The sequence below is a fragment of the Zonotrichia leucophrys genome, chromosome Z, assembly GCF_028769735.1.
Source record: "Zonotrichia leucophrys gambelii isolate GWCS_2022_RI chromosome Z, RI_Zleu_2.0, whole genome shotgun sequence".
NCBI classification, from domain to species: domain Eukaryota; kingdom Metazoa; phylum Chordata; class Aves; order Passeriformes; family Passerellidae; genus Zonotrichia; species Zonotrichia leucophrys.
The window spans coordinates 61081807-61225985 of NC_088200.1; the positions used below are offsets into that span (position 1 = coordinate 61081807).

A 144179-nucleotide genomic window follows, 5' to 3' on the forward strand; every position below is an offset into this window, starting at 1 on the left:
GTGGTGGCAGCCATTTTTCCTTAGGCCAGAGAAAACAGGTGGGCAGTGACCTCTGGAGGGTAAGGGTCCAACCCCCTGTGTGGACCAGGCCAACTCCTGTCAACATTGCTCATAGAATGGTCTGGTCTGTTCTGACCAGAACTTCATTCCAAAAGCTTTGAGGTGGCCTTGGGTTCACCAGTAAAACTGGAGATATGCTGGTACATGAATCTCAAAAAGAAAAGTATAGGTATCAGGAATACTTCATCTCTAGGGTCTAGTGCACATGTTAAAATTAATGGCAGCATGTCCTCTAGTTGAAAGATTGGGATTAATCAGGACTTTTTGTAGAAACATCTCTCTATAGCAAGGAAACAAAGACTTAAGATAGAGAAATTTACACATCTAAGCAAGGGGGAGTAAGTAAAGTTCATTTCTGGCTGAATTTCAAAGTAAAAGTGTGATTCTCAAAGGCAAATATCTGAAGCTTCATCCCTAATCTGTATCTAACAAAAAGCCAAAATATTTGAAAATGTACAACAGCCAGAGGCTAATGGATGCAACTTTGAGGTCAATGCCAGTCTCTTCCATTTATAAAATGGTCTCATTATAGAACCAGAGAGTGTCTTACAGCTTCAATTAAATATGATTAATGGACAGACTTGTTGTTTTCAGTTGAAGCAGGAATGTAAGAAATTAAAGGTCAGGGAAATTTGTACTGCAGCCTATACACAATAATTCAATATTTTTTGCTGAAGTGTTAAGCTGACTGATGAAACTGCAGTTTTGGCCTTCAACATTCATCCATGAAAATACAAAGCAGTTTGTCCTGTGTGTCTCAGGCTGCCTCTTCACTGGAGATTAGTCCTGTGTCACTTCATCACATTCTGTGCCTTGCCTCTGTAACAGCAGTATATGAAAATAGTTTCTGATAACGTGGCATCTGGAGGAAGGACCTTCTGGCATTTTGGGTTTTTTTAGTAGCCAAAAGCCCCTCCACAGACAAAACACAAATTGCACAAGGGACCTGGATAATAAGTAATGACTAATTAACTTTATACCAGCTGTATACCAGCTGTATTCTCTGTTGGCAGAGAACTGGATGCTGGCAGGACGAAGAACATTTTGGGTTCAGTCTGCTTTTAGCATCATAACTGCCAAAGTCTGAAGCTTTCCCTTGAGGTTGAAGACTTGAGAGGCAGCTGATGCAAACATGATTGACATGTTTTTGAATGATGATCACGCTAGAAGGAAATGTGTAGGACAGCAAAGTTCTCAGTGATCTAGGCAATCGGATATACCAGCTTTTAATTAAATAACAATGCAGGGTATTAGCTTTGACTGTCACAGTGTTAATTATAGGTTTGAAGTCCAGTGAAACCCATAAGCATGCAATTGCTGTCAAATTACATTTTTGTTAGTGTGCAGATGCAAAGGTGCAAAGTGATTCCCTCCCACACCACATCTAATGGACACCATCCAGATGATGGGTTGTCCAAGGAGGGTCCCTTTAGCATCCCAGTGTGTGGGGGCATGCAGGTCAGCATCACTGTCTGCCAATATTCATGCTGTTGCTGATAGGGGATTTATCTTCCTTTTTCTCTACCTGACTTCATACTTTACTCCTCATTTTTTATTATTTTAAGCTGACATTTTTGCCATCTTTGCATCTTACTCCACCAAGCTCCTCTCAGCACCCCACACCTGATTTTTTTTTTTTCCATTAGTCCTAGTTTTGCTGCATTCACACATAAACGTGTTGTTTCTGATACTGTTCACTTAGGCAGCTCTGGGCATACGTGGCTTTTTTGGCCATATTGGACATATGTAACTTTACCAACAGTGAAGCTCAGTGTGAGTAGCTTTGCACTCAAAGCTGTCCAGCCATTGTTCACTTCAGCCTGGTTGGACTTACTCCTAGACATAATTGCTTGACTTTATCCTCCATGCCCTTGGCTAGTTCAAACTGAGCATGAGCAAGTTCTCCCTATACACACCAACAGTTTACATACCACAGAAGCAGAGTAACTTGTTTTTTCACACATCTGCTGTGGTCTGTCACAGGTCTCCCATAGGACCCTGGCTGCTGTAGGGCCACATGTCCCACAGGACCTTTGGTATGCCAAGGCCAAGAGGATTGTGAGCTGCAGAATTGGCAGGAAGCCGAGCTTTCAGTGCCAGGACCTCCAGGATGGGGAAACACAGTCATTAACAAGGTTCCTTATAGGCATAAAAGCATGTGGTAGCAGTACAGCACTTCATAAAACAAGGTTTTTGTTATGGTTCAGGGAGTTGCATGATGCCATCATGTCTTGATTGCAGTGCACTCAAGATGGACATAGATGTTTGCAGTGGATGGTTGCAGTGGATGTTTGACTTCCTGTGACTCCATCAAATAAAATTACTCGTATATTGAAGTGAAGGGAGAAGACCATCCAATTGATGAGCATCGACTCCGATTTATTGATCAACCAGGCACCTTTTATAAGTGTTAATTCACTTCATGCATATTGCAAAATCTGAGCTCCAAATAGGCTGTAGAGAAAACTTCAGCTCCTCCTTTTGTTTACAATACCTGAAGTTTGTTTATTGAAACCAAGATCAGTGTTCTCACCATGATATGAAAAGTTCTCAAAACCTTTATATCTGTTCCCAGAACGGCCATCTGTTCCCAGAGCAGCCAAGGACGGAATATTGCCTGTTTTTGAGAAAACGGTCTGAGAATCTTGTTGTTTATATAAAAGGTGGCTGAGAACCTTAATTATTTACAGAATCAAGCCTGGGAACTGCTGCTTTACAGCAGCCTTTTATTTTTCCCTTAGCTGAATACCTTCATGGCCTCTTTCTTTAAGCCATGCTTGAACCAGTCTCTCCACACTCTTCAATGCCAGCTAATAGTTGCCATGGTAGCTCTATAATTTGTGAATTGTACTTTGGACCCTTTCACCCTCTCTCTAGTTCAACACAAAAAACAGCTATATTTTTAAACATGTTTTAGGATAGTTGCAGTGTTACTGAGCATTGGGCTGAACTGTCTTTATAGCTATCTGTATTTCAAGCAAGATTTCCACATAGATATAAAACTTACATAAATAAAGTGTAAACTGTGAAGATGGAACAAAAAAAAAAAAAAATGTTCCAGTCACCTTTCTGATAATGCATTTAAGAAAAAAAAATTAAAAACATTCTTAGCTAATAGACTTCATTAACTTTTGGCATGTCTCTTCAAACCAATCACTGAATTTTCATTCACATCTTTCCATATATCAATAGATTTCTTTGTCCATTTATGAGCAAACCTACCACTCTGTTACGTGTGAAAATAAATGTCTGTCTGTTTAACTATTCTTATGGATGTGGTGACAATGTGATGTCTTTAATTAGTTCCAGAGAAGTGTCAGCTTGTAAATGTACTTATTACCAATAAAAGGTAGCCAAATCTATAGCATCACACATTAGTGTATCTATTTTTTAATTATGGAGTTTTCCTAATAGAGTGTATGCATAAATTATAGTGTTTGAATGGAGAGTTATGTTGGTGGAGGCTGTATTTAATGTTACAGGTTTTTTTTAATGTGGCTTTTTTGTGGCTTTTACTGCTGGTAATTTTATCTGGGAGCGCAAATTCATGAACTGGATACAGAGCTGTCCCTTGGCTTTGTTAATTCCTGATGCTCAGTAATGTCAAACACTATAAAAAACATGACATTGGGATAATGCCAAAAGGTGTGTGTTTTGGATCGACACAACCCTTCAACAAAAGATAATGTTTGGAAACTGCAGCAATTTTGAGGCAGGACTCCCACTGAGAGCTAGCAGAGTGATGCTGAAGCCACAGACTTCGACCATGGAGGAACCTGAGAGTAACAGTTTTGAAACAGTTTCAGCCCCATTGCTGAAAGCTGCTGTTGCCCTCTGTGGGAGGAGGCCTGCTCAGATTTTCAGACACTATGAAAAACTATCAAATGAGCTTAAAAAAAGAAGAGGCGGGGGGCGGGGGGGGGGGGGGGGGGGGGGAAGAGCTGAAGACTGGTAGAGAGGAAGTGACATAAGTTACTTTGAAAGAAAATGAAGAGAGAATCCAAGAGGCAACAATTTAGTGTTCCGAGTCCCAGACCAAATGTTGCTCTAGCCAGTGAAAAGGAGCAGGACAAGAACTCTGGTCACCTCCCACCAGTCCCTGTTATTCAAATTCTGCCTTTTACCTTTACAGCTCAGTGAGAGAAACAGAGGTTTTTACTATAAATATAGAAATCTCCCCATGACCTTAAAGAAGTTTCAATAGGAACGAATTAAGAATTTTTCACTTGAGACCATTTGTCTGAACTCCAAAGAGCCCAATTGTGCAGAGATTGAAAACATTTTTGCTTTTAAACCCAAACAGGGCTACTACTTTCCTTCAAAACAAGCTAGTGTTATTCCACTGTGCAATGAAAGATCAATTCTTTGGGCTGTGAAAAGAAGTCTTTTAGATAACTTGGATAACAGGGGTCACAAAGCCATCCTCTGCCCTGCTCAGTGCACAGAGACCTCCTGTCTATCTGCAGGCAGCTGCTGGAAACAGCTTTGCTGCAGTCGGTGGAGCCTGTGACTGAACCAATCCAGGAGCAGCCAGTGGGATTTCAAATGCTCTCTGTTTGCAAAGAATTCACAGAATATTTTGAGGAAGAAACTGAGAAGAACAGCCCAATGACACAGCAAGAACAAACTTCATGCTTATGACTGTGCTGAAAGGGTAGCATTTACTTCAGTGAAAACAGAGGATTTGGTTGGAAGGAGGAAGACTTGGAGTGGTTAGGCTCTTGGGAAGTTCTTCCCAAGTGGGAGGTCAGAGAAACTGAGTCAAGACTTCTTGAAAGGAAAGGAAGAGGAGAAAAATGATGCTGGCAAGAGCAGAGCAGTGGTGTGCTGGGGAGCCCAGTGGTCAGGGGGTGCAAAGGGAGACTGTCAAAGCTGTGTGTGACAACCACAGCACTGAGATGAAAGCCAGCATTAGCACTCACAGGACACAGCCTCAGTATGGGAGGGGGGCACTCAAATGCATGCCTTTTGTTTTGCTACCTTGTGTTAGCACTTGGTGAAATGCTGTGAGAGTGTTTTCAAAGAGAAAAACAATTGGTGCTGAGGACTGAGATCCATGTGCGTTGATTTCAGTGTTTCAGCAGTACCGTGCTTCAGACAAGCTTTAGTTCTATCCCGTACCCTGACTGCCTACTGGCTGGAGTACCTCTTCCCATTCGGTTTAACGGGATGCAATCCAGTTAATGCAGACCATTAGGTGAGGCAAACCACACTGAAGAAAAATGATGATCAGATGAATGATTTTAGGAGAGCATTCCCTGTGTGAACTGAAATGCTACTACAGATGTACTCTCTGCCCTCAGTTGCTGATCACAAATAACAAGGAGGAGTGTTTAAATGAAACTAGAGGGAAGAAGGAAAACAGAAAGGAGAAAATGTGAAAAAAAATGAAAAAGGATCTCTTTTTTTATCCCAAATGCATTTGAATGTTCAGCACTAAAAAAAATCTGAATGATGGAAACCAAATAGATACCAGTATGACCATATTAATGTGCTTTTATTTTTTAACCTCATCTGGTCTGGATTACCATGGTTTTCTTTCTTGTAGAAGGCTGTTAAAATGCATTTATCCAATTCCTTCCTCCTTTCTCCTCCCTTTCAACTTATCACTAAATGTAGGCAGTGTTTTTATTTTTAGCAGAAAATTCAAGCAGCGTTTGTCAGAAAAACCAAGCAGGAACATGCCTCAGCAAATATTTCAGTACATGCTTTATTAAAAGGTGAATTTTAAAAAGTGTTATAATACATTGAAATGCCTTTCAGGACATGGAACCTCTTCAGAAGGAGTTGAAGTGGACTGAAATACATCTATTGATATCCACCATGGGAGGAGTTTGTGGAAAAACTTAGTATGTTTTAAGTTTTTTACCATTTGTTTGAAAGAGTATACAGATAAAAAATTGTTACTGCATTCATTGCTATAGGTTCCTGTATTTCCAGTGTAGGCCAATTTAATTCCCTTTTACTTTTCACGAGGTTCCTTTCCCAGGGCTTTTCGTGTTGCAGCATCTCCAGTTATTAGGAGTTGGGCTTCTCATTTTAAAAACTCCTACAGTACAGAGAAGCAAGGCATCTTGGAGCCATCTCACACTTGCTTGTGGGCAGAAATTGTGGAATGCTGACTATTCTGCATGTCAGATCTTGCCAACAGCTGGAGAAAAATAAAGCCATTATTTAAAACAGCATTGTTACTTTTTCCAAAAAGAGCAAGACCCATCTGGTTCTTATAGTGTTTCAGGCTGTGTTAAGCAATGCAGATTTTGCTGACTTAGGACAGATTTCGGAACCAGAATATTTTAGTGTTTCATGTTTGAAATTTCCTTGACTCTGGGCAGGGGAAAGCTGTAGGTGAGGGGGGAAAAAAGACAAGGGCAAGATCTATGTGTTTCCCTGATTTTTGAGCCAGGAGAGAGCTAAATGTCATCTATCACAAGCTGGAAGGAGCTAGTACAACCACAAGTTGTTTATATTGTGGCAGCATCTCGGGGTATTAGCTTCATCTGTGGAACATTCCTGGAAAAACCAGCTCCAGTGATTGTACAGTCATCTGGATAGAGTGACGTTTAGACAGCTTTTTGATGCTCTGGGTTGTTAATTTCACTTGTCTTGTTAAGAGACTGCTCTGATGAGTACAAATGACTTTACTGATAGGCAGCTGCAGAGATAAAAAGTGATGAAGTTTATACCTCATTAATCTACCTAAGTGATTGTGGTAAGCAACTTGAAGCCAGCTAGAAATAGTCCAGAGGAATTATTCAAGGTCTGATAGGTTTTAGCACTGGTTGGCTTTATTAGGCAACTTCTCTGAAGGAGACATTTTATTTACTGTTATTTTTGGGGGACTGTATGACAACTATTCTGGTTTAAAGGGTGGCAGAAAACATTCACTAAAGTAGAAAATTTTATGAAATTTTCTACTGTAAAGAAAGTAGCAAACGAAACAGCTAGGTTTTGCCCCAAGCAGAGACATGTCCCAAAGTAAATTTGCACCAAGTTATGGCTTGTCAGTAAGAAAGCTAGGCTTTGCTCTGTAATATACATCTGCAACATCTCACAGCCTTGGTGTTGCAGACACTCATGATCAGCTTCTGACAGGATTGCTCTTTTGGAAGCCCAAACCAGCAATGAACCACAACGCTGATGTTTCCACAACACTGATCTTCACTCAGTAAGGGAAGGCAAAAAAACTCAGCCCCCAGCCTAAGTCTCTCTCTTCTTTTCTTCTGCAGTTTAATCTCTCTGTTATGCACAGAGGTTTCCCTGCTGGCTGTGCAGCAAAATTGCTCACCTAGTCACTCTTGAATCTTCCTGATGGGAAATGACAAGTATATTTCTGATGGCAAGCTTGTCTGCTCCCTTTTCTGGATCTAATTGTTTTCAGGAAGAAGGGAAGGGGAAATAGAAGCAGAAGTGGAAGCAGAAAGCAAGGGAGAAAGTAAGGAAGGCTTTTACTAATTACCTTCCTGAAAATCTGCCATATGACTAGTTTTCAATAAGGTGCTTAGAAAGAGTGAGATGAAAACCCTAAATCATTGATAACCATTTTGTAAAACAACTACAAGCAAGTTAAAAAAAAACATGAGAAAAAAAGAAAACAAAAGAAAAACCCTAAATAATAACCCAAATGCAACAGATTTCTGATTTTTGAGTGATTCAGTTGCATAAATGCTGCCTTATTTGAGATTATTTTGTTTGCCCTTTATTGTCTATACAGGAAGTGCTGAAATGTGAAAGTCGTAATGGAATTAACTTCTCACATACTTTTTACTGTCTAATTTCAAATCTTGCAAGGACATTTTTTATACAGTCATTTGTTATATACAAAGTGTGTTACATCCCATATAATTGGCAGTCTCACTTGCTAAAGAGACAAACTGATGAACTAAAATTTCTATCTTTAATCTCAGGCATTCTGAATTCTTGCATGTTTTTGCATGCAGTTTATCATACCCTTGGACCCCATTCAGAAAGAATGATCACAGAACTAGTTGGAGTGGAGCAACCATGACGGAATAATTTCCCAGTTCAAGTAATTCATGAAAGTTATTTAGTGACTATAAAATCAAAAACACCCCAGAATTAAATAGACCTTAAAAAAATATACAAGGAAAAATTTCTTTCTGATGTAATTCAAGAGTAATTCCAATATTTTCAGACAAGGATTCACTCCTCCTTTGGTTTCTCCTTCCCTGTAGGAGTTTGAGATGGGGTTTTACAGTCTTGATCCTGATTTGTGAATGGACATTACTTTCAGGGTTGTTCAGTTATCTCTTTTGTCTCTTTTCTTTGGAGATACCTGTAAAGACTGTTTTGTCATGAGCTAGCCTGTGTTAAGATCTTCACTGGACTAGAAGAACCTGCTGAATGTATGGTTTGAGTGGATTTAGAGGACACATTTCTTTGAATGTAGCGGGTTCAGGTAGGCTCAGGCAACCATGCCTAAATCTGAAAATTATGATGCAACTTGGAGACCAAAACCACTGGTCCCATAGTGGAACCTAAAATTGTGAGATGGTAACAGGAACAGAAACATCTTGCATTAGTTTACTAAAACCTGATACAAGTGTGTGTGATTAAAAATGTATGGAGACTTTAAACACAAGGACAGTTCGGACTGATGTTTTTTCTCTTCAGTTTCAAATCTTTTTTTCCTAGAGTATAAAGTCTGATTCAGATACCACTGAGAGTTTCCAGTGACAGAAAGAACTTTTTCTGTCATCTGCCTATGTATAAAAGGAATTAAAGCATTATTGCAACCTCTATCTTACTGTATAGGTATTGCACCATCAGCAAGGACAGAATGTTGTGGACAGAGAATTTTTCAGTTGAGGTACAAAATGGCACTAGAAACTGAAATTTGAGTTTTATTCTTCACTTTCCTTTTATGTTCATTTTGATTTTAAGTTCTTCCCATTAGGCTGTTGTAAACGGTTTTTCAGTCATCTGGATATCAAACAGTGATTAGTTTACGTAGTCTGAGAATGTATTTACATAAATATTCATAAGATAGTCATCGTGAAAAAGGAATTGGTGCTCTAAGAGATGGAACTTTTACTAAAGCTAGCATATTAATTTAAAAAAGGAAGTAATGCTTAAAGATGAGATTTTAGACTACGAGTCTGCCTCTATTATCAAGGGAGTTGTTAGTGTTTTTTGAAGGAGACAGTCACATTGAAAAATGTCAGCCTTGTGGCTTAACTGTGTTTTGAAGTTGCATTTACCTTAGTCCTGTAGTCTTGTATGCGTTTAAAGGCAGTACTGAGCCTTTACCTTTCCTTCAATTGCTGTGGTTGGAATAACATTGCAAAACTTGCAGGACCCAGGTGATATTGCTGTATGTGAATGAAGAGTTACTGTGTTCATCTGTAAATCCACTCAGTGAAACAGAGTGCAGACAGAAAAAAATTGCTCTGCCCTGGTATACAGTGCACATAAGGCTGGTCGACACATCCCTGCTGAAAACTGAGGCTGCAACCTCCAGGGCCAAAGAGAGAACCAGGTGGCAAGTAAAGAAAGAACCTCAACATTTTCTTCTTCCATTGTAGAATGCATGGGTCTGAGCCCTTCTTGGGTACCTCAGACCACTCATCTTGTGGGCTATTCAAGCAAGTGCCTGCGATTCACTGAATCAATACTTTGTCCATGCTTTGGCGTATAACCCAGACTTCCTTGTATGCAAAAGAGCAGGGTTATCCTTAGATAAAAGAGTGAATTAAATAACACTTTTTTTTTCAAGAGAAACACATGACTGTGCTCCATGGTCTGTGTTGCTATTCTGAATCCAAATTTAATTTAGCATTCTGGATTTGTGGAATCTTCAAAAAATAACTTCTGAGAGTATATTTTATTTAGGTATGTTTACAAGATGTAAACACCAGAAATGTCTTTCCAAGGACTGTATAGTCTTCCTATTTAATAATACTGTTCAAAATTGCAGGATTTCATCATCTATATATTCTTCCAGCTGATGCTATTGCACTGAGCTCCTAAACTAATTATATGCTGCAAAAAGCTTCTGCAAGCCTTCCCTCTCCCAGTCATCAGACTGGAAAATAGGCTTTAATAACACATGTGGGAGTTCAATCTGGGGATGAACAGACCTGAATATTCAAGTGCTCTTGCAATCCATATCTCTTCTATATCAAGGCTTCTCAACGTTGAGTGCCTCTTCTGATCATAAAATAACCAGATCCAAAACAATTAGGGCCTTGAAAGCTTTGAATTTTCCTGGGGGACTTCCAAGCCGCCAGTGCAGCTGTCTGACCAGCAGTGTAATGCTCTCCTGTCACAAAGTCCCACTTAAGCAAGCTACCAGGTTCCAAATTAGTTTTGGTGTCTAAGTGATGTCATTAAATAGAAGGAGAGATTAAGGCCAGATAGGAAATAGGCCAGCCAGAATCTGAAACATCAATCCATAGCTTCTCCAATTGCAGATACATCTTTCTGGAAAGTGTTAAAATGCTATGTCAGCACTCATCAGGTAAGGCTAAGGGCAAATCAAAAATATTTATCTTTGTGGGGAGGGATATGTTTTAAAGTGCATGATCATACCCATACTGTTCTGATGTGTCATTCACAACAGATTTCATGCAAGAGACACCATTAACTTTTCTATACCTTCTATATATTGTCAAGAATTTAGTAAAAAGCATGGCAGACATTGGTTCATGGTGGGTCTCCCTTCTTGAAATATTAGAATAGTGAAATTCTGCAGTTTTCATATTTGTCTTCCTTTCCTAAGATATTTTCCCCATAATGGCAGGCCAAACTAATACAACATGGACTGAACGGATTTTTTCATGAAAAATAATTCAGAGTGTGTTCGAAAAGGGATATAGCTTCCCTAAAAAATAGTGTGATCACTGAGAACTAGGGTGAAGAGGACAGTTTGCATATGATCATTTGATGATCTTATGTAAGCATAGATGGAGCAGGGATCATGGTAGCTTTAAGCAGGATTTTAGATATTCCATGGAGGACTTCTAAGAGTGGAGGGAAAATAGATTAGGAGAAAATTTGCAGGCTAGTAGATCTAGTAGTAGCCCTGCTTAACAATGTATTTTAAGTAGCTCTTGTACACCAGGAAGGAACCAGGCTGAATTCTGAGGGATACTCCTCTTGCCTCTTCATACCATTGTAGCTATATATTTCTTTCACCTCTGTGTGTCCCACGTTAAACAGAATATTTCTCTTATTCATTTCCTACTGTAGCAAATGCAGGTGAGTAGGCTGGGCCTAGGTGAGAATATAAGCTTGTTTGATATTTGATGAAACCTGGAGATCTCTTTGCTTCCTCTCCTGAACAGGTTATTGTGCATTGGTGTCCTCTTATAAAACTCTGGCAGCAGGGGTTGAAGGAGAGGGTTCCACTGAACAGAGCTCATTAGTTCAGCTGATGTTCTCAGGCAAATCAAGCATCCAGGCTGTCCTGTCTGGTGCTCTAAAGGTTACAATGATTTTCACTTGTTGGAAATATATCCTTCAGCTATATGGAATCATTGGGAAAAGCTGGTTTTGGCTGATCCTTTTTTTAAATCTGCCTTGAGTGGCTGAAAACTAAATCCTTCATCAAATAGCTCTTAGTAGAGACAGAAACTGAACCAGTGCGTCCTTTTTGGACCTGAGAGAGTCCTAGGCCCATTCATGTTATATTAATATTGCAGCAATCCCAGGAGGAGACAAAATTCTGGCATTAGTTCCAGAAAAGCATTCTTTCTGCTGTTGATAGGACAGAGGAAGCAAAGGTTTAAAACAAACAAACAAACAAACAAACAAACAAACCCCCCACCAAATAAACCCCCACAAAACCAAACCAAACAAACAAACCCACAAGAACTATAAGGAGAGGACTTACATTTTGTCAAAATACACTAAGATTTTAGCACTTTCTGATCCACACATTTCTGAAAAAAACAAGCCTAAAGAGATGTTGTCAATATAAAAGCTAAAGTAAGTCCAGAGAGCATTTTGAATATAACCATTGTCCTGAGAGAAACTTTAAGCAGTGTTTGAGTCAGAGGAAACAGTGATTGAATTTTGCTGTTTACTTTTTGCAGGTAGGAATAGCAAATAATTCTCTAATCTCAGAGGGACAAAGGGCACTGAGTTCCACTCTTGGTGACCTTCATATAAAACATATAATCTTTTCATTCTAGAAGCAGAAGATTTTCCTAGTTCATGCTGCTGAAATTGGGTAAAACTTGTTTCCATGTACTTCACAATAAAATCTGGAAGATGATACTTACTACCAGCAGAGGAGTTCTATTTTGCTTTGGAGAGTTCTAGGAAAATTATCTTAATGCAAAAGTGAGGCTACTAATTTGGGCACATGCTGCCTTTCCCCTCTAGGTACTCCAAGGTGTTTTCTCTTTAATTTTAGCATCACTCACACTGCTTGGCAAACATCAAAGAGATTTCATTACTGTAGAAATGCACAAGTCTCTGCCTCTCTCCTTCAGTTTTCAACCACAGAAAACCGTGAGAATATCCCACAGATGAGCAGAAACAGGCAGGTAGCAAGGGAAACAAGATGATTCATGCCAGTCTTTTGACCTCAGCAAGGTTTCTCTTTCACTCATGAAACTACCAGCAAATTTAGTCTGCTGGTGTTCACCTGCTTTTCCAACAAAACATGATTCCTTCCATGAGACACTGCCAGAGCAATAACTGCCTCTGACCACCCAACCTACAGGTTAGCACCAGTGTCAGACCTTGGATAAATGTTTTTCTTTTCTCCTTACCAATTTTTTGGCCCAGACCCATAATGAGCTCTCGAGGCAGTTGTGACAGACCTGGAATAAAACCTGGCAACCAACAGCACACATGCAGCAAAACATGCTTAGGCTTCTGACACCGCCACAAGACCACCAAATGCTCTGGCTGATGCCTTTCAGTTGCTGGAAATAATTTTTTCTATGGGCAACTATAATTATCAGGACAATCAGCAAAGGGAATAGCTGCCTTTCTGAATCACTGAACCAAAAAATAGGCTTTTGACAGGATCATCATAATCTCTGGCCAACATCAACAAAAAAGGATTCCAAACCTAATAAAGCTGTTGTGGAGCCATCCAATGGCTTTATTCAGAATTCTTGAACTTTCCCTCCTCATAACCTGGCTCTTGGCAGTTCTGTGAATAACGAAGTCTGGTTGTAAGAAGTAGCCATGATACAGGAGGCATTTGTGGATGCTCCATAAATCACCCAAAAGAATGACAAAACCAGTCTTAGCGTGCTTTTTGTAACATGGTATTTGCATCTGTTGCTACTACACAGCGTTTACTGAAACATCTCCAAATTGCAAAAAAAAAAAAAATCCTAAATTGGAAATAAAAAAAAAAGCCAAACCACAAACAAACTAAAATGGACACACACAAAAGCCCCCACCACCAAAACCAAAGCAAAAAATCCCCAGCACAATACCCCTGAAAATTAATGGATATATGAAAAGGCTGATTCTGTGTTTACTTATGATAGCAAGGACCCTGTTTGAAATTTACCCTAACATGTTCTTTTGCCAGGTATATCAGTGGGAGATTTCCAGATTGTATTTCTTTAGAATAAGTCAATCAGGACTGGTGGCACAGTTCCTAAATATAACAGAGAGAAGATTTACTGCTATAATATTTGTGCTTTATGCCAAAAACTTCAGTATACAGTTTCCATAGTAAAAAAAGAACCACAACAAAACTAAATAATGCACAATAACATGTGAGTCATGGACTTTGAAGTAGAGAACTTAGACTTTCTATTAAGAATACTTACACCAAAAAGAAAAGGAAGGAAAGGAAGGAAAGGGAGGAAGGAAGGAAAGGAAGGAAGGAAGGGCAGGGAGGGAGGGAGGGAGGGAGGGAGGAAGTGGCGGAAGTGGTGGAAGGAAGGAAAAGAAAAAGAAAGAAAGAAAAGAAAGAAAAGAAAGAAAAGAAAGAAAAGAAAAGAAAGAAAAGAAAAGAAAAGAAAAGAAAAGAAAGAAAGAAAGAAAGAAAGAAAGAAAGAAAAAGAAAGAAAGAAAGAAAGAAAGAAAGAAAGAAAAAAAGAAAAAAAGAAAGAAAGAAAGAAAGAAAGAAAGAAAGAAAGAAAGAAAGAAAGAAAGAAAGAAAGAAAGAAAGAAAGAAAGAAAAGAAGAGAAGAAAAGAAAAGAAAAGAAAAGAAAAGAAAAGAAAAGAAAAGAAAAGAAAAGAAAAGAAAAGAAAAGAAAAGAAAAGAAAAGAAAAGAAAAGAAAAGAAAAGAAAAGAAAAGAAAAGAAAAGAAAAGAAAATAGAAGGAAAGATAAGAGGAGAAAAGGAGAAAATTCTGCATCTTCTTTTTATAGGAAAGAAACAGTCTCCTTCTATCTGTAATCACAAGAGCGCACATGTGTGATATGGAAGGTAAATTCTCTATTTGTCCCACATGAACAGGAGGTAGAGACCACACCTTCAGCAACTCTCAAGAGAACATTCTTTCACCACTGTACTTTGGACACTCCCTCAGCAACCCCATCATCATCCTGCCTTCAGCACACAGCAGCAGTGCAGCCACAGATGTTTGCAGCCCATCTTTCTGTCTATTATGGCCTTGGCTAGGCTGGTCAACACTTTGCATGTTTCCAGAACTATCTGAGAAGCAACTGTGCTAGATCTGTGGCATACACATAAATTTCATGTAGTGTGGTATGAATGATCTGGTGTAGTATGAAAGAACACTCTTGTATTAAATATGTCCCTGTGACAACAGGCCTTCACTGTGTAGAAAGGTGGAGTTAAGTCAGCAGTTAATGCTCAGTACTACATGGTCATGCTGTGAACAGCGAAGAGCTGTTAAAGCCATGAGTCAACCGTGATGGATACTGATGTGAAGTACCCTCTGGGTTACCAGCTGAAAGAGTGTAGGGAGAAAGTATATTTAGGTTTGCATACATTGTGACTTCAGCCTATTCAAGGTTTCATTGATTGCCTGCATGTGCTGAATTTTTTGTATTCTTTCAAAATTTTTGTTTGTAATTTTTCTAAAGATAACAGAGAAAAGCTAAATCATGCTGGTGATGAAAAAGGAAAACTCTCTTCAAGAGGGACATAAAATATCTCCTCTACAGATACAAAGGGTACCTAAAGGGCTGAGATAGTAAGTGCCTTCTAGCATTTCTGTGTGCTTTGATGTTGTGTATCTGACCCTGCTTGAGTCCAGGTGGGCATTGCAACACACAGGGGCCAGTCTAGTGCCAGCATCTGGTAGCTGATTCAGAGCTTTCACATAAAATGAAACCAGTATATTTTATGTAGAAGGGCGTAAAAATGCTGTACTTTGAAGTCTGTCATAGAAATTATCTTTAAATTTAAATTGGGATTAACAAAGCCACAGCAATTTCTTGTAGACTCAAATCAAAGCCATAAGCTGGCCACTTGAAAAAGGAAAGAGGATGAAGTAGGCTCTAATTTTATCCTGCTTTCCCAAGAAAACAGTGATTAAGATAGCATCATGGTTACATACATGCCTGTATTCTTATTGTCCCCTGCTAGCCCTTTTTGTAAAATCAAGGGATAAATTAAGGGACAAAAAATGTATGTATTATGCCAGGGCAGAAAAATAGATGTACACAAATTTTGTCATGTACCAAGGAGACGAAGTTAATTTAGTCCTATCAGGCACAAGACCCCAAAACAATACAAAAAACAGGCAGAGAAGAGCCACAGGAAAACAATCCTTGTAAGATCCACTTACAAAATTTTGTTTTTTTCAGAGCATCCAAGCATACCTAATACTAAACAGCAACATCAAAACATGTTATTCCTACTAGTTCAAATTATTTGTACCAATGTGAATTGTCCAGTCTGTGTAATTCTCCATCCTGTATTCCCAACAGTGGCAGAGATTAAGCAGTCCTCAATTATTTGATGCTAAATTAAATTGAATTTCAGTTTGCTTGTACTGACAACAATTAATCTGAAGACCTACTTTTTTTTTTTTTTTTTTAAGCTGAGTATTTTGTGTAGTAGGAAGAGGAAAGAGCCTTGACTTTAACAACTTTGCAGTATGAGATTAGAATAATAGGGCATACATGACTGAATCAACTCCTGGTTGAATTCAGCAGAAGTAAATTGACTGATTGGGTTCACAGCCCTGGTTTCTGGCTTCTCTCCCAGCAGCAAAGGAGCAACTTCCATCAAACATGCTGGTGAATGTAGCCATGGCAATGATCCAGACTGCAACATGACTACAGAGAAGGGAAAAGCAGGCATCTTTCTAACTTTCAGAAAGTCAGCTGTCCTTGATGTGCTTTTCAGCAATCTAGTAATTTCTGATGGTTAGAAAATAAAGGGGTTGTGGATTGAAGTTCTGGAAAAGAATTGTGTCTGTTGTTTGACCTTTCTGGGCTCTTCTTTTGTCACCAAAAATAGGTTCTGCCTAAGCAAAGCCGGCAGGTTCTTGATATGCTTTAATTATTATAAATCACAGAAAAGAAAATGCTGTCCTCAAAGGCACTGTCTGTCCCTGTTTGAGTGTATATAACCAAATGGATCTTGTCAACTACACCTACTGCATTTTTTGAAACATCTTTCCATGGAGCATTTAGAGGGATGCAAACTTTTAACTTTTGGGGTCAATGGGAAGGCAGTTACTTGTTTTCGTTGTCCAGTTGTTTTAACAGGGAGCTTGTCTAAAAATTATTTTACTGTGTCACTGTTTTTTAACCTGGTATTGTCCTTATATCATGTTTAAGCCTTTCCAAATACCTTAGGAAATTTGGAGTTTGACAGTTTCTCTTTTTTAACCTACTCCTTCTTAGGGCTGTGATCCTGCAAACTCTCTGTATGCATGTTTTATTGTCTTTAATTTTGAACATAGAAATATGAAACACAGTAATGTCAATCTCAAACTGTTTCTGCAGGGCAGAAAAAAGAACTGATTCTGCCTGAAAGCAGGGAATTGATGATGATATAAAAAAAACAGTTCTACCACTGACTTAAACCTGCTTAAACCTTTCTGCTACCAGAAAAAAGATTATTTCTACTGCTATTTGTTCAGATATATTTGTGAGGAACATTATGGTTGCCTCATAAAAAATAGAAAATTATTTCAAAAAGGGTCACTTTTCAGGCTTTTCTTACAGTATTTGTGAAGGTGCAAGGGTTACTTCTATTATCTTTATTTGCAAGTGTTAGGAAATAAAAGTTAATCAGTCACAATAGAGTATTTCCTTCCAAGCAAAACAGTCTTCTGCCCCAGTGTCCAGGTTTAGAGCAAATTGGGGAAGAATCCCCCCAAAGGAGCTCCGGTGGGAAAAGCAGATCCAATCGGCCCCTCCCCCCAACTGGTCCGGGAGGAAAGAAAAATACCTCCTTGGAGAAAGGTGGAAAAAACCCCCTGTTTATTAAACAATAAGACCAAAACAGTATCAAAACAATGAGACCCCTTGCCACTCTAAAAGAGATGACAAACTGAGAAAACCCCGGGTTCAAGCAGCAGCTCAGTCTCTGATCAGTCTCTCAGTGCTGGAATTGTCGCAGGCCAGGCCCGGCCCGGTGGGCCACAGCTGCAGCTGCCGGTGCTGGGCTGGGTGTTCAGTCCAGAGCAGTTCCAAGAGGTCCAAAGAAAAGGGAAAAAAACAGTCCAGGGAACTTTTTTGCCCCAGCTAGCTAACACTAACTAAAAAGCAAAAGAAGAGCTCTCTGTCCCGCTGTCTGTCCGCAGACAATACAGTCAGGAGCAGGAATGTGGAGGAGTGAGTGCAGTGTCTGAAAACAAACTGCGCGCTTCTTCTCTCTCCCCCTTCACTCTCTGTAACACTCTTAAAGGTACAAAACTTATTATTATTCAACATAAACAGAATGAGACGATTGGGGATAAAAGCATCATATAGTCAACCCAGGACACCCAGTCACAACATGCTGGCAGCTTCTCAGGTAACCATCCACTTTTTCTCCTCTGGTTTGGCAGCCAGTAGTTCCTAATCCAACCTCTCATCTAAGAGGCCACAGATTCAGTCCTTCCCTCAGGCCAGCTAAGGTTCTGCTTTGACTCTGCCACATGGAAGCTGCTACCTCACTTCATCTCCAGATTGAAGGGAGATAAAAGTTGGGCCTTCTGTGACAGTACAGATGGGATCCACAGCAGGGCAAGAGGCCACCTTCTTTACCTCTCACAGTGGGAAAGGAAGCACAGTAGTTTTCAACAAACCTGGTTGATTTGCTGCTATTTTCTGCAAACCAATTAAGTGGATGGTTCTTGTTCAATGTTTGCCCCACTGCTCTTGTTCACAAAACACCTTCAATTTCTCATGATTATTTGTCTTGCATCTTTGTCAGGCTGTAGCCTTGTGGGTCTTTGCTGCTGGAAAACAGGGAAATTTGGGGTTCGTTCACTCCGTGAAACCAGGATTTCCCAAACTCATTCTGCATTGCTGTTGGGTTTGGATTTTTTCCACCTAAGAACAGAGAGTTTGGCATATAACCACCCTACTTTTAGTTGAGTGTCAGTGAAATGGGTCTCAGCTGTTATTCTCTCTCTTTCCTCCCACCTCCTGCTTCTTTTTTGTCTGCAGAAAAGATGGGTCAGATGGGAAGGTGTAAGAAATCTGTGTAGGCATGAAAAAGAAAGAACTTTTTTTCCAGTTTGTGTATATATATATAGTCAGCTGGGAGAATGTATGTAATGGTTGGGGTTTTTCCCTACTGAGACAATCAGTACAATATAACTGCAAAGGTGGGCGTTTCTATACACATGACTGTGCATCAACATACTCCCAAAAATGCCATGGGTTAGATAAACCAAAAATCTCATTAGCTAATAAAACAGTAACATGGATACTGTTATTTATTCTATCAGTCAACCCTGAGATAAGGGTTTGTGTCTATGCTGATGACTACCACATCAGCTGGGATACTGTTAAGGAGGCAAACTCCTTCAGAGCACTGTGTCTGCAAGGAGCTCAGTGAAAGAGGGCTATGGGACCAAGGCTTTTACTGCTACTGCTACAGGTTCTGTGGTTGGTCAGAGTCTCATATTTGTTGCCTAAACTGAAGTTAGGTTTTCTCCTAAAATCTAATTTAGGTTTTAGGTCTCTTCCCAGAAGTGGTCTCTTCCCAGAATTGTCCTGCTCTCGTCTGCAGTTGGGCAGCCTCGTCTGGAGACCAGTGTGCAGTTTTGGGTGCCATAACAGAAGGTATAAAGCCATTAAAGAGGGTGTGAATGAGGATGACAAAGATGGTGAAGGGCCTTGAAGGGAAGCCAAATGAGGAACAGCTGAGGTCACTTGGCCTGCTCAGCCTAGAGAAAAGGAGACTGAAGGGAGACCTCATTGCAGTTGCAACTTGCTTGTAAGGGGAAGAGGAGGGGCAGGCACTGATCTTTTCTCTCCAGAATATGAATTTGTGACCAGTGTCACAAACTCACAAAGTCCGTGAATCAGGTGACCAGTGACAGGACACAAGGGAATGGCCTGAAGTTGTGTCAGGGAAGGTTTAGGCTGCCTATCAGAAGAAGGTTCTTTACTCACAGGGTGGTTGGGTACTGGAACAGGGTCCCCAGCACCAAGCCTGACAGAAGCATTTGGACAAAGCTCTCAGGTACAGCTGTGACTCTTGGGGATATCCTGTGCAGGGCTGGGAGCTGGATTTAATGATGCTGGTGGGTCCCTCCCAGCTCAGGATGGGCTGTGATTCCGAGGGACACGGGTTGACCCTCTGGCAGGGCCGTGTATGCTGGGGCCGGGCAGAGTGTGCTGGGGCAGGGGCAGGGGCAGTGCGTGCTGGGGCAGGGGCAGTGTGTGCTGGGGCCGTGTGTGCTGGGGCAGGGGGACTGTGTGCTAGAGCCGCGGGGCGCGCTGGGCCCGGGTCACGCCGCGCACGGGCAGGGGCGCAATGCCCGCCAGGAGGCGCCCTCCGCTGCGGTAGGGCTGCGCGGGGGCCCGGGGCCGTCGGGGGTGGCGCTCGGGGGGGCGGGACGGGCGCCGATCCGAGCGGAGCCGATCCGAGCGGAGCCGATCCGAGCGGAGCCGATCCGAGCGGAGCCGATCCGAGCGGAGCCGATCCGAGCGGAGCCGATCCGAGCGGAGCCGATCCGAGCGGAGCCGATCCGAGCGGAGCCGATCCGAGCCAACTCGACTCGACTATACGCGGGGGAGCCAAACCAGGCTGTTGCGTTCTTTTCCCGGCCCTCCGGCGAGGAAGGCACCTGAAGGAGCGGCGGCGCCCACAGGGGTGGGAGGTAAGGCTGGGCCGGCGCACGAGAGGGTGGAGGGTCGGTCCTGCCGCCCACAAACTTTCCGCCGTGAGCGGAACGCGTTCGTGGTGCGGGAGCGGCTCGCCCGCTCCCTGCTGCGCTCGGTCCAAGCGGAGGTGACAGCCTTGCTCAGCTCCTCCGAGCCCGCGGGGACTGCGTGCTTTGGGGCTCGGCCGGTGCAGGCCCCGCGGGGTGGGGCTCCTGGTGCCCCGCGGCCGCGCTGCCCTGGCGCCCCCGAGCCTTCTCCTGAGGCGGGGGCGGGCGGGGGCGGAACGTGCCCCTGGTGCCGGCCGGAACGACAGGTGGTGGGCGCTGCCTGGGAGGATGGGATGGTGCTGGTGAGCGCGCTCCGCTCCGAGCAGCAGCGGCTGGGCTGCAGCCCGCGCGAAGGTGCGCTTTCCCAAGTGCTCCTCTTTCCTTTTACTGTTCTTTTTTCTTTCTTTCTTTCTTTTTTTCCTTTTTTTTTTTTTTTTTTTCCCTGGGAGGGGAGGGGGTGTGCGTTATCTGTTTATTTGTTCGTTTCCCTTTTCCCCATCCCGTCTTTCAGAGGTAGGTCTCTGTGTTCTTCCTCCAGAGCTTCAGGAGCCGGCCCGCTGCTGCGCGGGACCCGCGGGCTCTCTGGACCTGCTGCCCTCGGCGGGTGCCCAAGCGCGGGCGGACGAGCGGGGCCGGGCCGGGCTGGGCTGGGTTGGGCGCAGAGCTCCCGCCGCCTCTCCGCACCGTGCTCTGGCGCAGGGAGGCGAGGTCCGGAGCCCTGCGTGCTGGTCCTGTTGTAACCGTGTTGAGCAGATGGGTGGGAGTCTCAGCCGGGAGCTTGTCGTCTTCCGTGGCAAATGCTGAGGCACAGCCTCTTAAAAAGGGCAATTTTGCTGCCCGTTCTTTAATGCTGTGTGCGAAGTTAGTGTCTCAAGAAACGTGCCGTGCAGCTGATCTGCCAGGTCTGTTGTGAAGACACAGGCTCGGGGTGCTGGATTTTGCTTTCGGTTTGCAGGGTTTCTCAAGGAAAAATGATTTGTGTTAAAGTATTTGTTCGCTAGTGGAACACAGTATTTGAAATCCCTGCAAGTCTTTGCAGTCACAGTGTGACAGTCTGACAGCTGCTGTCTCAGAGACGGACCCAGGGCTTGTTACAGAGAAATGCTTAATTGCCGGTGCAAGGACTCACACGCCCTAGAGGTACCCGCTGTTGGCTTAAAAGAGAACTGCAGTGCAAGGCCAGGCAAAGGCTCCTGGAGAGTCCTGCTTGAAGGTGATTGACCCTGCAGATCATCTGTCTTCTGGCAAGACTGCTGCCAGCCGGCATTTGAAGATGTAGAAGCCTTCTTGCTCCCATTTGATGGTCAAATCAGCCTGTTCTGGGATTGGTTGTGTGTATACAGCTTTCATAAATAAAATATTCTGATTGAATCGCTGTATGGTGTTCTGAAGGATAAAGGTGTTTGAGGACTCTTCCCAGCCCTGCCTAAATTTCAGCAACTTTTAATATAGGCATCAGGATTGCCTCTGTTCTCCGAGATTTTCAGTTGTATTTTACACACAGATATAAATTGTATTTAATAGGAGATGCTTCTGAGATATCTCACTTGTGAGATACAATGTTCTGGACATACCTAAATGGACAATTTGTGTGCTGGTTGCACTGCAGTAGGTAGAGGAGAGCCTGTTTCCTGCTTTTCCACAGCAAAGCATGTTGTTAAAGATTTGCACAAGTCTCTGAGTGAACCAGTAATTGTGACCTGTGAACAGGTTATGCTTCCCTGCTCCATGGCACACAGAAAGGAGCATTATGAGAACATAAAAACAACCCAAAAAAATCCAAATGAAAGAACAACAACAACAACGACAAACAAACAAAAAACAAAAAAAAGGCAAAACAAATCTTAAAAAACTCCCAAAAAACACCAGAAGGAGGAAACTGATGTTTTTTAAACAGACAATACACACATCTGAAAGTGGACTGTAGGGTAGAAAGAAAAGGAGCACAAGATAGAGTACAGTCAAGCAATACTGAAATCCAGAAAGTGCTAAGAGAAAAGGAGGTGGGTGCAGAATGGCAGGATGTTGCTTGGCATCAAGCTTCTTGCAGTGATGATTTTATGCAGTTTGCTGGTGTGTTGGTGTAGTAGCTGATGCTGCTTAGAACGCATTAGCGAGTGATGTGAGACTTGGGACTGGACCAGATCACTTCAGTTTCTTTGCTGGTGTTTCCTGAAAAATATTCTTTATTAACTGCCAGCAAAGTACCTGGAATCCTTAGGCCCCTGGGGAAGGTATTTGTGTTTTGGAACAGAAACTGAGAGAAACAGAGAGGTCATAGTGCCCTGGGAACAAGGACCACAGAGTAATTTGGAATAGCAATTGTTTAAAAATTTTATAGGACAAACATGGTGCTCATCTTTGTTTAATATTTAGTCTTTGTCACTAGTTAGGTAAACTGAGATTTCAGATGGAATTTTTTAGACAAAACACAATGCTGTTTTCAGTTTTCTGTTTTAGGGTATTATCTCAGAATTAGAGGCTTTGGCGCCTTTGACAGATAGATTAATGTCTTGTGAGCCTCTTCTGAGCCAGTGACTTGGGCAAGAACTGTCCAGATAAGATGGAGAGAGAAACCTAAAATGAGTCAGCTAGAACTGGAATTTTAAGCTGAGTATTGCAGAAGTAAATTTATTTCCAGAGAAACTATACTGTGCTATGCCACTAAGGTTGTGGTGATGGGTAATTAGCGTATTAGTATATTAAAGGAGAAATACTTACGGAGGAACTGCAGATACAGCTGAAGATCAATTATATGTGGTGTAACTGAGAGGTTCTTTTAAAGTCATTTACCAGACAAGAAAAGCAGAGGAGGTTTTGCTCACTGTTCTTGCTACTCAATCTTGCTGCAACACTCCCCTTTCTCTTTCATGCTAGTTCTCATATGCAGTGGGTCTTCTTCTCTGATTTTAAAGCTTTACCTTTGAACAAAACTATGGATTTTATTTGTTTGGGTATTTTGGATAATTTTTTGTTTGTCTGATGGGCTCAATAAAAGGTTCAGCAACTATTAAAGCAGGACAAGGATATGAGATTGGAAAGAGGGAAAGGGAGGAAGAAAGAATGTAAAACTGGGTCATCTGGTCTTGTGAACCATCACTGTTGTTTGATTTCCCCTGGAAGGACAACAGGGGACTTAGCCTAATCAAGTAGCTTAATGGGACCACACTTTTTAACAGCAGGGGGCTCTTTGGCCAAGAGTTTCTAAGAACTGTTTGGTCTAGGAAGTCTGTCATCAGTTTTAATCTAAGACATCTGCTGCTTCTGCTGTTGAAGGCATTTGCTTACCACACCAATATAATCAAATAAAAAATAAAAAGTTTTTTTTTATTTTGAAGATTCAACATACCCTTATGCTGACAAAAGGTATAGGTTTTTAATTTAGAAAGAATATAGTGAATTCTGTGGATAATAGCATGCACTACATCCAGATGGTTGGTAATAGATGACCACTTCTGTCTTAATAACAACTCTCTTTCCACTGCAGCGAGCATTAGTTTTGGATCTTGGATTTTTGTTTGGGTATAGAAAAAATGAAAAAAAAATTATGCCACTCTAAAGTTTCAAAGCAAATTCTAGCAGATAGAAGAATGCACCCTCTGGAGAGGGTGCTGAGCAGGTGTTTAAAGCAGCCTCATGAGCCCTCATACCAGGCATTGACTTGGGTGGCACTTCCAGTGTCCTGAAACTGGAAAGGTGTGAGGGGAGCTGATTTCTTGCCCTTTGGTTATTCATTCCTTTCTTCAGCTCTTCATCTCAGCAGGATTGCAGTTTATCTTTTCCAGCTCACAACTGTCTGTATTTCAAAGTAATCCAACCTTTCATTGATCAGTATAATACAGTACAAATGCTAGGAGCTTTAACTTTTTCTTCTTTTAACCAGGGAAAAAAATAAAGAAGATCTTGAAATTTAGTCTCTTCTTTTTTTTTCTTAAATGAAATTTTAAGTGGCTTTGAAATTTTTACTAGTTTTAATAATTAGTAATTATTTTCACTTTCCCATTTTAGTGTCTCCCTCCCTCCCCCCACCGGCATGGTATTAGAGTGCTTGATGAAGATAGACATTGAAGTGGTGTCTATTCACAGATATATTGAAGCCAATACACTAAAAAAACCTGAACAAACAGACATGGTTTTGTTTCTTTTGATCTCCAGTTACAGCAATGATAGAAAGTTACAAAAAGTTTAATTGTAAGAGATATGTGTAACAGCATTAGTCTAGAATTTTTCATGAGAACGTTCAGTACTTAATTTTTGAGTACTCATTTAAAGAAAAAAAAGGCAATACTTAGCTATTTGACTTTAAATAGTAGAAGACCATATTCAGTTTTTGCAGGAGTAGAAAGTTGCATATTGTTTCCTCAAGGAGGGTTAAGACTGAATTCCAGGTGAGAAATGTGAAAATAGTATTGATTACAGTTACTTCTTTTTTCTTCTATAAGATACAGTTAACTGTAACTTGTGAAAGTACAGATTTTTTACAGAGAGCTAGTACGAGCAGTTCTTAAATAGCTGTGTTCCCTATAAAAGCTTAGCTGATGTCAGTTAGGTAAGCTTACCTGGATACCCCAAATTATGATCTGATGAGGTCTCTCTTCCCCTCTTTCAAAAAAGCCCAGGCAGCCTGCATTTTGGAAGTGTGAGTCACAACTGACAATGAGGAATGCATGAGTTAATAGGCATATCTTTTTTCTGTTCATTGAGGTTCCTCCCCAGAAGAGCAGATGGAGGAAGGGAATGTTTCCATGCTGTCCAGGGATGAGCTCTTTTTAGGTCAAGGTGCTGTCATTACCTAACCAAAACATGCTGTGATTCCATGGAGAACTGATAGAATCCAGTTGGAATCCACTAGGCTGTGCAAGGTTGTTACTAGTCATAGCTGCTGAAGTCTGTGCTGACTCTTGGCTTTTTAGAGACTGGAATCTAAGTGCAGAGCAGAGCAAAGAAAGTAAAATATAAACATAGGTACATTCATACAACCTTATGTCATCTTGCCTGATACATTATGCATAGGGAAACCTCAAGGTCACAGCCTTCAGTTTGTCAACTTGCTTGAGTTTGGCATCCAAAATTGGTTTACATTAATTCCCCACAGTAATCACACATTAAAAGCAGCAAATGAAGGAAAAAAAAATCAGAGTTAAGTGTACTTGAACATATTTTGCAGACATCAAATATCACTTCAGTGTCAACATAGTTGCGAAGTGTTTAAATTAATAAAACAGAGACTGATTAATAAAGTTGGGAATGTTACATTATCTATGTGCCAAACTTGTCTTATGTTCCCCATACAACCAGTTAAGAACTGAGCTCTCCTGTTGGTGATTGAAAGCAGAATTGTATTCAGGAGTCTGAAGCCCATTCTTTCCTCCCTGTCTCTGTAAAGAAGGAGCATATGAGAGGGGAGTGAGTGGGCCTGATTTCCCTAGCCCAGTGTCTAATTTGGATGCCTAAAATTAGGCAGTTGTAAATACCCTGTTGTTGCATTCCTGGAATAAGGAATTATCCCAATTCATTGCCATAGCGGCATGCAGAATCAGTTTTCCCCCCCCCCCCCCCCCAAGTGAGAAGGGATTTTTAAATATCTGCTTCATTTGAATTAAGAAAAAGGAAGGCAACCCAAGTTACAATCCAGCCATTAAACTTCTTAGCAAAATCTCAATATTCTGCAGGTAATGGTAACAGTACATACATTTTTTTGTGAAAATAATCCCTTTTTCTTCCCCAGTTCCAGAAGTCATGGACATATTTTAACTCCTTCTTACATTCAAGTTTGACATATTCAATTTATGATGAAAATACATGAGAAATGAGATATACTTGAAGTTATATGAAATCTGAGGTGGAAAAAATCCATGTTAGAGGTCGTTCAGTTTTCAAATGAGTAGGGAGTGATATAGAGACCATAGGGTATTCAAGGTGTCTTAAGTAAAGGTTAAACTGATGAAGATGATAATTTGAAGTACTGCATGATTTTCTGCCTGAATGAAGGAAAGAAAGATGGAAGAGGGATGGAAGAAATTTGTTAGTATGTGTTCATACAGTAATTCTTTTCAGATTAATTTTTTCTGCTTATGAACTTGAAGAACATTGAATGCATACATATTTTACATAGTGTTGTGAATCAACATGTCCTGAAATTCTATGCTATAGTTATTCAATGTGCTGTATATATACAGAAAGCTATATATATAAATCTGTCTATATATATAAAAATATAAATATATAGTACATGTATATTTATTTCATATATGTATATTTCATATATATAAATATATCTCCATAGGCTGTGGAGACAATTATATTTGAAAAATAAAGATCAAAGCTGGTAATTGACTTTTCTTGTTTGGGAGGACCTGTCATTATTTTTTGAGTTTAAAGATGTCTTGGTCATCTTACATTCTCATTTCTTTTGTAAAATAAGATCTTCATAATGCATAAGACTACAGGAAGGTCCATCTTCCTTATGCATGTCTGCATCTTGTACTTTTTTCCTGAGTGAAAGTACTGCAAATAAAAAATCGATGCAGTAATGTATGTAAATTTTTCAGGTTGTAAATCAACTGTTATTTTATGTGGAAGGACTACAAAACCTTTTTAAAATAGTGCAAAGAAACAATACAGGAGCAATATCCACTTGTCTTTTTAAAGACCTACAGAAGCAATGATATCAAATGCCCTTTCATTTGAGTACTCTACATGTTTAACTTAGAGCACTGAATGTTTTTTGAAACCATGTCCCAACTGTCAATTTGAAAATTATTAAAATGTGGATATGAAAAACATATCAAGATGAGGGAAATTATTATATTATTAAAAAGAAACAAAACATAGAAGATTTTACCTCTTTATGTAGTTTTTTTTTTCAAAAGACTGTCAAAAATTCTGTGACATGTTCTCAGTTCCATTTGAACTGCTTCCCAGGAACAGTGGCTGTATTGCTTATCTTTTAAGAAATTGGTGATTCTTTGAAAGTACTTTTTTATGCTATATGTCGAGCTTTTTAGGATCCATGTTTGAAAACTGTTTCTTGCTTTTGATTGTTCTTCTGACAAACATGTCTCCAGTTCTTCAATTTGATGATGAATTCCATTTTGGAAGCTCTCAATCTTGCTTGTATTCCAAACATCAACAGGAAGATTTTTGCTAAATAGTTGGAAGATGTGTTGAAGAAATTCATAGATGATCCTTGTGATGTTCTTCTCTGTGACCTTGGTAATCTCTACAGGGAATCTGAAATCAGTTGTTTCGCTGAGACATTGCTGGGGAAAATAACCACCCATTTTCCACAGAAAGCTCATGATATGGTAGTTCACTTTGTGTCCTTGGAAAAGACAAACTGAACGTGAGATTTTGATGTACAGTGCCATTATCATGCAAATTTGCAGTAAACTTCTCTGAACCATAATGGTCATGCTGATGAAGCAGTCAGCACTATTTTCCTTTCCTTTTTGCAGATCTGTAAGCTTGCAGTTTCTTGGTTGTCTTATCTTGCTTTCATGCTTCTCTTTCACATCTCTCAATTTATTTCATCTGTACAACACGCTGGGTATTACTCACTGTGTGGGAGTTGCTCTTTCTAACAACTATGGTCCTGCCAAGGTTTACTGTTTATTTCAGTTTCACACAGTTGCAAAGGTTTTGCTCATTTCTGCTGTATTTAATTGAAAAATGAGTAAATCAGTCAATCCAGTGATTCACAGGATATTGGCAGATTAGCAGGTTAGAATGTGGTAACTACATTTCATCTTATATTCTTACTAGAATTGGTGATCCTGCTTGAAAAATTTTACTTTTGTGCTTAAGTTGGCAAAGACAGTAAAAGATAATCACATCCCTGGCCAACAGATATGCAACCAAAGCAAGATGTAATTTTATTGATTTAAGAACAAATATCTTTTTAGTAGGATAAATTGTTTTGTTTGGGCAATGGCTTAAATTTTATTAGCAAAATAACCTTTTTGTTGACACAATCATTGAATCACTAGGGGCACATGTTGCTATGACTAGGTTGGCAAAAAAAAGAAGTATATACAACTCTTGAGACAGATGCCGTTTTCTCCAAAATCTCTGATAGTTCACTGTTCAGAGAAGCTTTGTTCTACTCCATCACTTGATGAATCAGCCTCAGTTTTTAAATCCATTAAGGAAAGCATGCTTTTACCTAAAAAAGGGGAATGCCTTACATTTCAGAGTAGGAATATTCTTGTTCTGAAGCCTCCTCCCATTGTCTCAAAGTGGGTTCTTTCACCTGGTTTGTGAGAGAATCTGGCTCTGCTCATCCACTGAAATGCAGAAGAAAGCGTCTTTTAAATCCAAACCAGTCACATCAGTAATCGTCCACAGTTATTTGGTTTATTGCTCTTAAATCCTGTTCCTTCTGACTCTCTTGTTCCTCTGAGGTCTGGGTCACTATTAAGCCTTCTGTGCCTTACCTTGTGAGATGTATAGGGCCTTCTGACTCAAGCATTTAACTTGCATAATAAATCTCATCCTAGAAAAGACAGCAACATTCTGGCATATAGAAACTCATGAGTGAGTTTAATGTCTCCAATTGGCTACTCTGTGAGTTGCAGGAATGGCCATAAAGCTGCCCCAAAAATCAGAAGCTGTAGCTTCCCTTCGCCCTTACAGATAGTTTTTACTCAATATGTGTCTCTGCTATTTATAAAAATTTCTTTTTTTTTTTTTTTCTCTGGTCTTCCTGAAACTACAGGGTCTCCTGGAGGTTCCTTGATATGTTCCCCTGGTCCCCTCATTCATTGTAAAAAATTTCTCCAGCATCATAATGTTTCCATGTTTTCAGTGACCCTTACTGCCTACAAATATCACATTGATTTAGGCCAGAAGAGTGTGTGTGTGTATTTGTGCAGGGGAAGTGGGGCCTTTCAGGCCCCAAGCCCCTTGCTTGGGGCTATCATGTTTCTTTCACCTTTGTAATGCCAGTCTCTTTTCTTTCCACAGTAACATGGTAATCAGTCTAGCCTAAGTATGACCCCAGCTAGGGTAACCTAACTGTTAGGTTAACAGTTTTCAAAAGCTGAAACCAACAGATCACTTCCAATTTGACAATTATGAAATATAAGAAAGGACATGTATAAAACCTGGCAGACCCCCGCCGCTTTTTTTAAAGTTGTTGTATCCCTGCTTGCTTATTTCCCTGAGTCTGGCCAGCAAAAGGACTAAAATCCATACTTCTTATATGTTCTTTATATTGATCCATATTCTCTTCATCCATCCCCACTCCTATGTTATATGGTGGGAAAAGGAGGGAACTAACACGCATCTTCTGCCTCATCCCCCCCTGCAACACATGACCTTTGCCTTAGTACATGACATCAGCATATCTCCTCCCAACATACACTTTTTCTGAATACCTGGGTCTCTATACAGTGTCATAAAAGCATCAGCATAAACCCATTTACCAAGTCAGCAACAAAACATCAATTCTAAAATAAAACCACAAAAATCCATTTTTCCCATTCACCAATTTATAAGATGTCCACTACTGCTTACAGTATGTACGCATTTTGTCTTTAGTCATTGGATCTTCCCCAGCTTTTCAAAATAAAACCCCAAGAGCTACAGGGTAGAATTGTTGGACTAGTTTGCCAATACTCCATTGCCCAATTCCATTATCCTTAGGTTCCAGACTTCTAATACAAATAATTTTTTACTCTCTGGTCCAACTCCTTGTTGTCAGAGAAAGGAAAAGCCCTCTCTTCCATCACACAGTTTTGTCTGTAACAATTTTAATGCCTAGGCATTTATTTATTTATTTCCCAGTTCTGATGCCCTGTTGATATTTACACAGTGCCCTGACCTTGTGTCAGCAAAGATAGGAGGACACCTCCTCTCTTTCACACACTATTTATGTTGTGTACAGTGATAGTCACTGTTCCAAATCTTCCTTATCCAATTTACACAGAGCTTGAAGTTTTCAACTACCAATCCCGCTGGTCAGCCCAGGACTGCTCGCACTGATCAATTACAACAAAATGAAATTTGATACTCACCAGTCTAGAAATTCACATCACTTTTGCCCTTGTTCAAATATCTCTGGAGTGTTTTACCTTTGAGTTGCTCACCACCTCGATGCTGGTAGAGGATTTAACGGAGTCTCCAACCAAACTGGTGCAAATTCTATTTGATCTGATTCTCCTTTGCTGGTAGCAGCAAGGTGATCCAGGCAAGGGAAGGCTTTATAGTTCCCATTTGGATCACCTAGATTGTTGTCCCAAAATGGGTTCTTTCACCTGTTAATGCAAGAGGCTGATCCACACACAAAGCTGAGGTACTTGATTTATTTAGAGTTCTGCTAGAAAGGCGTGCTGGGTGACAAACCTGCAAACCCAGCACACAGACTATCAAAGCTTTTTACTGTTTCTACATTTTAGCAAACAAAGACATTAATGTTCATTTGTTACAAGTTACATAATTCTGCTATTAATTAGTGTTCTGTCTTCTCTTGGTTTAATTTTTCCCTTGCTTCTTTTGCTAATTAGTCTGCTCGCTCCGTCTTTCTCTTCCTTGAGTTAGTGTGTTTCTTGAGTCCATGGTTGTTATTTTCCCTTGCCAGAATTACCCTTTACCCCGTTGAAGTGTTGGCTTTTTTACTTCCTTATCTTGGGAGTTCTGCCAGATGACCTTGTGGCCTATAAATTCTGCATTCTTTGTGTCTACTCTCAGTGGCGCATCATTCTCCCCCAGCTCTGCTAACCTCCTGCTAGGTCTGTGATCATTGAAGCATGACAAGCCCTAAACCTTAACAAGACTATTCTGTGAGCAAGTAAATAATCTTTCTAATACCTGGATATCACTCTTGTGAAAACAAGCTCTCAGGAAGATTGAATTCACTTGTGTTGGTAGGAAAATGTCCCATCTTCAGGACTACTCCAGCTGGTGTAAGGCAGAAATTTTTCTCTCAGGGTCTGGCTGATGTACTTCTCTGACTATCAGGTCTTTGGGCCAGGCTGTAGTAGGACTGCAGGTAGGCACCACTGGATAAATTCTAAGTGTCTGAATCAATCTGAGCCTTTGATAATGACACTTCTAAGAAAGTGCCACTAAGCCCTGTGGCTTGAAATTGAAGTGCTTTGTTGGTTCCTGAATATGCATTAGCAAAGTGCCATGTTTCTATGTATCGCTGACTTCCTCTTGCGCAGTACCACCTTTAGAACTCATTCCTATAATCACAGTATAGGAGGTCACTGGTGGTTGAAAACAAAGACTGAATTAACCATTAAGGTAAGCAAAAATTACGAAGTATTCAGCAGGCAGATTTGCTTTTCTTCTTGTGGGAATCTTTATGGATTGCTAATTCTAATAATGAACAAAAGTGATTTACCTTTATGTTATTCAGTCTGCATAATTACAGGAATATTTGAAAAAGAATATGGGAAATGTATAAGTTCAGAAATATTTGATGTTGTCCTGATTTCATCTGGAATAGGATTTGCTTTTTTCCTAATTGCACAATGTGTTTTAGATTCAGCAGGAGGATAGTGTAGATGAAACATTAGTGATTTGGCTGTTGCCATTAGAACTGATGTTTCCTATGTTCTGCCAATGAACAAGTGCAGAAGAAGTTGGAAGGGAGCCCAGCGAAGACAGCTGACCTGAACTGATCAAAGGGATATTCCACACCAGAGAACATCATGCCCAGTGTATTAACTGGGGGGAGTTGTACAGGAGCTGCGGCTCTTTCACTGGCCAGTAGGTGATGAGCAATTGTATTGTGTATCTCTTATATTTTTTGGGTTTTATTCCTCTTTATCACTATTTTTGTGGTTGTTGTTGTTTATCATTGTGATGATGATGATGATATTACATTATGTGTCATTTCTTAAACTGTTCTTACTTAAACCAGTGTGTTTTACTTTTCTTTCAGATTTCCCTTCCCACTGGGGAAGGGGGAGGAGTGAGTGACTGTGTGGTTCTTGGTCACCAGCTGGGGTTAAACCATGACAGATGCAAGCAGTGAAGGAATTCCACAATGAAAGAAGGTATTTTTTAAAGGAAAAATAAATCCTGTTGATGCTTGGAAGCATCTATTATAGTATGACCGAGTGAAAAATTGCTATGGATAAGCAGTTTCTTTTAGCAAACCAGTGAATGACTTCAGTAGTTACACAGTAGTATCCTAGTTATATAAGAACTCTCCCACAATTATTCTTGTTTTGCTTCTGCTGATGCTAAGGCTGTAGTTATGTTGTGGTATTGTCACAAATTATCTATACACAGAGGTCTTCAGAGAAGTTAGTTTATGAATGAAATATGTGGTAGGGATGTCTTTGTGTTTGAAAGACTGAAAAGAGAATCAGAAGGACTATGGTAGATTTGGCACATTGATTTGCCACAGATGTGTTTTTAATTTTAATTTCGCGTACATGTGTATGGATCTATTGCATTAAATGGAGCAGTGATTTAAATCAAATAAGGACCAGTCCTTTCATCTACTAAAGTAACATGAGAAGCAGCTTAGTGCTGCGTAACAAAGTGGATCTGATTCACTGTTCAGTGGTTCTATTCTGTTTATACACTCTCATACCTCTTTTCCTTCCATTGTCATTTCCTAGGAAACCCATGAAATATTTGATTGTTGTGGGAAAAAAAAATAAAAATTCCAAGTGGAGATTAAGCAGTATGGATTGATTGTAAGTGATGAAGAAGAGAATATCCTGTGTAAGAACCTTCAGGTCAGGGTTAAGGATCAGTGACCTGTTTGCTTTGTGCAGCTTGTCTAAGGACAGGTCAGGACAATTGCTTCTCAGAGTAGATGGAGAGGATTTGATGGAGTCTCTAATCAAACTGTTGCAAATCCTATGTGTCTACCTAATATTATGTGTCTACCTAATATTATGCATAACCTCCCTAATTTGGGGATATCTGAGGATCCACATGGAGATTACCATCTTCTAAATCAGAACTCTTCTTTCCTGAAAACAGAGGAGGGAGATAAACACATTCTTTCTTGTAGTGCAAACCAGCCATCCTGTGACCAAGCACCTCACACTGTCTCTTTCCTTATCTCTTCCTGTAAATAAGAAAATACTTTTCCTGTGGGAATGAGAAAAGTGGCCTTGAATGACTGCGTCAGAAGCTATACATATGCTTTAGTTTTAGTGCTTCAGGATTTTGCATTTCATTGTGTTCTTGCCTCCTAAAAACTTCTCTGAAGTCTGGTGGATGAACCAAGATTTGCTGAAAAAAACATTTTTTTGGTCTTCTGAGATAGAATATGGTTGTTTGGTTTGGATTTTTTTGGTTGCTTCTTTTTGTGGTTTGTTTTTCTCAACAACAACAACAACAACAACAATAATAATAATTTTAAAAATCTGTCTGTCACAGATGTCTGTAACAAATGTGAGCATCAAAATGTCTTGTAGTTGTGCTTACATAGCCTGTTATGTTTCAGTGAAGGCTAAAGAACTTTTGGACTGAGGATCCCATTTTGCACAAAAGCAGATGACAATATGAACATTTCATGGCTCATATGGGAGGTGAAAACAAAATCCAGAGGATAAAGGTGAAGGTCTGGTACAAAGGACTAGGTGTCAGCTGAATGGAACTGAGATCCCATATCTGAATTCACCTAAATGAATTTGTCTAGGTTCAAAGTTTCTTAGTTTTCCTGTATTTTAACTACGTCTTTCTTTACAAAGTAGATATATCTAGTTAGTACATGTCTTGGGACCATTATACAGTTTTACCCAGGCTATTTGTCAAGATTGTCTAATGGAAGCATTATGAATAATGCAGAAAAAAGAAGAAAAATAAAGGGTGGAGACCTGAAAATCAGTTTTGACTTTGGGCAACCCGAAATTCTGAGATGCTACTTTAGCTGCTTTAGCTTCCATATTGTCTTTGCTTCCCTCAGCATTGCCCTCTTTTCTTCCTTAAGAAGTAGTAATGATAAACTGTTAGTTTATGTGATAAAAACTTGCCTGTGCTCCACAAGGTAGTGCAAAGAAACATTGGCAGGTGGGGAGGAGCCTTAGTAACCCTTTCCGCAGCTGCTCCCAGCCCCTGGATCACTGGATCCTATCTCCTCAAACCCAGAGGAGCACAAGGGACAGCGGCAGGCAAAGACCCAATGTAAGGATGCTGAGGAAAGGCCCCTTCCAGCATTGTGCTGGGGCAGCCTCATCCCCATGGCATGGGAGAGAAATGCATCAATATGGGCCCATCCTGGAGCACCTCACAGACTTCCTTGTTTTGCTGCCTGGAGGTAGAGGACACATTGCAGCATACACAGGAAGACAGGACTTATGGGATGCTTAGGGGAGAAATTAAAAGCAGGAAAGGGAATGGAACTAGGTTGTTTGGGAAGGAAAAAGCATGTGAAAATGGAGGGAGAAAAATGACTGGTCATGTTTAAACAGCAGCTGGTCAAAACTCTTCTCTGTTATGACCTGAACACCATTATGCCCTCCCAGCAAACTCCATTTCTAAATATTTTCCTGGGTGAGGGACTGTTTGACTTTTCAAAGGAATTTCCATCTGGCTGCATTGTCTGACTCTTTGGGTTAGATCTTCATGACTAATGTTCTCATCTGCTTGCAATCAATTGTAATAAACAGTTAGGCTAACTGTTATTGTTCATCTGTCTGTAAGAAGGTCATCTTGGCAGCTAGTGAAAGAGTGGTTATGAAAACACTACCCGAGAAATAGGAGATACAAGGTTCCTAATGCTTTTTCACCTGTATGAGTTAGTGCTAGTCTAGTTTAAGTTGAGGTGTTGTGTGATAAAAGAAGAAATCAAAATGCCAGATTAGATTTGCTTGGTATTCCTGCTGAACAGTGTTTTTGTTTCTGGGAAGCGTGCATCACCTCATTTTTCCCCTGGAAAACCCTTAGGCCTGAATCACAGAATCCAATAAACATAATAGGAAAAGCTCCACTGACTTGTTTACCCACAACTGCAGAGGAAATATTTCACACTGAATGTATTTTAAGAGATCACCATCAGCCAAATTACTCCTGGGAGCAAGCCTCTAACAGGACATGAATGATTCCAAGCTTAAGGTGAAGTTTACTGCACACAGCCAAATTGATGTGATGGTTAACTTCCACTCAAAGAGCTGGTCCTTTTTCTCTCCTGTTTGGCCTCAATACTGCTTCAGCTTGGAAAAATAGTGTGACTGGAAAGCTAATCACCTTTCCTTTCTCTGGGCAGGAATGATAGTGATGAGAACAATCCAGAGGAGCACAGCCAGTAGGGTGGAGTGGATTCTGTCCCTCTGCTCTGTTCTACCTTGGTGAGACCCCACCTGGAGCACTGCATCCAGCTCTAGGGGCCTCAGCACAAGAAAGATGTGGACCTGTTGGAGCAAGTCAGGAGAAGAGCCGCTGAGTTGATCAGAGGGCTGGAGCACCTCTCTTATGCAGAGAAAGTTGGGGCTGTTCAGTCTAGAGTGGAGAAGGCTCCGGGGAGACCTTGTAACACCTTCCAGTACCTAGAGGGGCCTTATAAGAAGGCTCGAGAGGTGCTTTGCACAAAAACGTGTGGTGATAGGAAAAGGGGGAATGGCCTTAAGTTAAACGATGGCTGGTTTGGGCTAGATATTAGGAAAAAACTCTTTACTGTGAAAGTAGCACAGGTTGCCCAGAGGGGTTGTATTAGTTTATGAAACTAACTAATGTGAGTTTATGGTCTTGAACACCTCTAACTAATCCCATTGTTAGAGGTGTTCAAGACCAGGTTGGATGGGGCTCTGATTATCTAGTGGAAAGTTTCCTGTCCACAGCAGGAGGCTTGGAATGGTCTGTAAGGTTCCTTCCAATTCAAGCTATTCTATGGTTCTATGTGCTTAGTGATGAGATTTTTCCTGTGTTGGTCAGTAGCTTGTTTTCTTCCTCATTCAGCAGTTAATTTTGTGTGCTCTGGAGGACTGAGTTTATTTTGAGGGGTTTTTTGAGGTTTGAATGGCTCTTTCAAACATCATTGAAGGAGGATGGTGGTTTGTAAGGTTATTGTTAAGCAAGACAGACACTTTGGACTTCCTTGTTCTTGGAAAGTTTTGTTTCCATGAAATCAGTTAAAAAATGTAATAGAGAGATAATTAAATGTTTTCCCCTAAAAAGTTCGTAAAAGTTAATAACTTTCATAGAGAACTAAGAAAGTCTAAGCAATTATTGCTAAGTGTCATGGCTGTGGCCTTTTTGTGAAAAACTGCAAAATAAGGTGGGAACCAAGAATGTTTACATCGCTTGGTTTGACAACAGGCATAATAAGCATGCCAAATTCAGCTTATTTATTGGTTTTTTAGTTGTTGTTTCATTTGTTTGGGGCTTTTGTGTTTGGTTATTTTTCCTTTCTTGTGTACCCATCTCATTGGGTCATTTGCATCTTTGTCCTGCCTCTCCCTCAAATATTACTGTTGCAGATAAGCTTTGTTTCCCCTCGGGACCTGGTCACATATGAGAATGGATATTACCAGCAAGTCTAAAAACCTGCCTTGCTAATGATCTTGGCTAAAGGATGCTAAATGGTTGCAGGAACACTTCGTTCTGTGGTTGATGTATTACTAAGTAACAAAGTTGTTCTGAAGGCTCTCATAAACCTTGCCAGGAATGCGTGACCAGAGAGGTTCCTGTAACAGGATGGATTCTATGTTAGGAATAGCTCATGTAGCCCCATGAAAATATGACTGCATCGGTTCTGTGTTCAGAGAAGTGCCTACAGTACTGTCCATTCTCACAGAATCACCAAGTAGGTAAGACTGAAAGGGGCCATAGTGGGTCCCACAAATGGTCCAACTTCCCCTTCACACTATATCAGAAACAGTTCACATTTCCTGCTTGAAGACCCTCAGTGAATCCAGTGATATTCAGTTGATTTGCTGTGTAGATTGTGACTCTAAAAACTAGAGTGAAAACTGCTGGTTCTCTCTTGTTTGCTACTTAGAATTTTGCAGAAGTCTGTCTGTGGAAGAACTTGCACAGAGCCTAAAACTTAGGTGGGTTCCTAAGCCCTGTCTCAGTCTTTGCTGAGTAAGCAGTTGGACTGTATGGGAGTATATCACTTGTGGAATTGGTGAATTGGCATGAGTCTTTTAATTCTGTGACATTACTAACTGGTCATTGGCACCCATTATTTTGAAATTGCTTAACCACACACGACAGGCAATTGAAGAGGCTTGCATATGACAGATCAATGTTTTGGGCAGGACAAAAGCTCTGAACACAGGAACTTTTGATGTGCTGAAGCCATGAACCAGTTCACTCTAATGCTTATTTCAAAGTCTATTGGAAGGACAGCTTTGAAACCCTTGATGAATAAAGAATGTACGTGTAAAAGATGTCAAGTTTGGGCTGTCCATCAGATATTTCATTTACACTGTGAATTTGTTAGATCCAAAGGACTCCATTATCCAGTGGAAATATGTTATGTTGAGCAGGTTCAAGCTGAGTTAAACAGAGGGGCCAAATCTGTTTAAAGAACATGTTTGGAGTGCAGCTTTATGAACAGATGGCCACTCCAAATGAGCCAACTGTGTTTTCCTTCCTTGATCTCTATTGGCCTGGTGTGTGGCCTTGGACAAATGGCTTGCTCTCATATTTCTTGCTTCCATCTGCTGTTCCCAAAGCACTCGAGGAGACAGTTTTTACATGATACAGTGGTTTTGATAAGAATTTTGTGGTTATATTTTACAGCAAAGAGAGCAATCATTTGAAAACCTGATCTTTCACTATTAAAATAAAGCAGCTTTCATAATCTGATTTATTTTGTTTATTGTACTGATAAAGCTACCAAACACAACTTAATTACATTAATGACCTTTATAGAATTATAAAGAAGGAAAACTTCTCTTAGATTTTATATCTCATTATGCTTGCAGGTGTAATTTCTTATCTTCTTCATTTTTATAGTGCTTTGCATTAGAAATGTACTGGTTTCTGCAGGTCATCAAATGTGGGAGATTGCAGGGGCAGTGTGCTTCCATTGGGATGCATGGAATGAGACAATCCAGAAGTGTAACATAGAGTATGTAAGACATTGCTGGTATTCCATTGTAATCCCTGAAAAAAAATTTGATTTCACATTACCTTTAAAAAATCTTGTCTTGCAATGAAAGTGCTTAGGTTGAAAAGCCTTCTGCTGAAGCATTTTGGAGGAAAAGGAGAGGATAAGCTGCTAGAAAACAGAATCACAGAGTATCCTGTGTGTGTATTAGAAGGGATACATGAGGATTGTCAAAGTTAGTCCTGGCTGTTATCTGTAGGGTACAACACTGGTTAATATGATTTAACTTCCTTAGTCTCTTCTTTAGTGTTTTTTATTTTCAAAGTCCTTTGCAAGCAAAGGGATTTTGCATTCCTTCCTGACTACATATTTAAGCAGCTTCTCCCTGTTTTATGAGGAGTCTGAAGGGTGCACAACTTTCTTCTGTGTGCTTCAGGCAATCTTGAGTTCTGGTGTGATCTGCTTTACAAAATACAATCACCCAAATGCAATCCCCAAGTCGCATTATTTTTTAGACAGAATTGCAAATTATTAATAGTCAATCTGTAGCAGTACAACTGGAGCACAAGCTGGGAGATGCCTGTGTAACCCAGCTCTCCCACTCAACCAAAAAGGTTTCCTGCAGAGCCTCGAGAGTCTTCAAAGTTCTCAAAGCTTTTCCATCAAGACAGACTGCAGAATCCACATGGCACGAGGCATCAGAGTCTGCTGTGATAACCTCAGTAACTAATAACCTCTTTTCCATGTACTATATTCTGCACCATACTGTAAACTAGCATGTTAACAAAACAGAACTTAGCAAATAAATAAAGGCCTGAGAGAGAGCTGTGGATCACCAATACAGCTTCTGTTTTCCAAAGTCTGTCCCACTCATGTTCTTATCTAGGAATCTAGTTAGGATTAAAAGATGGTGTCATGGGTTGTCCCTGGCCAATTGCCAGATACCCACCAAAGCCACCCACTCACTCCCTTCTGCAGCTGGACGGAAGAGAGAAAATTTAACAAAGAGTTCCTGAGTCGAGATAAGGACCAGGAGAGACATCACTCATCAAATAATGTCACATGCAAAACAGGCTCAACTTAGAGGTATGCATTGAATTTATTACTAAGAAAATCAGAGCAGGAAAATGAGGAGCAAAATGAGCCCTTAACAACACCTTCCCCCCACTCCTTCCTCTTTCCAGCTCTACCTCTCACCCTGGTGGTGCAAGAAGACAGGGAATAGGGGTTATGGTCAGTTCACCACCTGAGGCTGCTCCCACTGCTCAGGGAGAGGAGTAATTTTCCTGCTGCACCCTGGGGTCTCTCCCATGAGAGACAGCTCTCCATGAATGTCTCTGATGCAGCTCCATCTCATTAAAAACAGCTCCCTGTGACCTGCTGCATGTGAATCCCTCTCTTGGGCACCAGTCCCCCTCAAACTGCTGCAGTGTGGGTCACGATTCCATGGGGTGCAGTCCATCAAGGTCAGACTGCTGCAGCCTGGGGGCAGGGCCCCTCCCTCCATGGGTCTCTCACAGGACCACAGTCTACTCCAGTTATCCACCTGCTCTAGCATGGGGTTCCTCCACAGGAGGCAGGTGGATTTCTGCATCCCCCGTGGACCCCCGTGGGCGGCAGAGGCACAGCTGTCTCACTGTGGGCTGCACCACGGCCTGAAGGGGAATCTCAGTTCCAGTGCCTGGAGCAGCTCCTGCCCCCCCTTCTCCACTGACCCTGGTGTCTGCAGCATTGTTCCTCCCGCATGTTCTCACTTTGCTCTTCTCTGGTCACAATGACAACTGCACAACCTCTTTTTGTTTTTCTTTCTTCTTAAATATGTTAACATAGAGGCGTTACCACCATTTCTAATTGGTCCAGCCTTGGCCAGAGGCTCATCTGTCTTTGGAGCCAGCAGGAGTTGGCTCTGTAAGAAACGGAAGAAGTGTCCAACATCTTGTCACAAAAGCCACCCCAGAATCCCTCCCTCTCCTTCCCCACTGCCATTTCCAGAATTAGGCCATGGAACTCCAGTACAGATGGTCATAACTCAATGTCTTCTAAGACAGAATAAGGTAGGTATAAGAAGTTAATTTACACCACAGTAGAAAGGTTCACACCATAATAGGGAGTATATATGATTTATTAGATAAAGAATTTAACTTTGAGAGTCTGAATTCAACTGGTTAGAGTCTTTTAATTTAAAGGCTCATGGCAACATATTTAATACAGTGAAAATAAAATAAGGTGACTGATAGCCTGTAATGGCACAAGTGGAGGCCACAAAAGATCATTTCAGGCTTGGCTCTAACTGTAATTCCCTGTATCTTACCACTATCCAATGCTTTTTCCAAGAGGAAATACTCCAGATTTATGTACTTTGCTATGAAAATAACCCACATAGCTTACATGAAGGCTTTAGCTTTTGCCATGTTCTACTTGTGGCAGTGGCTGCTGCACTTGGTCCTGCTGGACTACTGTATTTATTTGTGCCAGAGCCAATGGCACAAATGTTGTACATTATTGAAGCATTGGTTAGCCTGAACATACTGCTGGGCTAGTGCACTCCAGAGGGCCAGAAGGCTTCCCTGGTTTTCATGCTTTGAGCAACAAAAACATTGAGAACTGGGCTGGGCTGGTAACCAGAAAGCCAATACATTTTTATGTCCTGGGGGCGCAGTGATGAAGCATGAGTGCTGGCTAGGTCACTTGGCTTGGGTGATCAGGCTGTGTTCACTGTGGAAGTGTCTATCTGTCCCTTCAAATCATACAGTCAAAATTCAATCCTATGCCTTTTCAGAATTTAGTCCTTTTTAGACCATGCCAGTCCAGAGGCATAGTTATCTTACTTTCTGTTCTTCATGAATGGTTTTCTACTGAATTAACATACTGATAGATAATTGAGAGTTCCTGGGGTTGCTTGCTAGGAACTTTTTTCAGCATTTATTTGTTGTAGTATGTATGATTGTTTATTATGCTGTGCAATTTGACATACAGTCCAGAAAAGTGGTGTTGCTGAGTTATTTTTTGTAATCATTATATTTCTAAGGCAGGGCCATTAGCTGCTCATAATATAGACTTGTTCTCAGCAATGCAATGAAGTAAGCTAATGCTACATTGTTGTGTTGTTCGTATTGCTCTTTCATTTGTAAATTGTGGCATTTAATTATGCACTAATGATTGTTTTCATGTAGCTGCAGTAATATTATCAGGCATTTGTCCTATGTTCACCACAAACTCACTGTTTTTCATTATCAAAGCTAATTTTCTCTGTAGACAGGTCAGACTAGTTTTATTAGTTTAACTAGAGGAAGGGGCACGCAGAATGTTTTTAAACATCTCTCAGACTCTTGAATTCCAAGATTTATTTCAAAAGCACTTAATAGAAAGCACACAAGAAATCAGATCAGGGCAAATCTTTGTTTGCCCTGCAGACTACCCTCTTACCTCTTACGTTCAGTAGAAAGAAGATGGTAGAATTGCCATCAGTGGACTGGTTTAGAATGGTATTATAAAAAGAGGCAACTGTGACCAATTCTGAAATGCTAAATCCTCTTTGAGAATTCTTTCTTAAAGTGTCATAGTTAGGAAGTCCTTAACATCGCATTGAATCTCATGATTGATAGGTAAAGTATTTCCAGAGTTGTTTTTTCCCTTAAATAGAAATAGGTAAAATGGACTGTTACTGTTAACATTCCACAGGGTCATCAAGTTTTCCCCTGCAACTAATGTTCCACTGCTAGCAAATACTTTTTTTCAGATCAAGCATGACAGAATGTGTTATAGGTATGATAGCAGAGAAAACTGATACACAGTCTGCAAAAACAGACACAGAAAATTGATTTGAAATTTTACCTAGTGTGGGAACATGTTTACCCACAAAAAGACATCTGCTTTACTTTAAGAAGGTGTTAACTGGTTCATAAGTCTTCACGAGACAGTTTTGTGCTATTCTGTGCTTCTCTTTACCTCTGTCTTGGGAGAAAAAAGTTTGTCTCAGTTCTTATTCTCTGCTTAGAGCACTTAGAGCTTAAATGAGAAGTTGTGTTTGTACTCAAAGTTTATTCCTAAAGATTTTTCTGTGTGCATGCTAGTGTTTCAACTCAAATGCTGACAGTAGGATAATAGTAGGGATCATTTTAGTTTTCTGGGATACTGGGGCCTGGATTAGTTAGATGATTGCTTGTATTCCCCATAGATGTCTCCTTTCCTCAGTCCATTTCATTATACCTTATCACAAAAGAAGAAGTGCAGTTGAGCCAATTCACTTGTTTGACTTGCTGCCTACACTTTGGAATATGTTCCATCAAAGTTTCATCTTTTGATGCTCCTGTGAACAGTAGTACAGTGCACCATCTAGACCTTAGACTTATTCATCTGATAATGTCTTAGAAACCAAAGTATTATGAAGTCGTAAACAGAGAAGAAGCATAAAGCTTGGCATTATGTTTCCTGCATTTTTCAGTGGAGCTGTTCTGTAACATTTGCCTGATGCTGGAATAAACCATGCAATTAATCTAACAGTTCTAATGACAAAGGAATGTGAGAGATCAGAAGAGAGCATATAAGGTTACCTCACCCTTTAGCAGCTGTATGTTGAAATCTCTTTTGTAAAAGGCAGAGTTCAGGCATGGAGTATGCAGTTTCACAGTCTAGGTACGGTACCTCTGCCATGGAGCTGAAATATGAGTCAGTTTATCTAAAGACTGCTGTCAACAGATACATTTTATGTGTCCAACCTACCACAGATGACATCTGTTCTGTGGAGTTTTTCAGGATATTGTGTCACTTGGCTTTAGGGGTGTTGGATGGGCACCTGTGTTAAGGTCTATAGCTCTACTTTCATGGGTGGGTCTTCTGAAAACCTGGAGATTGCATCACATTTAGAAGCTTTGAATTAAATCTATAGAACTGGATAGCACCTACAATATTTCTACAATATTTCTGTGGGACAGAAAAGCTACATGCCTATATCTGCATGACTCTGTAGACAGAATTTGCTTTGCTATAATTACACTTGGAATTATATGGTTTGCTTGGGGCCTACACATTTATAGAAGCACCATTTTCTTATTATATTCACAAGACTATCAGTATGTTTGCAATAAAGTAACTCTCATTTAACCCATTAGATAAGTCTGGATAGACTTCTGAAAATTATTTTTGTTGAAATATAGACATGATCATTTTGCAAGCCTTATTTAACTGCTTCTGTTCAATACAGTGATTGAAATATATTTGAATATGAATGTATGCTTACATTGCAAGTTAGGTCTTTACTTTTCAATATCTAGGACATAACGAGTTTTGTCTGTTGTTCTGCCTACTTTTTTTTTTTTTTAAGTAAGTTGTGGAAAATACAGTGCCAGTGTCCATGTTTGTTTTATAACAAAGAAGTTGGAACTGAAAGAAACAGAAGAATGATGGTGTTTAGCAGAATTTGGAAAATCCTGATTTTCTGGCAAGTGTTGACTTTCTATTGCAATTATAACTGGCGTATTCAGTATTTGAAATATTTTATCATGGTCCTTTAGAGTGACCATGTTCTCTAAATACGTGTGCCACTTATACCACATTTTTCATGTCAATTTAAGCAGATGTATTAAAATTGAATAACAGATTGAGTAGTGGTTTTTATCTTGAATTCCCAGGTGTGCCACATCAGTATGGCTCTGACCTAAATGGAGGTTTTATTTTAGAGCAAGCAGGTGAAGAGTTGCATGATAGGTTCTGGTCTTACAGGCTGTCTAACTTGTAGTATGTTGTCCTGTTGTAAAAACAGGAAGTCCACAAGAGGAATAATCCTCTAATTGCATGTACTCCCACATACATGCAATAATTTAAAAATTGAACCTGTCTGAACATGGTCATGTAAAGGGCAGCAAATGTAGGTAGTTTACACTATCTTTGTATATATGCCTGATTGTTTTCTACAGGTGAACCTAGAGTTAGAAACTCAATGGAGACAAAATGCCATGTGGCCAACAGCCTTTGCTTTAGTGTCTGCCTGTGATTCTTCTGAACTGCTATTTAGCTGACACTTAAACCAAAGCCTGGTGCAGTGTCTGGGTGAGTGAAGGAGAGAATAAAGAAAAAAAGAAGTGTTAAGGTAGGAAAGAGGGTGTTTTGAAATTACGAAGGGAATAGAAGGTATAGAAGTTCCTCACAAAGAACAATATAGGAAAGCATTTCAGTGAGGTGTGTGTTTTCTGCATGTGAAGCAGTGTGTTTATTATCATCCAATTGGCTGTAATCATGGCAACTGCAGATGCACCTACCTGTTTTGCACCTTGGTACTCAGGTGTTATTAGTGGCTCCTAAAGAAATACCCATAGTTGAAGTTTCCAGTCTCGCTGACACCAGAGTTAGGATCTCCAAGACAGTGACAGTGGCTCTTGCCTGGAAATTCAGTTTTGCGGCTCATTATCCAGGATTCTCACTCATTTTTCTGAAGAAAATTTGGACTTCAGTCCCTGCTGAGCTAGGATGGGGATTCAGTCTTGTCAGTCACCTGGGTGACATTCTTTTCAGAGAACAGATATATTATTATTTGGGAGTACTCTTGGGATCTGTGGTGATTGCTACCTCAAAAATACTGATGGTATCTGCCTCTCTAATAGCAGATCTTGTTTGTGATACAGCTGGGTATACTCAAATAGTTTGTGGACTGGATCCAAACCATAAACATATGGAATGCATGAGTGGCAAAAGATGTAATTGAAGTGGGGTAAAGAATAGCAAGGTAGCAATGCAATTCCCTAACCATTTATTATGTAGCAATTATAATTATGAAAGCATCCTAGGGGGAAGTAGGTCTAAGGTTGTTTTGGCTTTGTGCCAATTCAGGAACAAATTACAAGTGCTAAAATCTGTGTGAATTTAATCAGTATCCTCCATGTTGTTAAAGATTCCACCAAATTCTAGTGGATAATAAAATGTTAGAATAAATACAATACAGCATGTAACAGAAGTGCTAAATAGATAAAAAGATCTAGCACCATTATTTTTATGCATTGAAGAATGTGTGTCTCTGTCAGGAAACAGTAGAGGAAAGGACATAAAACAACCTGGGCATGAGGATATTCAAAAATGCAACAAATACTCTTGTTTCTGTCATGATGGTGAGAGGGCATGGCATCTAGGCCATGGTCTGGATGAGTGGGTGAAAAACCTATTGCCAATCCAAGTGCTTCCCATTTGGAAAAATGCGCAGAAGTGAGAAGAAGACTGCAGTAGGGTAGCAACCTCAGGCACTAATCAAGCAGTAAGTGATGTTTTGGGAGGATCTTCTTTGTTGTCATTTTTCTACAGTTGAATACAATGATATTGAATGTATGAATTATTATTTGTGTAAGGTTCTCCAAATTATCTGCAAAGATTTATTTTGAAGCTCTCCTAGCTTTTCTTTTAACTCAGTCTTTCACTAGTTGAGTATTAACTTGTAATAAAGTGGCATTTATTCAGATTCTCAAACTGGGGACAACCTGTTAACAGAATAAGATAGAAGACTCAGACTAAGTGCAGGTAGTTCAGATAATACAGGGCTGTTTGCCCCAGTGACTTCTCTACCATTTTGGTGGCTTTTCCTGCTTATCTCACATGTTTTCCCTCTTCAGTGATTTTCTGGCTTTTGGACTTCTTTTGAGTTGGGTCTTTGTTTGGTTGTTTGAGGGTGGGGGGAGTGGGAAGACAATGTTTTTGGCAGGTGATTTTGTTTGTCAGTTTGGTTTTGGTGTTTTTGTTGATTTTAGTGGTGGTGCTTTGGGGTTTGGGTTTCTTTTTTTGCTATGATTACTTTGAACCAGCCTCTGCTTCTGATGTCTTTAAGTGTCATGTGAGTGTGCCAGTCTTATGAAATCTTACCTTGGAAGAATAGGAATCCTACTGGTGAATTGGTTATATGCCTGGTTTAGTGATATACTGAAAATGCTGTGAATTCCTCCACTGCTGTAATCACAGTAATCATCTTTTGGTTTGGATGTGCCTTTGATAAGACAGCCTGTCCTGCAGTATATTTTCCTAGCATCTACACTGTCTTAGAGAGTGCAAAGATTTTGATGCTTTTAACAGTTCCCACTAAAATTCTTCTGTGAAGCCATGGGATGAGATATGGTGTGAAGCGGCCTTAAGGTTTCAAGGGGTCCTGAATCAACATCACCACAGAACCCCCCAGTGACCTTTTAATTAGAGCAGCAAATTAAAGTTTTTTATGGTGTACTCTGATTGGGATCTGAGACAAAGACCTTCCTGTTGAGTCACAGCATGTGCTGCACAAAAATGTGCAAGGAGAAGCAAGAAGCTACCAGGCTTTCCTTTTTCTTGATCAGAAATTATGGGGGACATACTGTGGGAAATATGCTGCATAAATGCATACTGTAGGAGGAAGCTTAGCCACCTGACAACTCCTACATTCAAACTGTGCCGTCTTTACTATCAATTTTTTGATAAAAATCAGCAATTGACTTTTGTTTAGAGCTAAACTGGGCACTGCCAGGCTGTATGGAACCACTGTACTGCAATGCAGATGGCACCTTCCAGAGTTTATCATCTGTGCTTTCCCTGTGTGCTGGCAGCTGTGGCCACACAGACAACAAGGAGCACTCATTTATTTTGCTTCAGATTAAACTGCTTGCAATGGTCATAGGAGAAGGAACTCAACCCTGCTTGCTGGTTATGTTCATATGCTGTGTGAATAATGAATTTTGTTCCTTTCTTTTTTAGTATTGGATATTTATTGGCCACAGCTGTGGGCAACATGGTTTGAAAAGTAAGATCCTTAACTGGCAGTGAAAGTAGTTTTCCTCTATTTATACCTTCTAAGAGTTTGGTGCTATAGCTCTGTTACAGCAATTTTTTTGTGTATATGGTTAGAAGGAGAGCTTGTACTGTGTGAGACTTGCTCTGACCACAAATTGTAAAGAGTAATCAAATACTGTCCTGATTATAAAGGGCTTCGCCACAGTGATCTTTTTATATAAAAAATCACCCAAACCCTTATTCCAGATCAGTTTGTGATTAGTTTTGTTTGCTTTGTTAAATTCCTTCTGACACACACCAGGGGTTAGGCAGTATGCAGAAAAGGCTTTCAAAGTAGTTTAGTTCACTAGAAAGGTAAAGCAGAGTCATAAACTGAGAAGTTATGTTTCAGTGTGTAGGGGGAACAAGGCAATTCCAAAGTTGTTCCCCGGGGCATACTGCTAGTGCATTGCTCCTCTGGTGCTGGTACTTTATGGTCTTTGCAGAGCTGTGCAGTCAGTACAATGCTGGCTGGTTATTACATGCTCAACTGCATTAAAAGCAGCACATTTTTGCTATCCTAAACTCTCTCCTGGTGAAAAATCCTTGTTACAGCAACAATTAGTTGTATTGTCATTGGAGAGGAGACTGGCATTCCTCAGAGGAAGTAGTTATAATGCTCAAGTGTTCTTTCTAATATTGTTTTTTATTTATGATGTCACTGATTTCCTTTACTTGCTTTCATATTTCACATATCATGGATGGCAAGGAAAGCAGGATTTTTCCTCCAAGTGAGTCCTTCAAGACAGCTGATTTAGAGCTCTAGAGTGTGGATGGTTGCTCCACCCTAGGTATTCTGTTTCCATCTAGCAGATTCTCTTTTTTTCCTCTATGCATGGTAGTAGGTCTTTTTGGCCAAATGGTAAGTTTGAACATGCTGAAGTTCACATGGTGGGGATCAAAATTATTCTCCAGAGAAAATTTTTTTCAGCCGTCAAGTCAGTTCAGTTCTGCAAGTTAAAACCTATGTAAAATCAACATTGTGGATGATTTATTTCTTGAATTTTGAAAGAACAAATCCCACAACTAGACAATTATGACCCCACCACCACTTGCAGAGGCTATGCCACGTGACTGCATGCTGCTAAAGCATCTTATCACTTGCCAAATTGCAGGCTATGACTATACCATGCCCTTGACCTATCAAACTGTGAAATCATAAACCTGTGAAGTCTTTAAAAGACATCTGTACAAAGACCTTTCCTTTGTCTCCTTGATATAAGTTTGAAAATGTCCATCCTGGGATGTATCAGATACAGCATTGCCAGCCAGGTGAGAGAGGGGATTTTCCCAACTTTGCTTTCTACTGGGGCAACCTCACCTTGAGTACTGAGGGCAGTTCTGGGTGCCACAGTACAGGAAAGACATTGAGCTGTTTGTTAGAGAGTGTCCAGAGGAGGGCATGAGGATGGTGAAGAGCCTTGAGGTGGAGCCGTGTGAGGAGTGGCTGAGGTCACTCGGTCTGTTCAGCCTGGAGGAGACTGAGGGGAGACTCATTACACTTACAGCTTCCTCATGAGGGGAAGAGGAGGGAGGGGCAGGCACTGATCTCTTCTCTGGGATGACAGTGACAGGACCAATGGGAGTGGCCTGAACTTATGTCAGGGGAGGTTAAGGCTGGATGTCAGGAGAAAGTTCTTCCTCCAGAGGGTGGTTGGGCACTGGAACAGAGTCCCCAGGGAAGTGGTCACTGCACCAAGCGTGGCAGAGTTCAAGGGGTGTTTAGACAGTACTCTCAGGCACATGCTGAGACTCTTGGGGATGTCATGTGCAGGGCCAGGAGCTGGACTTAATGATCCTGATGGGTCCCTTTCTACTCAGGAATTTTGTGATAATCAGCTGTAGTTGCTGCCACTCTGTCTATTGCCATATTGAGTGTTTGATCCAAACCGCAGAAAGTAGACTTCTGCTGTTATTTCATACGCTTAGCTTTTCTGATAATCATGCGGAGCTGTGTTTTAAAGTTAATGGATTAGGTCCTACAGCTGCTGGAGGTCCGTTTCAGAACAAGATTACAGATTTATGGTATAAATAATTGGAAGATATTCACAATCAAATTATCACTTTTGAGTTATTTGCAATTAATTTGAGGGGCTGCACTACCACATGATTTTAGGTGGATTTTGTTTCTTAGCAACATGGAGTTAAGGGTAATTTTTTTCTAACTGAAAATCATCATGTTCATATACAGATTTATCAGTGTTTGTTAAGGGTGCAGTGCACCGACTAAAGGATGTCATAGCCTCCTTTGCTTTGGAAAATCCCTCTGATATCATGAATATCTTAGAAAAGTTGCTAAAGGCAATGTGTCACCAACAGTGTGTCTGTGCTGTCCATCCCGCTGCATTAACCTGAGCTTTGGTAGGAGAAGCCAGACTAAGGCTAATGGGTCTAAATGGGTGTCAGCTGAAGTTTTTACATCTTGTTTTCAGTGTGTTTGCTTGTGGGAAGTGCCGTTTTAACCCCAGTGTTAGCTATTTGTCTCTGCCAGCATAGTGTTTGTAACTTGACTCTGCCATTGTATCCCTGTTTTTTGCATGCTTTACTTGGACAAGAAAATGAGTGGCTTTATTTGAAATGTCACTGAGATGTAACATATGATTTAGACATTTTTCGTAAAGCAGAACACATACACAGTTTCCTAAAGCTGAGATTTAGACCAAAAATAAAATTTGAGTTTAGCCAAGGCATGCAGACTAGGACACCTGAAGTTCTAGGGCATATAAATTACTGACTTCTAGCAGATAGACCTTGTACAGAAAGGTCCTGGAATGAGGTGTGAAATCACGTTTTTGCGTGTGCACATTTTTCTGTTCCCTATAGCTCATATGAGCTGACTAGCATCTTCAGTGGAATTGAGTGGACTTGGTTTTAGGCTATCATATATGGGAATTGTATGGATGATCTGATAATATTGGAGAGGGCAGGAAGTAATATTTTAACTCTCTCACAGTTTACTCAGTTTTGTCAGTGCTTTTAACAGCCAGAATGTAGGTTTAAGATTTAAGCTGAACAGAACAGAGAGATTTTTGAAGTTCAACCACAGTTTGATAAGGACATGTTATTGTTTTGTAAAGGAGAGTTTTCAGAGTGTAACTGTAAAATTTTAGCTCTGTTTTCTGAATTCATTATCGCAGCTCCCACAGAACGCAGCTTAGTCAACATTTCATCTTCAGGAATGGCTTGAAATCAGAAGTTAATCAAGCTGGAGGAAATACATGCTGTAGTATAATAGAGAATCAAAATGTAATTTAATTTGTGTCCTCTTCTTCTTCAAGGCTATTTTACTTTAGTCCTTTCACCTGATCTTAGTATATTGACTTTAAAGGAATGAAGGATAACTGTTCTCTGTTGCAGCAAATGCTGCAGTATGCATAGTACAAAAGCCTAACAACCATCCACTGTTGGCATGAAGTCTCTGTCCCCAGATACCAAGAGATTTTGGCAGAAGCAGGGTTAGTGAGCTGGTTCTGTTGGTCTTCATACTGCAGTTAGTAAGCTGACCCACGCCGTCCAACAGTATGGTCAGCTGTGTACAAGAGCAGTGATTGTAACAGCAGCTGGTGAAACAAGCCACGTGCAGCTGTAAAGCCTTTGTTTTGTTGGTGTGGAAGGATGTGGCAGGTAACAGGGGCTTGATAACTGAAAGCAGAGGCTCTGGTTTTGTACTTAGAAAATGTGGTTTAGTGATTCAGGATTAGTGGCACAGGATTCAGTGTGCTTGCACGTGTACTACCAACAGCTCAGGTCAGTAAAGAGCCTGTGAACCAGAGAGAGAACTGGAAAAACCTGTGTGCAATTAAAAAAAAACAGCATTCAAAGGGAATGTCAGAACTGCATGCTTCACTGTGATCTGTCACTCTGTCAGTAGTTGCCTGAGCTAAAGGGAGTTCCCAATCTGCTTGGAAGTTTCGGAGGTCTGAAATTGTTATGGCAAACATTGTAATTCACGTAAGTGGCTGTGGCTAAATAACCACTCCCATAGGGTTTTAGTCCATCTTTCTCATCCTCTGCCTTCCACACACTTTTTCTTATGTTCTCCTTTTCTCTGTTTTGTGTGACCAAACAGGATCAAAGAAGTTGATTGGGATGAAAAATCTGTGGTTTTTTTAATTATTACAGTTTACGTGTGAGTCTCATACAGCTCCCTGCAAGGCGATGTATAAATGCTTGGACAAGGTATCATAGGGAAGATGTCAAGAAGGCAGGAACATGAAAAGAGTGAAGAGGAAGTGGGACTGAGTTTTTAGAAAAATAATGTGGTCATGCACACCCCTGCATGACTTTCAGCCTGTAATGGGTTAAGATCTCATATTTCTGTATAACAGGGGAACATAAGGTGAATTTCAGTGTAATCTAACTAACGTATCTTTTGTAGTTTCTTTACTGTAGTTCTGAGAGATACTTGCTTCAATTCACCCTAAATTATATACCACAGGAAGTGCACATTCCTCACTAGAATGCCATGGATGCTGTAACCAATATAAACTTGTAGCACATAAGCATCAGGGTATTTTCAGTCCCTTTTGCAAGTGTACTTTTGCAGAATTTCAGATGTGGTGTAATTGGATTTAAGATTTGTAAAAGGTACTAGAATTACACTACTGGAGCAGCCAGTCATCTATTAAAACATAAACATTTATCCCCATCGAGAAAAAGCATGCTTCATTTACATTGTTAAACAGCACTTATCATCTAAGATTTGAGCACTCTTACCTGATTCTGCTGCTGTTAAACATCGTCATAGAAATTACTACTGTTTAAGTCAACTTCTAATTGTTTTCTTCAACCAGTTTTCCTAAAAGGAAAGAGGGGCATCTGCATTTGTATAGGAGGAAACTTTGTTGAAAGAATTGAAATTAAATATTTTTAAGTAAATTATTGGGATACATAAATTCAATAGTTCTACCTAACATCACCTAACATGCTCATGGAAAATATGATGCAGTATTTAAGGGCATCAGTCTAAGAATGACTACAAATGTCATGGGTTGTGCCCTGATCTAAGCCTCAGCCATTCCTACTCAGTCATGACAGTGGTTGTGTTCTTTAGCCAAATATTATTATTCAATTTTATCCCGATGAAAACCTCAGTATTTTTAAGAGCCATAAATCATTTATTTCAGGCTGATCCAATTTAGCAACTATTTTTCTCTTGTTTCATAGCTGCATTCATTTTTAAAGCACACCGTTTTATGGACAGCTATCCATTGTATCTTGCTTTCCCTTTCCAGCCTTCTACCTTAGAAAAGTATCAAAGGTTATTTATATTTGCTCCATTAGGCCTTAATACTTTCATTATGGAAACAATATGCTGATTCCTGTGATTGTTTACAATTGTGGTTTTTTGCTAGTCGTGCAAAATCTCTTGCTCCTTTTTTTCCCCATGCCAGGCAGAGCGTAAGGCAGTTATTGCATGTCAAATGAATGCATATAGTTATATGTTAGAAGTGTTTCTGACTGTGAGAAGGCTTCTTTCTAATCCACCTGAGTGACTTGAGTCTGCAGGTCATTATTTTGGTTACTAGCACAAAGTAATCCCAGCAGTTTTAGAGGAAAGGAAATTGCCACTCAACCAGTATCATTCCTGATAGAATGAGGAGTGGAGACTTAGATTTTAAAAAGAAGAATATAAAAATGTAGAAGCGAGCTGATCCAGAGTTGGTTATCATATTGTGCATTGCTGGATAATCATCTCTGTGTGTGCTTTTTCTTGGAGAAGTAATGTTTCCTCACTGTCTGGTTTAATAAAAGAGGATTTATATTAGCTACCTTCCCAGCAGACTTCTAAAGCTTGTGTAATTCTCCCTACAATATCATGATGAAAGGTATGTGTCTAGAAACAGTGTGTCATTTAACATTCTTGTTCCCTGTGATTTAATAGAACATATGTGGAGAAAGTATACAGTATGCTTTTAACGCAGCAGTGACTCTGATATGATGCTGATCATGATGTGTGTTTGTTGTTTTGTTTTTTTTTAATGGTATCTGCATCAGTAGGACTGGTTTATTATTTCCAGATGTTGATATATGTGATTTTGGGCAAAGTTTCTGTCTCCGTCTGTGCACAAGACTGGAGGACAGAGTTGGTCGCTATGGTGCTGATGCTATGGATGAAGCTTATGAGATCTGGCTGTCCTGAGACCATCTCCACATCTTTGTTTACTATTCTCAGGCATAGCTCTGAGAATGGTAATTTCCCCAGCAAGGGAATTCACTCAGCTGCATTATACATGCTTTGGAATAGTCCACCAGGACAAGAGGTTGGTGACTGTCCCAGAAATACATTGCTCTGAAGAAAAAGAGAAACTAAATCATTGGGAGGAATTACCTCTCTGAGCTGCCCATACCAGGATAGTCATTTAGTTCAGAGGGATGTGCAGGACACTGTTCCAGTATACCATTAAGCCAAATACCATGAGTGATAACCATGAGTTATTCTTTATGCCTTTATGTATAACTAGAACCTGTCATAAAAGATTAGAAGCCAGTTTTTATCAGTTTTGACACAAGTATAAATCAGGAGCAGTTCTGTTGGCATTACTGTAACAGTAAACTGCAAAGTATCTCTTACCAAGAGACAAATTTGGTTTTATGTGGAATGAGAGTGGGTGCTACTGTACCACAGGTTTCAAGGAGTTGTGATTCAGCGTGACCCATATCACATTGTCTGCAGTGTTTCAGGTTTGATGCAGTTCCCCCAAGACCAGTTGAGATCATGGAACTGGAAGCATTTTTCATTCTTGTAAGGTGAAAACTGTCATAGAAATGAATGTGATGACTGGAAAAGCAAGTTACATTCTCAGTGCTTTAAAAATGGTGAGATTTTGTTTATCATTTGTTGTTGAAGCTATCTGATGAGTTTTCATTTTTGCTGATGTTATGCAATTTTGAAGCAATAGCTTTGATTATTAAGTTGTCCCATACAAAGATACAAAGTTCTAATTGACAGTATGTGGTTTAGGATGAAATTAAAAACTTCTTGTCATGATTGTTGATTCAAGCACAGTACAGGGAGTGCTGGAAGTCTCAAGGTAATTGAGTTCCTGAAACGGATTAGTGAATCAGGCCTCAGCAAAGGAGTGGCCATCCTGTCATTAACACCAGCCACTTTATTGCCTAAGCAGAAAAGATGGTCTTAGAGCACAATGATTTTGTGTAGAGTTCTCCCATTAGCATCAGCCTCTGAAGGATCCAAACCTAAAATGCCTGTGCTTGAACACTACTGAAAATAAGGTGAGCCTGCTCCTTTGTCTCCTGTCAATAAAGGAAAAGCTTCTTTATTCCAAGGAAGTAGTGTTAATGTTTGCAAATGTTTACAAAAGCCTAAATTTTTATTTCTTTATTCATTTCTGTTAGCTTTTGAGTAAAGATAATGGTTAATTAGATAGCAAATACCATCAAGAACCAGCATGCAAAAAAACCCCCATATTTCATAGGGTTGATTCACTGCAGTATTTTGTGAAGGTCAGGTCTTATAATTTTCTATTTTTCATTCTTGAATGTGAGGCTACATGAGAAAGCAAGTCTGTTCGTCCCCTAGCATTGCACAGTCTTCAGTCATATATCTAAATAGAGAAAGAGGGAAAAAATAAGCTCTTAGCAGAGCTGTATCTCTTTAGAGAAGTTAAACAGTGAGATACAAGTTTTGTACTTTTGTATTTTGTAAAGTTACAGGAAGATGAAAAAGGAACAGCCTTGGCTTTTATTGCAGGATACTGAACAGAAGATTCTCCAGACACAAAATGTATAGGAAGTTCTTGCTTGTTCTGATTTCTGGCCTGGTGAGTTAAAGAGCAGTTTCATCTGGCTGCACAGTAGAATAATTTTTTGAATGAGTCTTAGAGGTGAATTTGACCAGAATGTGTGTGTGCTTCCACAGAGACCTTCAACATCAACATAAGACTTGAGATAATGAGTTGTTTGCTGAGTGTTTTGGTTGAATTTTCTCTGAATCAATTAATTTTATGCAGATTTCCTGAATATATGGAGGAGAGTGGGAAACATTATTTAATGTGATTCATTTTGTTTGCATATTTAGTAGAAAATAGCTTATAAAATACAGTGTGTTCTGTTTTTCTTGAAGGAGCTTTAATTGCAGTGAGTACTGTGTTTCAAAGTGACTCTTTTGAAGTTGAGTTTTATTTGCTGCTCAGCTTGTTGTTTTAAATAAAAATCCTTGCATATTCTGATGAATATTTGCAGGTGATGAGGGGAGTCAAACCACATAAGAGCACCAGGTGTATTAATGTGGGGAAGAAAGTAATTACCTGAGCTGTAAAATTCTGGACTTAACCTGCTTATTATTGCAAACTGGGACATTGGCTCCATGCCATCTTCAGGTGTGTCAGTCACAGGCTGAGTCTGTGCAGCACTACTCACCTGTGTTTTTAAGGGCTTTTAAATAAACAGATGGCTGCCGCAGAGTATTTGAGGCTGGAAGTTTTGGGTCTTAGTAACTAGCAACAAATTGTAGGGCAAAGTTGGCTGTTTAAAAGTATCTTCATTTCCTGCCAATGGCACTTAACTGTTCCAAGGCTACTTTTGTTTAAAGTCTTCTTTCCCTGATCTTTGTCAGGGAAAGAATTTCTGGACTGGAATATTCAGGATCTCAGTCTTTGAATAGAGATCAAGGGGCATGTCAGATATGACTATAATCTCCCTGGAGCTAATTCCAAGACTTCTTGGATTTTGCAGATATGGAAAAATGACTGTTTATAAGGTAATGACTGGAATATCCTTCCATCATGCCATCAGGAAAAGTTAAAGCAAGCACTTCTCTGCTGATTCCATGTGACTGCTGCTTGCCAACAAATTAGCTTGCATGCTAGTCTTTCACATATTTAGAAGAGGATTTTTTTGTGGCACTTACATCCTATTGTGTGGACACAGGGTCTAGCACACCAAATTTGTCTTTGCTAAGGTAGGTGTTACTTTCTTGTGGATATTAAGAAGAAAGCAACACCTTTTTCTCTTCCTTTTTGCCCCTCAGCAAAGCCTTAGGCAACTGTCTTCAGAAGAATTTATTGCTAGGCACACACTGCCTAGTAAAATTTTTGTGGACATTATTTTGGTTAAGGGAAACAGTGGAACACAGACAATCCCATAAGAATTGGCCACTAATAGGGGAGGATTTTTGTATTGCTATGCAGGTTTAAGATATATTGTGTTATTTAATTTAAGTATTGCACAGAATGAAATGTTTATTCTCTATATTTATTCACAAAATCATTAGTACTAAAACAAAAGTCTAATTGAAGCAGCACCTATCTATACTGTCACTCCTAAGCGTATACATTTAGTGATAATATACTTTCTTTCTTGTACATATATGAGAGCAAACAAAGCTGTAATGCAGCAATTTATTTGTTCTGTCAGGCTCACTGTTGGAACCATTCCACTGCCAGCTTAGGTTAGATGGAACAACACAAAGTCTATGCTCTTGCTTTTGTAAGGGCAATGCCAAGTATTCCCCTGTAAAGAAGATTAATAGAGCTATAAAAAAGTGGTGGCTTCACAATTGCTAATAGTTCTACACAGTCCAATAAAAATCTAAGTCCACTACTGAATTTTTGAAGGTGGGTCAATAAAAGAAACAATCTCCATACAGTTTTGTGGGAAACAGGAATTATTTCTGTGTAATACCATAGTTATCCTTCTTATTTGGTTCTATGTGGTGTGCAAAAGGGAACACCTCAGTAATTTAAAACAGAGAACAAATATGGATAAGTTTGCTTGCTGATTTCTTTTTGCCACAGAGATGAGCACTGAAGCTATGGCAAATGCTTAGAGGCCCCATTGGTAGCTCCAGGAGCAGTTAGATAAAGATTCTAAATTGTCACAATTTTTTTCCTACTTGACTTATATGCACATTTAAATGTTATACAGTGGCTGTAAAAATGTGGCAAAATGAAAAAGTTGGTTTTAAAATTTGAATATCATGCAAGATTTATTGAATTCCCATCTTTATAACTTAAGAGCCTCTATTTGGGTAGATATTTTGAAAGAACAGAGAAGTTAATTCCTTAATACTTCAAAAAATGAGTCACTTAAAAAAAATTAAGTCTTCTACTTAGGGGTTGGGCAGTTTTTAAGGCTAGCATATTACACATTATATTTCATCTTATAATTGCTAGAAAATTCTGGTAAAACAGTAACAAACTGATGGGACCAGACTTGAATTTGCCATTGATGTGTATTGTTTCTGTATCCTTAGGGAAATGAAGCCTTTCAGGGGGGCTTTCAAGAGGAAGAGCTGATAAATTGCTCTGAAGTTGATGCAGGCTTCTCTGGGAAAAAGAGCAGGGCCTGGAAAGCCTGTGATAGAGAGCAGCTGTTTCCAGACACTTGCATTAAATCTCAGACGTGCTTTCCTGCCAGCTACTTCAGTGCAGAAGATTAACAAACATGTCCATAGCACTCAAGCAAGTCTTTAATAAAGATAAGACTTTCCGCCCAAAACGCAAGTTTGAGCCTGGAACCCAGAGGTTTGAACTTCACAAACGAGCGCAGGCATCTCTCAACTCAGGTGTGGACTTGAAAGCAGCTGTGCAGTTGCCCAGTGGAGAAGACCAGAATGACTGGGTGGCTGTTCATGTTGTCGACTTCTTCAACAGGATCAACCTCATTTATGGGACTATCTGTGAGTTCTGCACAGAGAGAAGTTGCCCAGTGATGTCTGGAGGCCCCAAGTACGAGTATCGGTGGCAGGATGACTTGAAGTACAAGAAGCCCACAGCACTGCCTGCACCCCAATATATGAATCTTCTCATGGACTGGATTGAGGTGCAAATCAACAATGAGAATATATTTCCCACAAGTGTAGGTAAGTGTAAGGAAGAAGTCCTAAAGTATAAACTGCCTTTCATTCTTGTACTAAGCATGTTCTCTTCCCACATATTTAGGGATATAAAAGCTGTTGAACAGCAGTGAGAAGTAGGAGGGATCAGAAATAGTATGTAGTTCATGAAATATTAACTATGATTTCTAGGTATGATAGTGTTTGTTAGCCTTAAATGTTTATCCCTAATGATTCCTCAGGTTAATCACTGAGGGTGATCAGCATTGCATTAATAACTTCTTGAAAATTAATCAAATTTGTATGGCTTTGCACTTTGGCCAGCTACTTACATACAGAATGGATGGAAAGCAAAACTGGTCAGACTGCTCTCATAGTGTACATTTATGTACAAGACAGTGGAGAATCAAGAATGCAATGAACTTAGCTCTCCCACCCTCTCTTGATTTCTCGTCCAAAACTCAGAGGTTGTGAATTATTCTCCAAAGTATTGTTTTCAGTACTACATATAACTAATAAGTATTGTTATTATTTAAGCAGACAGCCTAGATGAGACAGCTGTTAACAGCTTCACATATTTCCTTCTATAATATTCTCTCTGAAGAGTGGCACAAGTAGGTTGAAGTATCCTTGCTGAAAGTGGAAGAATGCATTGCATAGTGCTGACAGCATAAATATTTACCTATGGCTGCATGCAACAACAAAAAAGTTATGCTTTCAAAATGTACTTGCTTGATTTTTAGCAATTTTAATTAATGGTTTACTGCTTTCAAATGTAAAAGCTGGGGGCTTTCTGTAAGAAATGTAAGTTGTTATGTACTAGTTGGCCCAGATGAGTAACAAACAGGAAGAATGCCATATGTTTAGATAAGATCAGCCCAATATTTTGGAGTTTATATAGGCAGCTCGGTCCTGCGACTAATTGGTAGATCATGCATCGAGAGTCTGCGTCTATCAGTGTTTCCAGACCTTTGAAATACCTTACACTTGGACTTGATGGCTGTCTATCTGGACAAATCTGTGGTTTGTTTCATAGTTTCTATCACTTTTCTGTACTACTTTAATAGGTAGAAAGGATGCATTAATTACATTGTTAATCTGGACTTTGACAACATGGCAAGAAGAAGGATGATATCAGAAGAAGCAGTATCATATATTTTTTGTGAGTGAAAAATGGGTTTGTTTTCTCAAGCACTAATTGCTTTTTGTTTCTTCAGGGTAAATGATTTTTGGAGTTGAAGATTGTCTGAAGGTGCTGAGAAATAGATGATTTTGCTTCCACTGGTATTTCTGCAGGCTTTCGTTATACCAAATATCTGCCTTGGAGTATTCCAGTATTGTTCTTTTTTTGTGTGATTTGCATATGTAGAAAGTGTTTGTCAGCAGATATGGGGAACAGGTAGCACAACTGGTGTGCTGATGGGTTTTACTGAACCAGCTAATAATCTCTAACACACAAGCATTCAGCCCTAGATGCTCCACCATTATATTTGCAATAAGACACTTCTGAAGGAACTTTTGTCCTGATGGTTTACTTACTGTAAGCTAAGAATGACATCAGTAAATACTCTCAGTCTACTTCTCCCAGCTGCTTCTGCTGTTGTCAATTAAGTCAAACATGAAACAACTGATGGAGGGGAAAGATGTCTGGTCTCTAAAATGGGGCTGGACTCTGATAAAAGTAAAAACAGGAAAGCCCAATGTTCATAAAAATCTTTGTCTTACTCTGAATTGATCCAAAGGAAAGGGACAAGTCTGCTTGTATTGGACTTTGCTGTATTCATATTACAGACTGAGATGATTGGACAGTCTTGTAAAGAGATTCTGTAGATACCTTTAGAGCATTATTAGAGCAGTTCTTGTACCCCTATTTCTCTCTTGCATCCTCTTCAGCCTTTGTTGCAGATACCATGCTGGCCCCCTGCATATTTCTCATTTTCTTTTTGATTAACCACTTTCCGTATGAAACTGTTGATAAAATTGTTTGGGAGGCTTTAGATCTTTCAATTCAGGGACAAACACATGGTATGTTGAATTTAGTATTCTGAGTATCTCTTATGTGAGCAAGTCCCTACTTAGGGACTCAAAACATGCAAAGGGAAGTTTGGATCTGTTCCTGGGGTAAGTTGCCTTTCAAAAGAATAATTTTGGCCGATTTTCTTATCAGTCCCAAATTTGGATGTGATCCTACATTATAAAGCTGTTGAATGAAATTCAGTGAACATGTGTATTGTTACCTGTGCTGCATTTCACAAGTGATCAGAGAGGGAACCTTTGTTGCTGTGTTAGATACTGTTTATTCCTATCTGTTCTGCAGCAGCCTTTTGGTTAGCCTATGCACCATAGGCATAGTACTAATTAAAATATCTGTTTTAATTCACATAAATTAATGGTGATGAATATGACAATTCTTTATTCTTCACAGCAGCTGAAATAAATCTTGAAAGATGATATACTCAGAAAACAAAACAGGCTTATATATGACCTTACTCATAGGACAACAGTTTTAAAGTGTTGAGTGGCTGTAAATTAGAGATTGCTTCATTGCTTTGAATCTTTCTAGTCTAAAGATAATTGTTCTAGGAAAAAAAATGTGTCCAGTGGATGGTATTTGGGCTAACTTTTTCATTAGCAGATAAGTTTAATCAGGAGATCCAGAGCTGGGTTAGTAAGTGCTGTTCACAGAAACCCTGAACACACTTTTCTCAGCTTAATCCTATTAAACTTTTCCTCTTTCATTTAGCATGTCTTATGCAAACTATCTAAAGAAGGATTTCAAGAGCTGTAATTAAGTGCAGCTTTCACTGAGGAGCTAGTTTCAAGGAAAAAATTTCAGAGTAGGGATAGCAAGGTTTGGTGAGATCTTCATTTTGTGGTGGTGGTTTTCCTCAGTGGTAAAAAAAACCCAAACAAACAAAAAGAAAACCAAACCAACCAACCAACCAAAAAAAAACCCAACAAAAAAACCCACAAATGCAATTGAGTTATAAATTGTTATAAATGTTATATTTAACCTTGTCAGTGTTTGTACTGGCACAATGGCCTATGGCCTCTTACCAGTCATCTGTGGTCTGATGTGATCTGATTTCCTTTCTGCTTTCCCCTGTCCTTCTGGTTTATTCATTTTATGATAAAGAGCCTCATCCCTCAGCCACTCTCCCAGTTACAGGGAGCTGGTTGCATGGAAAAAGAACTGTCAAGAATTGTGTGCAGGTGATAAAAGCAGGTGCTGAATATCAAGACCACTTCTTTGTATAGCAAACCTTGAACGACTGTTTTTATAAAATGGCCTCACCATCTGTAGAAGATTGTTCATGATTATGTTCTTATGTCCTTAGTGGGTGAGAATGCAGGAATAGAACAGAGTCTGTACACCTGCTCAGCCACTGCTGAATCTATCCATCCCCAAAATTAGTTTTTGTAATGTGCCTGGTGTTTATTTAGCTTTAGAGTAAATTCTTTGGTAAGTACTAGTTGCTCTTTAGCGCACCTACTAGTCTCACTGTTTAACACTTTTCAAGGAATATATTTCTCAGCCTTTGGTAAACAGTCTGAAGAAATAATTTGGAATGGAAAGCAGTAGATCCTAGGAAAAGATGCACTTTTTGTTGAACTGTATCAGCTTTCACCAAATGAGTAGTTTTGGCAACCTCAAAAAAGGAGCTAAGAAAGAATTTTTTATTGGAAAGAATTCTTACAGAAGAATTCTATTTTTCTGTGCTCCCTTTAAATTCTGATTTCAAAACATGATAAAACAATTTGCTTTAGGTTCTTTCCTGTACTCATTGCAGCCATAAAATGAGAATAATTATGTATTGTTGGTATGCTGGGGTTTTTTCTGTTGTAAGAGTTACTGGGAAAGATACACAGAAATTTAAGGCCACAGGGTTTTATGTCATTTATTCTAATCTGAACACCAGCATAACACAGGCCAAAGAACATCACCACATGATTTCTTCATCTGGTCCACAGATTGAAATGAGAAGATGGTCAAGCAACAGAAAATGTTGCTGAAACTAACAGAAAATTGACTTCTTTTCTGGCTTGACATAATGAATTTTTTTTTCCCAATGAAGAAAATTGGGAAAGAAGAAGAAGAAAATTGAAGAAAAGTAGTTGAGAGAGAACAAAGGTTGTGCCATCTCCATCCTTCAGGGTTTGCAAGACCAGGCAGAATAATGCCCCAAGCAACCTAATCTGATGGGATGCAGACTTCCCAAAACCAGTGCTAGCTTTAAATATTCTGTGATTCTTAATTCAAATTTCAGCACTGCCAGGCTGCCTAAAGAACTAAAAGAGCTAAATTTATTGAAACCTGATTAAGCAGTTTAAGAAACCACAGTTTGACATTTAAAGGATGCACAAAATCACTTTTAAGGTATAAGAGTTCTTGTATAGGAGGATTTTAAAAGTTATTAATTAATCAAATAGCCTAGTTATGGCTGATCAAAATAAAAATACTTCAAACATATTTAAAACCTAGGACTTCAGCTGAAAAATTAATGTATCTTTATCAATACTTTGGCTGTTCCATGTTTGGCTAGCAAATTTTGGTATCTAACAGCTTCAGGTTTTGCACAGAGCATGTGTGTGATGCTGCTTTCAAAGAAAGGAGCCTAGTATGTCACAACAATTCACCTACTAAAGCAGACCAAGGTTCTGGAGGGCCTTTGTAGATATGATTCAAAATTTTCTATGGTTTCCTCCTAGTATTGTGGTATTGTAGAATTTTTTACAGTTATTATTGTGGAATTTTCTACAGTTTTCTTTTCTTACAGTTATGTCTGTCTTATTCCTGTTCCAAAGTACGAGGAAGTGTCCATAGTGTGGGCAAAGTGGTGCTTGCTGGCATTTCCTGCACACACTTTTTATTCATTTTTTTGCTGCTGTTGCAATTGCACTATCTAGGAGCTGCCATTGTTTCATGCACACCCACCCCACAATCAAAAATATACAATCTCTATAGCTGGTATGTTTCCATTTTTTTTTAAGACAAAGCTTTGCCAGGCACCAAAGGGAGAAGTCAGATTGCTGTCTGTTAACTGGTGATTCAGTCACCCAGTCCTAGATGCATGCAGCTGTAGTCTACCACCTGAAGACGAATGTAAAATCCAAACAATCCTTTCTGCTTGATCTTTGCACCTTTGTGAATTATTGATGGATTTGGTCTGTGGAAGGGTTTTATTTTGTAAGGTTTACCTACTTGTCCCTGTTGCTGCCCTTTCTTGGTCATTCCTTCAACATGGATGTGCCTGCCAAGAGCTTTGAATTATTTATGTCAATGACATAAAGAAAATTCTGCAAAATACAGACTGTCCTATGGCTACAGCTTTTTTGTCAGTTATTAAACTTTATGAATACTGTGCCTATACGAATGTTATAGCAGCAGCACAGCTATGCTCTTAGAGAGTTTGGTGTCTTGAAATATATGTGCTTGGAAAATATCAGGTAGATATTTTACTATTAGATTGCACATTTGAGCTTCCTCCTCCTCGCACCTTTTTCCTGCCCCTGTCGTTCAGGATCTAACAGGTGATTCAGAGTAACCTAAGCTGGCATATGAACCAGCCCACAAACCTAGCATGCTTCAAGAGTATCATCACAAAAGATTGATGAAAATTGCATTAAGTCCATCTGGATGGCGAGTGATGCAGTTTAGCAGTTAGCAATCTGGTCTTCTTGGCATTGAATTACTTTCTTGCTGACTGATTATATCTTGGAGGAATTTGATTCCCTATTTGTATCTGATATCTAAAATGCCTTGATTAGTTTAAGTATTCTACTTTTACAATAATAGGGACTGAAGCTTGGGAGTAGTCTAGACTAGTAGTCTGGTCCTGAAGCCATATCACTGACAAGCCTTCCTCAGTGTATCCCCTTGGTCTGTTGCTCTGTGTATCATTTGAGGTACCTAAAGGTCCACTGCCAGCTCAGACATATGAATTAACCCATTCTGCAATCTAGTTTTGATGATAGAAGAAAATATGTGCAGTAGAAAGTAAGTGCAAATTTATTAGTGTATTCTCTGCTTTTCCATGAGAAGGATTTGGCTCTGCTGGTATGAAGGAATGCTGTCTCACCTGGAGAATGTGTACTGGGAGTCTGATGCTTAGTGTGACATGTTTTCAGTATTGTGGTAGTCATTAAGGGCTACAAAGCACTTTTGCTAACAGACTAAGAAGCAGGTCTCGGTGGCTTTCTTCCTCCATTCTCTGTGTCTCAAACTTGAGGGAAATAAAAGGAAATTTACTTAAGTGGTGGCATGAATGGTGGTGGAGTGAAAATTTGAGCGGAAAGGGATGTATTAACTGGCTCTGCAAAGGTTTCAGGATTTCTGCTCAGTCTGGTGCTGGTTTTGGAGGAAGAAAAAAGTACAGAACACCCACAAGAAATGGTGTCCCATGTAGGAACTGGGGTAGTTTGTCCAATATCTGCCATCTCCCTTGTTCTTAAGGAATTCAGCTTTCCAGCACATTGTCAGTACATATGTTGTGGGAATTACTTAAATTAGCCTCTCAGAGATTCAGCAATGCCGTGACCACAACTTCTACCCTAACTGGACTTGTGACCTCTTCTCTTTAGCCACCTTCACAGCACAGCCGATGTCTACAATGTTTAAGTAGGCATGCTGGGCTTGAGCTTGTGCCCAACTCAAAAAGTGTGGGAAATGTGGTACCTTGAACATACTTTACCTTGGAAAGTGGGTTTTTGTGAACTGAGCACTCTGCATTCTGCAGTGATGTGTGAATTCCTTCCTGTGATGAACAAGAAGAATAGCTTCTTATGTGAAACCTTCTAAAAAAGACTTTGTGTCACAGGCTGCGAGGCAGAATGTATGTAGGAGAAGAATTTACATATCATAATGACTTTGCTGGTTCATTGTTTGGAACACAAATAAAATAAGATTCACAGGAATAAATTTTTTTAGTTACTACCTCTTGCTTATGTTTTTTTACCAAATTGAAGTTGTTGTTTAAGCTCAGAAATATTGTAGAAAATTCATGGTACTCCCTACTTTGAGAAATGTATTTTCATCCTTAAGGTCAGTCTTCTGAGCACAACATTGGTACTTTGGGGCATGTTGTATGCACAGTCTGGCCAAGGGAAGAGATGTATGCCCTGATAACACGACATCACCTGCACCAGATACATGGTAAAAGTCATCAGAATGAAGAGTGATCATAGAGGCATGAAAATAAAATTATTTAGTCCTAATTGGTTTAAACAACAACCTCAGTTTGATTTCACTGTTGAGTGGCTGGAGTGACGCTTAGTGTGGCTCTTAGGGGACTTTTGGAAGTCCTAAGTCTAGGAGAAGATTTTTGCTTCAGACAGAAACATCAATACTCTCTTTTAAGTTTCTCCATCCTCTTTTAAGTAGAAATTTGGCCTCCTAAATTCATATAGATTATGTATATGGAGCAAGAGCAGAAACTTTAGGAGGGAGAAAACTTATTAGTCACTTTTAAATGAGGTTCTCATGTCTTTTATAGGTATTTTTTGAAAAAAGTCAGATATGTAGAAAATACTTGGATAAAAAAGCCATTATGCAGCTAAAAACCAAAAATAATGTGGCCAGCAGGACCAGGGCAATGATCTTCCCCCTGTACTTGGCACTGGTGAGGCCCACCGTGAATCCCGTGCCTAGTTCTGGGCCTCTCCCTACAAGAAGGACATTGAGGTGCTGGAGCGATTTCAGAGAAGGCCAACAAGGCTGGTGAAGGGTCTGGAGCACGGGTCTTATGTGGAGTGGTTGAGGGACCTGGGTGTGTTTAGTCTGGAGAAAAGGAGTCTGAGAGGGGCATTGCTCTCTACAGCCACCTGATGAGAGGTTGCAGCCAGGCGAGGGTCAGCTGCTGCTCTCAGGTAGTCAGCAACCAGACAAGAGAAAATAGACCCATGTTGTGCTAGGAGGAGTTTTGATTGAATATTGGGGAAAATTGTTCCATGAAAAGCATTGTTAAGCATTGGAACAAGCCGCCCAGAGAAGTGGTTGAATCGTTTGGAGGTGTTTAAAAGACGTGTAGATGTCGTGTGGAAGATACTTGGGCACATGTCTTAGTGATGAACTTGGCAGTGTTAGGTTTATGATTCAACTTGATCTCAAGAGTCTTTTCAAACCTAAATAATTTCATTATTTTGTCTTTAAACACAAAGCCAAGAATTATATATTCAGATAACCTGTAAGTGTTCATTCTGATAATGCCACAGAGAAAACCATCAAACTTTTTCAATAGGAGTATTTATAGGTGTGATTAAGTCACTTGTGTGTTAACCATTAAAAGACAATTATATTTCTGTGCCTAGTTCTGCAGAAGTTCTCTGCCTTGAGATGCTTTACATGCTTATAGGAAAAAAAGTCAGCAAGAGATTACAGGAAGAAAAATTTTTTATATATATATATATATATATATATAATGGGAAGGTTATATATATAACAATATCTATACAAATATATATATATTTATATATATATATATAAAATTATTATATTATATAACAGGAAGCAAAGCAGTTTAGTATGGTTGCTGTGAGGATGGATTTTTCTGCATCATATTTGTTTGGTCAGTGTTTTCAGCTGAACACTCACTGGTACTGCTGTGCATGACATGATTAGTCCTTGTCTGCATAACTGCATCTTACATATCTCTTTTCTGCATGAGTATGTTTACGGTGTTAAGGTGATACCAAAGAAGTTAAAGGTAGGGACGATGGGGGTCATTCTGAAGGGAGTTCATTTCAGACACTCTGAGTGCCTTCCCTTTAGCTCTGTGGTTGTTGTATACACTATTTTTGTGGTATGTGCACCACTGTGTTCCTTTATGCAGAGGATTGTCAATACTCTGTTCCTTAGGTACTCAGAACTTTGAGGTAAGCAACTTGAAATCTAGACTATAATGTGATTCTGAAAAAGACAGCTGTATTTCTTCTAGTGTATTGATTATTAAGGGTTGTAAGAGGCCTGGGACCTTAACAGAGAACTTTAAGTAGGAGGGACAACAACATTTTTATTTTTGAAAAATGTAAGTGCATGCAACCCTGAACATGAACATATTAGGTTGCTTGGGAAGTAGAGGAGGAGAAAAAAGCAGACGTCAGTGTTGCACCATTGCCAGTCTTTGCATTGTTAAGGGCAATGTTAATTTTATTAGAAAACTTTTCTACAGCCCACACAAACCTTCTGCTTATTCACTGTCCCTCTGTCCTTAGCAAAGGGACCCAAGGCTTACTGTATATGTGCCACAAGACTGTGATAGAGTAATTCAGCCATTCATTAAAACAGAACAGATTTAAGTTTATGTGCTACATTCAGAAGAAGCCGAATTACTCCTAAAAGCAGGTTTAGTCATAATTGGTTCACTAAGGGAAAAGAGCTCATTCGTGCCTTTGTCATAGCTGTCAAACTATCACTACCACACAGGATTCACAGCTGGTGCTGTGTACACAAATACTAGTGACACTGCTGTAAAACATGTTTCTTCATTTAATGTTCCAGTAAGGAGTTTAAAGTAATGAGCTTTTTCCCTGTTTATGGAAAATTGAAAATGGAAAATTGTTTTCCTGTCAAAAATGGTGTTTGAGCATAGAATTGTTCATAGTAGCTGGCAGTCCTGTAGTACTCCCAAGACAGGTTTTCTACAACTTCCTAGCTAATGGAAACTTTGAAAAGTATATAGCTGAAAAGTTTTTGAAGTATGCATAGGTCCATACTGAATGGTAGAAAATAAAGTAACTGAAAACACTAGAACAACTCAACAAAAATGGATACTCACCAGCTTATGCTCCATGCTTCGATAGGGCAAATCTGTGCTGTGGTTCTAGCATGGAAACCTGTTATGTGCCAGGGGACTGCCTGACTTCAGAAAACCTAAACAAAACTTAGAAGCTTTGGCAGGTTATTCCTTTCTGCATTTATGGGTCTATCCAAGGAAGCATAAAATGCCCTCTTACACCTTTTCAATGTCCTGGAAAAATCAAAGCAGAAGCCTTGAATTTTCAGAGCAGCAATGCAAACACTTCTATAAAGATGACCAATATAAGGAATGTCTGTAGGTGGTGAGAGCTAATTGGTGTTGAGACCTTGGTAACTGGGAGCTGTGTTTTCCCAGTCCACCAGCACAGGCCTTTCTATGTGACTTGCTTTCTTGCTCCTTAAAAAACCAACCTGTGATTGTTCATGAGAGGTGTACAACTTCACAGGGTCATGGTTTTTAAGTGCTGTAGAATTTCATCTACAGTCTCTAATCTATCCATAGGTTACCTCTGTGCAGAGGTAACTATGGATAGTTACCTCATGAAAATCTGCTTTCTATTTGACTGGAATTGCACAGATATACAACAGAATCTGGAATTTAATAATTCTCTTTCATTCTCTTCTTAATGCTGTAACTGACTGTTAGCTGAGCAGTTTTGATTGAAAACCATCAACCAACACATTCCAGAAACTACTTGCAGAGAAAAAAAAAAAAGGGCATCCTGCATATGTTTTTTGGTGTTCAAAGCCAAAATATTAAAGCCAGTCTTGTAAATGTATCTGTGGCAGGGCCAAATGCTTGAACTACAAACAGAGCTGATGAGTAAAAGAAATACTGTAAACAGTTGCTTTCTCTGTTACCTTCTGCAAGCCATGTGGATGTGGATAGGTCTGCATAAGCTGTATTGAGGCAATAAACTTTCCTTCTCCTACCCTAGTGTTCAATGTCGGCTCTGTGTGCCTAAGCAGTGACTGAGAGACACCAGGCAACTGTTACTACCCTGTAACTCACATTAATGACAGGCTCCCCAGAGAAAGGCTCTGCAGCCTGACAGTCATTCTTGGCCTGAGTTGTAAGCTCTGTGTCACAGGGATTAAACAGCCTTTATAATACAAATTCTTCCATTACAGTGCCACAAAACTTACATGTGCATATTGTGGACTGTGAAAATATAAAATAATTTTTAGTGCCTGACACTGTTTATATGAAACCGCAAGTCATTACACAATTTTTGATTACACATTTAACCTGGAAGAATTGTTTTCCAGTAGAGAAAAACCACAAAAGTCAAGGCCTAAATAGTTTCCTTTTCCCTGAAGACTCACCCAAGATGCTGTCCAGCAGATGATTTTCCACAGCTGTAGCTTCCTCCCTGTGCAAATGAACATAGGAATTTCCTAGACACACAGATGAAACATAGTGTTTCATGTGTCTCCCATTCCAGAAATTAGCTTCACTTGGAAAATCCTCTGAGTCATGCTTAGAATGCTTGTAATAGGGGGGGTATATGTGATACCTGTTCAGTGACTGTTTTGTATTACTGAGCAGAAAATAACACTTGCAGGAAACTCAAAGATTAGGAAAGACCTTACAAATGCTGAGAGCCTCTCAGCAACACTATGGAGTGAAACAGGCTTTACTGACAGTGCTGACACAGGGGATTTTTTATTTCTTTCCAACTCACAGTGAATCACGTCTAGGAATTTCAGGACGGCAGTGTCATTTCATATGCTTGAAAATATGCAGTGGAAACTTGCATTTCCTTCTCATAATGTGAATCAGTGGCACTTTGACTCATTTAGAAACAAAAGGATGGTTGCTGAGTAATCAGCAGGAATCAGAGATAACCGAGAAAGGAATAATCAAAGTCAATTAATAGTTAGAGGGGAAGGGGAGGACAATGAACAGCATATCTTTGATAGACTAACCTCTCATCTGGATATGGAAAGAAGTATCTTTTCATTTAAAAAGATGATGTTCAGGTGAACTGAGAAACATTATAGTTGACCAATGAATGTATACTGTCAACATTAGCATGGTGAAATAATAGTGATTTTTGCTGTCAATTTGTACAGCATTGACTCTAACCAGACTTAACAGACAAAATTCAGTCCTCTACTAGACAAATCCCTGAAGCTGACTATAGTACTAAGCAGGAGAAACACGTCCAAATCACATGCTGGATGACATAATATCTTTTAGAAAAGTGCCAATGAATATTTAGCTATTATGACAACACATCCGTTTAGAATTTATATGCTTTAGAATTAGTTGCGTTTCTTGACTGCCTTTCTTTTGGATTTTTAAGTCTTGGTTTTGTTTGGTTTTTTTAAATGAGGTGTAATTGTTCAAGAGCCCTATAAGGCATGGTAAATGGTACTATTTCACTTGTCAAATTGAAGGCCAAATCTCAGGTAACCAAAGTAGTCTACATAGTGTGTAAGTAGCTGTTCAGGTAGGAAATTCTAAGTAAAAATTATTTTTCTTGAATTGAGTTTGTTTGTTTGTTTGTTTGTTTGTTTGTGGATCCAGAAACAGGTCACAAACGCATGGTAGTGGCAGTGATGCCAAGCTTACTCTTTACCTCTTCCTAAACTCATAGCTCCGTATATGCAGGAGTAAAGAGAATGAAAACTGAAAGGCTTTAGAAAGACTCCAAATCCCATGCATTTCTAGCCCTCCAAGAGAATGCTTGATGCATTTTCTGGGAGGATTAAAATTGTAGATCAAACAGAAAGATTTTGCCCAGGTGTTTGTTTACTCTGGACCCATAAGATCACAATTTGAACGTTTGTTTCGAGATCCCTGGCTTTTAAATACACAATCTGAAGAAGCAAGTCTGTAAAGGTCAAAGCAAAGGTCCATTCAGCCAAACAGGTAATGTTCATTGTTCAGTGTAAGAAAGGGAAAGGGAAATATGCTATTTCCCAATTTCCAGCAATCTGCATGATAGAGATTGTCTTGGAGGAGTCAAAATATTCTCTGACTTGGGGAATTCTGGTAAGAATGAAAATCTCACAAATTACAATCTTACTACTGTTTTATCTTGGTGGTGACTCCCTATTTTATGCATTTCAATTTTCTACTGTTTTGGGAATTGAGAATTTCTGCATTAATTTTCCTGGCAAAGAAAAGAGAAGATGATAAATTGTCCTTGGGCAGGCATATGTTGAAAACATTTTATGTCACAGTAGCAGTCACAGCCAGACCCAAAATTTTTGAGCAAAAAGCAATGATAATTTTAGTATTCAGGTTGTGTTGTAATTGGAGCTGGTTGAATATCAGTTAACTAACATGATACATTTATGCCACAGAGATTTCAGACTTCTATAAATGTCCCAAGGCATGGCAAAAGGTGTCAAGAAACTTTAAAAAATTACAATAATGTAATTGTCTTCTGATATACCAACAGCAGAAAAAGAGAAAAGAAGGAAAGCCCTAAACACAACTGAACCTTGTTGACTCAAAGAAACTAGCATTATTCACTCATGTCTTTGTCACCAGCATTGAGATAAAGTTCTGGTTTTGCATAGTTTGTGCCTCCTGCAGATAACTGGGCTGCAGGACACTGAGGATGTCTTTCTAAGGATTCAGCTGCTTGTGTGTGAGCTGAAACGTTTGACATAAAGCAAGCAATGTTGTATGTATTCAAGATGAGAAAATTATGACATGGAATATAGCCTTATCTAAAATGAAGGTTTTCCTTGTTAATCTCTCCTGTCATTTGCCCAAGCTTACTCTAGCATGTCTCCTCTTATAAGGCCTCAGCTGTTAAAGCACACAAAACTTCATTCACAATGTCTTAATAGTTCCTCTTTAAAGAAACCATAAAAATCTTTTAATTGTCAAAGTGAATGCTGGTGACAACAGGACTTTCCTTGAATTTTTTTGAGCAGGTTTTTCTGTATGTGTGTTTTTATAGGGCTAATTAACAAAAGCTATATTTTTTTGTATCAGGATTGTGTTTTGTTGGTAGTGCAACTTCCCCTGATATTTTTTATCATCAGGCTTGGTTTCATAAATATAGGGGAAACAGTCAGGCTCTAAATATCATTGACTTTCAGTGACACTCTTGAATGTAAAATCTGAATCTTTTATAAAACCTTTCTAAGACAGGCTGATTCTTTATGGCATAACTGGGAGCAATATACTAATGATTGGAAATATGTCAGAGTGTTTAGGCCAAAACAAAAAAATAGATGAAAAAAAAAAAAAACCATAACAGTTCTTTCCACCACTTGCAGTTAGTGCCGCTTACCACTTTGGCTAAGTGACTGCTTAGCCAAAACAGAAATTTTCTTGAACAGGTGGGATCCTCAGACGTACACCAGTACTACCGTAGTGCACCAAACCCTGTCTGTGCACGGCACAATAAAACTGGATTTCTGCTTTGACAAAAAGTTCTGTGCCAAGCAGCTGCAGTGATCGTGGGAAAAAATGCAGCCACCTTTGAAAGCTATTTCGATTCTTGCTTTATCCTGCAGTTAAACCCATAGAAGCTCACTGGAAATAGTAACAGCTAATGAACTGTAGTCCTTTCAGTATCATGGGGATATATAGCTATGGAGGCCACAAATGGATTTAAAGGTCTTATTAAAATACAGTTCCTTTAGAGAATTCAGTCCCCATTTCTTTTAATAGTTTGACTTTTGAAATATTTAAGTTTTGAACTGAACAAGTCTTTTTCAGACTTATTTTGTGATACATATTGTAATAATGTAAACTGCCACTTATTAAATTTCTGGCCCCAGACTGCAAGCTAGATATTTACAAATGTTTCCAGTGGCTAACTACAAAACTAGATTTCACTCTTCCAGCAATGAGAAAACAACCTGTTCAGTGCCAAAGACATACTTTGCCTTCACCAAGGTACTTGGCTGAGCATGTGCCTAAGCTGTCTGCATCCCTGAATCTGTTTCCACTCTAGGCTCTGCTGCTGGATGGAAGTGCAAGTGTTTGTCCATTCCCCTCTTGCTGTTGGGGTATGAATTGCTTTGTGAACCTGTCAAGATACCTGTAATCTGTAGCATTTGGTCTAGGTCTGGTACCTAAGTTATTCTCTCGAAGTACTTCTAGAGCTGTGCAAGTCCAGATGGGAGCTGTGCAGTACAGCTCCAGGTTGGTTAATGGGAACAGGCCTCCTCATCTCCTAAAGTGATCATGCTTAAATCACACCCTAGCAGGTCTGGTGTAAAGGTGCTTCTTAAAGGTTATGAGTGCAGTGTGGTAAGACAATGAGCTCTCTGGCACTGATCCTCACATTTGGGGCTGTACTCGACAAAATTAGAATCACAGAATAATTTGGGCTGGAAAACACCTCTTGAGATCATCTTGTCCAACCATCCTGCTCAAAGCAGGACCATGTAGAACAGGTTGTCCAGTCCGTGGATGGAGATTCCACAATCTTTCTGGACAACCTGTTCCAGTTCTTGACCCCTTTCAGAGCAAAAACTCATTTTGTAGTGGTCTTGTGGTATTTCATGTCTTAATTTGTGCCAGCCACCTCTTGTCCTGCCAGCTGGACTATGCAGAGCAATCTGCCCCCTCATCTTCATTCTCTCTCATCAGGTACTTATACACATAGATAAAACCCCCTGAGTGTTCCATTTTCAAAGTGAATAGTCCTACCTCTGAGCCTCCCTACACATGAGAGACGTTCTAGTTCCTTCATCCATTATCTCTTGGGTCCTCTGCCTGACACTGTTCAGTTAAATCCTTTCTGCTACTGAGGAGCCCAGAACGGGACTGAGCACTCAGGTACAGTCTCACCAGGGCTGAGGAGAGGGAAGGACCACCTCCTTTGACCTGCTGATAGTGCTCTCCTCAATGCAGTCGCGGGTGCTGTTGGCCTTTTTCACCCTGAGAGCACACTGTTCACCTGTGGTCAGCTTGGTCCGCCAGAGCTCAAATGTTCTCCTCAGCAAAGCTGTGTTCCAGCTTCTCAGCTGCCAAAGTGTACTGGTGCCTCCATTGTTCTTCCCAGGAACGATATTATGCAGTTACCTGTGCTGAACTTAATGGGATTTCTCTGTGCCTATTTTTCCAGCCTCTTTAGGTCTGTCTGAGGAGCACGGCACCTTTAGGTTTGTCAGTCACTCCTCCCAGCTTTGTGTCCTCTTCAAACTCTGACCCAGTATACCAGATCATTGGTGAAAAGGTTAAACTGTATTGGCCCCAGTACTGAGCCTTGAGATACACATATACAGATACAATGACTTACCTCCAGCTGGATTTCAAGCCACTCTATGGGCCAGCAGCTCAACCCACTTTCCATCCATGTCATTATCCACTTTTCTTACCCTCATTTTTCCAGCTTCTCTGTGGTGGCAGAGATAGAGTGACTTCACTGGAGTCAATTTAAAGAACATCAGCTTCTGTCCTCACTTTTATCTGCCTAGTTAGTGACCTGATTGTAAAAGCCATCAGGTTGGACAAGTGTGTTTTCCCCTTATAAATACATGCTGACAGCTCTTAATAAAGACTTCTTGTCCTTCATGTATTTGAAAATGTGTTTCAGGAAGATTTTCTCCCAATAGCTCCCAGACACTGAGGTGAGGCTCTGTGTCCTGGAATTCCCCACATTTTCAACTCAGCCTTCTTGAAGACAGAAGTGATCTTTGCTTTCTCCCAGGTTCTAGCAGCATGAGATCACCATGACCTTTCAAAGATAATCAAGAGTGGCCTTGTTGTAACAGTTTTGGGTGCATCCCTTCAGGCCCCATGGATTTATGGATGTTAGATAACACATAGCTTAACCTTCTCTTAAGTCAGTTCTCCTCCACTGAGGGTAATGATTCTTTTTTCTGTACTTTTCCTTTGGTCTTAGAGGCCTTGGGTTTCTAAAGGCCCATTTAATTAGTAAAGACTGAGCCTAGGAAGGCTCTAACTTTTCTGTCATTTGTCACCAGTTCCCATGCTCCATTTAGCAGCAGACATGTATTTTCCTTTGTTTTTCTTTTGCAGTTTGTTTACTTGTAAAATCCTTTATTGTTGCTGTTCACATACCTTCCAAGATTTCAGCTCCTGTTAGGAGCAATATGCTCATTGCACATCCATGCAGGCCTCCTGGAAGATTATCCTGCTTTGTTTCATACTTGTCTGGACAGACCTTTCTTGAGTTCCAGGAGGTGATCCTTTCATATCAGCCAGCCCTACTGGAACCTTCTTCTCAACAGGATTTTATCCCATGGCATTCTTCCAGGCAGACCCCTGAAGAGATGGAAGTGGATTTTTGTGTAATCCAAGGTTGTGGTCTTGATTTTTGCCTTCCTAACGCCTTTTAGGATCTGCCCTCAACCACTTTAAAGTCGCTGCAGCCAAGACAGCCTCTGACTTTCATGTTTCCTAACAGTTCTTCCATCTTCTGTAACAATCAGACTTGGCTGAGTACCTTTCCTTCTTGGCTCCTTCATTATGTGTTCCAGGAGGAACACAAGAATTATCATAGATTGCTTGAGTCCTGCTGGACTCTCCTTCAAGAGGTCTTAAGGGTGTTAAGGCTCCCCTTGAGGACCAGAGGCAGTGAAAACTTCTCCTTGCTTGCTGAAGACATTATCTGCATTTTCCTGAGCAGGCAAGCCATAGCACATTCCCACCTTAACAGTGCCTGTGTTGGTCTGCCCACTAATCTTGATGCAGAAGCTCTTCACTGACTCCTGTCCTGCCCTAAGGCAGACCTGTTTGCATTTCAAATGCTCTCACAAAGCAGGTTATTCCCCACATAACCCTGCTTGCCTCTACTTCCTTAAAAGCCTGTATCCCTTCATTGCAGTTCTCTAACTGCAGTCCTTCTGTCAACATTTATAATGTGGTCACTTAGAACAAGTGTTACAGTTTATGATGTGCATGTAACTACATTTAAATGGCATTTTGTGGTATAACCCTAGATGGCAAACTAGCTTGAATCTGACCTGCCAAAATGTTCTCTGCTGTATCTGGTGAGGATCAAACCCCTTGAGGCCGGGTAGCTGGCAGCTGCTAGGAGACACAGGCAGGTGGCTCTGGGGAGGAATAACAGAAGGTGTGGCAAGCAAAATCCTTGTCCATAAAACCTCTTCAAGTGTAGCTACTTATACATGCTTACTTGTTCAGAAAATACATTTGGATGATATGTCTTGTAGGCAAAGAGGAAAAGATAGGATGGAAATCCAGATTATTAATCAAATCCCAGATAATTTTAAATTATTTAAAACTGAAAATTGCCTTCACTGTAGTATGCCTGACTATGAAAACTAGGCTATTGAAGATCAGGATTACTAGTTTCAGATTATTTTTCCTTTTCTTCATAATATTTTCTTCTAGAATAGAACAAATAATATCTTTCTCTTGTTTATATTTTCTCTCTTCTTGGCTGCTATATGTTCCCCACATTCTCCTCTATAATGTATATATTCATCTGGTCTAGATTTATTCAGGCAGATAGGAATTTAAAGCTCTTGCCTTCCATGACCAATTCTGTTACCCAGTGAGTAAAGTTTTGACTAACAACCTGTTTGTCAGAATATGATCCCCAAAAGGCAAGTAGGGGAACTTCCAGTACTCTCTGCAGAGCGAAATGGACACTGCTTTCTTTTTTAAACTTCCTATTGTTAATTCCTGTTGACTGTGATAGACAGAGACATGAGTACAAGGCCTCTCAGCTGTAGACCCAGACACTAATTCAACCAGCCAGCCTCTGCAGGCTTTGGCAGATGGCTCTTTCTTAGTACTGCGTCTTTAATAACCCATTTCCCCTTGTTAGCCAGAGACAAGCTGAAAAAATTACCTTTCAAAACTTTTGATCCAATTGTGCATTTGATGTTTATTGGTTTATTTTTCTTCAAAATTTTACTTGGTCTGGAATGTGCTTAAGGGTACCTATTAAACTTATCATCTGCATACCACATTTGAACTCCACGCAGTGCTTTTTTTCTAACATGGTTATTCCAAGAGAGTTAGCCACAAAGTTTCCAATTTATATTTTACTTGCTTTTCAATGTCATCCACATTTTGAATTGGGTTTTTCTTCTTTTATTTTTTTTCAAGCAGAAGCGTGAAACTCTCTTAATGTTTACTTTTAATGCTAGTGGTCTCAAAGGAAAAGGAAAAGCTTGGAGTAGCTTTTAAATTTTCAGAAATTATTAATGATTTGATCATGCAACTGTGTGAATGGCAGAAAAACAAGGTTCTTTGGATAAGCCTTACAGTGGATGCTGGGAATGTATAAGAGGCAGCACATAATTCACGGCAGTGGACCATCTCAATCTAATGCCATACACAGCATTAATTTCTAGGAGTGTGGTGAAATTTAACTGCCTGAAGGAATAAAGTAAAGTAGGAAAGTTTTAAGAGTTTTCTTTGATTTTGAAAGTGGGAGGAGATGTTTACAAAAGTCTTATACAACGAGGGTATAGATTATTCTTGATGATGCAATACAGCTGAGCACTAAGTTGAAATAGTAGAAAATGTCTCAACTGCCAAATGAATAACTGGCAAAGAAAGTCAGGCAGGCCAAGTTGTTATGAGTGGGTGAGCTAAAAGAATAAAGAGCAAGAACACAGAGAATGCTGAAATAGATTGTACTGTAGCTTCAGTGGCTACTGAAATTGGTCATCCCAGAAAAATTAAAGCATTCATGTTAATGAGGTGCTACAGCAGGGAATGAAACAATTAACTTTCTTATTGTTGCCTTACTTCAGAATTGAATGATGGATGCCCACTTAGGGAAGGAATCAGTTGGTATTAACCCTGTAATTAATTTGTAAAAGAGAAAAATTTACTCCAGTAAAATCAGGGTGCCTCCCTTCTTCAGCTGAATTTGATGACAGAGCAAATTAACTTATTTTTGGCTAGTTATGTCTTAAAATAATTTGTTCTCTTTCAAAACTTTTTATCCAATTGTGCATTTCATGTTTATTGATTTATTTTTCTTCAAAATTTTACTTGGTCTGGAATGTATCTTACAAGTCATTTGTGTAGGTCTAGTTATTTAATCTTTTGAAATTTTTTCTGTAACTGTCCTTTGCTAATGACATTAATATATTCTTATTCTGCTTAAGGTTTTCTTTCTTTGAAAGAGGTAGGATATTTTGCTTATTGATTTTCCAGACTTATTTTCAAGGAAGTTAGTGGCTAAGCTTTCTTTGATTTCCAGGTACCAGATGGACCCCATGACATCTGAAGAGTCAGATGTTATCATCTATTAATGACATACTGGAATGATCTGTTTAAATGATAGTGGCTCCTTTTGCACAGACAATTGTAGGTTTTGAGTGCCTTGTAAATCCAAGCATCTTTGGCCTATACTTTATCAGTTAACATAAGAGTTATGGGGCATATGCAATGAAAATATTCAAATTCTCTTTATATGGGTTGTGTTCCGGGTTTGGAATTATGCTGGACCCACAACCTGTCAGTCAATGATAGCTCTCCAGCAGCCTTCCCTGTACTCCTGTGTTTGAATTTGCATGTGTGTGTGTGCATGTGTGTGTCTACTGATACAACCTAAAATTTCTTGGAAATTGCTGTCACCTGTGAGTGTAAACTCCTGTGTACTCTGGTTCCTTTTCCAGAACAATTTGAAATGGCTTTCTTTTTATGAATCATCTCCTGATATGCACTGAAAATATTGTTGTACACATACGAGCTTTGTAAGTTGGCACAGAGTCAGAAAACACCTTGCATTAGAGGACATAAAGGGCTGCAGTGTGAGGAGTTAAAGTTGCCTTTTTCTTCTAATGGCCTATGAAAATGAATTTAGCACAGTAATCATCTTAAGAGAAAAATTTTCTTTTGTGATATTAACCTGTCAACTACAGCTGCTTGTTAGTGTCATGATGAATTTTGTCAGATGTGGGGCCTGTGTTTTTCAGCCAACTGCTGGAATATCTGTGTGCTGCAGACAGGAAGTCTGGTTCTGAGTGCATCACCAAGACTGTGCTGCTTGCTACTCCTGATAATGTTTCATTTTGTTGCTTCTTGCAGCCCTTCTGAAGAGGGGCCCTTAGAGCTGCATGTGTCTTCCAGTGTTCCTGTGAAATTAATGGGCAGCCAGAATGTTTTGGTATTGAAGACATCAGGAGTTAAAGACAGTACAAACTGTGCTGTGGTACACTCAGCATGGAGAGCCAAAACCACATAATTGCCCAGAAATTGTCAGTTCATTGTAACTATTGTATGAACAGGACTATTAACAAGTAGGGAGGAATGCTTTTCCATTGATAACTTGGCCAGGCTCCAGTGTTGTACAAATATATATACTTTTTCCTTATGTTCACTCAATGGGTTAATAAATTCTCTTTTCCCTTCCTAAGTTGTTATACTGCCAAATGGCTGCTATATTTTCTGTCCCAGAAGAGGCTGCATTTTGCACCTGCACTATGGTTTCTGATCTAAGTATTCTAATATTTTTCCAAGCTAGTTTACGATATATATATATATGTATGTAAATGCCATACAGACTTGCTCAAATGCAGCAATCCAACAAACAAATTTTGTTACTATATGGAAAATGAATCTTCCATGGCAGATGAATTATACTGACACATAATCATGACTCTGCAGCTTTCTATGTCAGTGTTCTCTTTGCCTTGAAGAGTTACAGAGCTGTTCTAATGAATTTATCAGGCTGATAATTGACTGGAGTAAAACTACCTTTGCTTGGAACAGGCAGCAAGAGTGTTCTGCTCTGTGGCATTTCATAGTTTCTCTTCTGTTCCTCTGAAGCAGCAGCAGCAGAAGTAATCAGTAAAGGGGAGGAGTTTAGATTGCAGTCAAGTAACAGCCTCTGTAAATTTGCTCAAAGTCCAAGGGATCTGGCTTTTGCAGGGCAGGAATTTAAGTCTCTGTACTCTGACTTTGGGAAGAGTTTAATTCAGGTACTTTGCATACTGTTTCACAATATTGGTGTTACAAGATTGGCCTTGTGGTGAAATTGACAATTAAATTGCAGATTTTAGTGCCATCACACATTTCTTGAAATAGAGCAGCAGAGGGAGCTGTTAGGGATGTTCAAATGCTGCAATGCTTTGAACAATTTTCTGATTTGTAACTTGTTGCCTTTAAGTGTTCTCTTCAGGACAGCACATGAATACTTTTGTTGAAGAACTGACAGTGGACCTGCCTGCTGATTTATGTTACTGAAGAGTAACACTGTTAGGGGTATTCCTATTTAAAAAGGAAGTGGTACACCACTTTGCTAAGGAAGCCATATAATCTCAAGATTGTTTTCCTTTCTTCTGCTCCCTCTGATTAGGCAGCAGAAGGGAGGGCAGTATCATGATGATATAGGTACACGGTAGTGTAGATTATGCCTAATATTTTGCAGCTATCTACTTATTTATTTGAGGAACAAAGTCCAGCAAAACTAACATTGTTTTCATTGGCCTTTTAGATAGACACTTCCTTGACTAACATACTATGAAAACATTACACATTGGCTTAGCTCAGGATAAATGCTTTTGCAGCAAAGGGCGTCTTTTGCAATTTTTTGTGCTTTGAGGAGGAAGAGTGGACCGGTGTGGTTTACCTAACTTCTCAACTTTGTTAGAGTCTGGTTACTTTTATAGCTATTATAAAATTGGAAAGTACTTGTTTTACCAGGTTGTTACATTCTTAAGCTGTGTTTGCAATAGAATAGTGTCAATCCTTTTGACAAGGGAGAATGCAATCTTTTTTCCCTCCACATGTATTTTTAAAAAAGAATGAATTATGATTGGGGCCTGTAAAAGAATTTTCAAATGTGCATCAAAATTTCTGTGCGCAGTTGCCAAAGGACTTAACAGCTGCTTTGAGTAGAGCAAAATTTCAAGCCATACAAATAGAGGAGGTAAAATTGGTCATGCATCTGGATCATTGAAGGTTTAACTAGGCAGTCATTTTCCTTGCATGTTACAGATAGGAGGACTGTGGGCCAGTTGAGAACTCCTGGTAATGTGGCAGACAAAAGGCCAGGTTGTTCTCTCTGGCTCCTCAACATTGTCTTTCTGTGACCTTATGCATTCTGATTCTTGCCTAGAGAAAATCAGGCAACAAAGACCATGTGTATAATGACTTTTCTTCTGTTTCCTCTCTCACTTGTACCATTGACCTACTCCAGGTCTACTTGCTACTTCAACTTGCCTACCTTGTGATGCATATTGAAGTAAGAAGATTCAAGATTTATATGTCAAATGAGATAAGCTTTTTGCCTGTGGCATTCATCTCAGATGTTTAGTTACAGTCTTTTATTCCCACCTAAGTTACTTTCTTTAACTTTTAATCTCTCTTTCTTAATCCATCTCCTTTTTTTTTTCCATCATGCAAAGAACAGGTTTTTTATCAGCAGGATTTAAATTAGAGCCTTCATCATGACATCAGAACATCCATGTTTTAAACCAGTAAATCATTACCTTACTGGTAATCACTGCAAGATGCTCAGCATATATTTCCATGTGACCAGCTTTTTGAGAAGATAGGAGTTGTAATTGTGCCTTTGGAGAGTGAGTCATGAGAGGAAGACCATGACACTCTCTGCAGTTATGGAGGTGGAATATGCAAAGAAATAAGGCAAAAGATCAATGTCATGATTTGCTTTTGTGGCACTGTGCTGTAGGTCTGCTTGATGATGGGTAGATGAGATCTGGATCCTCGCTCCAGCACAGGAGCAGATCACCTGACAGCAAATTAAGAAAATGTAACAAATGAAGTTGATAGCCACGGAGATCCATGGGTATATGGCCCTTTTCAAAAAGAAAAAAAAAATCCCTCTATTTTATGAAGACTTAAGAAAGACCTTAAGTCCTTCTTAAAACCTTCAGGAATACATTGGGCCAATTGAGTTTTGTAAGTTTTAGAGAGCCCTGCTTTATGTGAGAAGTAGCCTTTCCAGCAAGTCAACCGAAGCAAAAAGATCAAAGGAGTATGGGGAGACTGGCACGCCAAGGAAATAGTGGTTGTTCTATTATGCTGCTGTGGTCCACAAGCAGATGTGCTGCTTCAAAGGCTTTATATATCCATGAACAAGGCCAACAAGGAGAACCTCGCCAGCAGGACTTTACCATAAAAAGAAACACAGAATTGTAGGGGGTGACTCTCTGTTAAGGGGCACTGAGCTGTTCTCTGCTGGCCTGAAAGACAGTCACAAGGGTTATCCTGCCTTCCAGGAGCTGGGATCCATGGTGTTGTCAAGAGGGTACCCTGACCTGTCACACATCACTACCCCCCTCACTTTTTCATATGGGTACAAATAATGCCACAAGCCAAAAACTAGATGGGATCAAGGAAGACTATTAAGTGCTGACAAGACAGGTGAAAAATACCACAAGTCATCCGCGTGCCCAAGTCATCTCCTTCTCTGTCCTCCGTGCTAGGGAAAGCAGGACAGCCAGAGACAGACACGTTGTGCAAATCAGTGTCTGGGTTTGTGGCCAAAAGCATGAAGGTGGTTTTGGCTTCTATAACAGTGGATTGTGTTTTTATGATTTTTAGCCTGTTACGGGGGAAGTGGATTCCCTCTGGCTAAAATGGGCAAAAGAATCATTGGCAGCACTCTGGCCAGTCTGGTGAGATGGGCTTTAAACTGAAGGACTTGGTAGGCAGGGTGCAAATGGCAACGATGTGCCATTGCTTCCTCCTGGGAAGCAGGTTATAGCAACCACTGCAGAGTCAGATGTACCTTGGCTGCCCCTGGAGTTGAGGATCCAAGCACAAAACACATCATAAGTGCTTATGGCTGTGGTGAGTCCTCTTACACCCCTCCCGGGCAATGTGGCTTCTTGATTCTATTATTTTATGTATAAAAGATATATATACATAAATATATATTAGTGCCTGCATACAAATGGATGCAGCATGAAAAATAAATAACCACTCAAAATATATGTGTACGCAGGGCCATGATCTCATTGCAGTTGCTGAGACATGGTGAGATTGCACACATGGCTGGAATATTGCCATGGATAGGTATGATGAGAATCTGCCTTTTAGTAAGGACAGGTCAGAGATGTGAGGTGTTAGAGTTGCTCTTTATGTGAGAGAGTAACTGGAATGTATCAAGCTTTACCCAGCTGAGAGTTTATGGGTAAGAATTGAGGGATAGGTACAATTTGGGTGGCACTCTTGTGGGTGTTCACTGTAGGTTACATGGTCAGGAGAAGGAAGTTGATGAGGCACAGGGTCTGGTTCTCCTGGGGGACTCCAGCCACCCTGGTATTTGCTGGAGGGGCTACACAGCCCAGCACACACAGTCCAGGAAGTTCTTTGATGCAAGTGGTGGAGGAGCCACCGAGGAAAGGTGTGTTGCTGGACCTTTTATTAACAAACAAGGAGGTACCATTTGAAAACTTAAAGGCTGGGGGCAGCCAATCCTAACAATTCTGTGATCTCTCACCAGAACATTTGGGGCAGCTTTTCTGCACGTGTACATCATCCCTTGGTACAAAAGTGGCATGTATGGCCCAAACTCCTGAGAGGTACAGGAACAGTCGTATTCACAATGCTTGTTACCATGCCTATCTAAGCCCCACTGTATTATTTCCCAATTACATATGTAATTCTGAGCTAAAGGAACTTTGCTGTGTGACTGAAACATTTAAAAGCTGCTTGCACATTCTTGGAACATATTGGGGAACTCTAGACTTTCAAATGTCAACCTAACCAAAATGATCCTTTTGTTATTTTCTTCCATTATGGCAGCACACAGGGGCTCATCCTACATATGAATCAAGGCTGCCATTTCACTCATTTGGAAATACTTCTTGCAGAAAGATTCAGATAGCTCAAAAATTTCAGTAACATCTTTGTCTTTTAATAACTGTAACTGAGCAGTCTGGTTTGGTAGGTTTACATTCTGTCTCTTTACAGTGTCACATTGCTGGTAGCAATACAGTCAGTCTTTTAACTGGGTTAGAAGGGGAAGGGGATAAGGCCAGGCTCTCTAGAGATGAGCGTGAGGGTGACATACCAGAGTTGGTACAATGGACAGCCCAGCTGAAGTGCACCTACACCAGTGCACAAGGATAACAAACAGCAGAAGCTGGAAACCGTTGTGCCGCAGAAAAGCTATGATGTGTTTGCCATCATGGAAACTTGGTGGAATGACTGCCATGGCTGGAGTGCTGCAATAGATGCCTATGAATTCTTCAGAAGGGAGATGGGCAAAGCAGCAAAGGGGTTGGGGTAGCACTGTACCTTAAGGAGTGTTCTGATTGTATTGACAGTGATGATGATGAAGATGACATAGTTGAGTGCCTATGGGTGAAGATCAGGACAAAGATCAGCAGGGTGTGTGGTGGGAGTCTGTTAAACCACCCAACCAGGATGAACAGGCTGATGAGGCATTCTGCAAGCACTGGCAGAAGTCTCACAGTCTCCAGACCTAGTACTTGTGGGCAACTTCAACTTGCCAAGTGTCCGCTGGAAATACAACACAACAGAGAGAAAGCAGTCTGGAAGGTTTCTGAAGTGTGTGGAAGACATCTTCCTTACACAACTGGTAAATGAGCCTACTAGAGGAGGTGCTCTGCTGGATTCATTGACTGTGAACAGAGAAGGACTGGTGGGTGATGTGGTGGTCAGTGGCTATCTTGGGCATAGTAACTATGAAATGTTAGTTTTCAATACTGGGTGAAGTAAGGAGGAACACCAGCAGAACTTTCACCTTGGTCTTCCAGCAGGCAGACTTTGGCATGTCTAGGAGATTGTTTGACAGGAGTCTATTGGGACTCAGCCCTGAGGAGCAAAGGAGTCCAGGAAGGATGGATGTGTTTTAGAAAGGAATTGTTAAATATTCAGAAGCAGGCTATCCTCACATATAGAAAGACAGGTTGACAGGAATAAGACTGACCTGGTTAAACAGAGAACTTTGGCTGAAACTTAGGGAAAAAAATAAATCTGTTGTCTCTGGAAGTAGGACGAGGTAACTTCACAGGACTGTCAGGATGCAGTAAGACCATGGATGGAGAAGATAGAAGGGCCAAGTTCTAGCTCAGCTAGAGCTTGATTTGGTCTTCAGTTAAGGACAATGAAAAAACTTCCTATAAATGCATTGGCAGCAAAAGGAAGGCCAGTCTCCAAAAGGACAGTCTCCATCACTTGTTGAGTACAGAGGGTAATGTAGTGACAAAGAATGAGGAAAATGGTACTTAATGCCTTTTTTGTCTCAGTCTTTAATATCAAGATCAGGTGTCCTCAGGATATGTAGCCCCCAGAGCTAGAAGTTAGGGACAGGGAGCTGAGTGAAGCCCAAATAATCCAGGAGGAAGTGGTTGGTGACCTGCTATGCCAGTTAGACACAAGCCTATGGCACCTGATGGGATCCACCCCATAGTAATGATGGAAGAACTTGCCAAACCCCTCTCAATCATCTACCAGCAGTCTTGGTTAACTGAAGAAGTTCCAGCTGGAGGTGGGGATTGGTTGCTCCTGATGTGCCTGCAGTGAGAGGACAAAAGGAAATTGCCTTAAGCTGAGACAAGAGAATTCAGATCAGTAACTGGAAAAAATATTTTCTCTGCCACGTGGTCAGGCACTGGAATAGGTTGTCTGGGGTAGGTGATGGAGTTGCCATCCCTGGAAATGTTCAAGAGGCACCTGGGTCTGGTGCTGGTGATGTGGTTTAGTGTTTAGGGACTAAAGTCATAGTTCTGGGTGGACAGTTGGACTTGCAGGTCTCTTTCAACTTTGATGATTCTAAGGCAAAGACTGCTGTGGCTGAGATGAAGGACAGACAACAGGCTTCTTAGCAAATCAAATGAATCTAAATATAAGTTAGTCCAGTCCCAAGAGACACTTGTAATTACTCTGTTCTGTGGCTGATATATTTATAACTGTAGAGTTGCAGTGGGAACAAAACATGAGGCCAAATTCTGACCTCAGAATATAAATCTAGAATCGTTTTGCTCTGATTTTTTTTCAATTTTGATGACATTACTTGGAGTTCATTCTATTGTGATTGAGGTCAGAATCTGTTTTCTTTTATTTAATTTTGAGCACAAAGAGCTGCAGGGTGTATGTTCAAACTAGGTCTGCTGGCACCTTGATATGAGTATTGGTACCTTGAGGCTGACCAGATTTGAGCCTCTTCTTTGTGCCAGGTTCAGATAGACAGACTGACAGGCTCTCCAAGATTGAGGAGTGTAGGTAGCTCACCAAAAAGTTATCAATTGCTTTCAGTGATACTAGCAGATGCTTTTTAACTCTTTAGGACACTGTGTCAGTTTGTAAATCAGTTTTGCTGGAATGTGAAAGAAATCAGAGAGCCACTACCAATTCTCCTGTGCCCAAATGATATATTTGTGATAGCAGCAATGTTTCACTGTTTATTTAAGAGTTAATGAATCATATACAACTCCATAAAATAGGAGAGATTCTGCAACAGCAAGTGAAACTATGCAATTGGTCTGAAACCTTGATTCATGTGAGGAGCAGGAGGAAACACTGCAAGTTTATTATGAAATCCTTGGCTGTTCTATACCAACTATTTTTAAAGATATGTTGTTTACATGTCCTCAAATTGACAGTGTAATGCATCTAAAGAACTGTCAGGTGAACATCCTCTCTTGCAGCAGAAACAGTGCTCTGCCGCTCTTGTAGTTACTGCCTGTAACTGTGAAGGAGCATGGCCTGAAAAGAAATTAAAGATTGATTAGCTTGGTTTGTTCAGATTGTTTTAGTCAGTTAATACAGAAGTACAAATGTCTTCATTATAGCAACATTCTTCAGTAACAATTATGTGTCAGCCCTTGCAAGATGAAACTAATTATTCTCCATTTTGGAACATATTTGTTCTGGATTACAAAATACAGTGCTTTCAAGAATTAATCTCTCAGTTCAGCAAGCCAACTTGCAGTGAAAAGTGTCAGTTATTCCCCTTCCTCCTTTTTAAAGACTGGATATTTTCTTGGGTATATTTTTTAATTTCTGGTATAGGTATATTTTACAGAAATGCAAAGCAGGTTGCTGCTATAATAATTCCTGAATTTAACCATGATCTGATGGCTGGAATGTGAATGTGATCCCCCTTGTTAATGAGCAACTACTTGGAGTTTCTAATATGTTTTTGATAGATTATGTTTATTTTGCCCTTGGAAATAACAACAATTGTTATAATCCAGGTGCTTGGGTAACTGTGTGGAGTTGTGATTTAAACATTGCCAAGACATCTGTACATACTGTCATTTCTGTAATTTAACCATGTCTCAGTTCATGTCTTGAGCATTCAAGCCTTCTCCTTAACCGTCCATTTAGCATTTAAATGAGTGGATTTGACAACAAAAAGCAAACATTTCTTAAGAAGATAAAGCAGCTGTGCTTTGATAGATGCAACTGTTTTCTGATCCTTGGTTTGTACATCAGGAAGAAGAAAAGCAGCACTGCATGTCTACAAGCTACTTAAAATTATTTCAAAAGGATTTTGAAATATCTGGTGAACCCAGTACAGGCCAAAAAAACCCAAGATATTTCCCAACATTATCTGTACCTCAGTAATGGCAAATATAGAAGCAGTTCAAGGATACTTCTGCAGGCTGATGTGTTTCCCTACTCACATGCTGATGGACATACCAATGTTAATATCCACAGTGGGTATATCCTGGGACCTCCTTGGCCAGGGATTCCAAAAAAAGATGCATGTTTATGTCGATCAGATGCAGACTGGTTACAGCACAGCTGAAAATTTATGTCATCTGTAATCAAAAGTTTTGGTATGGAAATTCTCTCTGTATGTCCTCACATCACCCTCAGTGAAACTGGGCAATTTTTCTGTCAATTCACCACTCTTATGAGTGCTGAGCAACATTTAACAGGGGACTGAAATTTGAAAACTAGAAAGGTTGCAAAAGTGTTAGTTTAGTACCTCCACCTTCTTTCTGCCAATAATAAATGTTTTTCTTGTTCAGAGCATGAAATTGGCATTTAGGCAGTATGGAAATGCTTGGTTGTGAGGGTTCTTCTAAGTTTTTAAGAAGAAATAGCTGCATTTATGTGGTTCAAATCCAACTAAAGCATTAATTAGATAACTAAAAAATCAGGAAACTGTGCAACAAAGCAGAGTAGCAGTAAAGTTCCAAGCATGGCACTAAAGTCATTATGTCTGAGAGACAATCATAAAAGGAGATAAAACTTTAGGATTTTGGGGATAGCTTAGCAGCACATAACTCCATGCAAGATCAGTCTTTAATGGAGAGCAGTTCTGAAGAAATTATTTGTGCCTCATTATTGATGCCTGATAGTTTATTAGCAAATAGTGCTTTTGCATCTGCTTTGGAATCTCCAGGTACAAAGTAGGGTAACTTGAAGAAAGAGCCATGTATCTCTTGAAGAGATTTTCTATTAAAGGAGCAATCAGATTGGTATATGTAACTGAGAGGAAGTTGAAAGCAAAAAGGTCCTTCTGCCAGTTGTTTCAAATTTGTTGTTAAATTTGATGCTGTGAAATGCCACTGTTGAGAAACATGAGCAGGAACTGTGTTACTTCTAAGTGCTCTGTATGCATCACTTTGGGGAACAGTTACTGCATGGTGTAAATCCATCGATGTTAATAGTTAGATGTGCACTGCAGTGAAAATCACCCATGTTACAATACTGGATGGATTTACCAAATTATATATAGGAAATAAATAACTTGGTCCTGTCAGCCTCAATCCATTAAAGTTGTTTATTCATTTGGCTATCTTTGGTGCTAGCTCTGAAAGAAATGCATGCATAAAGCAATATTCTGGATTGGAAGGGAGGCCTAGGAAGTCATAACCTGGTTTGCAGTTACAATCTCACACTTGGCTGTAAGGTTTTTGTCTTGAGATTGACAAGATGGCTATGACAACATTGCCTTCTCTATTCACAGGTGTTCCCTTTCCAAAGAACTTTCTCCAGATCTGCAAGAAGATACTCTGTCGGCTTTTTCGGGTGTTCGTTCATGTCTACATCCATCACTTTGACCGTATCATCCTTATGGGGGCTGAGGCCCACGTCAACACCTGCTACAAGCATTTTTATTATTTTGTGACAGAGCTCAACCTCATAGACCGCAAAGAACTAGAGCCTTTGGTAAGTGTGGGGTCTGGGCAAAAGCTCTAGGAAATTTTCCTTCTCCCTTTACCAAGACTTTCTCATCCTTGTTGCAGTAAGTTTCCGCTAGGAACAAGGTTTTTTCATCCAACATAGACAATTTAAAGGGATTAACTCTGCCTTTCTGCATTCTTTCTGCTGCAGTATTTGTGCAATCCTCAGTAGGCCCCGTAGAAAGAAAAAAATGTAATGTATGTTGTGTGGAAAAATATAAGGTGGAAAATCCTGGCATTTGAAAATAGAAGTCTTCTGCTTCCTCCTGTACTATATACTTAGTATATAATTTTATTCAGTCTGTTTTCACTGGTCAGTAACAGCATGGCAGTAAGTCATAGCAGTCACTTAAATGCGTGTAAAGGGAACAGTTATCTATATAAAGGTGAATTGTGAGGTTATTTAAGTCCTTAAGTAGGTGTTTGTGAAGGTATTGAGTGTGTTAGATCCAGAGCACACTCTGAATCTAAGTGAGATAGATGAAGTGAGACAGAGGTTCACATAATTAGCAGTGAACCAGACACTTCCTTGTGGACTGAAATAGATTAAAATTAAAATCATTGTTCCCAGAAGCAAGGACCCAGAAATGGAAATGTTTTTGCTGTTGCTTGCAAATGCAAATAAAAAAAAATATATAAGCAGAGAAGGAAAAGTAAGGAACAATTCAGAAAGCAGTTCAAATCCTCACTGTGGGTGTCTAGCCAACTTTAAAAGGGATTGGGGAGACATTTCCCCATAGGTTAGAGTTTGGACTATACTGTATCATACAGCCTATTAGGAAGTTCTGGAATCACTGGCTTGTTTTTTTGGGTTTTTTTTTTGGAGGTTTTTTTTTGTTTTTTTTTTTTTTTGCACAGAATCACAGGACAGCTGAGGTTTTTTTCTATACAGGAGAATTAATATGCTATATAAATATGTCCTAAGGGGTAGAAGGCAGCCCTGCTAAAGGGAGTTTTTCTGCCAGAGTAGTGATGCTAGGTTATCCTGTAGCTATTAAATACTGAAGTTAAATCATAAGCAAGATACAAATCAGAATATCTCAGAGATAGGAATAGAGGTGATCTTAAGTTTATTACAAGAGCTTTAGAATACAGAGAGGACAAAAATGGTTGAATGCTGCAGTTAGTGGGTATCAAAACCCCTGCACAAAGTTGACAGATAGGGACAGAGTGGTGCAAGAGGTTACTCAAGCCCAGCAACAGAGCAAGATGGGAATGTGCTTTAGTTGTTTTGTATTCCTCCCTTCACAAAATTATCCTTGGAATCATTGTATGATTATTAACTTTGCTGAGATTCACAATCTCCCAGATAAAATTTTCACCTGCTTCCCTCTTCCTGTCCTTGAGTTGCGTGGGTGTGAGCAGTGCGGAAATGCAGAAAAAAAACCATGCCTGTATTTTTCTCTTCAGCTGAGCAAGGAGAAGGGAGGGAATTGCCAAACAAATCAGGCATTACAAATAGTCTTGGGTAGTTGAGGACAACCTGTGGACTGCTGGGTTCACCATGACAGGAAATGAGCCTGCATTATTTCCCTTAATTAGAAAATGGGCCAAGAGATAATTAAATAAACAGACTGCCACATGCTTTAATAAATGGGCAGACAACTGATTTATCAACATAACTTTAAGAAGGGAGAATAATTGGGGAAGTTGGCAGTAGATGAATCATAATATTAGTCTGAAGGACTTATGCTCTATGTTTAAAATAGATTTTATCAGACTTTTGCAACCCAGTGGAGCAGTCATAAAATCAAATGAAGAAATAATTCAAAGAGAATTCTCCCTCCCATGTGGGAGTTGCATAACTCGTCCTTTCTGCAGTCAAAGAGATGGTTATAGTTTAAAATGTTACATGTCATTTTCCCAAACCCATCAGCAGGTCAATTTACAAGATTCTTGAGTCTTTCATAGAGTTGTTTTATATGGGGAGAAAAGAGGAAACTGACATAGTCACTGACCCCACAGGGCATCCTGAAGAAAAAACTCATGTCCAGCTAGTTTATTTAGGGAAAAAGATGTCTGAAAGCATATGATTTCTTCTGTGCAGCTAACAGACAGACAAGGCAGCACCATGAGAGCTCTCAGACCTTTAAAGTGTGCACCCATGGGGAGGCTATGGGGGGCTATTCTTAGCTTTAAGATGTATTACTTGTTTCATGTTGTTTTCCTGTGTGGCTAGCTTTATTTCCCGCTGTCACTAGTCCACCTTAATTCACTTCTGAGCCTCATCCAATGACCAAAATACCATAGGAATGGGAGTGCCTATTACCTCCATCCCACCCTCACCCTTTGTAGGTGAAAGCTTGTCAAAATTCAGACACAGCAACTAAATATACTTTTTAGTGAGAATCTGTACACATGAGTCTCAGCACATAAATTTGTTGTTCAAACATTAGTACAGCTATGCCAAGTATTGCCCCGCTACTTCTTTCCTGGGATCCCTTTTCTCTGACAATGTATTCTACAGTATGTAGGACTTCAGAAATATACCATATAACTTTATAAAAACATCATGAGTAAAAACAATCTTGGTTCATGGAATTCATTTAATTTACTGCGAGTTAACAAAACTTTTGATTACTGATCTGTGTATTGAGGAGAAAAAAGGGAATTGTCCTGGGTTGACTGTATGATGCTTTTATCCCCAATTGTCTCATTCTGTTTATGTTGAATAATAAGTTTTGTACCTTTAAGAGTGTTCCAGAGAGTGAAGGGGGGAGAGAAGAAGCACACAGTTTGTTTTCAGACACTGCACTCACTCCTCCACATTCCTGCTCCTGACTGTGTTGTCTGTGGATGAACAGATAGCGGGACAGAGAGCTCTTCTTTTGCTTTTTAGTTAGTTTTTAGCTAGCTGAGGCAAAGAAGTTCCCTGGACTGTTTTTTCCTTTTCTTTGGACCTCTTGAAACTGCTCTGGACTGAACACCCAGCCCAGCACCGGCAGCTGCAGCTGTGGCCCACCGGGCCGGGCCTGGCCTGCGACAATTCCAGCACTGAGGGACTGATGAGAGACTGAGTGAGCTGAGCTTCAACCCGGGGTTTTCTCAGTTTGTCATCTCTTTTAGAGTGGCAAGGGGTCTCATTGTTTGATATTGTTTTGATCTTATTGTTTAATAAACAGGGGGGTTTTTTCCACCTTTCTCCAAGGAGGTATTTTTTCCTCCCGGACCAGTTGGGGGGAGGGGCCGATTGGATCTGCTTTTCCCACTAGAGCTCCTTTGGGGGATTCTCCTCCAAATTTGCTCTAAACCTGTACAGGAATTAAACAAAACAGTTGGCAAAGAAACACCTTTCTTCCCTGGGCTCTAATTCAGTATAAAACTTCTTCCTGCTTGCAGGTCTCCACTCACCTTGAATTTGCTACTCCTAATCCCTTCTGGGAGGCGAGGAGCAATGCAGGAGACTGGGGAGGTCTCTGTTTCTTCTTGATTCTTACTTGTGTTCTCCACCCCAATGTGGGTTTCCTGTGGGACACAGTCGCTCCACAGTGTCCCTGCTCTGCTGTGCTGGGACCCACAGTCCCTTCAGGGCTGTGTCTGCTCTGGCACATGGCCCTTCCTTCCAAAAATATGTCTCCAACCACATCCCAACAGTGCCACCATTTGTCTTCTCCTCTTAACAGCTGCTGCTTTCTTAAATATCTGAGCAAAGGAACCATGTGCTTGTTTGGCAGAAATTTTGGCACACGGTGGGTTTATTTCAGTGGCGTCAGGGGCAGATGGCAGTAGCCGGCTGGCACAGGGCAGTACATGACCTCCTGCCACCACAACCCACCCTGCTAGCCCCTGCCACCAAAACCCTCCCAGTAAGGCCCAGCACAAAGCAACCTCTTGTAAGTAAGTTCATATGGGATCTCTTGGGTAAAGACTTACTTTCTGTTTCCAATTTTATTTTAGGCTTTTTGCCTATCTCTGGGTAATAGGTCTCTTCATCAGTCTTCTTATGTGACATATAAAAATATCTAGCATTTGACAGAAGTCTTATGAGCCTGAATTTAACAGTATTTGCAAAGTACTCTGGTGCCACAAAATAAGAGTTGTACCAAGAGAAGAGCTTGTTCCTAATTCTGCATCCTACCTTCAGCAGCAAACTAGATCCTTGCCACATACAAAAGAAATGGGAAGACCAAAGCTTTCTGTGTTCCTTAACTTGGTGTTTGCTGATTTGCTTTGCTGTTTCTATAGGAGTTACACTGGTGGAAATGGGAAGGGAGCAAGCTTTTCCCAGCTGGGCGCTGATGGGTCCATCTGTCAGAGGATGGGAAGAGCATTTTCAGCCACAGTCTTGCCAAGCTGGTGAAGAGGTTTTTAAACTAAGGGTGCCAGTTGGAGGGGAACCTCAGTCCATCCCACTCCTACTAGTTTGATAGCAGTGCAAATCAGTTAGTTTCCCAGCTGATTCCTAAATAACTGGAAACTATTAATGGTAGCAAAATTTTCTTCAGAGATCAGGGTAATAGATAGCAGAATACATTAATCTGCGTCACTTATTCTTCTCAAGCTGTTTTTTTTAATAAATCATATCCTATGAAAACATTGAGCTTTTTCTCAAAGTAATTTTTATAAACATTTTTTCATAAGAGCAGAAAGGAACAATTACATTTGAATGACAAAAAGTAGAGAAATATATTGCTTATATGCACTATTCTGCTTACTTTTGAAATGTTGGTTTCATTTAGATGCAGAGACTATCAGCCACAGTAGCAACTGGCTGGAATTGTGTCTGTAAGTGATGACCGTCAATGGAGCTGAGTGTATAAAAATGGTGAAGTTGGTAATTGCCTCTGTGAGTATGGACTTCCTCTGCAGGATAAACAAGGAAATTAGGATTTTCTTGCCTCATTATTCTCACTGTAAAAGCTTCCATTGGCTATGTGGTATGATTGGTTTCTGAAAACATTTTCATCTGGTATTTGGAGCTGCCTAAAACATGACATGGAAGTCAAGATATCAAAGCAAGAAGTCTCTGTTTTCACATAAGTTCCACCAAGTCTTCATCCTCCTATTTCAGGATGTGCCATTAATAGTAAAGTAGTCATATAGTACTCAGGTAAACACTTGAGAATTTCTGTTTTGTGCTTTTTGTTTTTCTAGGGTTACAGACCTCATAAATATCAGTCCCTCAGCTCTGTAAGTCTTGTTACTCTGCCTCTGTGCATGAGGCCAGAGTAGTTACTGGTATATGTCTAATTTATGTCTTTTCACTAAAAAATTAGCAGCTTTGTTGCATCTTTATCTATACCACAAAAGAATGTTTGCTCATCAGGCAATTCATTGCCAGAAATGCTGTAAATGTAGTAAAAATACTATAAACCTAACACTTCTGGCGCTAATTTCATTCAGAACTCAGAGTGGAAAACTCAGCTGTAGCAGGTTTAGAAAAACATGGCAAAAACATTGGCATTTTGACAAAGGTGTCTCAGATGAAGCCCAGCTGTGTGAAACAGGTTGATTAGAAGAGACATTTTATGCAGACAAAATTTTCAAGCATATATTTTAAAATATAAGTATTCCTATTTTAATTCACTGGAGTTTTTCCCAAAATATCTGTTTGTCCACTTAGCTATGTTTTTATGTTGATGCTGAAAATTAGAATTTAAACTTTCCAGTCCATATTCTTTGTATATCCACTTATAATCTTCATGAAAGCAGTGAATGCATCCACAAATCAGTAGAGTCTGAAATACAAATTATTTGCCAACCAGAAGAGGACAATTTGAGATCAAGAGTACAGGAGAACTAATCTCATTATAGTTACTGTGTTCTTGTTGTCACTATCCTTTATAGTTACCCAGTTTTACTTTCATACTGCTGCTCATTGCCATCAAAGTACAGCCCTTCAGGTCTTTTCAAGGTGTCTTGTGTTACTGCACTTAGAAAAAGCAAGACAACAGTAATATTAAGACATTCTTTTAAAGATACCTCCAGCTGTTTATCCTTCCAGACTTCCCAGTGTGTTTGTGAGTGCTGCCAGGATGGCTTAAGCTTTGGGCAGGTAACCTGCAACTTTTAGTCTTGTTCAGACTTGTTCAGTCACTGCTGTTAACTAGAAAATAGGGGTTCATTTTTTCTTTCAGAAGTGCAAGAAAACCAACTAACCAACCAACCAACTCAAACAACCTAGTATTTCCTGCCCCCAGTCTAGTTACAGTGTTAATATCTAATAGGATTTTCTTTACATTGTACAAGCAGTGAGAATTTCTAAAAAATTGATCTGATCACTAACTAAAGAAACCAGTTATAGGTAAATGTCATCTTTTCCACATCCTGCGGGAAATTAGAAGGCAATTGAGAATTCTAGGATTAAACATTGCTGCAAAACAGAATTCTCAACGCTGGTGCTCGAAGAAAGCAGAGAATTAAGGTGCACTGGATTTTCTGAATATATAATTTCTGGCACATTTTTAGTGACTATTTCTATTGCATCAGCTGCTTTGCTTGTACTTTACTGAAGACAGAAGGACTTTCCTAGTGAGATTTTGGTTAACTGTTAAAAAAGTGCCTATGATCTCCTTTCTTTAACAGCACTTAACAGCTCCCTTCAATAGTCTATCTAGTCATAAGGTAAATGTAAAGACAGTATACAGAAGAAATTTCAGAAAAGCTACTTTACTTAAGTATGGGTTTTCTTAATTTGACCAGTACTTGTTGAGTGACTCTATTAGTTTGATTGTGTGTTGGATTGAACTGTTAATATTCTCTCTAAACCTTCAAGAACCAGAAAACTGAGAAACAAGTCCACTTTTTCTAATTGTCCATGGAAAAAAAAATCTCATGTCACATGACTTAGAAGTTCTGCAAAAGAAAAAAGAAATGAGGAAAGATGTATTTATTGTCCCATGTAATCAGATCTGTTAGTGTATAAAATAATCTATGCAAAATACCTACTATATGCAACAAAATTGTAGTTCATAGTAGAGAACTAACATGTCTCCTGATTAATGTTATGCAAAAATTTTATGCGAAATATAGTGTAGTGTTTGCTTATTTACTCTGCATCATTTCAGTGTAAAAAGTAACACATTTCAAGTCCATTTAATATGGTAAAGTAGACTAAACCCAACTTTTATTTTATTGTTACAGAAGACAAAAACATGCAGAAGGTGAAAATACCTCCTTAGAATATGACAATTTTAAGCAAGTCAGTCATCCAAATGCATGTACTAGTGCTGGGTCTAGCTCTACTCACAGGAGTATTTGGCAGGGTAATTTCCTGATCTTGTTCCTGCTTGCAGTCAGTTGATAAAATATCTTTGTTATCAGTGATAAAGGGTTACATTTGCAGACAGAAGTATTATCTGTGTCCTGCAATCATCACCAAACAAATTCAGGAGGAACCAAATAGGATTACTGTCAGCTTGTCATTAGGTTCAAAATAACTACCCTGAAGCCAAAGAGATTGTCTGAGAGATTAATTTAATGCTGTGCATTATGATAATTGAGACTCATTCAAGTGGAAGACATTGTGAAACCTAACAAAGGAAATAACTGAATGATCAATATACCCACTGGACAGCAATTACCAGTCTGTTGGGGATTTTTTCAGTCAGGATACGGAGAGAGCAGTAATGGAAGAAGTGGAGGAATTTCTTTTTTAATAACTTTGGTGATCAATTTCTAAATTAATATTCAGGGTACAAGGTTCTAACTAAAACTTCCATTTAAAAAAAAAAAAGTTTTGTAGATTAATTTATTGTTACAATTCTGTTGTCAGTCTTCCCATCCTGATCAATCAGCTATCTGAATACAGATTAGTTGAGCAGCACAGGAACACAGACGTCATGATCCAGTGCTATTCCATTGTAAACAGCTTCTTTTGTCATCAGGACACAAAGAACTTTGTCCACAGGTTAGTTATTTGTTAACTGTTGAGAGGTTTGTGAAGAAAGCAGCAATAAAAAGCAGCAGATGTCATAGACATTTGTGCTTTGATGAACTGATCTTTCTCTTTTTCATCTGCTTATTCTACAGTTGTGATTTGAACTACAGAAAGACTCTGAACTGGCTGCACTGGTGCCTCTTTCTGTGCATGTACCATTCCCTGTGGCTGTGGCTTGCATTTCTGTCCATGAGAGTAGGGAGGAGAAATGTGTGTTCCAACGATGTTTGTGTTTGCCCAGCAGAGCCTCAGGTCAAGTTGGATTGGACTGTTATGAGTCCATAAACTGGGAGGCCTGTTTGTGTATTGCCTTTCTGCCCAGCACTGCCTCACAGGATGGTTGAATAGACTGTAAGTTCCTTACCTGTGAGACTGCGGTTAATGCTGGGCAATGTTTTTTGTTTGTGGGTTTTTTTTTGGTTGGTTTGGGTTGGGTATTTTTGGTTGCAGTATTTGGTTGCAGACATGAGCGGCTCTCTGTGGAGTCAGTAAGCTTGGCAAGTGTAATTGGCACGGTGCCCGCTGCTGGCATGCCCTTCTCCTTGCCTCTTGGTCAGGTCTTCCAGGCTGATGGGTGCCTCCAGGCAAGGTATCCCTGCTCGTCAGCAGGTAATGCTTTCTCTCTACCCACTTGTCTGTGAATACATTTAAAAATGTATATACATTTTAAAACCTCACTATGCTTGAAACAGTTGTCACAGGGTTAAAAAGAGATGTTTCCACATCATTCCTAGGCTTCCTAAGTAGCAGCAGGAGGAGCTGAGGAGAGGGAATATCAAGACATGCTTTGCTTCAATTTGGAGAACTGGAAGTGAGGATGAGACCCAGGCACTGAAGGAGGGTTTGAGTCTTTTAAGTAACACTGGTTTTAGTGACGGTCATTACTGCATTTATTATTTTTCCTGTTTTTCCTATTATTATTTTATAGAATACTATTACTTACACTGTTTTTTCACTTTATCTACTTTCTCATCAGCTTTTGCACAGGAGGGACCTCTGGCTTCTCTTATATACTGGTACAAAGATGATATTTATTTGAAGGGTTTTTGCCTTGTGTTTTGGCAGCTATATCTTATACTCGCATAAGCACAGAAACACAGTTTTCTTTGATGAACATCATTCTTTATGGGAAATTCATTCTTCTTGTAATCCATTCAGATGCAATCAATATGTTAGCACAGGTAAATTTGTCACATTAAAGAGATTTTCTCAACTACTTCCGGCTATGTTGCATTTTTTCCATTCTCCTCCTGCTGCATTTAAAGGTTAACTGAGGAGTAAAAATTGAAATGGTCAGGTATAGATTTATGTGCTGAATGTATCTGAAATTTATGTTGGAGCATTATTGAAGGGAGAGGGCCAGACATTGTTTAGATATAAATATTGATGACCTTTATAAATACTTATTTTTTCCCTTCATCTGTGAAATCAAGTTGGTATTCCCTGGAAAATGTTCAGGAATGTGTCCTTCCATGAATTCACAAATCCTAACAAATCAGATAGATTCTTGATGCTTACAGAGTGGCTTGTTACCATTAATTCCAGCAAGTAAGTAGATACTTGAAGGACTTCATAAAGAATAGCAAATGTTTCTCTTTATGTTCCTTAGAAGTGAGTTCCATGTTAAATTCTCCTCAGTTACTAGTCTTGGGCATATCCAACACATAGAATGGGTCCAGGCTTCTGATTTGCATTTTGGATTTGAAAAACAACTACTTCTGCCTTCTTTTTTTTTTTTATTTAACTATGTAATACAGAATTGAGAGCAGGAGTAAGTCTGAATGCAGAATAATGCTCTGGAGTGTCTTGTAATTAATTTTCAAAAGGAAGTGCATCTGGTATCAAAAGTTCTGGTGTGGAGAGTTTCTGTTAACAAGCAAAAAAAAAAAATTGAAAGTTTTGAAGATATTTTCAGTGCTGCTGTGTGACTGTCTTTGTCTCTGTTTTTGACTTTCTGACTCCCTTGTCTGTCTAGCCTTTATATTTCATTCAAGATCCAGCTGGGATTGGGTATCACAGTACCTTAAGACAAAGTGCATTTCCAGTCTTCCTGCCTTTTCAGAAGAGTCAGTTGATAGTTTTTTGTCATCTGAAGTGTTTGGGAAATACTCTTTTGTGCTTTTAATCAGTAACTGTTAGTCAAGAGCATTCTTCTCCACCTTTCCCAATTTAAAATGAACATTGATGTTTCACAGAAGCACAAACCCAAGCAGACTCAGGAGACAGTGAAAAACTTTTGTTAGCTTTTTGTTAGACAGTGCTCCACCCAAGGCTATGCAGCAGCAGCAGAGTAACTAAGGATCAGATCTTTCGTGAGGTTTGAGGGGGACTGTTCTGCAGAGTTAAGTGGAGGGGGGGATGAGTGCTAAGTTCTCTGGTGCCCATCAGAATCAGTGAGAGATATGCCAGCAGGCTCTGAGAAGAGGGGCAGTTAATTTTGAAAGGTAGGTATCTCTGAGGGGGCAGAGTCTGGCAAGTAGGAGCAGCTTGTTCAGTAACAGGCTCAGCAGCAGGCTCTGCAGCACACAGCATGCCTCATGCTGCTACCCAGCCAAGACTGGATACTAGGGGTATGACCTTTCCTCACCTTCTCACCAGCATTTTGAGTGAACCTAACTTTTTCTTTGCCGGCATCCAAATTGTGTCAGTCTCTTGAGAAAGTATTTCCTGGTTGTTTTGTGATTTCCTCTAAGAAAATAATAAGTAGAAGTGGGTCACTCCCACAAAGCCTGCACCAGTTCACTATCACAGGAATCATGGGCTTTATTTTTTTTAAAGCACATCTAATTCACTGTCATTGGGTGAAATCAGTAAAAGCTCACATATATGCAGGCATGCACTGTGACTGTACTTGTGTGTGTGTCCTTCATTTACCACTAACAATATACATCAATACAGAGAATGTTTCTGTGCGTCAGTGATGTCAATGTTTGTTACAGGGCTTGCAAGGGTTTTGCAAGGTGAAGAGAGATGAGAATCTTGACCTCATGTTCAGAACGCTTGATTTATTATTTTATGATATATATTACATTATAACTATGCTAATAGGAATAGAGAGAAAAGTTCTCAGAAGCTTGCTATGCTAAGAATAGAAAAGGAATGAAATAACAAAGTTCTGTGTCCCGGCAGAAAGTGAGAACAGCTCTGCTGTGAGTGGTCAGTAAATCCAAACATCCACAGGAGACCAATCATGGATGCACCTGTTGCATCCCACAGCAGCAGATAACCATTGTTTACATTTTGTTGCTGAGGCCACAGCTTCTCAGAAAGGGGAAAAATCCTAAAGAAAGGATTTTTATGAAAAGATGTCGGTGACAAATGTTTATTAAGGTTAAATGTTTTTCTGATTTTACAGTTTTGGGGTAATTCCCAATACTGTAGCCTAGCAGCCATTGGGACAGAAGGCCTTGCAGGAGGGAAGTTACAGAGTCATTTGCAGCACCGTTCTCCTGACAGGGTGGAGAAATAGGGTCTAGGGAGAAGACTGTGGATGTAATAGTATAACAAAAAAAACCTCAGTTATTAAGGGAGAGAGAGGCTTTGGGAGAATTTGTATTACTATAAAAAATAAATTCTGCCTCTAGAGAGAGGTTAGAAATGGCATGATAGGTTCATGCTTCATGGCTGTCATAAAGGCCTCTTGCTTACATCTTATGCCTAGATCATCTAAGTTCCTACTCTGCCCTTTTCCTGGACAGATATTTATCCATATCTGGACTCCTACCTCTGATGCTATTGCAGTTTGCCTCCCACTGTGTCTGAAGGAGGGTGTCCCAGTTTACAATGGCTCTGATACGGTCCACATTACTCCCTGGACTGTTTTTATAACAGGGCAAGATGATACAGTCTGACTGAAAATCACTGTTCAGCAGAAGTTGCAGAAGGAAGTTGCAGTGTTTTACCTACAGATCTATCAGCCTTGATTATAGGAAGTACACTACAAACATGCAGACACCAAATATGTGTAAAATTAGGGGCCAGCAAAGATAAAAACTGCCTTGAAATGCCTGGACACCTAATTAATCTTCAGTAGGAAGCTGTCCAACACTGTGCTGAATTTTATTTAGTTCTGCATGAGTGTTTGTTGTTCAAATGAAATAAACCTAATCCCAGCTATTTAAGGAAAAAAAACAAAAAACAAAACAAAGCAACTCCCAAAAAAATCCACAAAAACATTTAAGGAGAAAAGGAGACAGACTTTTCCATTAACAGTCAGCTTTGTCATATTTAACAAATTGGAGGAGAAGGCAATCCTAGTTCAGTTTACTGTATTTATCACTGTGGAGATCACACATTACTGTATAAACTCCTGTACTGATTACCATTGTCTTTATAACAAATGACAACATCCCATTCTGCTACGTGCATGGCAACAAAATAACAAGTAATGCAAGATAAATATAGAAGAAAGAAAAACTAGTTAAAGATTCAGAAAAGGAGGAGAAAGTCCCATGATTATGTGTATGATTCTAGGTAGAAAAGTCATTTGTTAAACACAGAGTAGGATACAGTTACAAAATTGTCATGGTGTTATTTGCATTAGATCATAATGACCTGATAAATTATAAAAAAAAAATTCAAACAAGCTAAGAGATTTTTCAGAGACTTCTGGTAACTTGGTAAATCTCAATTGATTTTCCAAGGTAAATGCTGTGTGGTCTCGTGTATGTGTATGGCTGTTAGTCAAATAATGCCTTTCCAGAAATCTGCTGACAAATATGAAGTTCTATAGAATAGGGCAGGCAGTTACTAGAGAGTTTGTATGAGAGTGTTTGTAAATCAGATCAAATAAAATCCTATGTGGATCCCAAGCCCCAGTTCCTAACCGAGTCTGTGAATGGTCCAAAACCCTATCCTGGAGATGAATGCCACAGCTCTGGTCAAGTCCTCAAGGTTTGTGTTCCCTTTGTGCCTGTGGGTAAAACAGCTAGGCAGAGAAGATATATCTAGGACTCCTGTTGGCTGCAGGTTCAATGATAACGATTTGAATCCTTTTTCTTACATTAAATTAAAAGGTTTCTGGCATTTGCAGTTGATTTATTTCTTAGGGCAGGGGGATGCAGCACCATTTACCTGACATGGGTAGGGATTTATTACATTATTAAAGTTGTCAAAATGACAAAATGCTGTATTTTACATGCAGGTATGTTCATTGTCCTTGAAAGTGACAGAAAGGGGCAGAAACATGGTGCCATGTAAAACCACATGAATTTGCAGAGTTGCAGAAATACTAACAGTGAAGAGGCCTGTGCACACTTTATCATAAATGCCATTTGTTTTTTTATTTCCTCTTCTTGTTTTACAGAAAGAGATGACAACCAGGATGTGTCACTAAAAACTACCCACTGAACAAAAGCAAAGTCCAATTTCCTTCTTACTGCAGAGTTCAAGAATATGACAGCCCTCATGGACTGAGCCTGCTTGTTCATCCCTGAAAGCAGCAAAGTTGGGAGCCACAGTTACTGTCACAAATGCTTCTCTCCAGTGTCAATGTTGTTAACCCTAAATATGCTGCTAGGAACCTCAGCTGAGAACATGGATTATTGAGAAAAAGAATTATATCAGTTCTAACTCCTTTATCAGGGATAAGAACCTCTTCAGCCACAGACAATAGCAGACAGTGCCCCTGCTGCTAAAGCTTTACTGAAATTCAGATCCTTGGGCTGACCTCCAGACTAGTTGTTTCGAAAAGAAATCTGCAATTTTGCTTTCTTTTTATTTTGTCTCTTGGTATGCGCTTTCTTTCCTAACTGCAGCAGACTATTAAGAGGTTCTGGAATGAAAGAACACTTGGCCTTTAATGCCCCCTACGCTGCTCCAGGCCACCCAAAGCTTGGCCACCATTCCCAAATGCTATCAAGCCTTGTGTTTCCAGGAAGACAGCCATGTCCTTCAGCTGAACAGAGTATGCTTCATTGTGATTCATAATTTAATGACAATGGAAGGATTTCTGATTTCAAATACATGAACAGGGATCCAAATATAGCTCTGCAGTGCTGGGGTATTTTCCTTGAATTCATGCTGTGACTGACAGCAAATGTTCTCAGTATCTCTATATTACATTAAAAAAAACCAGCTACAGTCATCATTTTCCTGAAGTACCCAATGAAGTACACCAATCTGTCGTGTAATTTCATATCCTTTTATCCCCTTAGGAAAATGATCCTTCTCAATCACCCTAAAATTTCATCTTTTCAGAGAAAAATGAATTTATTGGGGTAACTTGCAGGAAGATACAGTAAAGATGAGTAGTAAAAAAGGTTAGAGCAGGAGGACTAATTGAAGGCCCCTGTTGCAGCTGAACAGTGCCCAGTAATGTGACTTGCTTTATACACTGGGCTAACACAATACATTTTTCCAGAACTTAATTCTGGAAAATGAACACATGTATGGATAGTCTAGAACTACCCATTGCAGCAAATCAAATCTTCTATGCCAAATATGCCCGGAGGAGGGTTTCTTCTGAAAAAAAAATTTAAAAATGAAAGTGATACAGAATATCACAAGAGAAATACTTCTGAATAAATGGGAATCAAGTGGAACACATCTGTGTATTCTGTGCCTTGTAATGAATTTTGCACACTAGTGTTATTGTGAAAAGTTACTTTTTCCTGGGTGAGTGCTGAACCATGTTGCTGCCTTCTCCTCGAATAAGTTTAGGTATGTTTGCATCTTCTGAGACGGAAACAGAAGAAAATCTCATGGAGTATCCAGTGATTGGAACATTTGAAATAGAGCGGTAGCAGACACTAAAGAAGAACAGCAAATATTTTCTAGCTCAATGTTGTAGCACATGATGATTTATTTACCTGCTTGTTTAAATCAGGGCTTGTAAAATTCTTGCTGGGAAAAAGTGCTTTTGTCTGTGAACATTTGGTATACCTATGATGGGAGCTTTTCTGCATCTCTAGAACTACATAAGCAGCATTATCCTTTGCTTTCAAGGGGATGGACCTAAGTGTTCTTACCTCCTTTGGCAGTCTTTGCAATCAGGTTAATTCTCTGGGGATTGGAATGCACACACAGATTATTTCTGTTCTGCTGGCACTTCTGCAGGACATAACTAGCTTCTGGAATTCATTGCCACAGCTACTCTTGAGTTTGCCTCATTTTAAAGATGAAAAATATAACTTCTTTGGGGTGGTTCATGTAGCTGGCAACTGCCAGGAATTACAACTTCCAATTGCTTATAAAGGGTGTTTTGAACTCCTGCAAAGTGCCTGGGCTATGGCACTCTTTGAGATGAAGCTCTAGCTGATGCAGTGCACTTGAATTTCACTGCCACCATGGACAGTTGCCATGTGGTGCTCTCAGTCTGGGCAACACTGTATTTAAAAGATTAACATAAAGATGCAAAGGTGTGGAATTTAGCGCTATACAAAGCCAAAGTGACTATACAAAGTCACTATACAAATGGAAAAACATGGGGTTTTATGCATAATTTAGTCTTCATTTTATTACATTACTTACCACATGTTGTTTTGAGACTGTTCACTGCAGCTGAGTCGGAAGATTAGGCTGAGAAAAAAATTACCTGAGAAAAAATTCAATTACCTTTTTGTGAATGCATACATTTTTTTGAATGCAAAACTTATCAGTTGGAAGTGTTTTCCTCTTTTTTTAACTGGGTTTTTTCCCCACAAACCCCTATGTTTAATTTTCTGGTAGGGCACACTGTATGAAGTAAAAGAGTGAAATGCAGCGTTGAACTCTAGAGGATTTGTGTTTGACCTGGCCAAAATCCCTGTAGTGGTAAAAGCCCATTATTACGCAGGAAATGAACCAGCTGGAAAGGAGGGAAAAGTGTACTTGTTTTGGTTGCTTATTCTGCTAGGAAGAACATGGAGTTCCCTTCCTCCACCTGACAAGGTGTGGCCTTCTGCTGAGTAGTTCCCAACAGGTACTCTTGCTTCTGCAGCACACCCAGCGAGCCACCACCTGGCCATCACATGCCACAGGCCATCTCTCCTGTTCCACTCTGTGGTAGCTGACAAGCAAATACAAATGTCTGGAATGTGGCATCACTAGGTAAAAGTATCATTTTACCCCTTCCCATAGCGAGAGAAAAGCAGCTTCCTCTTGAATCTTCTGATCAAGTATTCCAGCTTCATCAGTAATTTGCTCAGGGCCACAAACAGACAGAACCGTGTTTCGCTTGTTAATGCTTTTTCTACCTGATCTTATTACTACATATGTTTCTAATAGTGCCAGCATTCCACATTGTTCTGGGATTGGGGATGGTGGGGGAAGGAGAGAGAAAAAAGAGATTATTGTTTGGATTTTTTGTTTTGTTGTGGTTTTTTAATCATTTTTGTAGTTCTTCAGTCAGGTTTTGTTTTTCTTACATATTCTTTTCCTTGATACTTACCTTTAAAGATGCTGTTGTGTTAAGCTTCAAGGCACTTCATAGTGACTTTATAGAGAAATCATTTCAACAGATAGAAACTCAGCAATACTCTGAAGTAATGAAAGGCTGTGAAAGGATCCTATGACACCAAACTTTACTTCAGTTGTTAAAGACTTGAGAACTTTCATTGACTGTCTCTCTAATAAGAGATTTTGTAATGAACTTTTGGTTTATGTTAACATAGATTAATGACAACTGTGATGAGAAACAAATCTGAACATAACCTCCCTTAGGTTTTATGAACAATGGAGTCCCAGAGTCTTTTAAAGGGTGGGGTTTTTTACTAATCCACAACAGCAAAATTGATGATTTTTATCAGATTTGAGAGAAGCTGGAGACTTATGAAACTTACTAATTTTCTCCAAGAACTCAGGCTCTAAAGCAGCAAAACTTACATCAGGCAAGTTGACTCTCCTGATGAATGGATTCATTAAGAACAAGGCAGGGAAAGAGAGGAAAACAGATAAGGTGAAACTCTACAGGGACCTACAGACAACAGCTCAAGATGTGCAGAAACTTAATGGATGAACATTGTCCTCAGTGATCACAAATTCCTTGTCTGTGGAGAGAATACAGAGAATGATGCTCTTTCTAGTTGGGAAGCCACTCTTGTCAAGTGTCTATTAACAGATTAAAAGGACTTTAAGCACCTTTGGGTTAAATGAATTACATATTTTGGAGATGTCTCACAAAAAGCTACTCCTTCCTGTTGCTTTTTACCTTCTCTGCATGTTCTTGAGGTCTCTCATTTTCTGGATGGGAGGTCTCAGAGCCAGCCTTCAGCCTTTCAGTGTTCCTTTTGCTTCCCCAAGGACATCGCTGTTACAAAAAGTAGCTTTCTCACCTGCTTCCGTGCCTCTAGAAGGGCTGCTTCTCACCTATGCCCTCTGAAGAGAGACCATCAAGAGATGGCTGTTTACCATCTCTTCAGAAGAATAAAAGCAAGAACAGGAGGTTCCTGCAAGAGCAGCAAAACAGTAGTCACTACATGTAAAATAGAAATATGATTGCTATAGTAAAGCATGCTCTATGGGCTTTAGAAAGGGGATAACACTGGGGCATCCAGTATAGTGGTCAGATATTTCTTCCTACCTGTTGGAAGAAATTTTTAATAAAAGACATTTTTAATAATTATGGAGCATATTCCAAAGGCAAAGCAAGCCAAATCAGCACTAAGAACCTGGTGATGGTGTACATTTAAATAAAAAGTTATCAAAGTTGATTTTTTTATGTGTCCTATGCTAAATAGGCAGTGATTTCCAAGGTTTAGCCAAATATGTTAGAGCTCTTAAGGTAGTTTCTGTTCTGGGTTTTAATAAGTTTTCCTGTTTTAAAGATAGATATAATTAATATAATTAAAATTTATAATAATTTTCTCACAAAGAAAAAAGTAAGTTACTTGTCCAGTCTAATACATGTGTGTCTGTGTTTGTGCATGTGCGTGTATATATACACATATCTTTGTGTGTTTGGGGATATGGATGTGGAAGCATCAGCATATGCACGTGTACACTCCCTGCTCCTTCCCATAAAATACATTTTTTTAAATTTTGGTAATTTTTTAGGGGAATGCATCTTTCTGAGAAATAAGTGGTTGATTCCTTTTCTTCCTCCATGCATCAGCTCTGTTTGGTGTGTTAAGTTTTTTTAATGCTGTCACATTTGTCTTGGACTTTTTTAGTTGTTATTAAATAATTGTTTGACTGTATGGGAAAAGAGACCAACATTAACTGTTGTAGTCATTAAAAGAAAAGGAAAGTTTACTTTTCAAACTAATCATAATGGATGAAGCAATGGAATACAAATATAAATAAAATAAACATAGCAATGCAGAAATGTTGTGGAGTTATTTGCCTTCTAACACTTCAGCAAGAAAAATGCATGTGGTTTTCATACCACAGAGCAGAATTTTCTGGCAGGCTCCCTGGATACAGAGGTGAGTGAGACCCATCACTGCCAATGCACCAGCTTCACAGACCTCCTGTCACCAATGTGATACCAAGAAAAACTGACCAAATGTCATGCTGATACAACTGGCCAGCCTCTCACCAACACTGTGGCATCCAGCAAAGCATGTGAGTAGCTGTTCCTCAGCTAAGCTGGCCTGCTCATTTTTCCTGTCAAATATTTGAGCTTGGGTAACTCATGGGCTTCATCATGTCCTTTACCTGAGTCCTGGTGAGACACTCCAAGGAGCCTCCACGCATGATGGGTAAGTGGCACCAAGCCAGTTACTGGCAAAGTTTTGTCTCCTAAAAACAAAACTCAAGAGCCTCAATTAGAATTTGGCTGCCACAGAGGGAAAAGAGCTCTAACAGGGCAATAGAAACTGTCTCCAGCACATGGACTGGGGCACTCACAGCATTGTTCTCTTTGTCCTCATTCCTAAAGCACCGACAAGCACATACATTTATGTGCATAATTACATGTTGAAATTACTGTACCTAATACATGTCAGGTACGGAGCTTGAGGGGAGCAGGAGCATTGGGGTTAAGAATGGCACAGTAGAGACAACACCCAGTAGGAGAGCTGGACTCTCTCTGGCATGGGGAGGATCTGAAGATTACAGATGTTGAGACTAATGGAGTAACTGGTAAACAGCTGCTGAGGGAAGCTGAGGAAGTTGGCAAGCTGAAAGAAGCCCAATGGCAAGAGTAGCAGGAGATTTTGCAGGGTATCAAGTGCACCTCTGTACACCAGAGGGCTGTGCCACCATTCAGAGGGCTCTCAAAAGTTTGTAGAAAAATGCCAAGAGAAAGTTCATGAAGGGAGTTGAATAAAGAGAAGTGGGAAGTCCTGCAATTGCAAGCTCAGCCTGTATATGCAAGTCACCCTGCTGAAAAACAGTTTGGCAGGGAAGGACCCAGGGCCCCAAGCTCACCACAACCCAGTAATCTGCCCTCATGACAAATATGTCAAATAGCCTCCTGGACTGCATTAAGAAGAGTGTTACCAGCAGTTCAAGAGCTGATCTTTCCTCTGTGATTAGCCCTGGTGAGACATGCCTGGAGTGCTAAGTCCACTCCTGGATGCATCAATACAAGAGACAGTACAAACTGGAGAAATGTAGAACAGGGCCACAAGCATGATGAACAAGGGCATCTCTCACACAAGGGGAAGCTGAAAGAGATGGGACTGTTTATCCTGTAGAAGCCCAGTGGGGAATGTTATCCCTATATATAAACATTTAAAGAGGTGAGTGAAAAAAACAATCAGAGTTTTCTCAGTGGCATCCAATGACACAAAGTACAGGAAGCTTGTGTTAAACATGTTTTCATGTTAAACATTGTTGTAGATAATCAAATCGAGAGCCAAATTTATAAGAAAATTTAGCAGTGATTTATTAGATTGTCAGCGAAACAGAATTTCAATCGGCAAAAAACCACCACAACCAAGGCAGTGCCGAGCCCGAGATCGGCGCTGGGTGAACACATGGACCTGACCCCGAGTGTCAGAGTGTCCCTTGTTCACACGCGCCGCTTTGCGCAGGGAGCTTTTATACAGTTTATTCTGCCTGAGGCAGAGATGACCGAATGCTCCTTTGTGTCCCTTCACGTGCAGAACTAGGGCCATACATGTGCAGAGTTAGACAAAAGTCCAATCCAGGTGTCTGGATGTTGTCAGAGCACTCCAGAGAAGTCGGCATTCACATGGGAGAAGTTGGCATTCACATGTAACAGGGTGGCGCCCGGTGATCACCATAGTAGATGCAGTCTTCGAGGTGCGAAATCACTCTTGAGTGGTCCTGGCATTCCAGGGAAGTCAGTGATCATTGCTCAGGAAGGTTCCTTTCTTGCATTAAAGGACCTGATACTATCTTAATGTCTGGGAACTGGATGAATAAGACTCTGCCCAGGTGGGGTAGTCAAAAGACATAGCTTGGATCTTATAATATTTTGTACATTAATAGCATGAATTATCTCTACCACACACTACAAACATGAAAAACCTGTTCAAAGTGACCTTGCTCTGAGGGTGGCATTGGACTAGGGACTGCTAGCAGTGCCTCCAGTCCAGTGGTGTGGTGGGCCTGCTACCACAGCAGCCTATCTAGGCTGTCCAGCAGTGAAGAGGCTCTTCAGTGTGCTGTTGACAATTGCCTTGTCAAGGCCAGAAGAGACCTTCCCCTGTCAGGGGAAATCACAGCAAGAAACTCTCCTATAGAATGTTGTTGCATGCCTTCCTATCCTGATTCCATACACCAGCGAAAGCTGAGCAGCAAGAGGAAGGCACCTCCCTGTATCAGCCAAGAAGTGAAGGAGTGGGGCAGGAGTGACACTGGCTATTGCAGCCCACATGCCTTGCTGCACCATAAAAGTTGTCTCAGCTATGCATTACCACCATAAATAGGACAATTTTTTCCCTGCTGCTGCTCAATATGATGGCAAAGCAGGATCCAGCCTCCTTTTCTATTCCAAACTGCTCTTCACAGTCCTTGGAGAGAGCCTAAAATAAAAGTGAGGCAAACCTAGCATGTGATGGGGTGAAAAACAAGCAGATCTTCCTGATTTAAAAAAAAAATTACATCTGACACAGAACAGAATATGTTCATGGTTTGAAACCTTAGATTGTGTTTAATGTCATGGCAATTAAAGCAGTTAAAGTAAATTTACAGGTCATCTGAAGGTGTCATCCACCTGATGCATGCATTTTGGAAAGTGGAGCCTTTCTGGCAGAGTAAAACCCAACATTACTTACACCCTTAAAAGCCACACTGTAGGTAATTGCTAACCATTCAGGAATAAATATGGCACAAAGAGTAGCAGTAGTTAGGAGGAGAAGAGCATGAACAGTAGGGCTCTCTTGGTATAATCACATTCTGTCCACTGAAAAGTGAAAAAAACAACCACAAAAGCATAAAACCAAAACCCGACTAGTTATGAAATTTGGCATTTATAACCTATCAACTGCGTCAAAGAGTACTCCTAGAGCATCATAAAATCTTGTCAGGCTAGTCAGCTCTGCAAATCAGGACACTGGGTTTTTTTTGGTTCAGTGTAAAGCATGTTTCATGTTCCTTTCTGACTTGCAATGGGCAACAGCCACCAGCTCATGCACTGGAAAGGTCTCAGAAGAGACTGGCTTCTAAAAAGGGACATCACTTTCACCAAACAAAGGACAGCTCTTGCTGAAAACACCTAGCCTTGTGTGGATGGAGCAGCAAAACATCAAAATGGCTGGGAACAAACTGAACAAAGCTGCATCCATTATTGCGGTGGTCTCTGTCTCAGCAGTGCTGTCCTTTTAGAGAAATTGTCAATTTGTTTTCTACACACTGGCATCAATGTTCATTAGTAAAAACAGAATCACTGGATGCAGTGATAGTTACAGAATTCTAGCCCAGGTTTGGAAAACCTTCTGAGTTTGCAGATAGGCCTAAGGTCTAAAGTCAGCTTTACGTGATTATCCAAGCCTTGTCTCACCTTGCTGTGCTGGAGTGCACTTCACTCATAGTCTCTGTCTTTCAGACATGATAAAGTGTGAAGGGACAAATGATGTTTACTAGTTGAAAAACTCTTTACACCCGCAAAATCCTAATAATCCAATATACTGCATTTGTCCGTCTCAAACAGGGTGGTATGTAATACCTAAATGGGACCTAAAATTTTTCTCAAAGGCTTTTAGTGATAGGACAAGGAATAATGGCTTTAAACTGAAAGAAGGCAGATCTATGAGCTCTCTGAGCTCTCTGAGCAGTGGAACAGGTTGCCCAAGGTGCTGGTCAAGGAGAGTGGATGGAGTCTGAGCAACCTGCTCTAGAGGGAGGTGACCCTGCCCATGGCAGGGGCGGTGGCACTAGGTGCCATTTACAGTTCCTTCCAATAAAAACCACTATATAGTTCTATGACTTTGTCAATCAATTCATGAGGGAGTGCATGTGCCTGGGAAGGAGAGCTAATTTCCTTAAATAACAGGTCTCACTGACAGGACACGCTTCATTAGGCAATCCTGCGCTAGATTTTCCTAGCAGAAAAAAAAAACCAGTACGAAAACCAGAAAATTGCACAAAGAATACTGTTTTGTTTTAGTAGTGGTGTTTGAAATGCATTGATCAAACAATCTGCTGATCATTTTCTTCTAAGATGATCATCCATGGCAATGAAATCAGACTTGCCCAGTCTGTGTTTCTGCCTCAGAGTTACTTGGACATGACATTTAGTTATAAAAATGGGAAGAAGGTTGAACTGAAGGAAGAGTCTGAGCTGACTCAAAAGAAATCAACTTTTAGAATCACCAGTGCATGATCCTGAGTTTTGTGATGTATGTCTGACCCTCAAAATGTCTGTTCCAAATAAAACACCAAAAATTGAATTTTACTGGTAGATGAATGTCAAGTGTCTGCCAGGGTTTCTATCTCAAACCACCTGAATGTTCCTGAGAATGGAATGAGCAGGAACTGTGATAAATCACTGCCTTAGTTTGACATAGCATTTGGTTGCTATTAGCCAGCATTTCATGAGCTGATTTCATTCAATGGGCCTACATTAATCATTCTTTATACCAGCCCATTGGAAAAAAACGATTCCAAAATACAAAATACAGCAGAGAAAAAAAAGAGCAAAACAACTAAAGAAGTTGATGGACTTACTTTGCAGGCCTCGAGTGTGATGTTGAAGGCCAGCCTGTACTGCTGTTGTTTCTGACATTGCCCTTTCAAGTGCTGGGAATAAAAATGTCTTTAGTTTGTTACTTCTGATTTGTGAGCTCCTGCATTTCCACAGGTTGCCATTATCCAAACTGGTCTCTGAAAATTTATCAAACTACTGTAATGGGAACATAATGAAACTCAAAACTCACACCTGATATCAAACTCATGGCAGAAAAATTGACCTCTACAAAAGCAAGTGTTATAAAAACCTTCTTAGAGCCGTTCATTCATTCAGTGACTGGAATAACAAACGGGACTGTATTCTGCTGCCATTTCCTGTTCTTTGGAGGCGGTTTTGCAGGATTCAAGGTGGACTTAATGCATTCATTCAAAACAGTTACTCTGACAGGCTGGCTATTTCCTGCATCTGTGGCACAGCCAAAGGCTCATTATTTGATCCAGCCCAGTTATGAGACATGTTCAGAGGGATGAAATAAACTTCCCTGAGGGGAACCAATCTGATTTTTATTTTTGTCTCAATGCATGGTACACACGAGGCAAACGATTCCTATAAGGGCTGTACATGTGGCGACAGCCCTGTCCCCGAAGAGGCTTCACCTGGCAGCCGATCAGGGCAGAAAAAACTTCCACGATCGGGCTGCAAGAGAGCCGGCCACAGGCTGAGGGTGGTAGATGCCAGGGTGCCCGCAAAGGAAGCCTCCCAAAAACGCCTATGAAGCCGGGCTGTGGCAGAAACCTTAGCACATTGAAGCAAATAGCTGCGACACCATGCCAGCTATTTTTGCTTCCTGTTTCTAGGAGGGATCAGCAGGTCACTGTGAGGGTTATCTTGGCCTTTCTCACCACGTCTCCTTTTTTTCCTCTCGTGGTCTTGCTTCCCTACCCATACCTGCTTTGCCCTGCTTCATCTTTTCCACGAACCAGCTCAGCACAGGGACAACCTCGTGCTCCACTGCTTCCCCAGAAGAGCAGCTGCGGCCGGCTGCCCAGCCCAGCCTGGCCCGGCCCGGCTCAGCCCGGCCCAGCGCAGCGCAGCCCAGCCCGGCCCAGCGCAGCCCGGCCCGGCCCGGCCCGCCGCCTGTTCCCGCGCTGCCCGCCGCACGGCCTGCCGCAGCACTGGGTCACAGTGACCTGACTGTGGCCGCCAAGGGCACCACAGCCGCAGCTCCACCATCGCCGCCACCTGCTCTTAGATACGCCTGCAGCTATGGTGCCCGTACCTGAAATAAACAGGGCAGGAAACTTTTTCTCCTTTTAATGCTTTTATTAAAAGTGATCAGCTCAGGATTGGGCAGTTCCATGGATCCGGAATCTCCGTCGTTTCTCCCAGGGCGAAGAAGAAGGGGAGGATATGCGCAGCTTTGTCCAATAGGGGCAGAGCTGGAGATTAGGTCCTCGTGGGAGATTTTAGGCCGTGGTGACCCCTTGACTTTGCCTTCGCAGCCTCGCCCCGCTTCAGGGTCCCGACGTCTCCTGTGGTCAGGGTGACAGGTCACAAAGGTGTTCAGCATCTCTGCAGGCTCAGCACTCTGTTCCTCACGTCCAGACATCACTCTAATCTCTCAACTCTATGTTGGCTCATTGTTTTGGGAGTCTTTTTTAACAAGCTAGAAGCAGTAGCTTCTCATGGCATGCTGGTCTTGGGGTTATTTTGCATGTCTCCCCCTCTCCTAAGTCTCTCCTCCTCACTGTTTGGGGAGGTCGCCACCCTTCACAGTCCCAGAGAAGAGCCAGTAACTCGGCCGCAGCTAGGGCTTTTACTGAAACAAAAACAACTATTAACGACAACGACCCATAATTATCATAACACACAAGCAGCACCCCAGCAGCAACAGTGGTAACCTTTTTCTCACAAAAAAGTTGGCAGATTTTTGTTTACAACACTACTGACCCGGGAACTCTAGGAGCTCTAGGAGCGCACCCATAGCCACGGCAGCCCGTCCGTCGCCTGTGGAAGAGACGCACAGACCGCTGCTGCTCGAAAATGGTGCCCCGCCCGCCACAGACACACCGCGGCTGGCAGCGTGCGTGCTCCGTCTGCCCTGCCAGCGCTGACAGAGCGTTCTTATGGTAACACCGTCCCTCTCTTCTGTTTCTTTCTCTATCCCTCTCTTTTTCCCTCTGCTCCTTTTTCCATCCTCTTTTTAGTAGAAACACTTACCTTTTTGCATCAATAAACGGTTCTCAAGATATAATATTGCTGCATTTGCGTTTTATTTTCATCTGAGAAATCTGCCACAAAGAATCCTCCCCGCTTCCCCTTTTACAGTGCAACGGGACATTCTCCTTTTCTCAGAGAGGAAGATGTACAAAGCAGAGAAACCCACAGTACAAGTGAGTGAATGAGAAAGGTCTTTGTTTGAACCAATAAAAGACAATAAACAGAGGGTATTTTACTTTTCCTTGTGAAAGGTCTGGAAACCGTTACTGGTTAAATATTTTCAAGTCCAAACACTGAAACAGTAATTTCTTTTCTTTTTACTCTTCTAGTACCTATGTGAAAGTAAAAATATCAGCTGTTGCCCATGTACTTTTATATTTAAACAAAGGAAAACAAGACTGTCTCTTCTGTACAGACTTTAAGCTCTTCAGGTCGGTTTCTTTTTTTTTTCTTTTTTTTTTTTTTTTTTTGCTTGGTTGGGTGGATGGGTCGTTGGTTGGGTTGCTTGGTGTTTGGTTTGGTTTTCTTTTGGTTTTTTTAAGCATCTCTGCTACTCTGCCTTAGGCTTTTTGTCCTAAGTCTAGCAGGAGGGAAAAAAATAAATCAGGAAATGTCCAAATCCTTTTGTCTTGTTCTCTTTGTTGGCTAAAGTTACTAAACCTTTTTCTTAGAAGTCAAACCCAAGTGCATAAAAGTGAATTGCTAAAAATCTGTTCAGAGTAAAGCTGTGGCAAGGAATCATCATGTTAGAAATGGCATTAGAACTCCATTCTTTAAGGAATACACTACATATATTTTTAGTTATGAGATGGGAAAATCTGTGTTTTCTTTCCAAGTGGAATGCAACATACTCCATTTGCTAGCTTTAACTAAAAAGCTAATTCTGTAATTAATGGACAGAAATAAATTCATGAAGAGAAATTAGTTTCTAGGCTACTATGAAGTGCCTCATATTTTATTCTGTTCTGGAGTTAATTCTTTCTTTGCTTTTTGGGGTGTTTTTAGGGATTTTGTGTGTGTTTTTGTGGGCATTTTTTGTTAGTAACAGCCTCCTCTGGCACTTTGTTTGGGAAAAACCAAGAAAAGAAATCATAGAAAATGATGTAATAGAAAATCTAGGGGCAGGTGGTATTGGCTCTGGTACACTCAACTGGTTCCCTCCTGGAGCACTTAATGAGGGCAAAGAGGGGAGGAGATAATCCTAAATAGAATACATGTTTGTGTGGAACATAAAGCATTTTCAAAGACCATGGCAGGAAATTAGCAGGATAGATTTCATTAACTTTGCAACTCTAGCAATGATTATTCATTAAGATGTCAGGTAGTATAATTATTTGTTGAAAAATGAAAATGGAAGACAATCTGTGATTTGTGGTAAAAGGAGAAAAGTAAATAATAAGATAATTAGATTCTTTTAGATCAACTGCAAAACAGCTAAGTACCTGAAATTAACTAGTACCTGAAATTAAACCTTTTATAGATTATCTGTACAATTCAGATGCGTACATATATATCTTAATTTTCACTGTATGGAAGCAAAATATACCCATAACCAATCTGAATAACTTCAGTGTCATGTTGTGGGGGTTCTTTTCCACAGCTTGCATTTACCATGTGTCTAGTTTTGCTAGCCTCTCAGCTCAAAATCACATTTTCTCATGTCTTGCACTACAAACACCCAGGTAGCTCTTTAACATTGCTTTATACTCCTATTCATTCATTAGCCAATCAGTCATTCCCAGACTGCTTTGGATATGAACCCAAATCTTTAGTGTCACATACACTGTGCCTAATCTTAGCCTGAATTCCTTGCACGGGTCTGTGCACTGCCTGGAATGATTGCAGAGGGGATGACTACAAGCCAGTTGCCTCTGCGCCATTCCTCTCCTTTGGAGCAAGGGATTTAACACTTGAATTCAGTCTACCTCAGTCAGAGGTAGCAGCCTTCTGTTCCTCCAGAGAGACACACACTCACCTCCAATGACAAAAAAGATGTTACATTTTTCACCAGAAAGAGTTCAAGTGCTCATGCCCTAGTGTAAAGTTTGGAAGAGTAGTGACTGTTACAACCAAAAGTGAATACATCTGGGAATGGAGAGGGCCATAGGATCATAGTCCATTTCACTGACTCAAAAGCCATTTTACTTAATTTCCAAGGGATGCAGACTGGATCCAAGAGTGCCACACCAGAAATGCTGCTCCTTCTCGTCTTTGCATTATTCTGTCCACTTTTAAAGTCTTGCTTATATGTATAAAGTGAGTCAACTCACTTTATACATATAAGTAATTCAGCTAATGAAAGTGCTGATAAAATAAAAATTTAGAAACTATAGCCCTCTATGGTCCTAATATAATTATGTTGTTTCTCAGCTGCTGGATTTTATTCATATTTTTGTTCTGCAACTCTCCTTTCGGTTTTTTTTTCTTTTTTTAGTTTATATTTTAAAAACCTGACTTGTCTTTCTGTAGTCAGCAGAGGGAGCCATATCATTTACTTATGTGAGACCTTGTAGCTTCAGATCTGAATTTGCTCTTTTTTCACTTCAGCTAAGCTAGAAACATTCTTCAGCCTTAAAATTTCTTTAAAGTGTACTGGTACAGGGGTGGTCACTTAGTTAGTTTCGCAGACTGTTACAGACTACAAATAGGATATATTTCCCAGGTATTTAATTTAATGTTAACCATAACAAAAATTACTTAAAGTCTACACTCTGCATAATCTTAAAATTTTTTTAAGGTTAGAAATAATTATATCTTTAAACAAAAAACTTTGTAGTCATTAAGATGTTTGAAAGAATTGTAGCTTAGTCAAGCAAAAAAAAATAGGTGACGATGGAAAGTCCACATAAAGGAGGTTCATCTAGCATTTGGAGGCTACTGAAACACATAATTGCAGGCGTCTGCAATCTACCCAGTTATGCTTCTTCATCTCACTATATTTGTGCATACAATTGAGTCTGCAATGAAACTGAAGTTCCAAATATCTCTGTTTCTTTATCCAAGGAACCAGCTGATGGGTTTCACTTTTTTCATCTGGTTATGATTTTTATGAGGAATATAAAGATATGAGGAAGATATTTTTGTTAAGCTCTGTGCCAGAAAATGGACACTGTACTTCAGGGGCCAGTCAGCACTGCAGAGATACATTTTTAATATCAATTCTTGGAAATAGGATAGTAAACAAACTCAGGGTTAAAATAGCCATAAAGCTGGTGTCAATCCTCAAAGAAGAAAAATGTGCTTTTGATGGTGTAGCTCCTACTAAATAGGTCAGCCAATAAAATCAGAAAAGATCCTTTGGATATTGAATAGCTGTGTCTGGATTGGAGTCAGTTTTTGGTGTAGTTTCTTCCCAGGCCTCTGCAAGGGAAGAAACTGACACTGCAGATTGGAGCTTAAAATATGGGGTCTAGGCGAGCATATATGGATATGAAAAAAACAGGTAGAATTTCAAGTTTGCTTTTTCTCTAGTCACCGAGTCTCAAAGCTAGGGAAGAAATAGAAACGATGCAGAAGCAACTGTTCCTTGTGTTCTACAACTTTTTGAACTGCTGTTTGCACATGGACAAGGGCAGGTGAGGGTCTGCCAAGGATCTTTTGGAGGCAAAATGCAAAGAGGCTGCAAATAAAAAAACTGCCCATCCACTAAACTCCAAAGCACCAGATGGCCCTGACTCATATTAATCTCTGATCTCATAGCTTTTCAAACAAAAATAAAGTAGACTTTTACAATGCTTTAGGTTGGAAGACACTTTAAAGGTCACAAACTCCAACCATCCCTGCAGTGGTCAGGGACATCTTCAAGTAGATCAGGTTGCTCAGAGATCCAGCCAACCTGACCTTGAATTTTTCTGGGGATATGGACTCTGTGTGTGCCTCAGCACGAGCTGTAGCACATCTTCCTCCTGACTCTGGTGTCGGGGAGACATTCTGGACTCCCTGCAGGAGCCATTGCTGTGCTTGGAGGCAGCCAGGGAGCATTTTGGGGCACTCCTTTTGCCTCTGAGGGCAGCTGGGTGTGGGTGGCCTTTGTCTGAGGTTCCATGTGCACTAAAGGCAAAAGCAGGGATTGTTTCCTGAGCAGCAGAAGGCTGCAACCTAGCCAACGACTGGATCAGTTTGTGTGTGCTGGTCTGGCCATATTGATCATAATAGTTGGCTTCCTAGATTGCCATTGGACTGCATTTGGAGACAAAACACTTCAGAGAAATTGTTTGGCTGTGGGGCTGGTTTCATACTGGTGGTGTTTTCATTACTGGTATCACTTCTACTATTCCTTCTACAGATCAGATGGGTCCCACCATGTAAATCTCCACTCCAGGTGCTTTTCAAATGAAAAGGAAGAAAACTAAAGGAAAGTCAAGCAATCAAGGAGGTGGAGCACATGACCAGGAGCACTTCAGGATTACTTTCTCCGATGCCAGCTCAGAGCCAGATACAGAATAAAAATTCTAGAAACCCTCAAAAGCTAGAAAGATTCCCCTCCTTGTCACCCAGGGAATATTGCCCTATGTTGACTTCTGAATTGCCTATTCTTTCTTTAAGAGGAAAGTCCCTCCTGTGGCTGTTCTGATGTGGCTTGGAATTGGGAACAGTCTCCTTCCTTAATCAATTCCAACCTACACTGCTTTTGGAATGTCATCCACTGGCCAAGTTTTTTCCAGTCATGGAATTGTGGATGACGAAGAAAGCACAATTGCATCTCCAGCAAAAAGCAATGAAGAGCAGGGCAGCCAAAATGTCCTGTGGGGACACAGGTGTGCGCACAGAGGCCTTGGTTCCTGCCCAGTGCAGATGGCATGTCTCCCCCATGACTGCTGCCACTTCCCAGGTGGCTATGGCTAAGAGATACAAGGCTCTGCAAGTGCAACCAAAGAAGGTGGGCATGTCTGCTGCCAGTACAGGAGAGGGGAGAGCAAAGAGCCTGGGTGTTGCCTGGCCAAGGAGGGGCAGCACCTGCTGGACCAGCTCTTTGTCACCAGATAAGGACTGGTGGGTGGCACCACTCTTGGGGGCCCTGTGGGGCTCAGTAATCACGAAAAGCCTCTGTGCTTGATTGGTTTTGTCCCTCTTTCTGTGCCTTCTGTTGTCCCAGTGCCCAGCGGCTGCTTCCCAGGGCTCTGTATCTGGCACAGCTAATGTGCAGGAGAGCCTCATATGTCAACCTTTTCCATCTGGAAGGTCAGTCTGGAGAGTGAATTGTCCCCTCTGTTTGGTGGTAGAGGCCAGGGCCTGTCATCTGCAGTGCCAGGCGGCACTGAGGGCTGCCCGGTGCCTCAGGCTGGTGTGACCCTAGAGCGAACAAGAGGAGACAGTGGCAGGTGCTTGTTTCCAAAGTCACATTCTGCAGGGCCAATGTGCCGTGTGTGTCCTTTGTCCAGCCCTGCCCCAGACCTGGGGATCAGATGCAGGCACTGCTGCTGCTGCAGGCAGCGAGGATTTGGTGGTTGGTTTCCATCCCAGCAGAACTGGTCACTTCTGGGACCACTGGTCAGAAGCCGGGTGCTGATGGTGCCCTGCAGATCTCTGAGCTGCACAACTGTGAGGGAACTGTCCCTGCTTGTTATTGCCCACCAGGGAAAGCTATGCCAGCCAAGTGTGCATCAACACAGCAAACAGGGAACAGGAAAGCCTCCTCAATCTGTGTGTGCTGAGAGTTTTCATCTTTGAGATTAGGTGGCGCAAAATCAATTGTATTAGGCTCCACTCTGTATCTCTGTATCAGGTAATGCTGCTAAACTAGCCATCATTACAGAAGAAGGGGAAAAAGCCTCTCAGCTCAGTAGGTGCAATAGGCTACAATGGATGCACAGAAAAACTGCATTTTGTCTTTATGAGGGAGAGGAAATCAGATTTAACAGTGGGAGGAGGGGAAATGATGATCCTGAAATTCCCTTTTTTCCTCCTGTCAGCTACAGGCACACCTCTGTGGCTCATTGGTGTACCCACGACTGGCAGCAAAGAGGGGGAATGTCCAGTGCCACACCCAGCTTGGGCCGTTTATGGTTGATCCATGAGATGCCAGGACCATGAGCAAAGCCCTAGGTGGGCTCACCTACAAATTGTGTGCAGACTTGGAGGTAGGTGCCACAGGCAAAGTCCACCAGTTTTGCCTGTCCGCTGGCCAGGTGGAGGAGGATGTTGTCAGGTTTGATGTCTCTGTGCAGGACCTCACAAGCGCTGCAGTGCCTCACAGCCTCCAGCACATGGCGGAACAGCCCCTGCACCAGTCTGCCGACAGGAATGCCCGCACACGAATGAAATCAAAGAGGTCCTGGGATGGCTCTGGGCGCTTCATCACCAACAAGAAGTTTTGGCAGCGCCTAAACCAATCCAGGAGCTGGACAACACCATGCAACCCAGTGGACACCAGCCCAGCAGTCTGATCTCCAGGGGCACGCAGGTGTTCGTCTGTGAGAAGACCACGATGCTGTCAGTGGGACTGATGCCGTGCCAGGCGTCTGGAAGCTCTCAGCCAAACTGGGATGCTCTGTGCCTTCTGCTAATCTCCCTTTGCTCTCCCTCGAGGTGTCCTGGCGGCTTCCACCCTGCCGAGCCTCAGCTTATCCCGCCCAGCACACCCTGGTTTCTGCTGCTGACCCCACTCCCCACCAGCTCACCCCAAAGATGGGTGCAATTCCCTGACACACATTTGACAGCCACCTGCTAGCCAAGGGGAGCAGCGGGCTGAGCTTCCCGCCCGCTCTGCCGAGCGCCATCCTCCTCCCCCCTCACCCTCCTCTGCCCCCGCCAGACCCCCACTCACCGGGGCGCTGTGCTCCAGGCACGTGCCCTTGTAGACGCTGCCGAAGCCGCCGCGCCCCAGCAGAGAGCCCAGCCGGTGTCACCCCTGCAGGGCCTCCTGCGCCTTCCCTGGGGCCAAACGCGGCCGGCGGCGCTCGGCCCGGCTCCAGGAACGGCCCCCGACCGCCCCTCAAGTGTCCCAGGACAGGCAGCTCTGTCTGAATGGGGCACCCTATTTCTCCTGGGCTCTATCACCGGCTGTCCTAAGCAGAAATGGCAAGTTTGGAAAGAAATTGAAGTCTATGCCTTAAATGTCAGACAGGCTCAGGAGACCCATTAGACAATCCTACGGGTGCTTCTGAACGAGACATTTCACCCTGGCTGCAGTAAGCACGCAATCTTCTCTCGGAAGATCTCAACTTTTATCTGATTAAAGCTTCTGAAATGGAAAATTTGAAATCGGAGTGTGATTCCTTTATTCCTACTGATGTGGACACTGAAGTTTTACAGCCTTCACTGAAGAGCCTTCAGAGCGGAAGCCAAGGCAAGCACTGCAGCTGCTGCCGCTGTGCCAGACAGCCCCGGCTGGGCAGGGATGGCACGACTGTGCCGCGGGCTGTTTCTCCTTCCACAGCTGGGCGCTGCTTTTGAGCCAGTAATGACAAGTGGTAGGAGAACAAAGGAGACTTTTCCGGCTCCAACAATTATGGACGCATTAGGGCCACCTTCAGGTCACAGTTCTGGCTTCCAAAAATAAAGCAGAGGGACACAGTTGGAAAATGCCTCCCTTGAGGTCTTCTTCTCTGTTGGAAAGGAGGGACCCAAGTGCCAGGAGGAGCAGCAGGGCCCGGTCCCTCCTCCGTGCCTGCAGTGAGGGGCTGCTGACGCTGGGCGGCGCCATGGGAAGGGAGCGCCCCTGTGCGGGGCTGGCGGGGCGGGGCAGCCGCCAGGGGGCGCGCGGGGCAAGGCGGGTCCCCTCTGTGAGGGGGGAGAGCCTCGGGCAGCTACGCCGGGGCAAAGCACAGCGCCGGGGCAAAGCACAGCGCCGGGGCAAAGCACAGCGCCGGGGCAATGCACAGCTTCAGCGCAGGCTGACCAGCAAGGGAATGTTCCCGTGGAGTGCAGGATTTAGGCCTTTTGATTGCCAGTCCTGCGCTGAGCTGGCCCAGCACAAAGCCTCCTGAAGCACCGCTGCCTCCTCTCCAGGCTTCCTGCAAGGCCTTTCCTAACTGGGTCCAATCAGCCAGGCTGGAGCCAGGCTCAGCTGATGTTGCAAAGAGCTGCTGTCAAAAACAAAAAACTACAAAAGCCAAACCAGAAAGGCAGTATTAGTTCAAAGGCCCAGTTCCTCTCAGGCGGAGGCCGGATTCCTCTGGTTCCCAGAAAGATGCAGGAATAGGACATGAGGGCACTTTGTGCCCCTTCCCTTCATGTCCAGCACCTTGCCATTGCAGGCCAACTTAGCTCAAAATCACAGTCACCCCTTTATCCAGAGTCTTCAGCTTGTTGGGATTTTCCCTGTGGAAGCAGCCTGGGAATGCTGCGTGCTGTCACAGGGCTTTGTTCCTTGCAGGAAACTCCAGAGACTCACTTAGGTCCCTCCTATCTAAACCATGGCCTGGCTTAGCTGCCAAGAGGATGAGCAGTGGAAATCGTTCCTCAGCACATGCCAATCTCTGTAAGAAATGCTGATTCCAGTGGGATTTAGGCCCAGGTGTTGTTCTCAAGAGCACTGCAGTTCAGGCTTTCAGCAGCAAGACAAGAGCAGGCAGCTTGGCAGGCCTCCAGCATCCCCAGCACTCACCTGCCTTGCAAATTCCTCTGCTTCCTGTAGCCATGGGCTGAGCCCCTGTTCCTGACCTGCGGCCTTCTCCTGTTCCCCATGGCACTGGCACCTGTTTGCTCCTTCCTGTGGCATATTGTGGGGAAGTCTAGAATGAAGTGACAGCGGAGCATTGCACAAAACCTGAACTTTGGATCATTTGCCTCATTTGGTGGTTGCAGCCATGCCCAGCAGACATGGAGTTTGCAGTTCTGGGAGCTGTGCCATCCAGGAAGGAAAAACTAAGTTGGCCCAGGAAAAGCACGATCAATCTACTGGGCTCCTGCAGGCCAGAAATGAGAGTGCAGCAAAGGACTGAAAAATGGAGTGCTATGCAGTATGCACTGTGGGCAGGATAGAGACTAAAAAGCCACTTCCATGGAGGAATCTGACCTTGCCCATTTCCCACAAGCTGAAGGGAGTGGGGTTCTGCAAAGGCACCAGGAGTGCCTTCAGTGTTGGACAGAGAACTTTTTCAGGAGAAGAGCTGCCTTGGGAGCTGGACAGAAGGAGCAAATGCGCCCATGTGTGCACCCACCGAGTGAGGGCTGCTCCAAGGGCACTCCCTGCCATGCCGAGGACACGGACACTGCCCCGTGCAGAGGATGTGTCCCTGTCATATTGACAACACCAACGCTGTTCCAGTGCCATGCAAACACCTCTGGGTAGTTTGTTACTCAGGTTATTTTCCCCACTAAGGTGTTGTTCTTCCTTGAGCGAGCCCTAGAGTTTTCTGGTAGATGTTGGCCATGCAGTAAGTGGGCAGGAAGGAAAGGCATTCCAATTTAAGGAGCTCTCAGGGATATTACCAAGGCGTGATTTTATCCACTGAGTTGAAGCAAGGGTTGCTTGTTTTAGTCAGAAGCATTGGTGGCCAATGTGCTGAGTGTGTGCGCTTGGTGCCTGCTTTGTGTTACTTTGGGATCCTTTGAGCTACGGCTTATGGACTGAAGGAGAGGATTGTGCTGCTTTGGGACAGAGGAGAACTTTCCGGGCCCTCTTTTGTGTTAGCTGTAGAGAAGTTTTGGTTGCTATGCATGAATTCACAGAGCATGCCAGAGCTGCTGCTATTGTGATGTCAGTGCAGAGCTGCCACGTCACAGCGTGGTCATCAGGAGGTTGCCCTGGTGCCCGCAAGGCCTCAGCGTCCAGAACAGCTCTTGGCGTTCTCGTTGCAGGAGGATCCTGTACAGAGGAGTTCTCTGGCAACAGTCTGTGCCCTGAAAAGTGAATCTTTTTCTTTTCCTTCCATTGTACGAGTCGGCAGACTCGTCTAGGCATCCTTTTTTTTCCCCTGCGGTTGTAGGGTCTGCAGACACCTACAGGTGTCCTTTTATTTTCCTTTTCTTGTTGTACAGTCTGCAGACTTGTGCAGGTGTCTTTTGTTTTTTCGCTTCTGTTTGTACATTCCGCAGAGTGCCGCGGGTCTCCTTTTTTCCTCTTTTCCTTGCACAGTCTGGGACTTGTGCAAGTGGGTTTTTCTGCCATTTTTGTTTTACGGCCCGACGACTGAAGCAGCCCTGCTGAAACGATGGAGCGAGTCCGTAGAGCAGTCAGCAGGGCTTTTTCAGCGATATCATCCCGCAAAATTGTTAACGGTCTGAGACGTAAGTAGAAGTTTTTTCCCTGGGGGCAGAACAATGAAAGAAAAGTGCCATAAAGATGCCATAACTTTGGCAAAGCTCCTGGCAAGAGTTTCAGCCAAAAAGGGGGTGTCCCTTGTCCAGCAGGGTGTGGACAACTTCCAAAATGCAGACTGGAAGAATTTTGCAGGCATCCTTCAAAAACTGCGCAGTTCTCTAAGGAACTGAATGAAGGCATCGTTTTTCTGCATTCCCTCCTTAAAGGACGTGTCTCTCTAACTGGCCCCCCTCTGTGCACTACAAGAGGGATTGGCTTTGCACTGAAGGGCAAACTGCTGAGCAGATAGTGTGGGCTCCTGAACCCCAGAGCTGGGCCTGTGCTGTGTCCAAACAAAGCTGCAAGCGCCAAGAGGGGTTCAGTGGAAGCTTTGGTGGGGAATTGTTTACAGCAACCATGTGGCACATGCTGCATGCAATTTACAAAAAGGAAAGGAAGTGCAGGAAGGAGAAGAGAAGGAAGCTGCTTTAGTTGTAGGGGGGACAATGAGCTCCAATGCAGGCAGTGACTGCTAAGGAAGAATTTGCATCTTCCCGGCCCCAAGTTTCTAGTTCCTTAGTGGCAAAGCTGAGCAAAAGGTAGACGCAGCCTAGGATACTGGCGTGCAGTCCTGCTTGCTGGGCTACAGAACTGCTGCTCCCGGTAGGGAGGTTGTGAAAGGAAAATGCTCTCTGCTTGGCTGGCCTGGTTTTGTGGGATTCCTCAGCACCAGCAATCTTGTAACAGCACCTGGTTTGTTCTCTCTTGCCGCGGCAGGTCGCCTCAGAGGTGGAAGGAATCAAGTCTACGGTTCGGTGAGTGGGACGGGCACCCTTGACATTCCTGGTGCCTGAGGATTATGCAGCAAGCTGCGGGCTTGGCCTGTTGTAGTTGAGTGCCAGGCTGGCAGGCCAAAGAAAAGTCCACACCAGTCCACGTCTGCATGAGCATTACCAAAACGATTCCATCAGTTTCTTCCTTTTCCGTTGAAGAGGCTTTAACTAATGTAACTGATGAAACTACATTTAGCTGACAGAAGGCTACATGCTGATTGTAGCCTGGCTGAAATATCTCCTTCAGAAGCACATGGAGTCCTGTTGAAACATTAGTCTCATCTGCCCACTTGAAATGAGTATTAGTGACTGAGGATCGCATTTCTATTGAAATTCATGGCTTCTCATTAGGACAACTGGTGATAGAGCTCAGGAGAAATAAGGTTCTCTATGACAGCTTACTGCCTGTCCCTCATGCTGCTCTCTGTCTGCAGAGCACCACGGTAGCAGCCTCAGCAGCAGAATTTGCTCTGGCTCTCTCTCTCCCACCAGAGGGTGAAGGGGAGGCAAAAGACAACAAACCTCCAACTGTGTTGTCAGTCCAGGCCTGAGCATCCAGCAGCAATCAGTGGCAGCTTTGGTTGCTTCAGTGCAAAGCTTTGGTGCAGTGCAGAGCTGCAACTTTCTGAGCAGGCAGCACTTGCCCTTTGTGGCTGAAGATGCTGAGGGCTGGAGTTCTGCCATGACCTAGCTCTTCAGCCCAGCCACTGACACGTGGGAAATGGGGTCGGAACTCTCACATGCAGGCATCATTTTCCTGCCATTCTGATAGGGACCGTGAACTTGCCTTGGTGTCAAAATAGCTGTAGCTTGATGTCCTTTAGTGCTGCTGGTGAGAAAGTGAGCCCCGTTGTGCACAGTGCCTGTGCAGGCTCCCTGCTGCCAGCAGAGAGAGCGGTGCCAAGGCGCAGTTCACAGCCTTGTGGGGAGCACAGGAGCCACCGTTGCTGCAGGGACTTGCCCATCTCCAAGCACTGTCTAAGGAGCTACAGTCACTGCTTTGACTACATCCTTAACTTTGACAAGAGCCAAGTTTGCTGAGAATCCTGAGCAGCTCCTCATGGCAGAGACGAGGTCTGTGTCTGAAGGGCTGGAATGCAGTTCCTATTGGCTGCTTCCTAATGCTTGAAATCCTGAGGGGAAGCCTTTTGACCAGAGCTGAGCAGGGAAATGTTCCCTGCTTCCATTCTGAGACATTCAAAGCAACACAGGCTTAGTTGGTTACCCACATAAACAGCCCCACACAACAGCTTTTGCCTTCAGGTGAGCTGTGTGGCCGCTTGTTGCTTCTTGCAGCTCTCAGAAGCCAACTTCCCTTCTCCTTATTGCTTGTTTTCCTTTTCCATGTCCATTCCTTGCAGGCCCCGCAAGGAGAGCTTCTTGCCTCTCAGAACTCCTCGGCCCAGGTGGGAAAGGCAGAGAGGGAGCAGAGCACAGATAGAGTGTGCAGTGCCCAGGAGTTCAGGTGCGTGTTAAGCTTTCTCGCTTTCTCTGAGCAGGCTTGGGCATTGCTGGGCTTCAGGAGGTTCAGAGTCAAAGATGAAATTTGGCTTTCTCATGGTTTGACTTGCTCAGCACAGACAGGGGAAGGCATCTGTGGGCAGGTCTGGCTGCCTCCTGGGACTCACTTCTCAAACCTTCTGAAACCTTGACAGGAAGTATGCTGAACTGGACCAGAGGAAAAGCAAGGGAGGTTCAGGCTGGGTTTATGGAAAGGAAACCTTTGAACTGCAGAGGCAGCAGAACAAGTGCCTCAAAGAGCTTGTGCAGATTCCACCCTTGGAAATTTGGAAACCCCAGCTGGACAGGGCCTTGAGCGGCCTTTCCAGATGCCATAGCTGACTCCAAGTGCTTGGAGCTGAAGATGGGCCTAGAGGCTCCCTGGGGTCCCTGCCAGGCTAAACCATCTTGGGATCCTTTGATTATTGGATTGGAAATTTGTACCCACGTTCTCCCCAGGCTATAGCTTGCGGGCTCTTTCCTTGTAGTGCTAGTGAAAGCAAGAGTAATTGTGGGAGTGCTCATCTGGACTTACCAGGCCTCTCTTAGCCAAAGAGGAACTTTTGCAAGTCCGGTATCCAGTGTATCAGAGAGGAGCATTAGCAGGCAGGAAGCTGCTAAGCTGAGAGTAGCTGAGCTTTCTGGAAGTGTTTTGTGGCTTCTGGAAGCTAATTTGACTTCCTTCCTGGTGATTCTTTCACCTGCAGAAATGACAAAGAGAGATGGTGCTCTAGAGAGGGAATGCCAGCACTCTCTTGAGGTGGAAGTAGAGGGCTGTTGGAAGCCCCTGAGACTGCCCTGTGAGGGACACGGTGTGTAGTCCTGGTCTTGCAAGGAGACTGTGTTTCAATGAAAGGCTTGCTTGTCTGTCCCTTTGTTGTAGAGGGAAGGAGCTGGCTGCGTTTGAGAGCAGACGCCACTCCTCACGAGAGAGGGCGTTGCAAGTGGCAGCAGAGACAGCAGAGGAACCACAGCTTCCGAGGAACCTGCTGAAGGAAGAGGTTCCTCTGGCGGTGCCAAAGGTACGCTCACCTTATGCCTAGGCAGCACTTATGGGACAGGGAGCTGCCCCTAGCGAGACCGCCGCAAAGGCTGCTCCTGGCAGCAAGCCAAGACTGAGACTGTGCTGTTGTTGTTCCTCTTGAAAAATGGTGCCCCCTCCACTTGCAGGTTTGCCACCGGCAGCGGCCACCCCACAGGAGTCTGGAGAAGCTGCTCCAGGAGTTCTCTGGCCAAGGGCACACACTGCCCCGGGCATGCAGAGAGAAGGCAGCGCAGACACAAGAGAACGCTGCCCTGGAAGCCCGACTGGCAGCCACGGAGCGGGACCTACGAGGCCTTTCAGAGCAGCTGGCAGAGGCCAGGTAAGGGCAGGGAGGAGCACCTGGGTGGGACATTATTGAGGGTCTGGAATGACAAAGGGGGTGAGCATTAAGTCAGGATTTACTGCCTCCTGTTTGCACTGCAGATGTGTCTCTGTCTGAGAAGTGAAGAGACATGAGAAAAAAGGAAAGGATACTGTGACCTGAGTGTTACTTTTCTGACAGCTCCAGCTGTCCAAGCTCTTCTGGGCGCTCGCCTGGGACCCCTTGCACATTCCTGGGCCAAGTGCAAAGCAAGCCATCTAGGCACTGACATGAGTACTAGGGAAACTGTGCGGATGTTTGCTGATATCAGGAATTTCCCGCAGGCTTTGGTTTCTCCTTCAGTGCATCTTAACTTCAATCTTTCTTTGCCAAGTAGTTTGACATGGCATTTTCAGAATTCAAGGCTCTTACATGTGAATGTTATCAGTAGGGTGCTGATGCTTCAGGTGAAAGCTGCAGGGTTGAGCTGAAAATCTTGAGACCCTTCTGACATAACTCTTGTCAGTTATGGTGCAGGAACCTCGAGTTGCTTACAAGGAGCAGCAGAAGAAGGGAAAGGTCTTGTGGCTTCTCGACAATGTCCAGGGATTCTTGCTGAGCACTTGTCCATCCACCTCTGTTACCTGTCCCGGTCCTTAGGCAGCTGCCTTCTTAAAGAGCGTTAAGACATTTGGGCACTGCTGGCTCAGTTTGCCAAAAATCAAGGGAGCAAGCATTCTTGTTCATGAAAAGCCAATAATTTAAATGGCAGGATACCTGACATCCCTCCTCCAAGACAGTGCCAATTTGGATCAAACCTAGTTCTGGTTTCTTACTCCTACTTGTAGAAGGTGGAGCTTTTATATATCATTCCTTTAGTCCCTTTTGAGTCACTTTGAGAGCATCTGGTAAACAAAGTATCTTTGCGTGCACTAGGAATAACAGTAAACCTTGAGGAGGCAGTGTTCAGGAGAAACTGGCTTCTGTCCCCCTGCAGAGTGACTTGGAAGGGCTGATGAACTCAGGGCTCTGAGCACAGGCTGGGCTTTTGCTCGTTGGCAGAGACTTTGTGGGCACAGCCACCCATGAGGAATGTGTCTGGCAACGGCAATTTGAGCACTGACTGCTGAGATCAAGCTCAGCTGGCCTTTCTGTGCTGGGCTAGGTCATGAGGAAAAGCTGGCCAACCACCTGGATGGTCCTGCTTTGCTATTTTAAGGAACAGAAACAATCTTGCTGTAGCTGAGTTTCCATGCACGCCCTTTTCCATGCTCAGGATAGGTAACTGAAGGCATGTCCAACTGGAGAAACTGCCCCTGTGTGCCAGGAACAATTTCTCTTCATCTTCACACCTTTTAGGTCAGAGAAGGAGAGCCTGCAAAGCAGCCTGCTGCAGGCTCGGCAGCACGTATCGGAGCTGGAGATCAGCAGGAGCCGTCTGGAAGCCCAAGTGCGCACAGCCGCACGGGCCCAGGAGGCGATACTCGGTGAGAGCCTCGTGTGCTTTGTTTCTGGTGATGGCCCAGCCTAGTGCAGTTGCTCCAAAGGCAGCTCTGTCCACAGGGCTCCTGAGGAGGAAAGGAACTGAGCACAGGTCCCTCCTTGCCTGAAACTGAAAGGCCTTAAGGTCAGTAGAGTCTCTGCTTGTGTAGTCTCTGACTGTTGCCGTTTGTCATGTTTGCAGAGGATGTGAAGGGCCTCCGTCAGGAGCTGCAAGCTGTAAGATCTCTCAGCAAGCAGCAATGTGAAGAAATGGCTCAAGAGCTGCGCTGGGCAGAAGAGCAGTGCTGCAAGGCTCTCAGACACTGGCAGTCTGCTCAGGAAGAGGAAAAAAGGAAGCTCCAGCAAGAAATGGTAAGCGACAATACGCCCCAAAAGTTTTCAGGCAAGCTGGGTGGGCTGGCTTAGCAGAAGAGCAGCCTGGGTGACATGGCTGCAAGCATCTGCTGTAGGCTACACATTGCTGGGCCAGGCAGCACAGGGCTTCAAGGGCTCCTACTAGAAAGCCTGTGAAGACCAAGAGGATGGTGCCGGGACAGTACCTGCAGCCACGGTTTCAGGCTGGGTATAAGCCAAGCTCCCCAGAGAGCCGGGTGGGCACCACCCAAAGCATGGCCGCAAAGGATCTTGCCCACAGCCTGGTGCCATGCAGCAGAAGGGCTGCTGACCTTGCTGCACTCTGCAGTCCCAGCAGCTGGGTTCCTTGCATTCTGTCCTTCCACGGGGGACAGAGAGTCTCCCCTTTGGGCTTGAAGCATCCGCAACAGGCCCCGTGTTGCTGGTATTCCAGCTGGTGGCCTGTCTTGTGACTAGGGCATCGGGGTGCTGGCTTCCTCCTCATCCTGCAGTCCACCTGCAGCTTTTCCTTGAACAAAGGGCTGCGGCACTTTGAGAACACAGCCTGTGAGAGCAGGCAGAAATCCTGAGGAGACAGGGGCTAGGAAGCAGGCAGCCTTCAGAGTGGGGAAGGAAGGTGGAATCTCCTTACCTTCCACCTGCTGACCCTCCTGTGAAGTTCCTGGTTAGAAGTGCTGGAGGGCACAATGCCACTACTGGGGACTCTTCTGGTGGGGGGCTTGTGGGAGGGATGAAGCTGTCATTTTTTTCTTTGGGGAGCACGGCTGGGACTTCATCTGGAAGTGTCTCTTACTCTCCTCAGAAACAATGTCTGGAACAGCAGCATTTGGAGGCGCAGGCGATGCTGGAGGAACGGGAAAGCTTCCTGGCAGAGGTACAGAGGGAGCAGGAGAAAAGGCTGCTTGAGATGAAGCAGGATGTTGCCATCAGGCAACCTGAATAAGAAAAGATAGGAATCAGAGCCAGACAAGAGGCAGCACAGAGTGTGAAAAGAGACTTTGTGTGTTGGATTTGGTCTCCTCTGGGCTCCTTATGGGCACTGCTTCTCTGGACACTGTCTGTCTGAGTGGGACTGCCTCTCAGCTGGCCCGTGGTAAACATGAGGAGGAGAACAAAGTGTTTTTGGAAAGCGGGCGCACCTCAATCTTGCTTGCCACGCAAGTGGTGTGCGGGACTTTGAAAGGCGTCTTCTCTTTGTTCCTGTTCAGCTCGCGGGTCAGAATGCCGCGTTCTTAGCCAAGGTGCACCAGCTGCAATGGGAGCTGGAGCAAAGGCGGCAGCAGCTGGAGCAGCTGAGGCAGCAGCTGAATGAGGAGCGTCTGAATGGGCAGGTGAGCCTGACCAGGCAGGGTGCAGAGGGAAGGGCAGTGATGGGGGCATGAGCTGGACTCTCAGGAAAGGGGAGGCAAGGACTACTGCAGGCACTGGGAGCACAGAGCCGGGCAGGCTGCAGCACTGTTCACCAGGTAGAAGAGTTGAGATGAAAGAGTGAGAGCTGGGTGGAGAAACAGAATGGACGTGCCTACGAGACTTGGAATAGAGAAGCCTGAGCATGATGGCAGGAGCTAGTGAGACTTTTCTTGACAGAATATCAAATACAAGATGCAGGCAGAGCTGCAGAAAGCTTGGAGGATGATGAAGGCAATGGAGGAGAGGCACAAAGAAGAAAGGGAAAGGCTGTTTAGGATCCAGCTGCAATACAGGCTGGCAGAACAAAATCGGGTTAGTGAAAGAGCAGTAGGCACCGCAGTCATGCAACAAGTGGTCTCTGCTCTTCTCACCCTTCCCCTGCAGAGCAGCAGGTGGATGGGGACAAGGCCCCTGACTGCCATGCTCTGTGGTCTGCGTTGCAGCTCGCCAGCACGACACTTACTGGGCCACTGAAGCTCCGCTTTGCTGCCCTGGGCATCAAAGCCAGTGCTTTGGCTGGTGGGTCGGCAATCCTGTGAATGTATTTCTGCTGGCTTCTTAGTGCTCACTTTGTTTATTGAGGAGTTTGCTCAGGTGAACATGGTGACCCATGCACATTCTGAACAAGTTGTCCCTTTCCATGGTGAATGCAGGTCTCATAGCGGGGTGAAATTTTAAGGTGTTCTTTCCCTTTCACCATCTCTACTATGGCTGGCTGTGACAAGCTGTAGTCTCTGCTTGTTTGGCTTTGACTTGTGCAGCCAAACACCAGTGTTGTTCCTGATGGCATGCCTGTGGAATGTGCTGTCAGGGGCATCTCTGCCAGCCACATTTCTGACACAAACAAATTTCTTGTCCCAGATGAGCGAGGGCTCTGCCGTTGAAGGCGCCGCTGCAGCTGCACCCTCCGAAGAAGCCTCCCCTCCACAGCCTGAGAACCCGAGCAGGAGCAGCTCGCCCCGCTCCGGCCAGGAGAGCGAGAAGCAGTGCCTGAGGCTGCTGAGTACGTCCTGGGGATTTCTTGTGCAATCCAGCAGTGTATTATGGGGTGTGTGCCTCAGCATGAGCTGTAGCACATCTTCCTCCTGACTCTGGTGTCGGGGAGACATTCTGGACTCCCTGCAGGAGCCATTGTTGTGCTTGGAGGCAGCCAGGGAGCATTTTGGGGCACTCCTTTTGCCTTTGAGGGCAGCTGGGTGTGGGTGGCCTTTGCCTGAGGTTCCATGTGCACGAAAGGCAAAAGCAGGGATTGTTTCCGGAGCAGCAGAAGGCTGCAACCTCGCCAATGACTGGGTCAGTTTGTGTGTGCTGGTCTGGCCATATTGATCATAGTAGTGTGCTTCCTAGATTGCCTTTGGACTGCATTTGGAGACAAAACCCTTCAGAGAAATTGTTTGGCTGTGGGGCTGGTTTCATACTGGTGGTGTTTTCATGACTTCTACTATTCCTTCTAGAGTTTGCTTGGATAAAAATTCTACATTTTTGTTAGTGTGACCTGCTTGGAAGGAGCATCAGGTGATTAGGGAAGCAACAGAGGAAGGGGTCTTTTCAGCACACCCCAAATGTTAAGAAATTGTATTCTTAGAACAATCCCTGGGAATCAGAGAGCAAGAGGTGTTTTCAAAGTGCAGCCAACAAAGAAAAACACAATTTGTTTTTCCAATCCCTCTTAGATAGTTCAGTTGTATGCCTAGGGAGACGCATCAAGAGACACTTGTATGTGGCAGGGCCAGATAAAACTGCCCTGCAGGCAATTCTCAGGAGGAAGCCTGCAGCCCCTCTGCTGCATGTTCCTCCAGTACAAGGCACTTTGTCAGGGCTAAAGCCCAGCCGGTAAATACTCTTGGGATACTAAGGATTGGCCTCAATCCCTGCACTCTTGGAAAGCGCAGCAAGGCCTTGGTGACTCTGCAGTGCCACTCAGTTGCTCCTTGCAACTGGTCATGGCTGCCAGTGCAGTGCTGTCAGAGAATGAGAAGCGGGCAGGTACAGAACAGAGCCCAGTTTACTCAGTGTCGGCCATCAGCTGTAGGGACGAGAGGTGAATGGATCGACTCCTCCTTGGCTCTGAACTCAATGACACCCATGTTCTGTCTCGAGTGGGGTCAACAGCTTGTAGCAGTGCTCAGTCTGGCTCTGGCTTCTTCACAGTGCCTGTCAGTGGCCATTTGTGGGCTCTGCCCAGGTTTTTGTCATACCTGCCCTGCCACTGATGGCTGCTGTGACTGCAGGGGCTGGAGCCTTCCTTAGCTGGGAGGTTTCAGCAGCCACCGCGTTGCTGCAGCTTTGCCTGGACTCGTCAGAGGATCAGCATCTCGTTTGTGCAGGTGTCCGAGCCACGGCAGCGCCTGAGGAGCGGCGCTGTCCTTGTTACCCGTCTGGGCTGTGCCCTTTGGGAAGATGGGGCACGTGGATGGTGTCCAAGGGGCCGCAGGGCAGTGCTGGTGACTGCTGCAGCCCAGGCTGAAGACATGGACTTGTTGTTCTTCACTAAATGGGGAATGGGCAAAATCATCTTCAGAACTTAGCCTGCTGATAAAAGAAGAGGGTCCTAATTCTTACAGCCGTTGTTCTTGGATGTAGCACAGCATGAGCTGCTGTTCTCTGAAAAAGGTCAAGGCATTCTTTAGGCAAACTGCTGAGAGGTAGAGGAAATCCCCTCCTCTCCTGGATTTCACTTTGCAATATTCCTTCAGCTCTGCAAAAAGCAGCTGTTGATAAAACTTCATCCCAGATCACAAGGTGCATTGAAATCTTGGAATTATGAAACCTTTTGTTGAACCTCACAAGAGAGTGTTATCTCCCAGGAAAATGAAGGGTCCTGATTTTTCAGCCCTCCTTCCCCTTTGTGGAGCACAACCACTTGCCACGGTGCAAGTTCTATTCTGGTCTCTGTCTGCTCTAACAGTTTCTCTGCAGGCTTAGTCTCCTCTTTGAAGGAGTGTGCAGAATCCGACTCTGTGCAGGCCCCGTGTGTTACAGAGCTGCCTGTCTTCTCACTGCGGCTGCTCTTGTTGTTGTTGTTCTTGTTGACACTGTTGTTAGCCAACCGACCATAAATTTCTCCGAGCCCCAGAAAGTGGAGCTGAGATTCTGATCCACTGGAAGTCAGGATCTCTGTTTTGAAGTTTGTTTCTTGCATTTTCTTTCTTTCAGGGCGTGTGGTGAGCGTGGCAGATCCAGAAAAGAAATACACTGGATGGAAAATTATTGGCAGAGGGTGAGTTCAGCCACGCTTACTCCTCCAGAACCATGGGTCACGTACGTGGCTGCTGGAATATCAAGAGGGAAGTCAGGCAAGCTGCAAGCATCTTCAGGCCCTGGCTTAAGATTGTCCCTGTCTCAGTACTGGTCACAAGGCATCATCCAAGAGAACTGCATGCTGGCAACCAATGTCTTGCCTGCCTCAAGGAGGCACTTGCCTGTCCCTCAAGTGTGTGGCACGAGATTCCTTCTTTTCCCAGCAGACATGGTTTTGCATGATTCCAAGTCATATGGCCCCACAAGTGAAGGAAGAAAAAACTGAGAGAGCAGCTTCCCCCCTGAGAGCCATCAGATAGCAGCTCTCAGCAGCATTTCTTTCCAATATTTTGCTGAACACCACTTTCAGTGCTCAGGACAATAAGACAGGCTGTGTGGTGCTGCCTGAGTTTGGCAGACAGAATCAAAAGAGAGCTCTGAGTCCAACAGGACTGTGTGTGTTTCATTGCTTGGAAAGGCGTGTTTTGCGGAGAAAAGAAGAAACCTCACAACTTGTAAAAGTTGTAAAGCCCGGTATGCTTTTATTACGACGCGCGCCGGACGCAAGACTCCCCAAAAGGGCATGCGTACCCCTGAAGATTTCAGACCTCCTTTTATCCCCCTTCCAAATGCATATGCATACAGTTTCACAATAAGTTCATACATATTCATCTTGCATGACACTTAGCACTAATTCTTCTTTATCCTAGGTCGGGGGCAGATTGACCTCGTGGTTTTTCTGTTTTTCTTTCTCTGTCTCCTCGCTGTCTCTGGAACGCGGCCTCTCCTTCAGCTTTAGCTCCACAGACCCTTCCCCTCTCCCAGACACTTCACCTACTCTGTCTCATTCCCCCCTTTCCTAGGAAATAAGTAAATTCTTTTACTTAAGGAAAATTTCCACGACAATAAGTGTCTTTTAGCGCTTTACCATGTACATTCGACAAAGAGGTTAGTACAGCTATTCGTTGTAGCATCCTACAGTTCCAAATTAACAATATAATAGACAATCCTAAGCTTATCCCAACTAATATTAGTAAAACTACAATGGGGTGACACAACTTATTAAGGACTCCATTCGCAGTTGGTGACCATCCAAAGATCACATCCCACCAGTGATGAGTCATATCTTGTCTTATTCTTTGTAGAACCCTGGTTATCTCCTTTGTATCATGTTGGACAGTAATTAAGGTTTTCTTTCCACTTTCTCGGATTTCTTTCAAGACTTCTAATAGGTCTTGGTGCTTAATTAATTGTTTTACCAATGTAAGGTTCACCCCAATAGGGGTAGGTGGTAGTCTGTGATACATTGTGTAATTGGCTGTAATCAGCTGGTGGGATGTTACTGGTACCAAATACGAAAAACACACCCAATAATCTTAGCAAAATTACAAATACAAATACAGAGATTAGAATGGTTTCCACTAGACAGAATAACATCATTGCTATCAATTTGTACAGCAGCATAAGCAGTTCTCAAACATACACCCTTTTCCAGTATATACGAGCACAGTTTTCTGGTCAGTGACTGGATGAATTTCAAAGTGACAAATACTCTGTTCAGTGTCCAAACACATCCTAGGCATTAGCAGTATTGCTTTCACAAATGAATCCCATTTGTTCTCTAGTAATGCAGGATTCTAAGTTTACTACCTGCCACTTTTCATTCATCTTTTTGTGCCCACACTCTATGTTCTGAAGGATAGAGTGTTGTTTCTTCATGGTTTAATCTTAGGGCAATGATGGGATGGATAACATAAACAGTGGCATTACATATGGTAAGCACAAAGGCAGTGGCCACATTAGAAATAGGATCATAGGTGAAATTCACCATAATCCACCAGGATTAAAACTTCCTTTCAAAATCAATTGCATTATCCCATTCAATTTTCTGAATTTCAGCTGGAAAATTACCTTCACCCCTTTCCTATATGATCAGAGCTGCTGTTGCTTGTATCCATAACTGTGCTTGTATACAACTGAAAGCTAAAGACACATTATCTTGAACTATACTAAGTGCTTCTACTATCAATTTGTGGTCTTGGTCCCCGGCCTGTTCATACTTCTTTACTTTGGCAGTACTTTTGAAATCTGTCACTGGCTAGTTCCTAATGCCAGTAGAGATTACTATAAAGGCTGCTTCAATTTTGTTAGGCTACCTGCTGCAGCAGCCAGTTTATTCATCAGTATTTCTGAATCAATTCTATTTAAAACTCCTAATCTTGTCCCTAATATGCCAGTTAGATGTTTGTTATGGGGAACAGGAACTGCTTTCTGTCCATGATCATCCCTCCCTGCCAGAGGGATGTGCTGGGCTCCTACTACAAATTCAGACACACTTCACAAGTGTATCTGACAGAGGTTTAGGTCATACTTGAGACAGATGTTTGTTCTGAAATGTAGAGACTTCAGGGAATCTTAACTTCTCTCTCTCCCTCCAAAGCACCTGATTTCCCAGATGTGTGGCAAGCAGGAATGTCTCTCCTGGTCACCCACCTTGCCCTTAGCTAAGATCAAGCTGTGGACTGTGTTCAGGGCAGAAGATAATGGAGGGGAAATCTTGAGAGAAAAGCCTAAATTCATTGCAGTGCCTCAGAAGAAACTGGGATCAGGTTTCTGCTATTTGAAACACTCAGCACAAAAGTGATGCTCAAAATCCTACAGCCTGCTGCTGAGCTCTGAGGGGGTCTCTCTCTCTCTACCTCTTTTAAGCAGAATCCAACCACCTCAGACTGGGACAATCACTGATCCAAATCTCAGTAGGAAAAGGGATAGCTATAAATAAGGAAAATCACCTTATAAGGCCCCGCTGTGGTAAAAAGTGCAGTGTCCACTTTGAATTCAAATGAAAATCTGACAGTAACTTGAGCTCAAAGGCAGGTCACTTCTACAGGCTGTGTCAGGGTGAAATTACACCAACAGTCTGATTCACTTAGGTCATCACAGACTTCCTGGTGCTCATATACACCAGGGGAGGTTCAGACACTAATTACATCTGGTCTCTCATAAGCCATCCTATTGATGACTAAGCACTTTACTTTGATTTCTTCTCTTCAGATTCCTTGAAGTGTTTACAGCTCCTGTTCTTGCTATTTTTACTGCTCACATACTTGATTCTCGTGGATTACTACAGTAGATATGTTTAATATAAACCTTCTTTATCTCAAAAGGTTTTCCTATGGATCCAGTATACTGAATAAATGCCAGGGACCAAGGCCATTCAGCATTGCTTTGGGTAGAGGTACTCTCTAGTTCTAAAACTTCAGTTATAATTCCATACAAAACAATTCTGTACACTAAAGTATGAGCTACTCCCGACCGCAATATACTCATTTTGCCCGAATAAGTTTTAGTCTCAGTTCATTGTCTCCTGGTGTCACTCCTGAAGGGGCTTCTGGGCCTTCTTCACCCGAGAGTGATGGATCCAGCATTCTGCTCCTTGATTTTGATTGCAGTGAAGGTGGTGAGAGGTACTTGCAGTGGTCTCTCCCACTGTGGTTCCGAAGTCTTCTCTGTAAGAGACTTAACATATACATCAACCCCAGGCTATCCAACTCCCTGCTCCGAGTTCCAGCCACAAGTTTCTCAATTACTCTGAGCTGTTTGCTTAATGCCACCATGTAAGTGGACATTCTGGACATTCCCCTTGTATTCTATTGTCTTCTATAAGGCATTCCAAAAGGATTCAGCATTCCTTTAGCTCAAAAGGTTTAGTTTGAATTTGCAATAGTGCTAGTGGAAGAGCTTCTTGCCCCAGTCTTACGATTTGCTGCTTAATCAAATGATTCATTCTCTCCCCCTGGCCGCTTGATTGGGGGCAGTATGGGGTGTGAAGTTCTTAATCTATGCCCAGATGGCTACTAATCTGTGGCACTATTTTGGAAATGAAAGGTGATTCTTTATCTGAGGATATTGTGGCTGGAACTCTGAAGCGTGGTATTATCTCTTGTAAAAATGATCTGGTCACCTCTTGAGCTTTGACAGTTCTGGTGGGGAATGTTTCTGGCCACCCTGAAAATGTATCTATTAATACCAGTAAATACTGATACCCCCCTTTCCTTGGGAGTTCTGAAAAGTTGATTTGCCACTGCTATACAGGCCCATGGCCTCTCCCAGTCTGACCAAGTTTTGGCCCGGGGGTATTTTGAGGTTAGTCTGGAGGCAAGGATCACATTATCAGCTCACCTGAGTGATAGTGGCATATAGATTCCTGACAATGATACAACAGCCCTTTCAATCAGATGTGTGTTCTAGAAAGCCTGTGGGAATTACTACTTCAAAGTCAACACTTCATTCCAGTGCACTCTGTATCACTCGCAGCCTTGGTCATTTTGAGAAAGGAGCCACACTCTATAAAAGGCTTTAAGTAATTAGGCCCTAGTGTGTTTTCTAGTGCCCTTCCTTCACTAGTAACCACGAAAATGGGAAGGGATTACTAGCTCTCTTTCAATGGTAGCCCACCCCTTGCAGTTGTACGTCTCTTTTGGTTAGTATTATTGTATTATGGCTTACCTTCGAGGAAAATCTGTACCTCACCCTTTGCTGCTTTCTTTGCCTCTCCATCCGCCAGCTCATTTCTTTCCTCCAATTTTAAGCTCACTCTCTGGTGTGCCTTAATATGCCTTTTCAGGTAACTGAACTGCTTCCAGCTGCTGGATTGTCTCTTCTTTCCCTGTGAGGTCAGCAGTCCCCTCTCCTTCCAGATGGCTCCATGTGCATGCACAACTCTGAATGCCTTTTGCTGTTTCTAAGGCATGGGTCCATGCATTTATCTCAGCATCCTCTGCAGAGGTACCTGTTGGTAAGGGTCCACACTCTATTACCTCTCTGCAGGTAGTCACTGTGAACTTTGCAATGTCGCTTTCTTGTCAGTGAACCAGGTCTCTGCATCGTCCGGAGGAGTGTCCTTTAAGTCTGGGCGGCTGGAGTAGGTAGCTTCAGTGGTCTCTAGGCAATCATGGTGTACTGCTTCTCCTTGATTCCACTGAGAAAAGAAGCTGGGTTGACAATATTAGTCACCACTATCTCTCCATCATCTTGCTCTACCATGATGGCCTGGTATTTCAGAAACCTCTCTGGTGAAAAGCCAGTGGCCACCCTTTACTTCCAGTGCTGCAGACACTGTGTGGGACACTAGCACAGTCATTTTTGTCCCAGGATAAACTTGTGTGCCTCTTGAATGTTCAGCACAACTGCTGCTACAGCTCTGAGGCAACCTGGCTATCCTTTGGCTGTTGCATCTAGTTGCTTAGAGAGGTAAGCAACTGCCCTCCGGTATGGACCCAAGTCCTGAGCCAATATTCCCAGAGCAATTCCTTGCATGGAAAAATAGAAAGAATGCTTTACTTACATCTGCAAGTTTCAAAGCTGGAGCCGACATGAGGGGACTCTCTAGCTGGTGAAAGGCCCGTGTGGTGTCTCTTGTCCACTGGAGATCTCAGTTCCCATTGGCAATAAGAGCATAGAGGGGTCTGGAGAACAGTCCACAATTATGAACCCACAGCTGGCACTACACTGCCATGCCTAAGAAGGTTTGGAGTTCTTTCGTTGTCTGGGGTTCAGGGTTTGGCATAGGGCTTCCCTGCCTTAAAGTCTGCTGCTCAGCACTCACTTCTTACTCCAGGTAGATTACCTTCTGTTTCACTACCTGTGCCTTTTTCTTTGAGACTCTGCATCCTTGGAGTCCTAGGAAATTCAAAAGGCTTACCGTCCAGGCTTCTCTTGCTTCCCTCGTCCGAGTGGCTACTAGAAGACCATCTATGTACTGCAACAGCCTCCTTTCCTCTTGTGGAGCTTCCTGGGACTCTGGGTCCTTGCAAGCTGTTCTCCAATCGGAGTGGAGAATTTTGAAGCCTTCAGGCACATGGACTGTGTGAGCTTGTGTTTGAATGCAAAAATGTTCTGGCTGGCTTCATGGATAGGGAGGCAAAAGAAGGCATCTCTTAGACCTAAAACAGTGAACCAGGTTAGCTCAGGTGTTAAACAAGTTAGTAAGGTCTATGGATTTGCTACCACAGGGTACAAATTCTGTGTTATCTTATTGACAGCCCTTAATCCAGTACTACCAGTTATTGGACTGATTCCTTCCTTACCTTCCTTTTGAGGGTACTACTCAGTTCTCACTGGTTGTGTTCTTTCATTAAGCTTGATGGGGGAGCATCCCATGGGGGAGCATCTTTCACTCTCCCTGGTGCAGCAGAGGCCCATACCCTTGAAAACACTTATTTACTTATTCTAATATCTCCTTACTAATGTCTTTCTTAATTTCAGTGTCTGTTAATATTAAGCCTAACATCTTTATATTATTTGCCTCCAGAGTAACCTTTCTCATTTGAGAATGTTTAGCAAATTGAGCGAATTGTACAAAAGCTTTTAGGTACACATAGTACACATGTTACTTTAAAGGTTTGCAAAAGTATGCCTTTTCAGACTGGCCAGTTGTTCATTCCCCACACTACAACATAAACATTCTCCACAGGTACTAAAGCTTTATTTAAAACTGAACACATGACCCTTGTGCTGACAAAAATTCTTCCCTTCTGGGAAGGTTACCTTTACCCCTCCTCCCTTACCTTGGGAGGAAGCCTTTACAAATCATATGTACTCATTTTGCGAACTGTGATTGCTTCGCATTTCAGCGTGATAACCCTTGCCTGATTTCATACGTTGCTATCTTATGCTGCATGCTGAACAACATGTTTGATTTGCTTTCTCTTTGCCTTGTTTTCCTTTTCAGGGGCCAAGACCAGAGAGCAGTCTGATCTCACAGTCTCTTTGTCATTCTGGGTGATTTCTTAAAACAAAAGACATTTCAGCATACAAAAACTATCCCATTTATCTTCCCATTATAAAACAGTACTAACAGCAATGAAGCACTATAAATCTTTTTATTTTCTGAGCTGCTCTTACTGGCAACCTCCTCCCAATGAGCCCCTCCCAAAAGGGGCTAATTTAGGAACCTGTTTGCTCTGGTCAGTTCTTATTATTTATTTCTCCTTGCCCTATCCCGCTTCCATTCAAACCTTTTTACAGACCTTCACAGTAGTTTCTCAGTTTTCCTCCTATACACACAGCTCCAGGTGGCAGGTATCAGATGTGATTCCCACACACAAGCTCTAAGACCTTAGGTTCTGAATCCGCTTGACCAGAAACCTTTAATTTACACTCGGGGCGTGTACCCTGACACTTATTGGAACAGCAAAACAGCAATACCAGTGTTTCTCATAAACACCGCACTGCAATAATACCTGCACATCCAGCTTTTGCCCACAGGCCATTCCCGTGTTCCCTGGGGAGACAGGGCAGCCAGAGCTGTCCCTGTGCCCAGGGCGCAGCCACTGTCACCTCACACAGCCTGCTAGCCTCTTGGTGTACCAAAGGCTCCCCAAAATTGCCCGCAAAGGCTGGCTATTCTGTTTATTACAGAGAACTTTAAATCCTTTCAGCAGATTGTTTCCAGTAAAGACTTACTGCAGTACCAACCGAAGTCTCATAAATCTCATAAGTCTCATTAACTAATTCATCTCATTCATCCCTTCTATATAAACTCTGTTTTACAAAATATCAGTCTTTTCTAGTTCTCTTCTTGCACAATCTAATTAAGCATTGTGTCTACTTACACTTGTTTTGCTGCTTTGCAAAAGGGCTGTGCTAGTCACAGCCAAAACTCTGATATACCTGCAGACACAGACACACGCACCCCCCCCCCGCCTTATCTCAAATTCACTAGAGCCAAGGCTTGAATTGCTGTGAGGGGGAGAATTCTTGGAATTCTTTTAACTCACTTTATCGAAGTTAAACATAAATCACCGTACTATAGCTCTCCTATGTAAAATGCTACTCTTGTTGCAACAAAATCTTAAAATCTCCACAAACACCACTATACAATCTGAGAATCAAATTACCACAATGCAGCGGAAGAAAATCACCACACAAAATCACTGGGGAAGGGCATATTTCTCAAAGTGCTCACTTTTCTCAACACAACACAGCACACCATAATTCGGCATTTACTCAAATCAATTTTTCCTGGACACAATCAAAATAACAGCACACAGTCTAGAGATCAAGTCCAAACATCCAAGGCAAAGGAACTCTCTGAGCTCATACTCACGGTTAAAATGTACCAAATCTACACAAATCACTACATTCAAACACGATAAATACCATCACTGACATTCCTCCACTCACTTCTCTGCGGGGCACTTCTCTCCCTGCCCCCGCAGCCTGCTGCAGCCGGCGCCTCTGGCCTCACTCGGCTGCTTCAAACACGGGGAGTACTGACCCATCCCTGCACTGTAGGGCACTGTAGATTTACTCTCTTTTATACACCATACACATATCACCTGCACGATCACAAACACAGTGCACTGGCCACACACATTAACCATACAGCAACACAGTGTCCGGACATCACACACACACACAAACAAAACACACGGGCTCACCAGTTCTGCTCCATCAGAACTATGAATCCTCAATACACACATACACGGGTTCACCCGGCTTACCCCCAAAGCCGCTAGCGGTCTGCTCCATCAGAACGACGAACCCGGCCTCTAATACAGCTGCTCTATCAGCTGAACCCCGTTTCTAATACAGCTGCTCTATCAGCTGAACCCCATCTCTAATACAGCTGCTCTATCAGCTGAACCCATGAACCCAGACGTCTCTGGGTGGTTTACTCCCTTTCTCTCCTTCCTCCCCCCCCTGGGGCCCCATACATACCGTATTGTCCTCCGCAGGCCAGCGGGTCGTTGTCTGTCCTCGCAGGTGGCAAGTTGAGACAAGCGGAGCCCCACCAGGAAAAAATCCTGGGGCGCGCCATGGAGGTCCGTCTATCCCCCTGCCCCGCGGGGACAGAGAACTCCTGCCTTGGCTCGCCAAAATGTTTTGCGGAGAAAAGAAGAAATCTCACAACTTGTAAAAGTTGTAAATCCCGGTATGCTTTTATTACGACGCGCGCCGGACGCAAGACTCCCCAAAAGGACATGCGTGCCCCTGGAGATTTCAGACCTCCTTTTATCCCCCTTCCAAATGCATATACATACAGTTTCACAATAAGTTCATACATATTCATCTTGCATGACACTTAGCACTAATTCTTCTTTATCCTAGGTCGGGGGCAGATTGACCTCGTGGTTTTTCTGTTTTTCTTTCTCTGTCTCCTCGCTGTCTCTGGAACGCGGCCTCTCCTTCAGCTTTAGCTCCACAGACCCTTCCCCTCTCCCAGACACTTCACCTACTCTGTCTCAGGCGCACCACACGCACGAGCACAAAAAGGAAGAGGCAAAGCAAACCCTCACATCCATAGTCTGTTGTGTACATTTGAGATTTGTAGCTGCTCTTTTTTCTTCCTGTTGGACTCAGCTTTGCTCTTGGACAAGCTGCGTGGCAGAGGGTTGCTGGGCTGCTGTGCTATTGTCTGAAGAGTAGACACAGGCTGGTGTTTGTGGGACACTCCAGGCAGCAGAGAGCTCCTGCCTGGGCTGCCTTTTGCTTCTCAGCACTGAACAGCTTCTCTGTTCTTGCTGCTGTTCTGTTCCTAGGGGTTTTGGAACCGTTTATAAGGCCTTGGACGCTGCCACAGGACAAGCGGTAAGTGCCCACAGCCCTTGCAGATTTTGCAGCTCTAGAGCGCTTTCCCTTGGGATGTGATCTGTGGCCAGAGCTTTGTGTTACCTGTCTTTGCTGCAAAGGCTGCCTAGAGGCAGGCTGAAAAATGCATATTGGACAGACTTTGTCTCGCATTCTGAATCAATGTGAGGATGGCAGTGGTGTCTTTCCAAGAAGGCCATGCTATCTTGGACCGACTGGATCAGTGTGCCCAGATTAGCTGAGGGCAGCAGCCGTCATTCTGGCCCAATTCCTCTTAAGCCCAGGTTCAGACACAGATAGGATTTGCCATTGTTACCCATCACGAGGTACACTTTGAAAAGACCTAAAGAAGGAGAGGCCTTGTCTGGAGCGCAGTTTTGCCTTTCAGTCCTAGGGAGCCAGGGTCACACACACACACAGACACTCGCACACGGATCAGTGAGAAGAAGCTGATGAAGAGCCTTAAGTAATACCGCCTTGTGTTGGTCCTTTGTTGCTGACATTCCAGTACAGAGATGCTATTTCTACTGAACTGACATGCTGGTGTCTT

The 144179-nt window shown here is 41.8% G+C and overlaps 2 protein-coding genes across 4 annotated transcripts in view; both read left to right on the forward strand.

Moving 5' to 3' along the window:
* The window catches only part of C9orf72 (C9orf72-SMCR8 complex subunit), a 20866-nt gene extending 17434 nt beyond the window's left edge, over positions 1 to 3432 (forward strand). Inside the window, exon 12 of one of the 2 annotated variants that reach the window (XR_010443051.1) lies at positions 2044 to 3432. The gene's annotated coding sequence lies outside the window, so the exon portion shown is untranslated. The other variant, XM_064735779.1, reaches the window with a different exon arrangement.
* Positions 3433 to 19992: 16560 nt separating this feature from the next.
* Positions 19993 to 106727, forward strand: MOB3B (MOB kinase activator 3B). Of its 2 annotated transcripts, none has more exons than XM_064736130.1 (5): positions 19993 to 20244; positions 32186 to 32300; positions 57255 to 57863; positions 88389 to 88591; positions 101790 to 106727. In XM_064736130.1, the coding sequence occupies exons 3-5, from the start codon at positions 57446 to 57448 to the stop codon at positions 101817 to 101819; spliced, it is 651 nt and encodes a 216-aa protein (XP_064592200.1). In that variant the 5' UTR covers positions 19993 to 20244; positions 32186 to 32300; positions 57255 to 57445; the 3' UTR covers positions 101820 to 106727. The 2 variants fall into 2 exon arrangements, with proteins under 2 accessions (XP_064592200.1, XP_064592201.1); XM_064736131.1 differs by lacking the exon at positions 19993 to 20244 and adding an exon at positions 20361 to 20649.
* Positions 106728 to 144179: the final 37452 nt, after the last annotated feature.

Excerpts from the sequence above, each read along its gene's own strand:
- MOB3B (XM_064736130.1), top strand. The coding sequence starts at position 57,446 with ATGTCCATAGCACTCAAGCAAGTCTTTAATAAAGATAAGACTTTCCGC. Across the intron at positions 57,864-88,388 it reads TATATTTCCCACAAGTGTAG|GTGTTCCCTTTCCAAAGAAC; the intron begins GTAAGTGTAAGG and ends CTCTATTCACAG. Across the intron at positions 88,592-101,789 it reads GCAAAGAACTAGAGCCTTTG|AAAGAGATGACAACCAGGAT; the intron begins GTAAGTGTGGGG and ends CTTGTTTTACAG.